Source organism: Nycticebus coucang, chromosome 1 (assembly GCF_027406575.1).
Source record: "Nycticebus coucang isolate mNycCou1 chromosome 1, mNycCou1.pri, whole genome shotgun sequence".
Classification (NCBI taxonomy): domain Eukaryota; kingdom Metazoa; phylum Chordata; class Mammalia; order Primates; family Lorisidae; genus Nycticebus; species Nycticebus coucang.
In genome coordinates, this window is record NC_069780.1 from 12,243,643 (window position 1) to 12,371,154 (window position 127,512).

The 127,512-nt window shown below is 43.8% G+C and overlaps 1 protein-coding gene across 6 annotated transcripts; it reads right to left on the reverse strand.

Moving 5' to 3' along the window:
- Positions 1–4,056: 4,056 nt before the first annotated feature.
- TMEM150C (transmembrane protein 150C) lies at positions 4,057–74,665 on the reverse strand. Of its 6 annotated transcripts, none has more exons than XM_053594591.1 (9): positions 74,527–74,665; positions 50,490–50,565; positions 21,907–21,996; positions 21,055–21,108; positions 20,906–20,938; positions 20,736–20,803; positions 13,403–13,548; positions 9,983–10,160; positions 4,057–6,227 (listed from the first exon to the last, which is right to left on the reverse strand). In XM_053594591.1, exons 3-9 carry the CDS (start codon positions 21,984–21,986, stop codon positions 6,019–6,021), a joined length of 768 nt encoding a protein of 255 aa, XP_053450566.1. In that variant the 5' UTR covers positions 21,987–21,996; positions 50,490–50,565; positions 74,527–74,665; the 3' UTR covers positions 4,057–6,018. The 6 variants fall into 6 exon arrangements, with proteins under 6 accessions (XP_053450566.1, XP_053450415.1, XP_053450496.1 ...); XM_053594440.1 differs by lacking the exon at positions 74,527–74,665 and adding an exon at positions 74,277–74,335; XM_053594521.1 differs by lacking the exon at positions 74,527–74,665 and adding an exon at positions 63,240–63,329.
- Positions 74,666–127,512: the final 52,847 nt, after the last annotated feature.

The following is a 127,512-nucleotide window of genomic DNA, read 5'->3' on the forward strand; positions in this document are numbered from 1 at the left end:
CTAGAAGTACTTGTCGTTATTCTCACACTGCCTGGTAAATCTCTTAGTTCTGCTTTTGTATAGTTACATTCATTGAATACCTCACGTCTTTTTCTTTATCCTGACCCAGACAGCATTTGAGGGGAGAGTCTTTGATGACTTAAATTAAAAAATTTGAGAACAACCTATAATGTCAGCTGAGTTTCTTGTCTTAGAAACACCATCTTCCTTTTTCATCAGGGAAGGACTGAGTTATAACAATTATTTGTTATAACAAATTATTTGTTATAATTTAGAACTTCTTCCTTAAGACACAGAAAGCTGCTTGCCGTGACAAGCAGGAGGAAAATTGTATCCTCTGGAACCTGGCCACATTAGCATTGTTTCGTAGACGCCTTGAACCCTGAGCAGTTCTTATCTGACAGACTAAATCTTCATTACAAATACGTATGTGTGGGGGTAACTACTAGTCACGCGTTTATTTTAGAATTTTTTTTTTTCTTTTTGAGACGAGTCACACTTTGTTGCCCTAGGTAGAGTGCTGTGGTATCATAGGTCACAGCAACCTCAAACTCTTGGGCTTGAGCAATCCTCTTGTTCAGCCTCCCGAGTAGCTGGAACTACAGATGTGCACTACAATGCTTGGCTAATTTTTCTATTTTTAGGGAGATAGGGTCTTCCTCTTGCTCAGGCTGGTTTCAAACTCCTAAGCTCAAGCAATCCACCCACCTCAGCCTTCCAGAGTGCTAGGATTACAGGTGTGAGCCACTGTGCCTGGTCTATTTTAGAAATATTTATTAGTACTTAATGATGTGCCAGGTGCTGTTCTAGGAGCCTAGTATATGGCAGGCACAAGTATCTGCCCTCATGGAGTTTGCATGTTAGGGGTAGAGTTGGATGATAACAAAGTAAAGTGTCAGTGTTATACATGTTAGAATTTTAACTGATCACAGGACCATGTTTTTAAAATGTTATAGAGCAAAATAAAGCTGGAAGGAGGGATAGATAGGAGGGGGGGTGGGCTTGCAAGAGTTGAATTTCAAAGAGGTCAGGGGTCTCAGACTAACATTCCAGTAGGTGAAGAAGGTGAGATTTAAACATTGGGGAGGAAGCCTGTCCGGGAAAGTGGTCACAGCAAGTGCAAAGGCCAGAGCATGCCTGGCTGTTGGAAGAAGAAAAGGAGGCAGAGAGACTGGAACAGAGAGAAAGAAAGTTGTAAAGGCAGATCTTGTTGGGCCTACAGAGCATTTTAGTGTTGGGGTTTTTAGCCTGAGTCTGAGGGAAGCCATTGGGGGGTTTAAAGCAGAGGAGAGATGCTCTAAATTGGCTCTTAACAAAATAATTTTGACTGCTGTGTTGGGGACATGTTGAAGGGGGCAAATGATGAAAAAAGAGGGATTAATCGTAGATTATTATCTATAAAAATTCCAAGGGAGAGGGTAGTGGCTTGGACCAGATGGTGGCAGTAGACAAACCCTAGTCTTCTTTAAAGGTAGGGCCGACGGGATTTGCTGACTGATGAGGGGTGGCAGAGACAGAGAAGAGATGAGGATTACTTGAAAGTTTCAGTCTGAGGCCAGGCACAGTATTTCACACCTGTAATCCCAGCAATTTGGGAGGCCAAGGGACAAGGATTGCTTGAGGCCAGCCTGGGCAACATAGCAAGACTCCACGTCTACCAAAAATAAAAATTAGCTGGGCACAGCATGTGCTGATAGCCCCAGCTACATGGGAGACTGAGGCAGGAGGATCACTTGAGCCAGGAGTTGGAGGCTGCTGTGTGAGCTTTGATTACACCACTGCACTCCAGCCTTGGTGACGTAATGAGACGCAGTCTCTAAAAAAGGGGGAGAAAGTTTCATTCTGCGTAGAAGATGAGGAATGAGTTTAAAGGGACGAGATTAGTGATAAAACTTGGGATACCTTTCAAGTGGAGACATCATAAGCGTAGTTGAATTCACAGGCCTGGCATTGACGACAGAGTTCTGGGCTGGAGAACTTAGGAAAAGGCAGCACACGGCCTTATTTAAAACTAGAATACTAGGTGAGGGCACCAGGAGAGTGAGTGTAGGTAAGAAGAGTCCCAAGGACTCTGAAGCTGTGGGGTGTCAGGGGGAACGTGGCCTAGGCAGGAAACCGAGGAAGGGACAGTGAAGCACCAGGGCAAAGTACAGGGGCGCCAGGTTCTGGAAGTCAAGTGAAGAAAACGTTTTAAATGGAGAGGTGGGGTGATCAAATTGTGAAGTTTAGCTATGGGTGTAAATAGGCAAGAATAGTATTAAGAATTGAATGTCCCCTATAGAGAGTCCTCGGCCTCTGTGTCCCTATCTGTCAGGTTCTGCAGGTGACTTTGCAGCTCCCAATCGAAAGGAAGGGCAGTGGCCAAAGTTGTGACCTCTGGTAGTCACTAGGCTGTTCACAAATGTTTCTCCCATTCTGGGCACATTGTCGGGGTGCCACTCATAGGTATGGCCACATGGTTTGCCCTAGCCAGTGGATGGTGAGGTAAGTCACGTCTGTCCCTTCCTGGCAGGGGCTGCAAGAGCCTCACGGAGCACATTTTCTTGGCTGTGAGCCATTGTGGAAGCAGGTGGTGGGACGAAGCCCCTGTCAGGCAGGCTCTGAGTCCCCGCGGTGAGCAGATCCCCAGCTGACCCCGGGGAGGCATCTGGTACGAGAAATAAACTTTAATTCTTTTTGGTTTTATCTTGGGATAACGAAACCCAAACTATCCTGACACAACACCTACAGACAAGAATACAATAAACAGTGGTGTGGCTGTCTCCATTTGTAACCAGATGACAAACTTCAGGAAGTGAAAGTTTTACTTTTCCCTATCAGGAGTAGAGAAAACCCAATAAATGACACAGGTAAGAATCTACCTCACTGTTGTTTTGAAATGAAAGGAAACAAAAACTATTAATTTTTTAAAATAGTAACGTTGCTTTGAGAATATTTCTTTCCTAACCAACAGGGGGACTTTCCTTCCTCAACAGAGTTAGTTGGACTATTGGAAACTTACTTCAGTGTATCTAGACTTTGTTCTCTGGGCCCCTTTCATTCCATCTTCCAGACATGCTCCCTTCACATGCAGATTGCCTGGTTTGGCCTCCTGCATGTTTTGGAGGTTACATGATCTTTATTTATAGTACAGAAATAGTCATGTGTAGAAGTGCATTGGTAGGCGATTTTTTTTTTGTCATTGGGCAAACATTACAAAGCACGCATACACAGACCTAGATGGCATAGCCTACGGCGCACCTGGGATATACGGTAAAGCCTATTGCTCCTATGATGCAAACCGGTATGGCCCGTTAGTGCTGATTACTGTAAGCAGTTGTAAGCAGTTGTAACACAGTGGCCTTTGTATATCCAAACACAGAAAAAGTACAGTAAAAATACAGTCCTGTGGGTACTGCAGTCTTATAGGGCTGCCTATATTATGTGGTCCTTCGTTGGCCAAAAAGTTATCTGCATGGTTCTATTTGGTCTTTGGCCCCAGTTCGTAGCATGGAAGTCCTAAAACCCTGTAAATACACTGACAGACTGTCTTTTGTTTTACATAATGAGCCTCTTTAGATTTGGGGGTGGTGAAGATAGCCTCAGGATGGGGCTGTCACCAGAAAGACCAAGTGGTTAGACCTCCAGATCCACTGACTGTGGGGAAGGGGAGGCTGGGGTCGCACTCTATAAAAGAAACTCCTGACCAGTGAGATCGGGAGCCATTCCAGGTGGCTGAGCAACTCCAGATGCTGGGAGACCAATGCTGTGCTGGGACAGCAGGGCAGCCTCAGGCACCTCCTGCTTCCTTGCCTGGTGCAGCTACCCTGTGCTGAGCTGCATCCTTTGTAGGCCAAGCTGCACAAAAAGTGTAACCTGCAGACCCTTTACCGAGGCCTCACACCTGTGGACTCCAGCACTAACTCTGGGTAGTTAGTGCTAGAACTTCAGGCAACCAGTTGGTGTCCAGAGAACCAGAGAAACATCCTACCCTGAAGTTAATTTTCAGCATGATGTCTGAGTTTACACATTCTTCGATATTAGGAAATGTTAGTGCAAGAAACAAGGAAATCACGATTTTGCATAAAAGAATTTATTTAGTGGCCAGATCTCAATGAATAATGTCATTGTTTGATTCTGCTAAAATGTGCCATTAGATATACTTTTAAGAAAGTGTACAACTGCATCACCAAAAGCTATTCAGTTTGGATTGTGTAGAGTCAAAGGAAACTTCATAAATCTTTGTTCTTTCATAAAAGTTTTAAAATATAAAAATGAAAAAAAAAAAGAAACCCAAACACAGTATTCAAAACTAATAAATGACACTTTGGACTATTTACAGTAGGATGCCTTTCTAATAGAATATGCTCAGCGTGATCCTTTTCTTCACATTTGACTTCCTCCTACGGAGTCTCACTGCCCCATCTGACCCAGTCCATGATTCTTCCCAGGCCTGTCTCACACACAACCGCCATCTTCTTTCCGTCTCAGTCATCTTTGAGTCACTCTCTGACACTCCTTTTTCCTTCTCTTAAATTATCCATGATTCTATTATACACCACCTGAGCACTGTGCTAGGAGGTGGGGATACAGACAGAGACAGACAGACACTGACTCCTTCCTCAACAAGCTCAGACTTTGGGTTGTATTAAATAATGGTTTTCACATTATAGTCCACAAAATCCCAGGCCTCGATGAAGTAAATTTGGGGATTTCTTGAAGCAAAGTGCACTCATGGAGGGGGTCTATCAATGTGGCTGACTCCCACATTTTGAATTTGAAATTCTGCCTTTCATGATGCAGCGCGGCCTCAAAATGCCACACCTGAGACTGATTTCTGAACTCGTAGCAGATGGGACCAGCTGGATCAATGTGGTTTTGGGGAAGGGTATTTTCTTAATTGCTTTCTACAAATTACAAAATTGAAAAGCTCTTAATAACAACAACAAAAAACCTAAATTTAAGCAATAGATACATGTTTTAAAAGCCTCCCTTGATTTGACCTTGCAACAAGGTGCTGTAAGACTTTTCTCATAAATGTGTAGGAGGAGCTCTTTTAATTAACTCCACACATTCATACTTCTTTATGCTTTTCCGTGAATATTTCCTTAGCTTCACACATAAAAGCTGCAGAGTAAGCCTGCAGGTGACCTTTTCTTCCCCTTTTTGTTCGTGGTTGAACCCAAAGGAATCTCAGCTCTTATATTTGGTCTATGTCTTTATCCATGAGACCTAGAGAGAGACCCCCCTGGTAGTCACTTAAAGAAAAACATAAAGGGTAAACTATTAAATATAAAACAAAAACGGCACATGGGATACTATGGAAGCAAAACCTAAACTATACCTTGCTGTCCCCATCTTGTTCCATAGCTGGCAGATAATGCCCCTGCAAATATTCACATTTGGGAACTTTCTAAGTCACAGTTGAGTCCCAATCACGTAGTGGGCTTCGCTCTCACAGTTTGCAGCAGGTCCCTGTCCAGAGATCCACACAGCTGGTCACTGGGGAAATGAAGGGCGCTTCCACCAGCAGGTGCCTTTCCACAGGCTACACAGGGTTGTGTCTCCAAACGGTTCCCATCTGACTGGACGATAAGCTACTGTCCATTCAAGAATATTGGTGCCAGATTCAGAACGTCCTCACAGGCTGGTCCCAAGCCCTTTGGACCTGATGGCAATTTCGGGAGTTGGCATTGTTCCCACGTAACATTTGGCCTTCCCCACTCTACGGCAGGGCGATCACCATGTTGGAGACACATGATGAGAATGAGACAGCAGGGAGTCCTGGGAGAGGGAGGGACAGGGGCTTCTTGCTCAGTCGTGCATATATTTTCCGTGTAACAGCATGTATTTCATACATGGGGGCTTGTGCTTTTTCATTAAAGAAACAACTCGCCCTGTAAAGCTCGTTTGGCAAATGTAGCCGTGAACGTGTGTGTAAAATGTGTCATGAGGTCACATGTCAGGCCCTGTGAGTGTGTGCTCCTGCCCCTCCCCCACCCTCACACCCACCTCACCAGCAAGGAAAATCTTGCCAGGTTACACCTGGTCGGTTTGATATTCAGAAGCTTCTGACAGGCTCTCTGAGAAGCTTAGGAAATTCTCTTGGTACTCAGAACAAACAATCTCGTAGCGGTAATGCCGGAACTCCACGGCAAAGGTGCCAAAGTAAGACAGGAAGCACATGACCAGGCCCCACTGGACTCTGGCCGCGTACATGTGGATGTTCTGGGCCATGAGGATAAAGTCTGGGAAGAAGCCGTCAAGGAAAGCACCCTCACCGGGCACGTTAAAACTAGACTTTTTTCTGGGCAGAGACGGTACAGAAGCCTGGCTGCCCCCTCCCTGGCTTGTTAGAGCTTGCTGAGCGTGAGAATCCACATGAACAGCAATAGCATGGCCGAGCTCTTTGTGCTAGACATGTTACAGGTGTTTTCACAGATACCACTTCATCTCACAACAATCCTGTTATCAGTTCTTCCAAAAATGGAGAAACTGAGGCCAAATGAGTGTGAGGTCACCCAGATATGAACTGGTGGAGGTGGGATTCAACTAGGCACTCTGATCCCAGGCCCTGTGTTCAACCACTATACTCTAAGGCTGCCTAAGAACAGAGAGACTAGCAAGGGGATCACAGATACAGGTTAATTAGTTGGCAGAAAAATAAAGCTATCTTCTTAAAAATCACTGTAAATGACTGTGAATTCATAGTTATCATTATATTAACAGAAATTATTTTGAACATATCAAATTGCTCACTGCCTAGGCTGTGTGGCTCTGCAATGCTACTATTTAATAATAATGGCTGAGTGGCCCCTCTTCCAATTTTCACTGTTGTCTTTCAGACAATATTGTAAGGACTAGTTTCACTACAGGTATCACATTTAAACCTGGGCTCAAATGAAAATATGCAATTAACAAAACAATAAAGAAAGGGATGAGGCTGGGTGTGGTCGCTCATGCCTATAATCCTAGCACTTTCGGAGGTGGAAGTGGGGGGATCCTTTGAGTCCAAAAATTCAGGAGACCAGCCTGGGCAACACAGCAAGACCTCATCTCTGCAAAACTTTAGTCAAATTATCTGGGTGTGGTGGCATTGGCCTGTCTGTAGTCCTACCTCCTGGACAGGTGGAGCCAGGGAACCACTTGAGCCCAAGATTTGATCTTGCAGTGACATGTGATCACATCATTGCACTTTAGGCAACAGACCAAGACCCTGTCTCAAAAAAAAAAAAGAAAGAAACAGATGAGACTCCTTTGCCTGAATATATATGGAGAGAGAGAGAAGGAGAAGAGAGAGTGTGTATGGTGTGTATACACAACAGTAAATGAAGGTAGGAGCTGGCCAAGAGAAGGGTGAAAACTCCATAGCATCCAAGGGGCTGAGGACTAAACTTATTTATTTAGAAAAATCATATATGCTCCCTTAGAATTAATTCTATCTTCTGAATTTAGACCTAAAATCTTGGGACAATTTCAGAGAGCAATAGAATGTGAAACTATCAGTCGAACTTTGCTCTCCTGCCTGGGCCTTGATCTAGTCACTTGGGAACCAAGAAATGGTTCCAAGTGTCCAGAAATGAGATAGATCAGAATCAGTGGGTGAAAGCTCCCACCTTGGAATAATTTATAGTCTGTGCTTCTGACTGAGGATTCGAAAATATTGCCAAAGCAATATTAATCTATTACTTAAGTGACTGTGGAAAGCATAAATCCTCAAATCTCATACTGGCAGTTTTGATCTTTCCGAACATAAACTATTTTATCAGGATGCTAGCAAGAAGGAAGGTTTTGGCTTGGATTTTTAGTTTTTAAATATTCTCTATCTAAAGCGACTACAGAGCTTCAGAAAACCATTAAAATGATTGTGTGGCAGTTTGTGAGCAAAGAGGAAATAAAAGATTACAAGTGCTCCTCCACTAACTAGAAAACATCTCTGAAGTCTAAATGTTTTCATAATATAAAGCTCGCTCTCTAAGGTGGAAGGCTTCATGGTTGAGAGTGCAAGAGTTGAGCTCGAGTTTAAATCTTGATTCATGACACACTGTGTGCTTTGGGGCAAATTAATCTCTCTACGATTATTCTTATCTGTTAAGGATAAAAAGAGTTGATACATATAAAGAGCTTAGAATAATAGCACACCAAAAAAAGTGCCCAATAATTATTAGTGATTACTACGATTGAAGATGAGGGGCTACGTTAGTGGTGCATTCCACTGTTTGCAACCTTATTCCCTTCTCTGGTTTTCTGAGGAGGAAGAGGACCCACCTGTTGGAGTGAACCTTTCCAATTACTCCACCCCATACAGTTAGACTGATCTGATTGGCTGGGTTAGAATTGGCAGGTTTCTATTGGGCCAGGCTGCAAGTAGGCGGGGTCACTGTGCTCAACCCCTGATTAGACCAGCCGGGTGGGGATTCCCTCTCAGCCTTTCCCTGGTTTCTGTTACTGGGTCTTAAGTTGAATTCCAGGGTATGAAAGATGACCCCTGTGGCGTTTTCCTTTCCAAGTTTACTAGGAATAAATGCTGATTTCTTCATCCCCACATGGCCTCTTGTGTCTGTTCTCAGTTAGTTCAAACTCTGAGGAGGAGGAAGGGAAATAAAGACTACTCCAAACCTTAAATAGTTGTTTAGGAAAACTACAGGTACAGTGGGAATCTAATTCTCGAATTTGTTTTCGTTTTCCAGAAAAGCTTATTTATTTTCCTGAAAAATATAAATGTATTTTTCCCTTGAAATTCATTTTAGAGCTAGTTAATGCAACAACGGGGCCATTAATAAAGTCACAATTTCTTTTTTAAGATGGAGAAAAAATTACAATTCTCTTTTGGTTGTGTATTCTGTGTTCTTCACAAAGGGAAATCTTTACCTCATTAGCCATAGGGAGAAGGCAGGGCACCATTCTTACAGATGGAAACAGACTTGAGAGGGCAGAGCTTGTTTTATTTTTATTTCTCCATCTCCTCTTTGACATGAAAATTGGTCTGAGACTGTTTTTGTACCCATTTATTTCTGTTTTGTCTTAAAAAGCTAAGATGATCTGGCAGAATATCCTAACCCACTGGGAGTGGCAATTATCTTTCACAGAGACAACTTATTATTTTTTTTTTTTGTAGAGACAGAGTCTCACTCTATGGCCCTCAGTAGAGTGCCGTGGCGTCACACAGCTCACAGCAACCTCCAACTCCTGGGCTTAAGCGATTCTCTTGCCTCAGCCTCCCGAGTAGTTGGGACTACAGGCGCCCGCCACAACGCCCGGCTATTTTTTGGTTGCAGTTTGGCCGGGGCCGGGTTTGAACCCGCCACCCTCGGTATAAGGGGCTGGCGCCTTACCCACTGAGCCACAGGCACTGCCCGAGACAACTTATTTTTATAATTTTTTTTTTGAGACAGGGTCTCACTCTGTCACCCCAGGTGGAGTGCAGTGGTGTCATCATGCAACCTCAAACCCCTGGACTCAAGTCATCCTCCTGCCCCAGCCTCCTGAGTAGCTGGGACTACAGGTGTGTGCTGCCACCTTTGGCTAATTTAAACATTTTTTTTTTTTTTTTGTAAAGATGGGGTTGCTCAGGCTGGTCTTGAACTCCTGGCCTCAAGCTATCCTCCCACCTCAGCCTCCCGAAGTGGGAGATACAGGTGTAAGCCGCGTCCCCAGCCAATATATTTATTTATATATATATATATTTTTTTTTTGTAGAGACAGAGTCTCACTTTATGGCCCCTTGGTAGAGTGCCGTGGCATCACACAGCTCACAGCAACCTCCAGCTCCTGGGCTTAAGCGATTCTCTTGCCTCAGCCTCCCGAGTAGCTGGGACTACAGGCACCCGCCACAGCACCCAGTTATTTTTTTTTGTTGTTGCAGTTTGGCCGGGGTTGGGTTTGAACCCGCCACCCTCGGCATATGGGGCCGGCGCCCTACTCACTGAGCCACAGGCGCCGCCCAAGCCAATATATTTATTTAATCTCACTAGCAAAGAACTTTTTCATATTCAAAGGATACAGAGGACCACACAGAGAGTGATAGATGCTGACAGAATAACTCGCGGAATTCCAACTTTCCGTCCTTCATTCTTGATGTTGACTTTGAGTGTCAATGCAGCCTGGATCCAGCAGGTCAACGTGCCAAATCCAAAGGTCAAGGAAGTTCCGACGTTATGGATTTCTTCATCATTTTTGAGCTACGGGATGAACAGACAATGGCATGTGGAGGCTCACAGAGAAAAGATGCAAGCTGATGGAATATGTGAGGGGGAAACCTCGGAAAAGAGATATACCAGCAACCGGTGATGAGTCATTCAACTCGGCTGGCTCTTTGTGTCTATTTTCCAAAGTTCAAGCTCTAAGGGGAAGAAGGGAAATAAATAGTGCCCCCAAATCTTAATACATTTGTTCAGAAAAACCATGCAGGCAGTGGTAATCTATTCCTTGAGGTTTTTTGTTTGTTTTCTTTCCGCCCCCCAGAAAAGCTTTGTGAGGAAGGCAAAAGAAAAAAGCAGAAGAGTTAAACACTGAAAAGGGAATGTTTCTACAAGCACACACCCCAGCTTTGTTTTCCAGGCTAAGAAAATGAGATGAAGATCTGGCTGTGTATTTACTGACTGAGGATGGCCAATTCCAGGCGAGTCAAGATTTAATTGGCATAGACAACTAATACCCTTTGGGCTGTTCTTCACTCCTACAGACCTGGCCTATGTAATATGACCAATTCATTGTTACTGAGAATTTTTTTGGCTTTGTTTTCCTATAGTAATAAGAAAAACTGCCACCTATATGAACTTTTCCCATAGCTAGAGCTGCATGAGGAGGACTGTGTTTGAAGATTCATAGTAAAGGTTTTTATAGGTTTAACAGGCTAAAGGAGACCCAGTTGGGTTATTTCAGTTGGGGATTAGAGATGTAAACTCTCTAAATTACCCATTGATATTTAAAAATATGTTGATCACTTAAAACTCCTTTTGTATTTACACACATTTTTAATTGCACATATAGGAAAATAAAATCTACTATTGAAGAGAGAGATGGCTTTTAAACCATGGTGAAAATATTATTTTTTTCAACTGCTATTATCTTCAGATTTATGATGTCTGACAATGTTGTAAATAATGTTGCTATAGATTGATATTTCTTTTCCTTTACAATTTTTTTTGTGGTTTTTGGCTGTAGGAGTTTTTCTTCTATTTTGGAAGAAGTCATTTGTTCTCTTATGGTTCAAAAGACATATTTTTAAAACTTATTTAAAATAATTATTCCTGAAATCAAATTTTACTTCTAGAAAATTGGTTTTCCATGCTGTATACAATTTATTCACTTATTATTTTTGAAAACTAATTTTAAAAGTAGGTACTATAGTTACATAGTTTTAACTTTTAAAAATTATAAGAGGGGTTGGCACACGTGGCTCAGTGGGTAGGGTGTCGGCCACATACACCGAGGCTGGCGGGTTTGAACCCAGCCCGGGGCCTGCTAAACAACAATGATGACAACTGCAACAAAAAATAGCCGGGCGCTGTGGCAGGCGCCTGTAGTCCCAGCTACTTGGGAGGCTGAGGCAAGAGAATCACTTAGCCCAAAAGTTTGAAGTTGCTATGAGCTGTGATGCCATCGCACTCTACTGAGGGTGACATAGTGAGACTCTGTCTCAAAAAAAAGAAAAAAATTATAAGAGGGGGATAGATTGAAAAGTCTGTCTCCCATCCCACATACTGGCCACTTGGTTTCTCCACAACAAATTTGTTTTTTGTTTCTTATGCGTTCTCTGTAGAAATTCCAGCAAGTGTTTTTCATCTGTAGTGTCATTTATTATTTATGGTTTTGAATATTTGTGGTTCATCAAAACCACCCAGCCCCGGGATTCTTTTTCTTTTTTTTTTTTTTTTTTGTAGAGACAGAGTTTCACTTTATGAAAGCCCCGGGATTCTTCTAGGACTTTAGCAAAGAACAAAAATGCATACTTGGTAACTCACCAAAGCCCTGGTTGAGAGAAACCATAATTACTGAGCACTTTACAACATGTCTCAACTGCAGCACAGGTAGGCAAGTGGGGAAGAGATTCCCAACAAAATCTCACTAAAAAATTCCCAGCGCCCTGACATTTTGGAGCCTAATAGGATATACTCTCAAACTGTTCCTGGTAATGCTCCGCCATAGCAAGTGTGTTCTAAGAATGCAGTTTTTTGGTTGTCTAGCTTGATGTGGTTGGGAGAACAGTTAGAGGGATTAGTGGGATTGCCTGTTTGTTAAACAATTCAACAAGCCAAAAGTACCAATTGAGTTGCTACCATGCATCAGAATTAGCAAGACTGAAGGTCAAGACAAGAGATAGCCTTAGAAGATCCACTGCTCTATTTTCAGAAAGAATGTTACTAAATGTTCATAGAAGGCAAAGGGTCTGAAATGTCTACGCCATTTGGATTTCATCCATCAATCAGGGGGAGCAGGGTCAGGACCAGTGTTTGCCAACAAGGAGGAGATTATCAACAGCAATATTATGTGGCAGAGGATGGAGGGTGGTGGGGAAGGAACAGAAGCAGGAAACCAGTTAACTACTGTAACAGTACAAGAGGCCTCCTTGTCTATTTTATTTTATTATTTATTTATTTATTTATTTTTAGAGACAGAGCCTCAAGCTGTCGCCCTGGGTAGAGTGCATCACAGCTCACAGCAACCTCCAACTCCTGGCCTCAAGTGATTCTCCTGCCTCTGCCTCCCAAGTAGCTGGACTACAGGCCCCTGTCACAACGCCCGGCTATTTTTTGGTTGCAGCCATCATTGTTGTTTGGCAGGCCCGGGCTGGATTCGAACCCACCAGCTCAGGTGTATGTGGCTGGCGCCTTAGCCACTTGAGCCACGGGGCCGAGCCCTCCTTGTCTATTTTACAAAAGAAGTCATTCAGGTCAAGAGTGGGTAATGTCATTGGCAAAGGAAATTATTCTTATAGGCTATCACCTTGGGCTTCTAGTCATAGGTGTTGTAGAGAAATTTGGGACTTTCAAAGTTGACCTCCACACGAAGGCTTGCTAATATGAAATGCAAGCTTTGAACCAATAAGGATTTTGAGTGTTTAATTATAGAAAGACAATGACCCTATTAGTTTTCTAGAAAGGCAATATTACAATGTGTTATGAAAAAGGTGTAAACCACTTTAAAATCCTTTGTGGAAATACACAGCTGTTCCAACAGGCATGCTCTAGTTCATATGTATGGTTCACACCCTCCCACGTGTAACTCACGCTCAGGAGGACCAGGCTGGGAGAACATCAGGGCTGACCGTAGCAGAACCTGTGTTTTAGGGTTGTTCCCAACTGTTAAAGTCTGTGCAGGATATGGGCCATAAAGTGACTACACCTCAGGGGCTTGGATAATTGCACAAGTGAAGTTCTTACCAGTGACACAGGGAGGTGAAAAAGGCCAAATGAAGTACCTGAAAATTACCAAGTAAGGTCATTCCAAAGGAAGCCAGACACAGCGCCACCAGTCCACTAATATTCAGCCACGGATTTAAAACCTTTGGTTTCAGTTGTATGAAGCGCAGAACAGCTACCACAAGGGCTAGGAATAAAGCAGAATCTTAAAATAAAAAAAATGTAAATCATACATCCTATGAGGCACAGCTCTAAAGCCACAATGTGCAAAATTAAACTTTTCACTGCAGCACATTTTAAATCTCTGGAATGACAGACAATTTTTCAAAGAAACTTTCCACGCGATGCTTATGATTATGTAGATGTTTTATTATTTCCAACCTAGGGGAAAGAGAGGAGGCAGAGAGGACTTGAAGCCGGAGGGGTGTGTGTTATTTAGGTGAGGCAGGCAAGGATGATAGGACTGTTAATAGTGTTCTCAGCATTTTCAAAACCAAGGTCAGACAGGACAGACTGGCTTTAGGAGAGCACTGCAGAGGCTTGGCACACTGAAATAAGGGAGAAAGAAAGACCAGGCCAATCATCCTTTAGCTTAGAACAGTGTTAGAACTGACAGGGCAGGAAACCCTGGGGAAGAAGATAAGGTGACCACATCCAGACAAACCTGCCGGTCCCTGTGCCAGGAACGAAGATAAAGGAAAGTGCGCAAGTCCCTTTATTTTTTTATTTTTATTTTTTTATTTTTTGCAAGTCCCTTTATTACTGGTTTTACTCTCATTTCCCTTTAATTCTACCTGTAGGTGTTCATTGTCAAAAGACAAAGATAGTTAATCCAAATTAGAGCAGTTACAGTAATCACATCATTTATGAAATCTGTATTTTAACACAGCAGATTGGGGGGTCAGGTAGGTACTTAAAATCATACCTAGTCTATGGCAAGAAAACTCAATTCTTGCAAATAATATTATTCTTCATTTTAAAACACTATCTTGGGGCCGGGTGCAGTGGCTCATGCCTGTAATCCTAGCACTCTGGGAGGCTGAGGCGGGTGCATTGCTTGAGTTCACGGGTTTGAGACCAGCCTGAGCCAGAGTGAGACCTCATATCTAAAAATAGCTAGGTGTTGTGGCGGGTGCCTATAGTCCCAGGTACTTGGGAGACTGAGGCAAGAGAATCGCTTGAACCCAAGAGTTTGAGGTTGCTGTAAACTGTGACCACGGCACTCTACCAAGGGTGACAGTGAAACTGTCTCAAAAAAATAAAAAAATAAAAAAAATAAAACACTATCTTTTGAAGCAAATTGGTATTTAAAAAATTGAAAAGAGAATGAGGGATATTACTTAGATTTCAAACTTGATTTTATCTTTTTTTTTTTTTTGAGACAGAATCTCAGTCTGTTGTCCTGGGTAGAGTGCTGTGGAGTCATAGCTCATAGCAACTTCAAACTCTTAGGTTCAACTCATCCTCTTGCCTCAGTCTCCAGAGTAGCTGGGACCACAGGCACCCCCTACAACACCTGGCTAGTTTTTCTATTTTTTTCTTTTTCTTTTTTTTTTTTTTGAGACAGAGCCTCAAGCTGTGGCCCTGGGTAGAGTGCCATGGCATCATAGCTCATAGTAACCTTCAACTCCTGGGCTCAAGCAAGTCTCCTGTCTCCGCCTCCCAAGTAGCTGGGACTACAGGTGCCCCCACAACACCTGGCTGTTTTTTGGTTGCAGCCGTCATTGTTGTTTGGCAGGCTCGAGCTGGATTCGAACCTGCCAGCTCAGGTGTATGTGGCTGGCGCCTTAGCCACTTGAGCCACAGGTGCCGAGCCTAGTTTTTCTATTTTTAGTAGCGATGGGGTCTCCTCCCTCTTGCTCAGGCTGATCTCTAACTCCTGAGCTCAAGCAATCCACCCACCTTGGCCTCTCAGAGTCAAACTTGACTTCTAATAGTAACCGTGGGGAAAGTCCATGTTCACGCTACTAATCTTTTATTAATTGCTTAATGCAGAGATATTTTCAAATATATATAAAAATCTGGGAGAGGTAGGTCTACAAATGATGAAAAAGCACTTGGAATTAATATAAAGTAAATCTACATATAAGGAAATGCATGAATCACTAAGACAATTTATTTTGACATTAAAGTTCTGATGTCAAAATAAATTGTCTTAGTGATTCATGCATTTCTTTATATATGATCTAATATAGTTAATTTATATTATATTTCCTTATATGTGACCCAATATAATTAATTTAAAAATAATTAGAAATTCAAGAATTATCCTATTTATATAGAAATTAAGTTAGTAATTATTTGCTAAAGGTTTTACTTTCATTATAGACCATTAGTATCAATTAATAAAGTCCATCCATAAATTTGCATTTCTCAAATTCTCAATTTCCTGAATTTCATAATGAAAGCTATCAAGTTAAGCTCAGTGCCATGATTTTCAGTGCTAAGTACCTCTGATCAAAGAGTGATAAAAAACTTGCTTACTATTTTGATTTTGGAAACAAAGTAGAAATAAACCATGACTTACAAAATCATGGTTTATAATTCAAACCTTACAAATTACAAACCTTACAAATTCACCCCTGATCTAGCTTTTAGAGTATGTTTTAGCTAGTGCTGAAAATTAATAAATTATACTTGAGATGACAGTTGTTTTTCAACCTGTTGGTTCCAGGGACCTAATAAGGGGTTACATCAGAAGTCTTCTAATAATGACAATAACTCTCTTAGAGGATGAAAAATAGACACAATGCCTTATTTGTTTTTAGGGTGGGAACAGTAAAAAGTGGGAAGAGGAGGAATTCAACAGACAGCACTCTGACACAGAGTGGTCACGAGATAAAGAAGCCGTCAGACTGAGACTGGAGACCTCGTCACAGAAGATACTTGCTAATTAACTGTGTATTAGTCAGGGCATAATGACAATACAGCACATTTAATTTCTTTTCAAAATGACTAGTGAAAAGTATTAGTCTGAGAACTCTCTGCTGGTCATTTAGTTTTGTAGGATAGAATCAAGCTGAACTTAGGCATAAGCCCTAACCCTACTCCTTAAAATAACTCTTCATGTCTACCCACCCAGTTTGTACCTTTGTGCACAGGGGAGGAGAGTCACTGGTCACTCTTTGCATTATGCAGAGGACACAGATCATCTCCTGGTCCCATGTTGCTAGCGTTCCTATCCGTAATAGGGAGGGTAAGTCATTGCACCATGAACAGATGAAATCAGGCAGGAGGCAGAGACCTATTTGAAGAAAGGCCTCACCCAACATTCCTCACTTCCAGAACTGCCTTCCAAACACCATTATCTTGCCCTTTTTACCCATTAACTCCACTATGAATCAGTTCAGACAAGACACACTTTCCTTTTAAAATAGATTCCAATTGAATTTTTAGAATAGTGGAACTAATAAAGACTAACAGGTATGAAAGGAGACAGATTTATACTATCTGTTATGAAGCTGACTTTCACATGGTGATTTAATTTTGTCTTCTTGAAAAAGTTTTACAGCAAGGCCAGGCAGTGTCTCATGCCTGTAATCCTAGCACTCTGGGAGGCCAAGGCAGGAGGATCACTTGAGCCCAGGAGTTTGAGATTGCTGTGAGCTATGACACCACAGCACTCCAGCCTGGGCAACAGAGGCTTTTTCTTTAAAAAAAAAAAAAAAGAAAGAAAAGAAAAGAAAAAAAAAGAAAGTCTTTTATGGGCAATTTTAAAGCCATCTTTATGTATGTTGACCAACTTTTGCCACTTTCATGTTTGATCAATAGACATTTTTTTGTTTTATTAACAATTTTAGGCTCAGCACCTGTAACACAGTGGTTATGGCACCAGCCACATACACTGAGGGTAGCAGGTTTGAACCTGGCCTGGGCCAGCTAAACAACAATGACAACTGCAATAAAAAAATAGCCGGGCGTTGTGGTGGGTGCCTATAGTCCCAGCTACTTGGGAGGTTGAGGCAAGAGAATCACTTAAGCTCAAGAGTTTGAGGTACTGTGGCATCATAGTACTCTACCAAGGGCAACACAGTGAGACTGTCTCAAAAAATTTTTTTTGTTTTAGATTTCACTGACAGTTATAGGAAAGGTTTTTAAAGCTCAGCTTTGTGATGTTTTTGGTAGTTAGAACAGTCCTTGGCCATATAGGTGGTCACCTATTTAATTTTCCCATCTATCTTAAAAAGAGCATAAACAGATAACTGCTGATTTATTAAATTTAATTTTTGAGTATGATTGGGTTTCCAAAGTTCAAAACCCAAAATACCATCTCTCTCTTCATTGTAGTACTGAACTGGTAAGTGGCCAGATTCGTTTTTGTTTTGTTTAGTTTTACTGTTTATGCATCAACGATTCCTATTTATGACTGTAGCAGGCCACAGCAGTCGACAGGTTTTGGCCAAAGGAGGCAGAGTGGCTGCTATTTGTTAACTGAAATCATTCAGCTATTAGCTTTATCCTCACAACCTCCCCATGGCAAAAAATAATATACCTTTCAAGAAATTTGTCTTAGGACTCTTTCCCCCCAGGGGAAAGAAAAGTATGGATTTAGGACAAGAAGCATAACTAATTCTGTAAAGAAAATAATTAAGCCTTCAATCTTTGATTAGTCTGTCAAAAAAGATAAAAGATCTTTGCTAACTAATTTTAATAAGTGTGACACAGACTCATTTTTAGACTGTTAATTATATTCTATGCCAAAAAGCAGTGACTTATAGGCAGTGGGGGTTATTTTTTCTAGTTGGTTATCTAGACTAAAGTAATAGTCTGAGGTCTAACAGGAGCAGGGCTGGGGAGATGAAAGCATCCTGGGTTTAGAGCAAAAATCTTTAATAAACTGATTCTTTTTCACTCCCAGAGTTGATAAATAAATAAGGGTTGGTTTGTTCCCACTGAACACTAATCTTAATCAGTTTTGTGTCTACCAGATGGCACTAAAATGATGAAAGATAAGACAGAATAAACACTGGGTGTTGCAATAACCTCAGAGCCAGAGACACTAAAGGCTCAATTGCTTCTTGGTGGAGCAAGGGCTGAAGAATGAGATGATGACAAATGTCATCTGGAAGAAGGGGGGTTGCTCTCATTGCTTTGCTTTGGCAAATGTGTTTATAATTAGTTAACCATAAGCTTTATAACTGGATAAACCTGTGGGCTGTGCAAACTAGCATTTTTGTAGATTATACATTAAAGACTGCTGGGGAATATCAATTGTCTTAAGAATACGAAGGAAACAGTATGTGGCTTCCAACATGTTCACTGTTTCTGCAGAGTGGAGGGATGACAGACAGCCGTAACAGTGTTTTTCTGTCCAGGCCCCTGCGTATTGTGATTAAATGAGGTAGTATTTGCACAGCACTTAGCACTATGGCTGGAATATAAATGATGGCTATTAATTACTATTACTGTGTCCTGTGGGATCGTACGATAGGTGCCAACCCGCAGGCCTGCGTGCAGTGATTATGGAGTTGTGGGGGAAGGCCCCTGACCATTCCAGCTTCACTCTTGGGGCTTTATGCTCCGTTAATGCAAAGATTCCTTAGCAGCTATTTATGTCTCAGGATGAGAATACTTTTATTAGCTCTTTTCAGAACTGTGTCAAGAGCAGAAAAAAGGAGAGTGCAAAGCTCCTGGCCCGTACTGAGGCTGAAGGCAGTGACAGCCGAACTTTACTCTACAACTGGCCCAGGTCCCACACGTGCGGGAGCTGCCCAAGTGCTGTCCTCATACCTGGGAATGACTGGGATGGGAATATCCTGCCTGCTGAGGACATGAAGGGAAAAGTCTGTTTAAAGATTTGGCAACCCCAGCATGAGGGCATATTTTTGGTGGTGTTGCAGCAGTCTTTGGCGAATGGGATGTGCTTTGGGGAAGCCTGGGCAGGGAAAGGCTTTGACTGAAGCTTGGTTAGCAACAGGCAAGAATCTTGCAAACTGCCAAGAAGCCCCCAGTGCTCTTCTCTTTGAATTTCACAGGTTCAAGACAGGCCCTCTTGGGCATGACAGGAAACACACTCCATGGCTCTCACGTTTTGAGTTTTAGGAAGCAACTAAGATTCTGCCTGTGTGGAACCAAAGATCTCCCTTGATTTTCTAGTGAGTTCTATAGTTCTTCCCATTTTTTTCTACAGCAAACATTAAAAAATAACAGGTCAACAGTAGGAATTTGGGGAGTTGGGGTAGGAACAACAGGTCACCTCTTTGGGGCACTGGTACCACAAAGGAAGGCCAAATAATTCCTCAGTAATAACAATCTCTTAACTTTTTTTTTTTTTTTTGAGAAAAGAGACTTGTTTTGTTGCCCTCAATAGAGTGTCATGGCATCACAGCTCACAGCAACCTCAAACTCTTGGGGTCAAGAGACCCTCTTGCCTCAGCCTCTTCAGCCTCCTGAGTAGCTGGGACTACAGGCACTATTTTTAGAGACAGGGTCTCACTCTTGTTCAGCTGGTCTCAAACTCCTGAGCTCGAGCAATCCACCTGCCTCGGCTTCCCTGAGTGCTAGGATTACAGGCGTGAGCCGCTGCCCTGGGACTATTAAGTCCTACTTGGAGTGAAAGTCTCACCATGAAAGGAACCCTTTCCAGAACACCACTGTGGAAAGGCTGAGCTGTCAGTAGTCCGTTCCCAGCAGCAAACCAACAATGACAGCTGGTTGACCCTCCAAAGGGCACTGGGAAAGCCTGGCTCAGCAAGATGGTATATGAGGTGGATGTGGAAAGGACAGAGCAGGTCTCTGGAGGATTAGGCAGGGTCATAGGAGCACTCACAGCTCTGAAGAAAAAGTGGGAAACTGGTGCCAGACATGAGTACCCAATGTTTCCTTCCTTCTTCTTTCTTTACTTTTTTTTAAGCCTGCTTCTCCATTTGCCAGTTTGACACGTGTATAGGCACAGGGGAGACTGTCGCCCTAATGTTAATGTTGACCTGTAGGTTTAAAGATAATATCTATACACAACGATATATATCACAGAATCTAAGGATTTTCCATCTTTGCCGGTGAAGAAATAAGACATTCTTTTCAAAGCAAACATACTGCACAAATATTACATTTTCATGTAGGATTTTATGGTACGTGAAATATATTATTTCACGCAGCAAAAAGTAAAATAAAGTCAAAAGTATGCTGAAATGATACAGGTGGTTAAAGGGAAGAAAAAAATGGAAGGAAAGCAGGTGAATGTAAAAGGATCTATAGGAAAAAAAAAAAAAGAACCTGAAGATAAAAAGCTGGCTTCATTCAGCATGCCAACATGATCTGATACTAAATTATCAAGGAAGCCCACCTTGTTTTGATTTGAGTCTGGGGGAATTTAAAATAACAAAGAAATGGACCCAAGGTACCTAAGGCATCTTCCAAACAACTTAAAAGTGCATAAAGAATGCTTCTTACCTAGGAAGGCTGCCATGTTCATAACTTGACTGAACACACAGCTTGCAGGAGGATCGTCACCTGCAATGCTTGAAAAAGATGAAATGTTTTATAATTACTATGTTAAGATCTATAACCCCCCTCCCACCTTTCCCGAAGATCCAAGAGATCAGAAGAAATTACTGCATTACCTTATATATGGTGCGTGCTTCACGACAGGCTTCCTGGATAACGAAAAATGGAGAAGCTCAGGTTGATATGGTCATTTGTGCAGTTAAACCTTGCAAAGTGTTTACTAAATCTATTGATAAACAATGAATTATTACGAGATAAACTTTACCTTTCACCTGCATTTAATGGTAAAATTTTGTCATCTTCCACAGCTATAAAGTACCTATTAAGAAAGAATGGTTAAGTTTACAAAATAAAGAAACTGGAAAAAACCAATAATTTATTTCCCAGTTTTATTAGACTAACTGCACTGAATCATAGTCATTTTTCCTGAGAAAATGCTCTTTTTCTATAATTCTTTACCCATAGATCATCTAGCTCTTTGTCAGATGTCATTATTAATAATATATCCTTAAGTTTCAAAATACCCTTGAAATCAGTGTTAATGATTACACTTTGGAAACGAGAAAACAACAGCATGGAGCATACAACTTTGATACATTAAAATTAGAGCTCCAAGTTTCTAACTTCCTAGGAATACGTGTCCACCTTAATGAACTTCAAGGAGCTCAAACAATTTTCTTAAAGTGAATATTAATGAAATAAGCAAGGGCGGCAACATTTTGTGGCAAGCCAGGACTTCCAATGTAATAATATTTATTTCATAAACATAACAGACCAGGTCATACATAACTGGACTTCAAATGGAATCAAATTAGAAAATCTTGCAAATAATGAACTCCTATAACCAGTTTACACAGCATTCGTTCGTTACAAGAATAACACAAGGCAAACCCGCATTCTTCACCACCTGCTTTGCATAATTTATTACTCACTCTGGTTATCTACTTTGGGTAATAGAAGATGGGAAAAGAAAGTTGAGCAAGATTGAATCAGTAAATGTATTATTTTAAAATATTTATAAATACATTCATACAGATACACCTTACACTATCAAAACTTTACATTTCATCGACACTGCACCTGCACCCTTAAGTGATTTAAATAAGAGAATACTCACACTATCCACAACCCAGCTGAAGTGAACAAAGTAAACACGAGAGGGAGAAACATCCAGACGCTGCATTTCTTCCCATCCATGCCTGGACCACTGAAATAAAATGAACAGGTGTTAAAAATTAAGGGAAAATTTTACTTCACCATTTTTTTTTTTTTTTTTTTTTGGCTGGGGCTGGGTTTGAACCCGCCACCTCCGGCATATGGGGCTGGCGCCCTACTCCTTTGAGCCACAGGCGCCGCCCTTTTTTTTTTTTTTTTTTTAACATTTTTTGAGACAGTGTCTCACTCTGTCATCCTGAGTAGAGTGTTGTGGCGTCATAGCTCACAGCACCCTCAAACTCTTGGGCTCAAGCGATCCTCTGCCTCAGGCTCCTGGGTAGCTGGGACAACAGGCACCTGCCACAATGTCCCGTTATTTTTTTTAGAGATAGGGACTCACTCTTGCTCAGGTTGGTCTTGAACTCCTAAGCTCAAGCAATCCATCTGCCTCAGCTTCCCAGAGTGCTAGGAAAGTGTATCTTAAGAAACCATGATGCAAATCAATATCACTACTACCTCCTCATGTGGGAAACCCCTCCAGCACATCACATGGATGACTGTTATCTAGCATTATTTTAAATATCCCAGAGTCTTAGTTGAGGACAAATGGAAATTTTTTCATAAAAACATTTATTCTTGTTTAAACATGGATACATTTAAGAAAACACAAAGGGTTTGGGTTAAGATTTTATGGAGAAGAGCTAGGTACCAAAGGCATCCTCCAAACTACTTTTAGTGCTTGTGTTAACATTTGTGGATTTATGGATCTGACATGTACATAGTCTCCAGCCTGGCAGAGGTGAGCTGTGCTCACGGGTGACTTCCAGTTTAGTAGTGAGTACAAAAGAAAAAAATGGTTACTAAATAAATTAGCAGTGCAGGAGGAAATGACCAATGCTTTGCAAATCTGAACTTTTTTCATGATGTGTTATCGAGCCACTATCTCAGAAGGCTCTGTAGATGAATGCTCTGGAAAACAACGCATTGTGAATAACTTTTAGCTGTAATAAACACATTGGGAAAAAAATACAGATGTTAGCCATTTCGGACGTTACATTTTTTTGCACCACATTTTTATGGTTGGATGTTACATTTCTTTCTTTTTTCCTTTTTTTAATTTCAAAGTTTTAAGGGGATACAAAATTCCTTTTTTTGGTTACATAGATCTCTTTTATAATGCTTGCGTCATGATTATAAGTGTGCCCATCACCCAGTAGTGTTTACTACACCCAATAGGTAGGTTTTTGCCCCTTCATTCCGCCTCTTTGACTGTCACTAAGTTTTACATTACTCTGTGTAGCCCTGTGCTCATTGGTGAGTTCCAATTTAGCAGTGAGTACATGTGGCATTTGTTTTTCCATTCTTTAGGTATTTCACTTAGAATAATGGTGTCTGATTCCATCCAAATTGTTGCCAAAGGCATTAATTTGTTCTTTTTTATGGCTGAGAAGTACTCAACGGTATGCATACACCACATGTTGTTAATCCCTTCATGAATTGAAGGGCACTTGGGTTGATTCCAAATCTTCGCAATTGTGAATTGTGCTACAAAAACACTTGAGTGCCGGTATCTTTTTGATAAAATAACTTCTTTTCCTTTGGGTAGATACTCAGTAGTGGGATTGCTGGATCAAAGGGTAGATCTATTTTTAGTTCTTTGTTTTTTGGAGACAGAGTCTGACTCTGTTGCCCCAGGCTAGAGTTCCATGATGCCATAGCTCACAGCAACCTCGAAGTCCTGGGCTCAAATGATCCTCTTGGCTCAGCCTCCCTTGAGTATCTGGGACTGCTGGCATGCACCACAATGTCCAGCTAGTTTTTCTAATTTTAGTAGAGATGGAATCTGGCTTTTACTCAGGCTGGTCTTGAACTCCTAACCTTAAGCAATCCACCCATCTTGGCCTCCCCAGAGTGCTAGGAATACAAGTGTGAGCCACCACACTTGGCCCTACTTTTAGTTCTTTGAGGACTCTCCATACTTTTTTCCACAGAGGTTGTACTCTCTTGCAGGTCTACCAACAGTGTAGAAGTCCTCTTTTCTCTGTGTGCATGCCAACATCTGTTGTTTTCAGACTTTTTAGTAAAAGCCATTCTAATAGGTTTTAATTTTCACTTCTCTGATGATTTGTGATGTTGAGCATTTTTTTATACGTTTATTGGCCATTTGTCTATCTTCTTTTGAAAAGCTTCTGTTCATGTCTTTTGCCTATTTTTTAATGGGGTTGGTTGTTTGTTTTCTTGCTGATTGGCTTGAGTTCTTTGTAGATTCTGGATATTCGCCCTTTATTAGATGTATAGCTTGCAAATATTTTCTCTCATTTAGGTTGTCTATTTGCTCTGATTGTGGATGTTACTTTTTTTTTTTGTAGCTTTATCAGCCTTGGTAGAGTGTCATGGCATCACAGCTCACAGCAACCTCCAACTCTTAGGCTTAGGGGATTCTCTTTCCTTAGCCTCCCGAGCAGCCAGGACTATAGGTGCCCACCACAACGCCCGGCTATTTTTTGTTACAGTTTGGCCAGCGCCGGGTTTGAACCTGCCACCCTTGGTATATGGGGCCAGTGCCCTATCCACTGAGCCACAGGCGCCACTCTGGATGTTACATTTTTAAAGGAGAAATATATGAATAAAAATTCCCCGCCCACCTCAGCTCCGTGCCGGTGGCCCAGTGGTTTAGGTGCCAGCCACATACACCAAGGGTGGCAAGTTTGAACCCAGCCAGGGCCAGCTAAAACAACAATGATAACTGCAACAACAAAAACAATAGCCGGGCGTTGTGGTGGGCACCTGTAGTCCCAGCTACTCCGGAGGCTGAAGCAAGAGAATCACCTAAGCCTAAGAGTTGGAGGTTGCTGTGAGCTGTGATGCCACAGCACTCTACCAAGGGCGACACAGTGAGACTGTCTCAAAAAAAGGGGGGGGGGCGCGGTGCCTGTGGCTCACTGGGTGGGGCGCCGGCCTCATATGCCCAGGGTGGCTGGTTCAAACCCAGCCCCGGCCAAACTGCAACAAAAAAATACAATTAATGACAATTAAGGTTATGGGGGGGGAAGCAGAAAGAGGGATGGAGGGAGGGGGGTGGGACCTTGGTGTGTGTCACATTTTATGGGGGCAAGACATGATTGCAAGAGGGACTTTACCTAACAATTGCAATCAGTGTAACCTGGCTTATTGTACCCTCAATGAATCCCCAACAATAAAAAAAAAAAAAATTAGCCGGGTGTTGTGGTGGGCACCTGTACTCCCAGCTACTTGGGAGGCTGAGGCAAGAGAATTGCCTAAGCCCAGGAGTTGGAGGTTGCTGTGAGCTGTGACGCCATATCACTCTACCAAGGGTGGTAAAGTAAAACTCTGTCTCTACAAAAAAAAAAAAAAAGTCTCCCCTCAAATGAAGTGAAAACTGTAAGTTTCTGATATATCTATGAAAAATTATTGATATTAAACAGAAAGAAGTAGCTAATTATTGCTTTAAGTTTTATCTTTGCTTAAAACCATGAAACAAATCTGTCTGAGACACTGGATAGATTATGCCAACATAATAATTAGGGTAAAAAAGAAAAAACCAACAACCAAAAACTCACTTTGTCTAAGAAAATAAAGTGTCCTAGTGACCTCCACTGGTGACCAAACAATGGAAATAGGATTAAATGACACTTCTAGGGAGTTATCAGTGTTCATTATTTTGAGTTTTATAATTAACTGCAACAAGTACGTTTGGGGGGCTTGAACCAGCACTGTGACCCTTCTGAGTACCTTCATAATATCTGCTTTCATGTGGGGGGACTCTGCACCCTCCAAGGGTTGAGACCAGAGAGAGAAGCTGATGGTCCCTTTGGACAGGTGAGCTGATCCCTTTTGCAAAATTTCAGAAGGTCTTAGCTCCCAGAACTGGCTTAGCTGATGAGGTAGATCTTTCACACCAGAAGACAGACATCTAAACCTAACCACACACCTTAGTCTAAACACTTTCTGGGGAGGAGTGTTAAATGAATTAGAAAATCTAGGAGTTGAAAGACATTAGAGCCATTTTCAATCAATTTAATCCAATCTAAGCCAATCTAATCCAATTCATAATTATCGATACCTACTTGTGCCAGGCAGTAGACCAGGTGATGGAAATTCTGAGATGAGGTTTAATGAATACAATTATTTATATGTAACAATCTAAAAAGCTACTGTGTGAAGGAGTGGTCCATGGCTTTCCAGTGCATATAATACGGAAGAACAGCAAACATTTTAAGAATATATAATACGGCTGGTCGGTCTCCATTTATTTATTTCCAAAATGTTGTGTTTATTTATGTCATAAAAAGCTATCAATTATGCTAAAAAAAAGCAATCGCATCAGTGGCCAAGATGTAGACGGAAGACAGAAAACAGGAGTGGTGCCTGAGTATGAGAACAATTCATGTTCTCCTCTCCTTCAAAGAAAGGCCGTAGGGTGGGAATGGAAGTGGTACAGCAGGCATAGCGCTGAAACTCTGCTCTGCCATTCACCAGCTGCCTGATCTAGTTACCTCATCTCTTAAGCCTTAGTTTGATTATAGCAATAACTTCTGCTTTGCAGGACTGTGCTGAGAATAACAATGCAGCTAAAGACCCTCACACAAAACCATGTCCCATAAGTGGCAGCTCTGCCCCCTATAACCACATATCAACACTTGGGTGAGAACCAGGGGACTCTCCAGGGCAGGACTCAAGACAACACTTTCCTCTTCTCTGGGCTCTCAACTTTCCAGACACTTTTCTAGATGGGTGTAGACCCTCTTCTTGATGCTAATTGTTTTTTCTTTAGATAGCTTTCCCCAAAATATCTTAACCTTATCTTAATACTGAAGGTCTACCTCCCTGAGATTCTAATGTTCTATTATCTTTCCGTATACACTGCTTTTTTGTTTTGTTTTATTTTGGAAGTGTCTTATGGCTACTTCCCAAATTTTATTTTCACTAAGCTTAACTCTCATAGGGAAACCCTATATCCAAATTCTGGGAAAACCATACTTGCCTAATGATAGGTAAAAAATTGCTCTTTCTTAACTCCAAGGGATGTTTTAGAGGTGAAAAGAATAATTTATGAATGATTGTATTATTAGCTTGCAACGGAACTGCTCTGGTGGCTCTGCAGGATTTTTACATTGGTGATACCTTTGGGGGGATGGAGAATAATTGGAAATTCATGTGCAGTTGTAATAAATAATACAGAGACAGCTTATATATCTTTCACTCTATCTCCCCAATAGTAACATCCTATATAACCACAGTATAGTATTTTTTTTTTTTTTTTTTTGTAGAGACAGAGTTTCACTTTATTGCCATCGGTAGAGTGCCGTGGCATCACACAGCTCACAGCAACCTCCAACTCCTGGGCTTAGGCAATTCTCCTGCCTCAGCCTCCCGAGTAGCTGGGACTACAGGCACCCGCCACAATGCCTGGCTGACCACAGTATAGTATTAACAATCAAGAGATAGACATCAATACAATTCTTCAACTTCACTTAGATTTCACCCAGTTTTATATCCACCCTTTTCTATGTGTATATTTAGTTTTATGCAATTTTACCACCTGTGTAAATTCCTGTGACCGTGTTTCTTGGCCATCTGTCTGTCTTCTTTGCAGAAATGCCTATTTAAGTCTTTTGCACATTTTTAAATTGGGTAGTTTGTTTCATTGTTGTTATTGAATTGTAGGTGTTCTTTATATGTTCTGGATATTAATGCCTTAACAAACATACTATTTGCAAAATTTTCTCCCATCGTGTGAGTTGCTTTTTCACTCTCTTAACAGTGTCTTTGGATGCACTAAAGTTTTTAATTTTGATGAAATCTAATTTATCTATTTTTTTCCTTTGCTGCCTATGCTTTGGTGTCCTATCCAAGAAACCACTGCCAAGTCCAATGTCATGAGGATTTTTCCCTATCTTTTTTCTAAGACTGGCACAGTTTTAGCTCTTTGATCCATTTTGAGTTAATTTTTGCATATGGCATAAGGTAACTTCATTCTTTTGCATGTAAATATCCGGAACCATTTATTTAAAAGGACTGCCTTTTCCTCCATCCAATGATCTTGGCACTCAACAGGGTCTTCTCAGAGCAAAAGCTTGTAATTTTAATAAGATCCAACTTATTAAATTTTCCTTTCACGGGTCACATGCTTTTGATGTCAAGCCTAAGAACTCTTTGCCCGGCCCTAAATCCCAGAAGATTTTCTACTATGTTTTTTTCTTAAAGATTTCTAGCTTTACATTTTACATTTAAAACCGTGACCCATTTATGCCTTTTAAATTGTAAGTCTCTACTGTCTTACTGAATTTGGTTAGATCTTAGTTCATAAATCACTTTGAAAAGGATTGGAAAATATGTGATGATTTAAGTCAGACTTCCCAAGTAACAGGGGAAGATTCTTATAATGGAGAACATATACTTTAGCCATAGTACACCTTACCAAGTAAGGGTTTTTTGGCAACTGACAGAATAATGGGTGAGTGTGCCTGTGGGGGTATGTAAACGGGGAGAGCTCCCTACCTCCTCCACTTGCCTACTTACTTTTGTTCTGCAAAAGATCCAGTTAAGCGCTAAGACCATTCTGGAGAGGAGAGCATCAAAGTAAAAGGTCTTAGAGGACCAGTTTCTTGTTTTGTTAACCTACCGAAGCCCCATCTGACTTACCCTGGCATTTTACTTCTTTCTCCCTCCCGGTGGGACTGCGTCAACCATAAAGGGGACTCTGTTACATATACGTCTTTTTTATTGTCCCAAAGAATCTATTTGCCCTTCCTGAGCCCATAGCCAGCTTATCCCGTGATCAAAGACTCTGCAGTAAAGATGAGTCTCCCGAAGGTGCCAGGAGATGAAAACTGATTGGGTTCAGTTTCACAGGACTCTCTCTGAGCTGCTCGGGCTTAACAATTCCAGATATTTGACTGGGAGCCCCTCTGCAAAGAATAAACAAACATATCTATTAAATTAGCTTTGCCTTACTCAGCCTGAGAATTAAAGTTCAAACTGAAAGACAGATTTCTTTCTTACGTGACTTCCAGTATATGGGATAAACTGGTCTGTTGCTTTCCAGTCACATTAGAAGGTGTCACCCACACTTCACTCATATTTCCTAGCAAGGAACAATTCCATGCTTCCCCTGAGCTCACCTGCTAAGGGAAGACGCCACATGTTTCCTTGTCTCTTTAAAGAAAGAGGGACAGAAGAAAAATACAGTCCATATTCCTGACGTAGTTTGATGTTTGCATTCTGAATTATCCTTTTTTTGTTCTGTGCAAAATTTACTCCATTGATATTAATCTTCCAGTAATTTCTCACGGTAAAAAAAAAATTTAAGGATAATTGTTTCCACATTTCCAATGGTTACTTACGTCTAGAAAAAACGTCACCTAATGCGTTATTAACAAAAGGAGGAAAAGAGCCAGGATTGCATAAATCTTGAAAGGGTTCTGGTATTTAGTTTTGGTTTGGAAGGCTCTCCTCCAAATGGTATCATTTATCCAAATGATTTGCACAGCTGTTATCCAGATGGTCACATCTTCCCAGAGAGCCCAGACTGCGAACTCTCTGCACATTTCTATCACATATTCTTTAATTCCAGTAAATGTCATTTCCTAAGTTTGAGTGATCTTTTACTCTCTTTTACCCAGTATGTGATATGAGTGAAAATCACATAGCAGGGACTTTTCAACACTTTGAGTCAGACAGTGAAAAATCCTGACTTTCTCCCTGCTACAGTGGTGACTGAGGACCCTGAAACTCATTTTTCCCTCCGTGAGAAAATGACCTGTAGTGAAAGGTTTGCGGGGTCCCTACTCGTGGCGTTTTTATTCTTCTAGACGTCTTCTAGTTGCAAATGTCCAAGAGAATCCCTGACCATCTGAAAATCTATAATCACGGGAAAGCGAACAAAATGACTGTAAGCCCACATCAGCTTGTTCCCTAGGACTCCAACTACTTCAACTGGTATTTCTAAAGCAAAGGACATGATTATTCTTACTTTCATCATCAAATTCCAACTACTTCTCACAGTATAAGCTCACAAAGCTGCCACACTCAAGAATACAGCATCCTGGCACCAATGGCCATCCACAATGACAAACTTTCTACATGAAACTACAAATGGAAGAGTAAAGCCCATTAGGTCATCTTCACCTATAGCTTTTAAAACTTAATTAGTAAGAAACCACTTATAATAATGACTGTGAATTGTCACAAAAGTTAAGATGGTATTTTCTGGGGCTGGAAAGGATTTGCTTGATATAAATTAGAAGAATTTTATCATAGCTCATGGACAGAAGCCAGACTTCAGGATGAGGAATCCCAGCTCTGCCACTTACCACTTGTGTGACCTCAGTTTAAATCTCCTCCATGCTTCAGTTTCTCCCTCAATAAAGTGGGAATAATAATTGTACCTACCTGATAGGGTTTCTATGAGGATTGAAAATATTTTTAGAGCACTCAGAATAGTGCCCAGCATAGCCAGCCTTTCAATAAATGTTAACTATATTCCCCTGCAAACACTGCTAGGAGTCTTTGGTTATCTTTTTTTCATTTTGTAATTTATCAGGAAATGAGCTCTCTGCCACGGTAATTTTTCATTCTGCTCTCAGAACCAGCTGGAATGAAGCAGAAAAGATGAACGAGTCACCCACTAATGACAAGGACCGTCACAGTATCTATGAACCAAGAGTATTCTTGGGTTTTTTTTTTAACCTTCTTTAATCTGGGAATTGCAAGTTATTTTTCATGTGTGCCACGGGCAAGAGGGAAGGCTTGTAGAATGTTGTCATTCATTTGTTATTATGAGTGGGAATGACAAGAACTTTTTGTCTCTTCCCTAAAATGTTTACAGGGTCTCAGATATGAATCAGCATGGGGAAACATGTGACAAAACCGGCCAATAAGTCACACTCATTCTATTAACGGTTCAAATCTTGTCTTCATGGAAGCCTAAGTTTGGAAAAGCACAATAGTCGGGTGACCTGGTGTCATCCTAAAGATATAGGACTTCCTGGTGGTGCCTGTGGCTCAAGGAGTAGGGCTTCAGTCTGATATACCAGGGGTGGCAAGTTCAAGCCCGCCCCCAACCAAAACTGCAAATAAATAAATAAATAAATAAAAAATATATATGACTTCCCCTAATCAGGAGATAGAAACAATATTATTCAATCTACCAGGTCAATCCCCTTCTCACAAAATTTTTCACGAACACTAATAATAAGAAGAAATAATATACTGGTTAGTAAAGAATGTCTATAAAATATCACCATTTCCCGAAGAGTATGATGATTTCTAAGTAGGGCCAATGGTGGTGCTTCTTCTCCAAACCTGTCTGAATTCTGAAAAGCAGTCACCTCCATCCACCCGACTCTAGCAAGCCTTTCATGTTACAGACCCAAAGCCTTCTTTTTCTCAGAACGACGTGGAACACCCTGTCCTGACACCTTTTCTGGAATAATCCCAGAAGTAGTTCTCTCCTACCAGTACTTTAATTCAATAATAGCATCTAAGAGCTTCTATGCCAAGAGCCTCCTCAGAATCCATTTCTATCTTTAATAATAAGAAAAAATATTGCCCACCTGTGGCAGATATAATTGCCATCCCAACAGTCACTTCCCCTCTTTTTTCTTAGCTGATAAAAGTCTAATTTTTATTTGAGACATTAATGTGCTCAGCCCAAGACTGACCATGACTAGCCAGCCGGTCACAGCTGTCTCATTTTCTTTTGACAAGTGCCTTTCCAGACACCCTCAAATCTGGTCAGTGAGATGCAAGGGGAAATATGCCGAGTAGCAAATGGGAAAGGTTATACCCCTGCTAGTGGGAAACCTCTTTTACACCCATACTCCTTTTATTCTCACTTGGAATACCTGGTGAGATACCTATGGCAGCCATGATGTAACCATGAGACCACAGACATGAGGACCCAGAGCCAACATATCGAGGATGGCAGAGCGTCCTGTTCATCATTAAGACGCTGTATGAAATGCCTGATACAGCCAGACTCCAAACTCCCTGTAATATGAATCAATGCTTCTGTGAAAAGCAGTACGGTGGTTCCTCAAAAAATTAAAAATAAAATTACCATATGATCCAAAATTTCTATTTCTCAGTATAGAGTCATAAAAGTTGAAAGCAAGGACCTGAACAGATATTTGTATACCCTTGTTCACAGCAGCATTATCCCAACAGACAAAAGGAGAAACCAGGGTTCAACAATGGATGAATGAATAAACGTAATATACACACACAAGGGAATGTTACTCGGCCCGAAAGGAAAGGAAGTTCTTTCTTAGAATACATGCTAAATCATGGATTAACCGTAAAGTCATTATGCTGACCTAAGTAAGCCAGACCCCAAAAGACAAATACTGTTATAATTCCATTGATATAAGGTACCAGAGTAGTCAAAATCATGGGAACAGAAGTAACATGGTGGTTGCCAGGATCTTGGCTGAAAGTGGGAATAAGGAGTTATCATTGCCAGATGTGGTAGTTTGAGACTGTACTCCCAGCTACTTAGGAGGCTAAGGTGGGAGTATTATTTGAGGCCAGGAGTTCAAGACCAGTCTGGCCAATGAAGATCCCACTCCATCCCCCAAATAAAGAAAATAAACAAAGAAACCCAGGAGTTATTGTTTAATGGGCACAGAGTTTCAGTTTTGTCACTGACCTACGTGCACACTTAGTAAAAATGGTAAATTTTACATTGTGATATTTTGCTACAATAAGAAAACCCAAATAGTCACAAAGAAAATGTATTACAAAAATCTGGTTTGTGCCAGCAGTGTCTTGACTCTTAAAAAGAAAACAACAGACTGGCCTCTGACATAGTCTGGAAGGCAGACCACTTTCCTGTGGGGCCCACAACTAGACCGAGTTGCAAGGCAAGATGAGAAAGAAGAGGAGGAGTCTGGAAACACGGGGCCTTGCAGGGTTAGAGAAGCCAAAGAGACTTACACCTCAAACAGCAAGAGATGCGCGGTGAGATTCAGGGTCTGCCTTCCCTCCCAAGTCTCCATTTCAGAGGCCTCCAGAGAGCGGCCCTGAAATTCCGAGAGTGAACATGGAGTGTGAGAAAGGAAAGAGAGCAGGCAGGCTGAAGACCCACACCTGGAAAAGAACTTTGGGAGCAATTACGGGCATGTGAATTGGCTGGAAGTTGACAGATCAGAGGCCAGCTGAGTTTCTGAGAGAAGCGTGTTAGCAAAGGGACCACAGCCAAGCCAACAAAACCCATGACTGCTCTACTCAGACCCCGAATCTGCAGCAGCAGGCAGGGGGCTGCAAAGTTGTGCAGCCACCCAGGAGGGCGCATCCCCACCACCCACTTCAGATTTGGGCAAGGAGGAAGCTGAACAGAAACAACCCTCTCGCCCAACTGAAAGGCAAGTGGTTCCTCCTGAAGAGCAGGGCCACATCTGATCAGGGCAGGGCCCTCTCACCGCTGCCCTGGGGTCCCAGCACCGATGGGCAGGGGCTGCCGTGTGTGTGTTTCTTCTCCTTTTTGAACAAGAGTCTTATTTGTGAACTTTCTGCCTTCTGTTCTACCATTGGTTTATTAGGTGTGGGGATGAGTGTAGAAGGAAAGAGAACTTGCCTTGTACAGACTGCCAGATCGTTAGGAACCACATCTGAACCCAGTGGAGGGGACTGCATTCCCCGGGGACCATGGACTTTCAGGGAGTGCATTAACTGGTTGGGGCTTTGGTTTGATTCCCAGTGGGACAGACTGTGGCAGAGCCTGCTAGCTAAAAATCCATTCCCTCCTTCCATAGTGTTAGAGGAGTAGCTGGGAATCTGGCTGCCTGGCTACAGGAATCTCCCAGCCTTTCTGTGCGGTGAAACAGCCCTGTGACTAAATTCTTTTTTTTAAGAATCAAGTATTTTTATTATATGCTTTTAAACATACAGAAAATAGAAAAATAGTACAGGGAACATCCACATTCACACGAGTTAGTCAGACTAAATTCTTGCCAATAGAATGTGAGCAAAAGAATACGTGTCTCTTCCTTGCCTGGCGCACACAGCACTCAAATACCTTTTTCCTATGAGCTGACACAGCAATGACCAAAAGACTGAACTATGTTACATATACTGATTGCACGGGGAAATTTAAAAAAAAAAAAAAAGTATGCTGCAGATAGCCTGGCTGTCATGAACCCCTTCTCCCTGTACTATTACGTAAGGAAAAAGAGCCCCACATTTTAAAACCACATTATTGTCTGATGCCTTGTTATAGCAGCTGAACCTTTTACTCTAGCTCATACTTTCAGATACTCTTGTTAACTGATGCCCAAACATCTCATCTGATAAGTCACACTATTCTGCATAAAAATGACAAAGTCACTCTGTTCATGAGCTACTTGAGAGGCACATCAATGCTTAGAAGATACCCAAGACTTCCAAGTACCCAGGGAGTTTCCCTCTGCATGTGGAAGAATTAAGGCCAAGGAGTGGGTTCCTCACTTAACAATGGCCAATTTTTGCTATATACAATTTTTACAAATACACACTTTTATAAAGACATACACATCTTTTTTCCCTACAAATTTAGCTGTATTTTATAGCTCCTGAATAAAATGAATACTTGCAGCATCCTTTAAGGTATAAAAATGTCTGAATAACACATCACTGATTTTACTTTCTAGATGACAATGCAGTGGTTATTCCCAACATGCCTGATTCAGCACTTCTGAAGAATCTTTTCTAGGCCTTTTGCCATATGCAATGATTCTGTGTGTCTTCCTAATCCTAGGGCAAAAAACAAATAAAAAACCTGTAAGGCACTCAGACCACAAGCTAACTAAATATGAGACCCCTGTGCCTGGAAGCCCCTGGTCCACAGCTTTGAAATAGCGTCACTGCAACCTCTTCTGGCCCACTGTTACAGCTCCAAGTGCCAAAACAAACAGCAAACTCTCACGATGCTGGCTCTCTGCTACACTCTGATATCAACACTGCAGGCCTGGCTCGGTGAAGAGAAACAACCCACAGTGAAGCAAACCAGAGCACAGCAAGAAATGTATTAATACCACCCAAATCAGCACAGGACAGACCGGCCCAGTGAGGTCCAGAGATGGGGATCTGAGACGCAAAGTCAGGTTGCATCTTACGTGGTTAGGGCAAAACGCTAAGCCTGAGAAATGGTAGACACAGGCACATGGCCATGACACTCCAAACCCTGAACTTGGCTCTGTCCTTACCAAAGGTGACAGTCAAAAGGATCATTTTGGGGGGCCTGGTGTGGTGGCTCACTGCTGTAATCCCAGCACTATGGGAGGCCAAGTGGGTGGATTGCTTGAGCTCAGGTGTTTGAGACCAGCCTGAACAAGAGGGAGACCCCATTTCTACTAAAAATAGGAAAACTAGCCAGGCATTGTGGTACATACCTATAGTCCCAGCTACTCAGGAGGCTGAGGCAAGGGGATTGCCTGAGTCCAAGCATTTGAGGTTGCTGTGAGCTATGACGCCACTCTACCCAGGGCGACAGAGTGAGGCTGTCTGAAAACACCCAAACAAACAAAAACCTAAAAATGATCATTCTTCCATGCTGTGGAGTAGTGGGAACTCAGAGCAGAGTGGGAACCATAAGCCCGTGTCCTGGGACCAGATTCTCTGGTTTCAAATCTAGGTTCTGCCACTTAGTTGGGCCACTTGCTGATGCTGTGCTAATTGCTTACCCTCTATGTGTCTCAGTTTTCTCACTTATAAATTGGGGGTCTAGGAGCAAATAGATTTTCAAATAATAAAATTATTAATATTATGTCAAAAATATATAAATTGGGGATCATAATAGTGCCTATTTCCTAGGGCTACCGTGAAGATTAAGGGAGTTAACACGCATAAGACTTTCTGACCAGCACATAGAAAGCACTCAAGAGTTGGACGCTACTATTATTACAAAGGGTTGTCTTAATGTCCCTGATGCCCACGGGCTTGTGGTCCAGAAGAAGGGAGAACTGTAGATTTTCTCCAGTATAAGGGTGACTATTTAGAAACTGAGTTAGGAATCTGAAAGAGAATGAGGAGGGGCATCCTTCACATAGTCGCTTAAAAATTACTTTATGCTGATGACATCTTTGGAAGGACAAGGACCAGGCCAGAGGTTGTTTACTGGATTTCAGACTGATGCTGAAGAAGGTTGAATATCATCCTACATCCTTCCCGTGGGTAGGGAAGAACTAATGAACAACTGAGAACCCAAACTCCCCTGAGCACTCAGAATCTCTCCATCACCAGAATGAAAAACAGATAAACCCATCTTGTAGAGTGTGGCTAACTGCCCGATTCCGGCTCTTCGAAAGCCAGGCAGTGCTCTGCACACCTTGTGAAGGATGTTCTAATGCAGTTTCCCACAGTACCCTAAACCTTGTAAATCTTCCTTATTTTCCTTAAATCCTCCCTCATTACCTACAGATGATGTCACTTCATGTCAATTTTAAGCATTTATTATGTTACAAGGTATGAATAAAAGTGTATCTTCAGAATTAGGAGCAAAATCAGGAAGATCGTTGTAATGGTTTAGGTATAAAATTTGACTGGGCTAACAGACGCCCAGATAGCTGGGCGTCTAAGTGTGTTTGTCAAATTGTTTCTAGAAGAGATTAGCATTTGATTTAGTGGACTGAGTAAAGAAAATCTATCCTCCCCAAGATGAGGGGACATCACCCAATCCATGGAGTGTCCAAACACAATGCAGAAGTGGAGGAAGGGTGAATAGTCAATCTTCTCGAGCTGCAGCATCCATCCTTACCTGCCCTTGGACATCAGAACTGCAGGTTCTTGGGCCTTGGGACTCCAGACTTACATCAGCAGCCCTCCGGGTTCTGGGGTCTTTAACCTTACCCTGAGAACTGCAACATCAGCTTCCCTTGTCCTCAGGCCTTCAGAGGCCTGGATTATACCACTGGCTTTCTGGGGTCTCCAGCTTGCAGATGGCACATCACGGGACTTTGGGCCTCCATAACTGCCTGAGCCAGTTCCCACAGTGCATGTCCTTCTCTGCATCTATTCATATGGAAAACCCTGACTCCACCATCATCAGTACCACAATCATATGGAAAACCCTGACTCCACCATCATCAGCACCACAATCATATGGAAAACCCTGACTCCACCATCATCAGCACCACAATCATATGGAAAACCCTGACTCCACCATCATCAGCACCACAATCATATGGAAAACCCTGACTCCACCATCATCAGCACCACAATCATATGGAAAACCCTGACTCCACCATCATCAGCACCACAATCATATGGAAAACCCTGACTCCACCATCATCAGCTAAGCAACGGGAAGAAGCAGGTAAGGCTCTAACATACCCTAACGACAGCTCAGAAGCACGAGGCTAAGAGGACCAGCATGTTTGCCAACTCTGCTCGAAGGCCTAGGAAGTGTTCTCACAGAAAGTGGTGACAGGCATGACACTTGAACTCTGAGCCCTGGTGACTGTGCCCCTCGATGGCTCTCCAAAGACTCCAGTGTTGTTCACCAGACCAAGGATGTATCCTCTCTACCAGGCAGTCCTCTCCCAGCCGTCCCTTTCACAACTTGTATGCAGCTCCCCACTTTGGCCCATCTCAACTTCCCAGTGAAGGCGAGTGACACAGTGACACTCTCTTCCCCTGCTTGGTGTGAGGGAGGGTAAGGGTGGGCACAGCCATCTCCAGAGACACACATGGGGTCTCTCCCGAGTTCCTCCCTTTATCATAACTAGACCCAGAGGCTCCTGCCCACAGTGGTTGGGATGCCTGGTTTCTAGACCACGGGCACTGTCACACCTGTTAGGACTCGCCACCTGCCTGGGCCACTTCTCCTTTCCAGCTATGCACCTGCCTAGTTCGCCTTTAAAGCAGCTCTGCAGTACTTGGTAGGGTACAAAGAATGGACTAAGGGGATTATTTTTCTTTTAGAAATAGCTCATCGATTATTAAACTGTCCACTTTCTGTTGATAACTGATTTAGAGCATATTATCTGGATTCTCAAATCAGTTATATTCCCCCTAAAATTCTGAATCATTCCTCATCTGGAGTGAATTAAGGCACATTCACTGAGCGACGAAGTTGAACCATTAGCATCCTCAGTTTGCCTGAACAATGCTACAGGGGGTGGGGAGTGAGGGGCAGTTGCTTTAATTTTGAGGATGAGTGTTATTTTTCTAGAAAAAAAAAAAAAAAAAGCCCAGCAGTAAAGAACAGCAATCCACAAAATTAGTTTTGCATGACAGAAATATCTTCACTTCTGTTGTTTAAAATCTGTATTTACCTCGTTGCCTTTTAGTTTACAATACAGTTTTCTGAATGGTGTTACTCATCAGAAAGGGTTTTCCTATTGCTTTGCATGGCCTCTGTGAACACAGCAGTCCTCCTTACCCACAGGCATATATATATTCCAAGACCCTCAGCTGATGCCTGAAACCAGGGATAGTACCCAACCCTATCCACATATGTACACCATGTTTTTCTCTAGTCCAGGGGTGTCCAATCTGTCTTCTTTTCTGCCGCACATTGGAAGAAGAGTCGTCTTGGGCCACACAGTAAATACACAAACACTAACAGAAAGCTGATTAGCAAAGAAAAAAAAAGCCCCAGCATACTTTTTGTGCTATTATGATATCTGACACCACAGATAAGCAAAAAAGTCCTCACAAAATAGTCTAGTCCATATCTGTGTTAAATTTCGTTTATAAATGAGGCACAGTAAGAGATTAATAACAATAATAAAAGCTACATGAATGTGTCCTCCCATTTCGAAATCTCTTAATACTTGTAGACCTTGGCTAACTGCAGGTAACAAGCCAAGAAAGTGAAACTGCAGCTAAGGGGGAACTCTGGTACATTTCTATTCTGGCTCAGGAAACAGTCTTATGAATTTGCTCTTGTGGACTGGTCTGCAGAGTGTGCACACCCTCCAGAGGATGACGAGGCACCTGCCATGCTGAGGATGCAGACCTGGGCCCGGCAGGTAGACGGTGCGATGGCCCTGCCTCTGCTCTCCGCCATCTTCTTACATGCATCAAGGGCAGGGAACTTGCCTGTCACCTGGACTTGTGGTCTGTGGGCACATGGAATTGAAAACTGGAAAGCAAAAATCCCTAGTCATGCCCTGCCCCGAACAAGTAACCCTTAACAGCTCATCAGGCACCGGCCCGGACTTCCCCACACGTGTAAGTGCGCATTTGTTTACCCAACCACACCAGGTGCTCACTCTCTACACCAGCACCAAATGGCATGTTTAGGGGCGCCCTCCACAGGAAAGCACCTGGGAGCCCTAATCTCTACCCCGGCACCCACAGGTGTCCTGCCCAGCTCGGGCCCCAAACCTGCTCAGCCCATAGCTCCATGAACCACAGCACCATCCTTCCTCTTTCTCAGGCCCAAAGGATCTGGATTGTCTTAGTTCAGCTTCTCACATACACCACAGTCAGTGTGCCAGGAAATCCTGAGCCCATGGGGACCCCAAACCTCACCATTTCTCACCACAGCGGGCAGGGAGCTTGTGGAAACCGTGCAGAGCAGGCATCGTTCTTAGCTCAATGCTCTGCTAAGCCCCGACCTCCGAGCACCTGCCTTTCCTCTCTGACCCTGTCCACTGCTCTCTCCTGCCTCTGGCCCCTCCGGCCTTCTTGTCTGCCTTGAACACACCACATATCCCCTGCACGGGTCACACAGGTGCTGGACAGTCCCCTGTAGTGTAAGGCACACGGCTGCTCCCTCACCCCCAAGAATCTTGGCCAAAAGGGTACTTTCCTGGGGAGGGCTTCCCTAAACATGCCATTTGGAATCTTCTCACCCCTCACCCCCAGAACTCCTGCCACGGGCTTCACTGTCTCCAGAGCACCTAGACTTTATTTTATCTATTTTACTCACAAACTTTCTTCTTTCACTAGATGTAAAATCCATGAGGGTAGGGAATTTTATCTTTTATTCCCTGTGTTAGCCCCAGTGTTTAAAACGGGGCCTGGTGCAGTGGAGAGTACTCCGAAACTATCTGGTAAAGAATGAGTGAAAGGCGGCATGCTATGAAATGGGAAATGCAGGATTTAAAAAGCAAAACGACAGCCTTGGCTCAAGGAAACACAATCACCACCCCACGAGGAACACTCTGCTAACTGGCACACATCCACGTCGACAACAGTGAGAGCGCGTTTCTGACCGAGGAGGTCAGGACAGGGGCTGTGGAGAGGTGGCAAGAGGGCTGGGCCTTGAGCGGTAAGTACACTGCCGGAGGCTGGAAGGGAAAGGGCGGCCACCAGCAGGAGTAACAGGTGAAAAGGAATCAAAGCATTTGTGGAGAGGAGTAATTGGCACAGAGGCGCCAGCAGAGGGGCACCGGGCGTTTGGCTGAAAGGGGAGATTGGAGGTGAGGCAGTGTCGGCTGCCAGGCTGCGGGGCTCAGGAAAGGGCTGGAGGGGACCTCATTCTTGGGTAATGCTCACTAGGGAGTCCTTTCCTTATTAGATGAAGACGTTGATTTGGAGGATTCAGCTTGCTGTGTGTTGTAAGGGACCAGGTTGGGAGGTCACAGGAAGGGCTGCCACGCTCATTCCCCAATCACAGCGCTCTGCCTGGGGGCTGCTCTGGTCTGAAATGGGAAGCCAGGCTGGATGCGGCCAGTCCTTGTCCGTAACTGACCAAAGTGAAATAATCTGGAGAGACCAAAACACGCTAGTAGCCATTGTTGAAACTGCTTTTGACAGGATGGGAGTGAGCACAGAGTGCACCTGGGAATCAGTCTGTGTCAGCAGCACCAGAGACTGTATTTCCTGCTGAGTTGAATGACAGACTTGGAAAGGTAAAGAGACGCTTCTAGGTTTCTTAGAGATACAAAAGAAGTGGCATCTGAATGATGAAATTAAAATGTGTACTGCCCTGAGAGGCATCAATAGCAACGAGGATGGTCCTTAAGCTCCACATCAGGAAAACACAATGAAAGGAAAGAGAGGTGTTAAAGAAAAAGTTATTGAATGACACATATTAAAGCATAGTAAGACAGAGTTATTCAGGACCACAGAGACGGGGTAGGGATCACTGCAATGGGGTCTGCAGTGTGGGAGAGAGGCTGGGCTCAACTCCAGATACCTCATAGGCAAGTGGGAATCCTATAGTCCAGGAGCAGGGAGGGGGTCAGTGGATGGAAAATTACTAAGAGGAAATGTCAGGGGTCAGGGGATCTTGGCTAAACCAACCCAAGGAGATTCGAGCTGAAGGCAGCCCAGGGTGATCAGACAGCACTTGTGGGATGGTGGAGGATAAGGAGCCCAATCAGATATGGAGGGTAACCAAATATCAAAGGTTGGGGTTTATCTGCTAAAGCTGGGTTTAACAAGGCAGTGACAGATGGGCCTAATAGAAGGTTCGGAAGCCCTGACTAAAGTTTGGTCAAACAAAGAATCTGTGTCAGAGGGTAGGGTCAAAAGAACCTATTTTATTAAAACACATCAACTCTAATCAAAACACAACCATAATTCAAAATTAGGTTGCAGAATCTAAGGGGACCTCAGAAATTATTTCATTCTTTGACTTCTTTTGCAGCAAAAAAAAAAAAAGTTTTGTTCTTTCTCTTAATCGTACATTTAGGTAGACACTGGATTTCTAAAAGGAGAGGTATGTCTTGGCAACCCCACATTTCATCATCTCTGAATAACTAGCCCATTTCTTTTTCTTTCTTTCTTTTTTTTTTTTTTTTTAGAGACAGAGCTCACTTTGTCACTCTCGGTAGAGTGCTGTGGCATCACAGCTCATAGCAACCTCTAGCTCTTGGGCTTAGGAGATTCTCTTGCCTCAGCCTCCCAAGTACCTGGGACTATAGGCACCCACCACAACACCCGGCTATTTTTTTTGTTGTTGTTGTTGTTGCAGTTTGGCTGGGGCTGGGTTCAAACCCACCACTCCCAGTATATGGGGCCGGCGCCCTACTCACAGAGCCACAGGCGCCACACTGGCCCATTTCTTTTAAATAGCAAATTACTTGCAGTGTTCTCCAGTTTCCTCAGAAAAATACCCAAGTAATTGTCTCTATTATGTCTTTCCTGCTTATTTATATAGCCACCAGAAAGAGATTATATTTTCATTTACTAGACAAGTGTTTATTTACCAAGTGCCTTCCCTGGGTCAGGTGTTGTACTAAATAGTGGGGAAGGCAAGGACTCTAACCTCAAGACACCTGCAGGAGACAGACACAATTAAATAATCACAAATGCAAATGAGATAACTTTCATAATACAAACAAGCTCTACAAAGCCCAAAGTAAAGTAGATATAGCCCCACCTGAGGAAGCTGGGAAAAATGACACCTCCTCTGAGGTGACATTTAAGATGGTCTCAATCTGTGGGTTCTCAATCACACACACAGCAGTTCTCAGTATGTGGGTCACGACCCCTTTTTAACAATGAAAATACGTGTGGCATTAGGAAGTTTGAGAACCACTGGTCTAGAAGGAATTCACCAGGCAGATACACCTAGAAGGGCATTCTGGGTAAAAAACAGCTTGATAAAGCTACAGAAGTGAACCAAATGAGGAGGATTACAGCCCAGTTGAGGTCCCGGAGGAGCAGGAGGCTACAGCAATGTTCCTGGAGAGAGACACAGGTACTGTGAACCAAAGCAACCACAATTGGGAGATGGCAAATGGATGAATTCAAGAAGTAAGCATGCTTGAGGCATTTCATTCTTCAAACGCAGCTGAGACAGGGCCTGTAGCGCACACCTTTCAATGAAGAGAATGGAATTCCTGAGGAATTTAAGGGTTTGGAATAAACTAGTAAACTTCTTTACCAGTTTGGGCTTGGTAAAGGAGAAAAAAATCACTGCATTGATAGGATCTATAATTTTTGTTACAGATTTTGTTATAAAAGAGAGGTATGTAAATAAAGGGCATTCTGGGGATCTAATCAATGCTAAAATTGAGTAATAAAACCAGGAGGGACTGTATTGTTTCTAAAGTCTAGTTCAGTGATTCTTCTCTACTTTAAGAGGCTACAAACCAGAAAACCTAATTAAAGATGGAAGAAGGCAGAGACAAGATTTACAAGAGATAAAGATTTATGAAAACTCAATAATCAGAATAAAGAAAGTGGCTAGAATAGCTCTTTAATTAAAGGATAACATTCCAGTCTTTGTTTTCCATTGTTTAACAAAGATAAAAGAGATATAAATCCTTTCTCTCACTCAAGGAAATGCTTAACAGCTTCTGATTACAGTTATGAATGACACTCTCCAAAGTAGATGGACATTGGTCTGTTCTCCCAAGTGCCCACAAGACAAGCCCCATACTCAGCTCCCGGAGGCCATATGATCATGCACACAGCTGCCCCAGGCCATATGATCACAGGCACACAGCTCCTGGAGGCCATATGATCACATGCGCACAGCTCCTAGAGGCTGTATGATCACATTCACTCAGCTGCTCAGAGGCCCTATGTTCAAATGCACAGAGCTCCTAGAGGCCCTATGTTCAAATGCACACAGCTCCTAGAGACCATATGATCACATGCGACAGTTCCAGGAGGCCATATGATCACATATACACAGCTGCCCACCTCATGAGCAGACAGGAGCCATATGATCACATATACACAGCTGCCCACCTCATGAGCAGACAGGAGCCATATGATCACATATACACAGCTGCCCACCTCATGAGCAGACAGGTGGCTATTGCTCCAGCCATTGCTCCCTAGGTTCTAACATCCTTGCCCATGGCCTGGCAGAGAAGATAGCAGAGACAAATGATCCTCTTCCTTGAATTTGAGGCTGCTGTGAGATATGACCATGGCACTCTACAAGGGGCAACAAAGTGAGACTGTCTCAATAAAAATAAATATATATATATGTTTATTTTTGAAGTAATCTTTACAGCCATTTTGTCTCACCCTCAGAAGTCCAGGCAGGTGTTTCTGCACTCATTCCCTGGAGAGGGGCAGCGCTGCTACCTCTTCCCCAGCTACTCCTTCAGCTTCTTGGACTGCTGAACGGGGAATGTGTTTAGCTCCTTGGCAAAAGGCACCCTCCTTCTGCAGCAGACCCGTGCCATCAAGGTGAGCAGACAGGACTGATGCCGTTCTAGTGTCCCTATGGGTCCCAGTTTATGCTCCTGAGTCCCAGCATGTGCCTATGAGAGCCTGTTGCTTTGTTTTACCCCAGCTCCTCCTTCACATCCGTCTTTCCCTTCTACCTGCCCGCCCAGTGGATTTCAAGCTGCAGCATCAGGCGTGAAGAATGCAGACACGTAGCCAGCTCTCCAGCCACAGACGTTCAAACCATGGTGCTGGGCGTGCTCCTCTCTTTGAATCCCGACTAACATTGATAGGAAAGGCTTGAAAGCTTGAATCCAATGAAAATTTTACCTTTGGATGGCAAGGTCTGATAATTTATTCATAGCCAGAAGCTGGGTTCAAGGAAAGAAGGAAGGAAGATAAAAAAAGAGCAAGGAGGGAATGGAAATGGGGTCATGGGAGCTGAAAAAAAATGAAAGCCATTTGTGCTAATGTAACACATGTCTGCTTTGTGCCAGGCACCAGGCCTGGTGCTAGAAATGCAGAGATCACTGATAACCTTAGACCTTGTAATCTATGCGGGAGGAAGACTCTGAAAGAGCTGACTGTGATAGAGTAAGTGGTACATAATTGGCAGGAATAAAGTACTGAGGGAACGGGGAAGAGGAAGTCATTAATTTCATCTGCGTGCTCAGGGAAGGCTCTGGGCCAGGAAGGACGAGTGAGGAATTCACCAGTGCAGGGCTTCCCAAGCTTTAGCAGACATCAGAATCACCTGCAGGGGCTGTTAAACCAGAGACTGCTGGGCCCTACCCCTAAACTGGCTCAGTAGGTATGGTATGGAGCCGGAGAATTTGCATTTCTAAGTTCCCAGGGAAAGCTGATGCTGCTGGCCTGGGGACCACACTTTGAGAACCATAGCTCTAGAACAGACAGGTGGTGAGAGGGAGGAAGAGGGAGGGGGAGGAGAGGAGAGGGGGAGGAGAGGTGAGGGGGAGGGCAGACATTCTAAAGCAGCTGTGGACCGCTGTGGGTCACGACACGGGAACAGTATTAAAGGGCCGCGGCATTAGGAAGGTTGAGAACCACTGCTCTAAAGTCAGCAGGGACAAGAGGAGAGAGGCACAAAAGTTCATTCACAATTTCCTTCTGCTTCCCCCAGCCCTCCTCTTCCTCCCCTCTCCCTCTTACTATTTCTACTAGCTTTCCTTTGCCCTCTTCACCCACCACCTTGGATAAATTCATTTTTGTGGTGTCTCTTAGGCATGAAAGTGGAGATGTTCAGAAGCTAGAAGACAACCAGCCGGAGTTCAGGCAAGCGGCCAGGCTGGACGATTGACATGGGAATCTAAGCAGAGCGGTGACAGAGCCAGGGGAGACAGCACCTCAGAGTGTGTGCAGAGGAGGGAAAAGGGCAGGCTCAGCTGGGGACAGAGGAAGGTGGGCAGGGTGGTCAGAGGGACAGCCAAAGGAAGCCAAGGCAAGGTTTCTAGAAGGAAGAGGAGGTCAGCTGCCTCAAATGCCGCAGGTCAAGGTGAGGGTTGCAGAGAGGCCAGAAGCCTTTATCAGAGCAGTTTGAGTGGGACTCGGAGACAAGATGTCTTACCACAGGGAGGGGGATGAGAAGGACGGGGCAGGGGGTGAAGTGAGTGTGGGCTGCCATCGAGAGAAACGTGGCTGTGTCAGGGAGGAAAGATGTGCCGCCATGAGGAAAAGGAGACTAGACAAAGGTCAAGAGAGAAGTTCACCTTGCCAAACACAGAGATTCAACACATTTCATGGCCAGTGGGAAAGAAGTGAGAGGCTGAAAATAGGGAGGGAGGGAAGAGTGCACAATGGCTCCAGATCCCGCGGGGGAGAACACAGCATTCTCAGCCACAGAACAGAAGAGCTGGATTGGGACGGCGAAAAGCTCAGTTAGCTCAAGCCTGAAAATGTCCACTTCCTCTGTGAGAGTAAAGGCAAAGACATCTCCTGAGAGAGAAGGCAGTGAGGGAGGAAGGGGCCTGAAGAGAGAGAGGAGGGTGTGGAGCACTCACTGAGGTCTGAGGAGGGTGAGTGGACTTAGAAAAGCCATCCTGTTCCGTACTGAGGGCCCAGATTCCGCTGGAGATCCCCAGTTTGTCTCCACAGAGTTTTCTCCAGCAGTTATCAGCAGCCAAGGGGCCGTGGCTCACAGGGACGATGGCAGCTGGATCCAAGGCAGGGCAGATGCAGCCAACAGGGGGAGCTGAGCGAGAGACGTTCCAGGGAGTCAGGCTCAAGCCACTGAGATAGGACAGCCAGAGGAGAAACATGACGCCCCGAGAAACGAACAAGTCTGGGGGTCTGAAGGAGCTGTGTTTAGAGGCCTTTGCGACATTCGGAGAGGTACAGTCAGGCCCCACTGGCAGCTCAGAAGAGAGGCTGAGGTTAAAGACAGAGGTTCCCCAGCTGCATAGAGGTGCTGGCTCAAGTCAAGGTAGTCGTTTGCAGTAACCCAGGTGGACCGTGTAGGATGAGAAGAAAGGATGGAGCCGAGGAGGACGCCGTATTGGGGGCCATGGAGGAAGGGCGGCCGAAAGGTAGGCAAGGAAATAGATGAAAAGGAGGGAAGAACATTGTCATGAAGGTCAAGGGAGGAAAAGTCGCCAGACAAGAGGTGGTCAACAAGGCAAATGTCCCCCAAGCTCAGCAAGACCACGACTGTGAGCAGTCCCCTGGATTTGGCAATTCAGACAGAGGTCACTGGTGACACTGGCACGAAGGGTTTAGTAGCTCACTGGGTCAAAACCCAGACTACAACTGAGTAGAGAACAAATGGGAGGAGCTTTGGCTGTGAACGAACAGCCTCTCAAAGGAGAGTCAGCGTCGAAGAAGGTCTTTTTTTTGAGGAAGCAAGGGCAACACGGGCACCTTAGTTTGTACAGGCCGATGCTAAGGGGCCGGCGGAGAATCAGTGTGTGAAAAACACAAGGGAGATAACATGCTTGTGTGGGAAAGGAATTCTCGGAACCCTGACAGGAAGGCAGCTGGCTTAGAAGAAAATCAGGTCAGAAACTAGATTCCTGGAGTGCCTCAAGGCCAGAGTTCCTGGAAACACCCGGCTGTAATCCTGACCCTGAAGACAGGCCCCTACTCCCCACCTGCACTGGAGGGGAGCCCCAGGTCGTACTCAGGCTCACTGCCCCCATTCCAGCCTCACTGAGAAGGCTAAGAAAAGCTCTTTGCAACTGTGTAATAGCCAAACTCACATCTGGTCAGTCCCCACTCTCCTTTTCCTCTCCATTGAGGTCCTCCCTCGTCCCTGGACTGGCCTTCTCTCCTTTCTCAAGGCCCCTCACCGGCTTCTATGCAGAACCTCTGCTTGCTTATCACGGCAGCAAACTTTTAATAACAATGACAGTGCTGGTGAGAATGCACACTTTCTGGATTCCTCAAATAGGGGGGAGGCAGCAGCCCAGGCTGTGCTCAGCGATGAACTGGTGGTTTTAGATATTTTCATTATAGTAGAGAAAGAAGGGAAGGAAGGGGAAAAGATGCACCCTCTTCATGAATTTAGGAAAAAAAACCCATAAGGAATCTATGAGGGTCACAAAAGGAAAAGCAACAATCGATGAATTAAAAGAGAGCAAAATTAACATAAAGGAATCCTACAGCTACTTCTTAAACCACTAACTCTACCATAGAAAATTGGCATATCAAGTGTCATAAAAAGAAAAATATAAAAAATTGTGTTAGAAAGTATCTACCATATATATTTGTACTGATTGGTACACACGTGTGTGTACATATGTATACATAATACCTATATACAAGTGATCCTCCTGCTTCAGCCTCCCCAGTAGCTGGGACTTTTCACCTGCACCGCCGCGCCTGGCTAATTTTTGTATTTTTGGTGGAGATGGGGTCCCCTTAGGTTGCCCAGGCTGGTCTCAAACTCCTGGCTTCAAGCAATCCTCCCTCCCATCTTGACATCCCAAAGTGCTAGGATTTCAGATGGGAACCACTAAGGCCTATCCATGACTTTAAGTGATAGCTTAATTGATAGCAATCCAAAACAATTCTTGTCTATAGATATGCAAGTTATGTCTGTCAGGTACAAGTTCGGTTGATTCTTCCTTCTCCCACCCTCCTACAAAATGACTTTTACTCCATTTGCACATTCAGTTTCATACTGTTTACCTGCAGTTCCATATAGTTGATCTATAAATGTGTCTGTTTTTTTTTTTTTTTTTTTTTTTTGTGGTTTTTGGCCGGGGCTGGGTTTGAACCCGCCACCTCCGGCATATGGGACTGGCGCCCTACTCACTGAGCCACAGGCGCCGCCCAAATGTGTCTGTTTTTTAAATTCCCTTTTGAACTGGTTATAACATCTGCCTGGTTCCCTCACTGATTAATAAGTGCAAAAAAGTAACTAATGTGTTGATTTTTGTATCTGTATAAGAGCTATTAATTTATTTTTTTTTCTTAAAATTATCCTTTTTTTTTTGAGACGGCATCTCAAGCTGTCACCCTGGGTAGAGTGCTGTGGTGTCACAGCTCACAGCAACCTCAAACTCTTGGGCTTAAGTGATTCTCTTGCTTCAGCCTCCTATGTAGCTGGTACCACAACACCTGGCTATTTTTTTGTTGTAGTTATTGTTTGGCAGGCCTGGGCGGGGTTCAAACCCGCCAGCTCTGGTGTATGTGGCTGGCACCCTAGACACTGAGCTACAGGCGCTGAGCCTAAAATTATCCTTTATTAGTTGCAAACATTTATGGAAAAGCTAATTTTAATGTTAAATAAATGATTCTAGAATATGGAAAAAATATGGGAAGCTACCCAAACTTTTTTGAAGACAGATTATTCCTGATGCCAAAAACTGATAAGCCTATCTCCCCAAAAAGAAAACTATAAGACTAATTTTATTTCTGAATAAAAATAAAAGATTATCAACTCTCGCAGTTTTGAACAGAGGCAGTTTTATAGTTCTTTACCAGATTTTTTTTACATATCCACAGTGTATGCCTTTAAACAAATAACAACAGAAGATACCAACTATTACTGTCCTTATATGTTGTGGGTAAGTTTATCTGTTGGTACTTCAGAAAGATCTCTTTGGGCTCCATCATCTCAATATAGATTGTTCATCAAGCAGCCTCCCCTCAAACATGCCAGTAAGGACTTTGATAATATTTTTCAATGACCCCAGTTTAAGGAGTATTTAGCCAAATTTGTAAAAACAAGGAAGACTTCAAGGCCAAAGCACATTCACACCCTCAATGAATTATAAAGTCACAGAAATGTCATCTGATCAATTAAAAAATGTAAATCAGGAGAAAAGTTCCCCGTTGACACAGGTTTCAATACCAACGAATCTGATTTGTTCTAGAAAACCATCTGGAACTTTCACATTACTGAATTTAGTTATATATTCAAAACCAAAGTTGGCGCCTTACCCCTAATCCTCTTTGAAACCTTGGTTTTAGCAACTGTAGTTTTGCCAGACAAGCTACTTTTTACAACTAAAACTCTCACAGTTAGTGAGAAATTGCTATTCTGGGGAATAAAATTTAGAACATATAAAAAGAATAAGCCATCATAACTGAGTATGAGTTACTTCGGAAGGGTGAGGATGGGTTAGGAATTTCATTAATGTATGCATTTTTTAAAGAAAGGAAAGTATCAAAAGGCAATGAATAAGGTTCTATACACATTCCATGTTGTTTTAAAAAAGCAGCTTTAAGACGACTGGGAATAGAAGGCTATTTCCTTGACATAATTTTTAAAAAGATCTATCTAAAATAAACAGCCAGAGGCTGGGGTGTGGTGGCTCATACCTGTAAACCCAGCACTTTGTAAGGTCAAGGCAGAAGGATCACTTGAGGTCAGGAGTTTGAAACCAGCCTCAGCAACAAAGCAAGACCCCTGTCTCTGCAAAAATAAAAAAATTAGCCAGCAGTAGTGGTGTGCACCTGTACTCCTCGCTACTTGAAAGGCTGAGGCAGGAGGATGGCTTGCACCCAGGAGCTTGAGGCTACAGTGAGCTATGACTGCACCACTGCACTCCAGCCTGGGCAACAGGGTAAGACCTCGTCTCTCAAAAAATAAATAAATAAAATAAATGAAACCATAACAGAGGCAGTCCCTTTAAAATCAAGAATAAATTATGGGTGGGTTCTGTCAGTGTTTATTCAGCAATGTTCTGGAAGCTTTGGACAATATGGTAACACATAAACCAGAAATAACAGGTTTAGTATTGTGAGAGACAAAGCCAAAATCATTTGTTTCCAGGTGATAGCCTTGTTTACTAACCACTTCCTCATTTCACACCTGCAAAAGGTTTAAATGAAAAACTATTAGAGCTAACAAGAGAGCTGAGCAAAGTGGCTGGATACAAAATAAACATCTAAAAATCAATAGCTCTCCTATGTACTGGCTTTAACAATTTCAAGATATAATAGAAAAGAGAACCTGTTCACACTGAGCAAGACGTAAGACATGGAAGGAAAACCCAAATGAGCAAGGAGACAGTAAGAAGTCCTCAGTTCTATATAAACCACTTCACAGAAACTTACCCCGAAAGAGGGTCCAAGGAGCACTGCCTCAAAAGTTGCTTATTAGCATGCAAATTTCCAGGCTTCAGCCCAGTTACTAGAATCAGAAGGTACGGAGGGTAAGTTTTCAAGAAACTTCTCTTCTTTTTTTTTTTTTAAGATACAATTCAGTGACATTTATTTTATTTTTTAATTTTAACCATAATCTTTAATCACTCTATTCTGAATATTTTATTTTACTTTTTAATTTAAAATCAATATTAGGGTACAAATTTTTAGGTTACATTATTTTCACTTCCAAAGTTCAGTTGAAGTTATAGTAGAGCCCTTCATCAGAGGGTGTGCTACATACTCACATTGTGCACATTAGGTGAGATCCCACCAACTGTCTTCAGAACACTTAGTTTTCTTGTACTATAAAATATGTATATAATCCAAGACATAAACTTAATGCTACCCATAATAAATTATATAGAAAGAATTCCAGATTTCCTTAAAGATAAATTTAAAGATAATGTATTTCAAATGACAAAGAATATATAACAAAGATATTTTTAAATAATCTTTAAATAGTAATTATGTCTGTATCAAATCTCCCCTTCCACTGGCTTCTATATAGAGTGATACAGCTTATTTATCTATTTATTTATTGTTAAATCATAGCTGTGTACATTAGTGCAATCAAGGGGTACAATGTGCTAGTTTCATATACAATCTGAAATATTCTCATCAAACTGTTCAATGTAGCCTTCATGGCATTTTCTTAGTTACTGTATGTAGACATTTGTATTCTGCCTTTAGTAAGTTTCACCTGTACCCATTCTAAGATGCACCATAGGTGTGGCCCCACCCATTACCCTCCCTCCACCCTAACCTCCCCCCCTCTTCCCCTCCCTTGGCCCTTTCCTCATAGTGTTGTGCTATAGTTGGGTTATAGCCTTCATGTGAAAGTTATAATTTAGCTTCATAGTAGGGCTGAGTACATTGGAATACTTTTTCTTCCATTCCTGAGATACTTTGCTAAGAAGAATATGTTCCAGTTCCATCCATGTAAACATGAAAGAGGTAAAGTCTCCATCTTTCTTTAAGGCTGCATAATATTCCATGGTACACATGTACCACAATTTGCTAGTCCATTCGTGGGTCAGTGGGCACTTGGGCTTCTTCCATGACTTAGCAATTATGAATTGGGCTGCAATAAACATTCTGGTACAGATGTCTTTGTTATGTTGTGATCTTTGGTCTTCTGGGTATAAACCTAGTAAAGGAATTATAGGATCGAATGGCAGGTCTGTTTTTAGGTCTCTAAGAATTCTCCAAACATCCTTCCAGAAGGAACGTATTAGTGTGCATTCCCACCAGCAGTGTAGGAGTGTGCCCTTTTCTCCACATCCATGCCAACATCTCTGGTTTTGGGATTTTGTTATATGGGCTACTCTTACTGGGGTTAGGTGATATCTCAAAGTAGTTTTGATTTGCATTTCTCTGATGATTAAGGATGATGAGCTTTTTTTCATGTGTCTGTAGATAGTGTGTCTGTCTTCTTTAGAGAGGTTTCTCTTCAGGTCCCTTGCCCACCCTGAGATGGGATCACTTATTCTTTTCTTGCTAATACGTTTGAGATCTCTGTAGATTCTGGTTATTAGACCTTTATCGGAGGTATAACCTGCAAATATTTTCTCCCATTCTGAGGGCTGTCTGCTTGCTTTACTTACTATGTTCTTGGCTGTGCAGAAGTTTTTAGATTGATCAGGTCCCAGTAATGTATTTTTGAGACTGCTTCAATTGCCTGGGGAGTCCTCCTCATAAAATATTCATCCAGGCTGATTCCTTCAAGAGTTTTCCCTGCACTTTCTTCAAGTATTTTTATACTTTCATGTCTTAAGTTTAAATCTTTAATCCAGTGAGAGTCTATCTTAGTTAATGGTGAAAGGTGTGGGTCCAATTTCAGTCTTTTACAGATCGCCAGCCAGTTCACCCAGCACCATTTGTTAAATAGGGAATCTTTTCCCCACTGAATGTTTTTAATTGGCTTATCAAAGATGAAATAATGGTAAGTAGCTGGATTCATCTCTTGGTTCTCTATTCTGTTCCAGACATCTACTTCTCTGTTTTTGTGCAAGTACCATGCTGTTTTGATCACTATCGATTTATAGTACAGTCTCAGGTCTGGTAGCGTGATTCCTCCTGCTTTGTTTTTATTGCTGAGTAATGTTTTGGCTATTCAAGGTTTTTTCTGGTTCCAAATAAACGAAGTATTATTTTTTCAAGTTCTTTAAAATATGACAATGGAGCTTTAAAAGGAATTGCATTAAAATTGTATATTGCTTTGGGTAGTGTAGACATTTTAACAATGTTGATTCTTCCCAGCCATGAGCATGGTATGTTTTTCCATTTGTTAACATCTTCAGCTATTTCTTTTCTTAAAGTTTCATAGTTCTCTTTATAGAGATCTTTCACGTCCTTTGTTAGATAAACTCTCAAATATTTCATCTTCTTTGGCACTACTGTGAAAGGAATTGAGTCCTTGACTGTTTTTTTGGCTTGGCTATTGTTGGTATATATAAAGGCTACAGATTTATGGGTGTTGATTTTGTAGCCTGAGACATTGCTGTATTCCTTGATTACTTCTAAAAGTTCTGTAGTAGAATCCCTAGTGTTTTCCAGATATACGATCATGTCATCTGCGAAGAGTGAAAATTTGATCTCTTCTGACCCTATCTGGATACCCTTGATCGCCTTTTCTTCCCTAATTTCAATGGCCAAAACTTCCATAACAATGTTAAAGAGCAATGGAGACAATGGGCAACCTTGCCTGGTTCCTTATCTAAGTGGAAATTATTTCATTTTAACTCCATTCAATACAATATTGGCTGTGGGTTTGCTGTAGATGGCCTCTATTAGTTTAAGACATGTCCCTTCTATACTGATTTTCTTAAGTGTTCTGATCAAGAAGGGATGCTGGATGTTATCAAAAGCTTTTTCTGCATCAATTGAGGGAATCATATGGTCTTTATTTTTTAGTTTGTTTAGGTGCTGAATTACATTTATAGATTTACTTATATTGAACCAGCCTGGAGACCATGGGATAAATCCCACTTGGTCATGGTGTATAATTTTTTTGATGTGTTGTTGGATTCTGTTTGTTAGGATCTTATTGAGTATTTTTGCATCAATATTCATTAGTGATATTGGTCTATAATTTCCTTTTTGGGTCTTTCCCTGGTTTGGGGATCAAGGTGATGTTTGCTTCGTAGAATGTGTTGGGTAGTATTCCTTCTTTTTCTATATTTTGGAAGAGGTTTAGTAATATAGGTACTAGTTCTTCTTTAGAGGTTTGATGGAATTCTGACATGAAGCCATCTGGTCCTGGGCTTTTCTTTTTAGGGAGATTTTGTATAGTTGATGCTATTTCAGAACTTGATATAGGCCTGTTCAACATTTCCACTTCATTCTGGCTAAGTCTTGGTAGGTGGCGTACTTCCAAGTATTGGTTGATTTCTTTCAGATTTTCATACTTCTGAGAGTAAAGTTTCTTGTAATATTCATTAAGGATTTTTTGAATTTCTGAGGGGTCTGTTATTTCATCTTTCCAATTTCTGATTGATGAAATTAGAGATTTTACTCTTTTTTTCTTGGTTAGGTTGGCCAAAGTTTTATCTCTTTTATTGATTGTTTCAAAAAACCAACTTTTGGATTTATTGATCTATTGTATAATTCTTTTGTTTTCAATTTCATTTAATTCTGCTCTGATTTTGGTTATTTCTTTTCTTCTGCTGGGTTTGGAGTTGGAATGTTCTTCCTTCTTCAGTTGCTTGAGATGTCCCATTAAGTTATTAACTTCCTCTCTTTCTGTTTTCTTGAGGAAGGCTTGCAGTGCTATAAATTTCCCTCTTAGGACTGCCTTTGTAGTATCCCAGAGGTTCTGATAATTTGTGTCTTCATTGTTGTTTTGTTCCAAAAATTTGGTGATTTCCTTCTTAATCTTGTCTATAACCCATCTATCCTTCAGCATAAGGTTATTTAGCTTCCATGTTTTTGTGTGGGTATGCAGATTCCTGTTCTTACTGAGGTCAACTCTTATTCCATGATGGTCTGAGAGGAATAAGGAATAATTTCTATTTTTTTTTTAATTTGTTGAGGTTAGATTTGCGGCCTAGGATGTGGTCAATTTGGAGTATGTTCCGTGGGCTGACAAGAAGAATGTGTATTCAGTTTTGTTGCGATGAAATGTTCTGTAGATGTCTGTTAAGTCCAGATGTTAAATCATTAAGTTTAAATCTAAAATTTCTTTGCTTACCTTCTTTTTGGAGGATCTATCCAGCACTGCTAAAGGGGTGTTAAAACCTCCAACTACTATGGAACTGGAGGAAATGAAGTTGCTCATGTCTGTTAGAGTTTCTCTTATAAATTGAGGTGCATTCTGGTTGGGTGCATAAATATTAATAATTGGAATCTCATCATATTGAGTATTACCTTTAACAAATATGAAGTGTCCATCCTTATCCTTCCCTATTTTGGTTGGTTTAAAGCCTATTGCATCTGCGAATAGGACTGCAACACCTGCTTTTTTCTGCTTTACATTTGCCTGGAGTATAGATGACCATCCTTCACCTTGAGTCTATATTTGTCTTTTAATGTAAGATGCGATTCCTGTATGCAGCAGATATCTGGCTTGAGTTTTTGTATCCAGTCAGCCAACCTGTGCCTCCTTAGAGGATAATTTAAACCATTCACATTAATTGAGAATATTGATAAGCCTTTCGAGTGTCTGGTGGACATTTTTAATCCTTTCGCGACTGTGGAAGTTAGAATTTGATCAAAATTTTCAGGGTGGGTTTACTTTTGTGGTGGAGGATTATGCTGGTCTTTATGGAGGATAGGTCTGAGAATATCCTGGAGAGCTGGTTTAGTTATGGCAAATTTCTTCAACATGTGAATGTCATTAAAGTATTTAATTTCTCTGTCATAAATGGAAACTCAGTTTAGCTGGGTACAGGATTCTGGGTTGAAAGTTATTTTGTTTTAGGAAATTAAAAGTTGATGACCATCCTCTTCTAGCTTGAAAGGTTTCAGCAGAGAGATCTGCAGTTATTCTAATATTCTTCCCCTTGTAGGTAATGGTTTTCTTTTGTCTGGCTGCTTTCAGAATTTTCTCCTTCATATTAACTTTAGTGAAATTGATTATGATGTGTCTGGGGGATGTCTTATTTGGGTTGAGTCATGCTGGAGTTCTGAAACTGTCTGTTATCTGAATTTCAGAATCTCTTGGCATATCTGGAAAGATCTCTTTCATAATCTCATGGAGAAGAGACTCTGTGCCTTGTGAAGCACTTCGTCGCTTTCGGGGATCCCTATAAGACGAATATTGGTTTTCTTCAAATTATCCCAGAGCTCTCTGAGAGAGTGATGTGTTTATGACCTCCATTTCTCTTCCTTTTTGAGAATTTGGGAGTGTTTGAAAGCTTTGTCTTCGATGTCAGAAATCCTTTCTTCTGCTTGCTCCAATCTGTTACTGAGGGATTCTACTGTGTTTCTCAGATCTTTGAGGGCTGCAACTTCTTGTCTCAATGTGTCAAAATCTTTGGTCATTTGGTCTTTGAATTCATTGATTTCTTGAGACATCTTTTGGGTTACTGCTTGGAATTCTAATTCGATCTTATTTGCTATCCAGATTCTGAATTCGATTTCTGACATCTCAGCTATTTGTGCATGGGATCTTGTGCTGTGTCTACCCCATTGTTCCTTGGGGGAGTGACCCTGTGTAGCTCCTCTGGGGCTGCCCCAACCAGGGAGTTCTGGTTTTGGGAGCAGCTCTGGTTGTGACATACCCGGATCCAGCAACACGGCTGGGTGTGGTGCACACAGTTCTGGGAGTGCCTGGCGCCCAGTGACTTTGGCACAGAGGGCCCAAGGTCCAGCAGTCTCTGGCCAGGAGAAGGGCTCTGTGCAGAGGCAGGGAGGGCTCCAGAGGGCACGTGGCTACCAGAGTCCCTGGCCAGACGAGTGGGCGGTGTGGAGGCAGGGAGGGTACAGGAGGGAGGATGCAGGGTTGTGCAGCTCTAGGAGTTCCTGGTCAGGGTGTGTGGAGGCCTGGTGGGCGCGGGTGGCGGGTTGCGGTGCAGCTCTAACTGGGATCCGGGTGGGTGCTGATCGCGGGTTGTGGGTCGCGGCACAGCTCTTCAGGAGGTCCAGTGGGCTGAGTGTGGCTATTCTTAATGGATGAGGGTAAGGTTTTTGCCTTTGTCATTGTTTTAACCATTGGAGTCTTTCTCTTCGCATCCTCTGTGTCCGACTGCCCTGGAGTCAACTCAGGATGAGAGATTGATCGCTTCTCGGCCTTTTGGCTAAGATCAAGTGTAGGATGAGAGATTGTTTCTGTCTGGTTGTTCAGTCAATGTGTCAATGGCACCCAGTTCTTGAAGAAAGGGACAGCATCCTTGTCCCATTGCAGAAGTTTCCTTCTCTAGAAACTTCTCTTCTTAACATGCTCCCCAAGTAACTCTCACATACATTAAGGTTTAGAAACCACAGCTTTATGTAGGCTTCATAAAATTCCACTAACATTCCCACTTCATCTGGAATGAGAGCAGTGAAGGGAACTGCCCTAACACATATTAAAGTACATCACACTCTAAAGCGTAAAGTATGTCCCTAAAGTACATCAGAAACAGAAACACACCAGTGATAAAAATAATGTGGTATTATACAAAGCAAACGAATCAACAGAACAGGATCAACAGCCCCAAGACAAACTCCTATAGATGTTACAGAAGTAAAATAAATCATTTGTGTCAGTTACTGAACTACCAGAAAATGACTGCATCATTTATCACCCCGTCTGGAGACTTGGTTTAGCATGGTCTGATGCTACATGGTTGTCTTAGTCCGTTTTCTGCTGCTCTAAGAGAATTCCACAAACTGGGTCATTTATAAAGAATAGAAGCTTACAGGCAGGTGTGGTGGCTCATGCCTGTAATACCAGCAATTTGGGAGGCTAAAGTGGAGGATTGCTTGAGGCCAGGAGGAGTCTGAGATCAGCCTGGGAACAAGTGAGAACATGTCTCTAAAAAAATTTTTTTAAAAAGGGCACACTGATAGGTTTGCTCACATTAGGCAAAACTATAAAATTTTGAAGGCAAATGACAAGCTGGGAAAATATTTGCAAGTAATATGTATTTCCACTTACATGTGGCAGTACCTGTGGCTCAAAGGAGTAGGGCGCCAGACCCATATACCGGAGGTGGCAGGTTCAAGCCCAGCCTTGGCCAAAAATTGCAAAAAAAAAGAAAGAAAAAAAGTATTTCCACTTACACAAAATGGGGGTGGGTTGAATGGGGTCCCTCCAAAAGATATGCCCGAGCCCTGATCACTACCACCCGTGACTGTAAGCGTGCTCAGAAATAGTCTTCACAGGCACAGTTAGTTATGACCTTGAGAAGAATCATCACGATTAAAGGTGGACCCTAAATCCCATGATGAGTGTCTTTGCAAGAAGAGAGGAGAGACACACAAAGAAGAAGGCCCAGGGAAAACAGAGGCAGAGGTCAGAGTGATGCTGCCACACCCGGAAAAAGCAAGGAGGACTGTCCCCCTGGAGCAGTGGTTCTCAACCTTCCTAATGCTGCAACCCTTTAATACAGTTCCTCATGTTGTGCTGACCCCCAACCATAAAATTATTTCCATTGCCACCTTGCAACAATGACAACTGCAACAAAAAAAAGTAGCCAGGCGTTGTGGGGGGCGCCTGTAGTTCCAGCTACTCGGGAGGCTGAGGCAAGAGAATCGCTTGAGCCCAGGAGTTGGAGGTTGCTATGAGCTGTGACGCCACGGCACTCTACCCAGGGCGACATAGTGAGACTCTGTCTCAAAAAAAAAAAAGGGAAAGAAAAAAAAAAACATTTGGTGCTCATTCCTTACAAAGTATCTAGGAAAACTAAGGATAGAAGGTTCTATGATGAGTATCTTTCTTTCAAACCATCAGCCAGTATCATTCTTTGGTGTGAAAGGAGAATTTTCCTATTAAACAAAACTAGGAGGAGTAAATAGTATTACCATGATTATTAACACCGTTTTGGCAGTTTTTAACCCATTCAATAAGATAAGAGACAGAAATAAGGGGTCTAGTCCTTAGAAATACAGAGATGGAATTATGATCTGCAACAGTAAGATCAGGGAGCTGATTAAAATATTATTGGAATTACTGAGTGTGCATATAAAGGGTCGGATAAAAGACGAAAATCCAAGCAGGTTTTAATTATATAGAAAAAACATGAAACAGATTTACAGTAGTAGCAACAAAACTCATAAAATATCAAGGACTAACTATAATAAGAAATGTATATAAACAAGTGGTCTAGAACTCTACTAAAAGACAAAAAAAAAAAAAAAAACCTCAAATAAATGTACCTGGACAGTAAATTAGAATGCTGTGAAGAAAAGCCACTCTTGCCAGATGAATTTAGAGAGATCAGACAATTCAATAGAATAACTTAAAGAGATTAATTTGGAATTTCATAGTGTTTTCCAACATTCACCTGGAATAACTGTTGAAACGCATACCTATGTGTCTAAGTCCCTTTTAAAAATCTACTTAATAATCTTGAAGAAAATTATTTTTATTTGGAGATTGACAAAATAAGCCATTCAATGTCTCCACTCGGTTTTTTAAATTAGCATTTCATTATGTGGGAGGCTTCAAGACTGACGTGTGCTTTCTTAAAAAGGTTTTGCTTTTGTCTCCCCTGAGCATTACTATTATTGTTATTTGTACTTTATTCCTTTTTATCCTGGCTAATTTCCTCTAAGGAAACGTGCTCTTTCCAAAGCTTTGTAGTTATTTAAAAGAAGTGCACGTTGAAACCTTTTAATTTATGTAGTGAAGTACATTTGGGGCCTGGCAGTGGTGGCTCACATCTGTAATCCTAGCACTTTGAGAGGCTGAGGCAGTAGGATCTTGAGACCAAGAGCTCAAGACCAGCCTGGGCAATAGGCAGACCTCATCTCTACAGAATATTATTTAAAAATTTTTAAGTACATTTTTACACTGACATAAAGATAGGTTGATTGTTGTCGTGTGCTCTTTTCTTATGGACAGATAAAAACTGTACATATTTATGGTATACAATATGATGTTTTGATATCTGTCTACATTGTGGAATAGCTAAATCAAGCTAATTAATGTATGTGTTACCTCACATACTTACCATTTTTCTGTGATGAGAACACTTCATTCTACTCTTAGCGATTTTCAGTAAACACTATGTTGCTACTGAGTCTTGTCACCATGTGGTACAACAGATCCCCCTGAACTTACTCCAAGACAGGTCGCTCTGAGTCCCAGCTGTGCCTCTTTACTCGCCTCCTGACTCTAGGCAATTTACTTAATCGCAGTGCATTCCAAGTTATTTACTTCTGAAAAGAAGATTAGTATACCTACCTCAAATATCTGTTATGAGGATGCAGTCAGGTAATTATTACCTAGGACGGTCCTTAATGCAACTAGAAGCTTAGTAGGTACGATTTATTGTAAGCTATGTATTTCCAATGCTTCTATTGCTTTCTCGGTATTTTCCAAAACGGTTTGCTTATGTAACTACCACAGCCTTATTGAATTCAATCTCATCACAATGGTCAGGCCATAGTGGTTCACACCTGTGTATTCCGTGCCAGAGCGGGGAGGTGATGTTTCATCACCTGCACATCTGTACAGTCCCTGTCCCAAAGCTCTCCTTTCATATACCCGCTGAAGTCAAAGAAAAGAAGAAAAAGAAGGAACAGAGAGGGAGAAAGGAAAGGAAGAGGATGTTGACTGCAATAACGCATCTGCTATGTTCTATTCTTATTTCATTATGCCTTAAATTGAATCCACTCTTAGCACTTTAGAAGAGGTGCTAAATCAGTATAGAGAGGTGAAGTGACACGTACAAATCAGACGGAATTGGTGAGGAGCCACATACAAGCCACAAACCAATTTCTCCACAATTATTGCCTTCCCACGATGTCCTCAAATGATGGCAGGGTTCTGGCTGTAAATTCAACAGCGATTGTGTATCTCTCCATGGGTCAGTGGTGAAGATATGTTGACGTCTCATGCATTTTATGAGTCCAGAAACACAGACTTGAACGGTTCCCATAATAGTAACAGCAGCCTTGCCTTACTCTACAATATTCTTTTCTTTTATCACATATGGTCTGGACTCCAGAGCTATATTTATGGGCAGTGGGGTGGAATTACAACCGCCAAGAGAAAAACCTTATTTATTTGTTTACTTTACTTATTTTTACATATAAAACAAGTACAATTTTCCTAATTGCCTTACTGAAAAGATTATAATTTTAATATTATCGTTATCAGTCTGAATCTTTAATGAGAAGACTCCAATGAAAAAAAGTATCTAATAAATCCCTCAATTAAATATAATCAAATGCAAAAACACAGGAAGAAGCCAGTGTGTGCTCAGGAAGAGGTAGGGTTTATCCAAAAAAGTGAGCCTTAAAACAATGGCACACAGTGATCTTAGCACTCTGGGAGGCCGAGGTAGGAGGATTGCTTAAGCTTAAGAGCTCAAGACCAGCCTGAGCAAGAGTGAGACCGCCATCTTTACTAAAAATAGAAAAAATAGCCAGGCATGGTAGAGGACTTGTAGTCCCAGCGACTTGGGAGGATGAGGCAAGACAATCACTTTAGCCCAAGAGTTTGAGGTTGCTGTGAGCTATGATGATACCACAGAACTCTACCCAGGGCGAAAGACTGAGATTCTGTCTCAAAAAAAAAAAAAAAAGGCAAATAGAAATAAACAGAATTGGCCAGGTAGGGCATTTCAGTGTAGAAACCATGAAAATTTGCCTGTAGTCCCAGCTACTAGGGAGGCTGAGGCACAGCCCAAGAGTTTGAGTTTGCTGTGAGCTATGACACCACAGCACTCTACTGAGGGTGACAAAGTGAGACTCTGCCTCAATAAAAAAAAAAAAGAAAAGAAAAGAAAAAAGAAACCATGAAAATTAAAGTGAGAAGACAGGACTAGGTCCAGGTAAGTGGGCAGCAAAGGTCTTTACAGAAGAGAGAAACAGGAAGAAAATGTGGGCAGATGAAATGGGTTCAGATCATACACGGCCTTGACCACCGATACTAGCAGCATGGATTTGGGCCCGTAAAGAAGAGGACCGTGGGGGGCAGGGGCTCCCAGACAGTGAGGAGACTTAAGAAAATGAAATGCTGGGAAGAGGAGATTCCAGTGGCCAAGAAGCAAGAGGCAGAGGAACCAGTGTGGGAACAAACATGATTATTTAACATAATCTTATAGAGTCCTTTCTCTTTAATGTGTTCTAGAGAGTTATTTCTAAATAGTGAGTTATTTCTAAATAGTGAATGGCACAGAAAAGAACAGGCAGCAGTTCCAGGCCAGTTCAAGCTCTGGCCTTGGCACTTCATATTTTCCATCAAAGTGACAATCATTAAATGGATCCAGGTAAAAGAGACATATTAGTTGGACTGAAAAAAAAAAAAGTGAAACAGAAAGGAATTACCCCTAGTTAAGAGAGGAAAAGATGTAGTAACCGACAGTATTTCTCCCTGTGTCCAAGGCAAGACCGTGTGGAATAAACACTACCTGTTACATACACAGCACTTTGCAACCCCTTTCACATGGTATATTAACATCCGGGAAGTACACAGCACTCACCACGTGTCAGGCACAACCAGTACTCACAACAACCCTGGAAGGCAGCACCGTCATCCACTCTTACAGATGCACAAAGGTAACAACTTGCCCAATGCCACATACCCCGGAACGCTAGAGCCAGGACTGGGCCCAGGGGTGAAACTTCAGGACCTGAGCTTTTGACACTGCACTCTACACTGGGCCTTATCCTCCCTGCTCTCTGAACAACCTGTGGAGTAGGCAAGACAAATCTTATTTCTTCAGCAAATATTTGTTCTTACCTGCCAGGACTCATCCCATATATTAAGTGTCCAATGATGGATGGGCCACAACCCCTATTTTCAAGAACTTACAGTAGACAGACAAGTATATCCACATTTTACTCATGAAAAATGGAAACTCTAAGCCTAAATAAATAACACATCCAGGCACACAGCCAATAGGGAGGGTAACCAGGTCAGGACTTAAATGCTGATACTACATCTGAGAGTCTAATGCTTATTCCGAGTAATTTAATAAGTAATTTCTTTTTCTGGCCTACTAGACAAGAAAAAAAGAAAAGAACAATATCAAAGCCCAAACTATCTAGTAGAACCAAACTTCTACAAAAAGAAGCTGATCTTCTAAGAAAAGAAGCATCAAATCAATGCAAAGAGTGTAGGCTCCCTTTGCCAATATACCACATATTGGTGCAGCAGTTGCAAAAATGCATCATTTCAATCATAAAATGTCCTTTCCTCAATAACTATTTTTCCTGAAATTGTTTCAGTTGCTTTGGGTAAATCTCTCACATGGGTCCATTTCTCTCAAGGAAAACCCTTGTGGGCTGAGAAGCTGCAGACGGCCCTAATCAATTCAGTTCCACAATAATTAAAATTATTTTTCATTTTTCCTTTGTCCCTTTAATGACCTTAAAGAAGGATCCTCCTCTGATAGGTAAGACAACTGTCCCAAACTACCTAAGTGTACCAGCCTGCGAGATCTGTTTCACCAAATCTGTACGCCACTGGGGCTTATCAGTGTGAACCACCGTCTCTCAGAGCAGCCCAGGTGCAGCTGGTGACAAGTGCAGCAGGGGTTCACGCACTCAGCACCTAGAACCACGTACCTAGCAGATCTTCAGACTTCTCTTCTATTTCCCATAAGGGGGGAGGCACCTGTGGCTCAAAGAGTAGGGCACCGGCCCTACAAACCAGAGGAGGCAGGTTCAAACCCGGCTCCAGCCAAAAACTACAAGAAATAAAATAAAAATAAAAATATTTCCCACAAGAGTCCTGATGGGGATTGATCATGCTCTCACTCACTACTGGATGACTTGAAGGGTGATAACAAAGTGTGGTGTTTCCCCCCAAATAACTTCTGTCCTGACCTGCCAAAGTGGCTGGATTTGAGGAAGAGAGGTTTGATCAAAGGGAGTTACCAGAATTAAGCACATTAACGGGTATTTGCCTAACATGCACAATGACCCCAATAGGACAGGAGGCCAGGGATGTCCAGCTGGACAAGCCTAAGGGCCATGGTCTATCAGTACCATTAAGATCAAAAGGTAGCATTTTTCAGTCATTCAAGTAACTAATAAGTTTTCAATCACATCTAATCTATTTTTTAACAAAAGGTAAAATATTTCTAAATCTTTACATTGATCATCCACGGCACAGCAGGGTGAGGTAGGATGAAAGGCCCAGGGCGAGTTTCCCACCTACCTTCCCTTTTCTGAGCATCCTGCCTTCCAGCCCCGCTGAGCGAACCACAAGTGGCTCCCCACACTTCCAGCTTGTGTGCCAGGCTGTGTGCTAGCTTGGTGGCAGGAACACGATGACACACGCCCACCTCCAAGGAGCTCACAGACAATTAAGAAACAAAGAGCAGTGGAGACTGATGCAGGGAACGGGGTGCGCCAAGGAGAAGAAACTGCCCTGCTGCTGAGGGCAGGGGAGGGCAGGCGAGGAGGCAGCGGCCTGGGCGAGTCTCCAGGGATGCCTTGAGGGGGACCCTGAACACGCGTGGGTGCAGGCAGAGCCTGAGGCACCCAGCCCCCGCTGTGTGCAGGAACCCAAGGTTCCTGAGGCTCAGAGCATGGTGGGCGAGGCTGGGAGTAGCCATGAAGTGTACAGGTGCCTGTCATGGGGTAAGGACGCTGCAATCAAGGGAGAGCCAGAGAACGATAGTCACGTTTGGCTTTTATACAGGGAAATGTGTTCATCGGAAATACTTCAGAAGGTCCAGATCATAAAAAGGAAGATGAAAAATATTCAAAAAAGCCACAATTCAGAGATAACCATGGTTACATTTTAATGTGTAATCTTTTTTATGTACATGTGTCTGTTTGTAGATAGTATATCCATATGTGTATATACATATTGCTTTAAATACTAACCATATATTTTTCTTCAAAAATGAAATCATTTAAGGGCAGTGCCTGTGGCTCAGTGAGTAGGGCACAGGCCCCAAATACCGAGGGTGGCAGGTTCAAACCCGGCCCTGGCCAAACTGCACAAAAAATAGCCAGGCGTTGTTGTGGGCGCCTGTGGTCCCAGCTACTCGGGAGGCTGAGGCAGGAGAATCGCCTAAGCCCAAGAGCTGGAGGTTGCTGTGAGCTGTGATGCCACTGCCCTCTATCACGGGTGACAAAATGAAACTGTCTCTAAAAAAAAAAAGAAATCATTTAAAATGTAAGATGTACATATAATGAAACACTATTCAGCCTTCAAAAGGAAGAAATGCTCCAACATACTGTATGTATAATGCAATGTGAATAAACCTTCAGGATATTATGCTAAGTGACATAAGCCAGCTTCAAGACAACAAATACCATGTTGGTATTTGGATCCCACTTACATGAGGTCCTAGAGTAGTTATATTCATAGAGAGAAAAGTAGATTCATCGAGAAAAAGTAGGTTGAAAATTAGACTGGGAGGATGAGGAAAGGGGGAGATGTCATTAAATGGGTGAGAGTTTCAAGTCTGTAAGATGAAGACAGTTCAGAGACTGGATGTGCGACAATGTGAATGTACTTTACACTGCTAAACACTACATTTACAAGTAGTTAAGGTAGGCCGGGGGCGGTGGCTCACACCTCTATCCTAGCACTCTGGGAGGCCAAGGCCATGGGAATGCTTGAGTTCAGGAGTTTGAGACCAGCCTGAGCAAGAGCGAGACCGTATCACTACCAAAAATAGAAAAACTAGGGGGCATCGTGGCTGGCACTTGCATCCCAACTACAGGGGAGACTGAGGCAGGAGGATGTCTTGAGTCCAAGAGTTTGAGGTTGCTGTGAGCTATGACACCATGGCACTCTACCCAGATTGACAGAGAGAGAGTCTGTCTCAAAAAAAAAGAAAGAAAGAAAGAAAAAAGAAAAAGTTAAGGTAGCAAATTTTATTATGTGGGTTGTACCACAATTAGGAATTAACTGAGTAAACAAATAAAAAATGTAAAAAGAAGGTGGTTTACCACAGTTAGCCTCACTCAGCAATGAGACTTCTGGTTCTCAGAGTACATTTTCCAGCACTCTGAAGCTCTTTCCCTGATTTTTTTCTGCTTGGCACATACTCCAGATACTGCACTATTTCCTTATTTCCCTATTTCTTGTGTGTCTTCCTCACTATGATGTAAAGTCCTGAGGGCACAAACATAGGCTATTTTGTTCCCTGCTCTATCACCAGCACCTACCCCATGTCTGCTCATAATAATGCCTCGATCCATCACACCTGGATGAATGAATGAATGGAGTGAATACATGATAAGGGCCAGTTAGGAAAAGCGTATCCCATGATGTCTGTGGCAGAGCAGGGAGACTCCTCCTTAGGAGAGAGCTGTCTTATGGGGTTCACGGAGAGAAAAGTGGGGGCGGGCGGGCCTCATCCCAGTCTGTGCCAGCTCCTTTTTTTTTACCCCTTCTTCACATGACGATTCCCACTGATCCCATAAGCCTCAGCTTGGGTGTCACTGCCTCTGGAAAGCCCACCCGTGGCTGCGCTCATGGTACCCTGGGGTTCTGTGTGTTACACTCACTCCAGTGTATGGTAACTGTTCACATGCCGGTCTCCCTGCTGGACTGAACAAGCGCAGCCCACCTCAGATACACAGGAGCTCTCTGCTGCAGTTTGCATGTCTGAGCCCTCCGAACCCCATGCTGAAACTTGATTCCCAGTGGGGGTATTTGGGTCATGGTGGCAGATCCCTCATGAATGGTGTGGTGCCATCCTCATGTTAATGAATGAGTCTGAGACAGCTGGTTGTTAAAGAGCCGGAAACCTCCCTCCCATCTCTCTTCTGCCTCCTCTCTCACTGCATGACCTCTGCACGCCAGCTCCCCTTTGCCTTCTGCCAAGAGAGGAAACAGCCCGAGGCCCTCACCAGAAGCAGAAGCTGGCACAGTGCTTCTTTGTATGGCCTGCAGAGCCGTGAGCTAAATGCGTAGTAAACCTCTTTTCTTCATAAATTAGCCAGCCTCAGGTGTTCCTTTATAGCAACACAAAACGGGCTAAGACAGAACTCCACGAATGTGTTTTAGATATATAAATGGAAAGCACTAGACCACATGTGCATTAGAAGAGCTTGTATTTCTCCTTCTCTGAAGCTCACCCGTCATACACAGATCCTCACTTTGGGCTCCGCTGAGCAAGTGGGCTGTGTTTCTAAAGGCAACCAAGTGGGAGAACAACTGAGCCCCCAACACCAAAGATAAGCCAGAGTTTTCCTCTTTAAGATAAGCTAGGGGTCCACTGACCTTCACGTGTCCACTTCCCTGCCCATCTGCCCACAAGCGTTCCCGTGATGCTGTGACAGAACAGGCAAATACATGGGCTGCCTCTCCCACCCGTGATGTTACCCAGTCAGCAGAGCAAGATGGAATCACCTGGGGAGCTTTACAAAACATGTCTGGTGTCCCGGCCCCACACCCAGACGTTCTGGTTTAATAGATCTGGAGGGCAACTAGATTTTGACAGCTCTTCAGATGATTTTATTGTGTAGCCAGGGTTGACAATCTCTGCCCCCTTGCTCGCCTGCCATTTCCTCTTGGCTTGGGGTACTGTCCAAGGTAGCAACTCATCAAGAACTTTGTCACGGGCGGCCCCTGTGGCTCAAGGAGTAGGGCGCCGGTCCCATATGCCGGAGGTGGTGGGTTCAAACCCAGCCCCGGCCAAATTAAAAAAAAAAAAAAAAAAAAAGAACTTTGTCACTCCAGTGTCAGCCCAAGCTAGCCACGGGCAAAGGTCAGTGGGTCTAAATGACCCAGTGGAAGGGTACAGCACCTTAGGACAGTATAAGAATCCAAATCACACAGTTAACTGGAATGGAGGAAACCATGCCTTCATATTCAACCTAAAACCATGCTGGCCAACAGCCACACAAGGCTATTAAAATTTGATTTAATCAAAATTAAAAATTTGGTCCATGACAGGGTAGATAGTAGATGTTTTAGGGTTTTATGGGCCAGAGGATCTCTGTTTTGTTCGTTCAACTCCTCCGTGGTAGCACAGGACTGTCACAGAGGTAATACGGAAGAAAACAGTGGGTGTGGCTGTGTTCCAACAAAACGTCACCCACAAAAGTTTGCTAACTCCTGCCTTAAGCCAAAAAATATTTACCTAATACACTTTCTGCACACAACGAAACAATGACTTAATTGGAAAGACAAGGTAAATATGCACAAGTGAGCAAACCAGGAGCTAGATGACACTGAAGCGAGACTTCAGGTGTAACCCCAGACAAACCACATGGTGAGAACTAATGGAAAATATCCACGGATGAAAACTGGAATGGAGTCTCAGCCTTCGCTGCTGGCTGTGGTCCTGCCAAGACTCTAAGAAATAAATCATGTGACTTCCAAAGGGTTTTTCTAGCCTTAGACACTCAACGGGGGAATAGTTATAATCCGGAATAATCAATCCAGAACAAACAGAGTTACAAACTGTGTTATGAATAAGAAGGAAAGAATGTTACCTCGAGCCAGGGACCACATTGAAGACTTCACAAATACTGTCAGATAGCTAAGAAAAGGTAACATTTCCGATCTGCTATCTTTATGGCTAAGTGGACATTCACTTATCCAGTGGGTGGACTGTAAAAGGCCATGCTGTGCCACTATCTGATCATAACTGTACCCTTCTATAAATCAGTTACTGGAAAATGTTTGTCTTCATTTCATGTGTATACATGTACAATTAAAATTTTGGTACAAAATGACAACCTACTCCTTCTCCTATAAATCAATTTTTATACCACATATAAACTGAAATTAAGAAAAACACCAATCAAAATGTCATAGAAAACATAATCAGCTTTCTCTAGAACAATTCTATTAGCTACTAAAGTTACAAGAAGATAGTTCTTGTGAACATTGTGCTATCATTGACAAGACAGGAAAATTTTTCAAAATGCCATACTTTTGAAGTCTAGGGTATGTGGGAACATTATACCACAAAGGAAGAAAAATTGTTACCCTTGGCTTGGCTCCCATAGCATGGTGGTTATGGCACTGGCCACATGCACTGAGGCTGGCGGGTTCGAACCCGGCCCTGGCCAGCTAAACAACAATGACAACTGCAACAAAAAAACAGCCAGGCATTGTGGCAGGCACCTGTAGTCCCAGCTACTTGGGAGGCTGAGGCAAGAGAATCGCTTAAGCCCATGAGTTGGAGGTTGCTGTGAGCTGAGACGCCACAGCACTCTACCAAGGGTGACACAATGAGACTCTGTCTCAAAAAAAAAAAAAAGAAAGAAAAGAAAAATTGTTACCCAAAAGTTAATATTGCTACTACTGCATGTGGGTATATTCTAGTTGTTAGTGTTTATAAACACACTTTAAGTTTCAGAGAAAACTAGAATTTAGGAATTCCAGAAGATACATTTCCATTAGAAACTCCAGGATGATTACATTATAGAGTTCTTCTAATTTTAATCTACAAATACTATAAGTTCAATGAAAATATATTTCTATTGGGATTACTTTACAATGGAATCAACATTTCTTAACTAACATCCTATTTATTCATGAACAGAATGAAAATAATTAAAAAGACTATTAACCAGCACAATCAAAAAAATATAATGCCCATTTTAGCTACATAAAGTCAGTTTTGAGCTTTAGGAATTCCAATTATTACCATTTAAAATATTTCTTTGGCAGCTATGTCATCATAAGTGTAAAAAAAGTAATAAATCTAATTTGTTAATAAATAAAATGCCTAGTTTTGAAGACATTTATGTTTACATTCAATTGATTATCATTGTAATTCATTATAATTATTTCAGAGTTAAATAATACCATTTAAGCTACAGGCTAATTTCCTATACTGCTATAGTTAAACACAATAGCTCCTTAAGCTTTGTCTACACTTGTCTAAATATATTACTCAACTTTCTGTTTTTTTCAAAGAGAGTTCATCTTCTATTCCACAGAGGCTGGGTCTGTCCTCAGAGATGGAAGATTTTGCAGCCTTGAACAATATTTGAATCGCGTAAGGATTTTTAGCATGTTAAACATAGCTTTTGTACTTTTTATTTACTTATTTATTTTTGAAACGGAGTCTCACTCTGTTGCTTGGGCTAGAGTGAGTGTCTTGGCATCAGCCTAGCTCACAGCAACCTCAAACTCCTGGGCTCAAGCAATCCTCCCAGTCCATAGCTGGGACTACAGGTGCTGGCCAGCACATCCAACTGATTTTTCCACTTTTTGTAGAAACAGGTCTCACTCTTGCTCAGGCTGCTCTAGAAATCCTGACCTCAAAAGATTGTCCTACCTTGGCCTCCCAGAGTGCTAGGATTATAGCTGTGAGCCATCGCCTGGCTCTTTTCTACTTTTTAAAGAAGAAAAATAAGCCCTATGGCAAGCTGTTGCCTCTTTTGTTTCACCTGAAAAAGTCTATGGACAAACAACAGCTTATATTTAGTTTGATCTTTAAGGAAAATTGAAATCTATTTCCAAGATGAAATTAGTTTTACTTTCTAGATTGCATTGGCAAAAAAAAAAAAAAAAAAAATCCAGCCTCAACTTTAAGACATCTCTTTTTGTATGAAATTTTTAAACAACATTGTTTTCCATTTATAGTATTAAAAAATCTCAGAGGTTTTACCAGTTACACTGTGAGCTGTAACTCTCCAAAAGCATAAAGGATTAATATGAAGCATTTCCTAAATTTTCGCCACCATACCATCACCTCATGGAATGGACACTAATGTGTCAGCAAATGTCATCTTAGGGTGTTACTACCTTCGGGACAGAGACAATTTGGGGGTTATTTTAATCTATGCTTTAGTGAGTATGCATAAATACATTCTACAAATTTCTAGATAATTGAGGGAGGGTCCCTCCCAGAGGAGGGAAACCGCCAGGACTCTGAGCTCTGGCCTAGAGAGAGGCACCCTTCATACCTAGGTTGGGTGAGGGAGGGTCATTCACCCAAGAAACATGAGAGGCAATGTCTTATAAAATAGTCTCATTAAAAACGTGTCCCTCTTCATGGTCAAAACATCAGTTTTTATTAAATCAAATTACAGTAGACCCTCAGTAAATTGACCACCCAAAAGACTGTAGTAAATTGGTCAGCATATGGAAGTGGTCAACATAAGGAACTAGGCCTACTGTACTTATATGTACGTGTGGTGCATGTCCGGTCTACAAAATTAGGTCAACTTAAGGAGGTGGTCAGTGTAGGGAGGTGGTCAACTATGGAGATTCTACTGTAGCTTTATAATGGAAACAACAGAGTAAATGCTAAATCAAATCCCATTTTGATGGTTTTACCAATAATAGGTTATATTTTAAGTTGATTTGGCAATTCTCATAGGCTGGGCTGATTGAGAGGATCTGGGCTTGAAACCCAAGGGAAAGAAACCAGTCAAGGCCCAAGAGAGGCAGAGCCTTCAGCCCCTCCTGCAGTAGGGGTATCCATTTATCAGACTTTTTCACAGGGTCTCTGTGACTGTAATCAAGGGAGAAGGGGGAACAGCTGTATATCACTACGTACTTCCTACCTTTCTCCAAATCTCTTCTCCTTCTTAAAAAGTGGAAAAGTGCAGAAACTGACTCTAAGAACAAATGACCTATAATGTGCAAAAGAGCAAATCATGCTCAAGTTTGTGACCACAGACATATGGGGCCAAGCAAACAGACAACTCTGGGTGATTCTTCTTTGGGGGGCAAGCAGACATGTGGAAATTAAAAAGGGAAACTATTTTTGGAGTAGAGTTGGACTTCACATAAAGCACCTTCTTCAGAGTAAGCACAGTGTTTTTTTATAACAACAGGCTTACAGAGTCAAATCTTAACTCTAGTGTTAATCAATGCCAATTCCCACTTCCTTCTAATTAAGGGACAATTGCCATCAAGTGCTGTATTTCAGGAAATGGGTGGGGAGAATTTAGAGCTGAACTGTCCAATATGGTACCCACTAGCCCTGTGTGGGTATTTAAATTAATTAAAGCTAAATAAAATTTAAAATTCAGTTCTTCAACTGCACTAGCCACATTTTAAATGCTCAATAGCCTCATATGGCTCATGGCTATCATATTGGACAGATTACAGAAAATGTCCATTACTGCAGAAAGTTCTATTGGACTGCACTGATCTAGAAAAGGCTATTTATAGATGCTATAAAAGAAACTTAATTTCTCACTTGGTAAAAAAAAAAAACTATAATACCTACCTACCAGAGCTGGCTTGACTCCGAATAGCGTGGGACTGAATTTGAAGGCTATTGACAAAGAGTCTACTATTATTTCAAAACACCATTCCAACTGATCTATCCAAAATCTCTTTGCATTAAGACTTTCATTGCCATAAGTTATCTTTCAAAATCCAAACCTACCAGCAAATGATGTTTGGTGATAACAGTAACTTCTTAGAGTTCCAATAATTTATGAGCCAGTTAGAAAGTGCTTAGAGCAACTTATTAAAAAATATGAAGATACACATCACCATTAGGTCTAAGAATTAAAGTTTGTATTAAAGTAGGGACACACTTCCGTTGTTACCCTTAGGACAAGGAAGGTATTTATTACGTACCTAGGTCTACTCCCACCCTTCTCATGTACTTAGGCCCACATTCAATAACACTGGGACTTTGTATTATGTTTTGGAATTTCATTTGACCCTCATAAGAACCTAATTGCACGGAGTGCTGTAGATTCTTCTCCAGGAAGGGGAAGACTGACAGCTAATACATTATCTTGTCAGTATTTGTCTTGCTTAATTGGTTACTGAACTGATCCCAAATGGCCACATTACAGTGAAACCAAATGGCTAACACTGCAGGAGCCAGCTAGCTTTGCTTTTCTTCTGGCTCCAGGCTGCCCTGCTAATCTGGCCACTGTTCTGCAGAGGTATGGGTCATGGGGAAAACAAAACAGGAGGACAGACAAGAGTGTGAAGCCAAGTGCCTTCCCTTATGACAATCACAAAACAGGCAAAGTGAGTACAGAAAAACCTGCAAGGTCACTGTGAACGTGACTGTGGTAGCTCTATAACAAAGGCTAGATATAAAGCATTATGTTCATGAAAAAGAAAAATGCTCCACAGAGCAAAATCCCCACTGAAGCACAATGCAAAATCCATTTGGTGAGAAACGCACGTATTAAGCAATTGCTATGAAGACATTTTAATGCTGATTTAAATACTCCAAACAGATTGCACTCAGCAAATGGCAGATTATAATAAACACACATTTTTCAAATGCTTTAATACCCTTGCCCACTGTCATAACATTGATTGACTAGTCATTGTTGTTAGCAAAACTTCTTTATCCTTTTATTTACCATGTTTGTAAATTTCCGACTTGGGGGGGCTTGCAAAACATTTATTCAGTAATGCGTAAATAAAGGACACACCATTAAAATTTTTATGTTTATGCCTTGAAGATGAAACTCACATTTCTAGTTGATCAAGAGATGACAACTAATCTTGGAAACAAGATGTCTCTAGGACACATAAGAAAAAGTTTGAGATTTAATGCATAAGAGCTGAGACTATAAAATTCTTTGATCTGCAACTATCATGAGCCTAATAATTTTTCCTTGAAGTAGAAAACTTTAAGTAAGTCATTTATTAACTTATTAAACTACCATACTATCCTTTTGACGAACTGCAGTCCAGAAAGGAGTTACAGCCCAGCACTATTAAAATCTGTCCTTAATTCAAGCAGGCTTTGTTATTGTAACAGATCCAAGAACTGTTTTGTTTTGTTTTTCAACATGTCATTAGTATATTTGGTTCCCAAACAGGACCGTGCACGTAGGAAGGCAGAATGGGTCCACTCGGGAGGCAGGCTTCCCTTCTGCCGGGGCCGTGTTCTCACAGTCACAATCCGGGCTCAGCCCTGAGAGCAGTCTGGCCGGAATCAATGTCTGGGATATAATAAAGTGCTGTGCAGACACGGGTTAACAGAGAAGGGGCTGCGGAGAAGGAACAGGAATGTGAATTTAAAATGGGAAAACCCTCTTGTTCTCCGTTCGATTCATTAAAGAAGGGGAAAACCGCTCAACAAGGGCTCTCTCCACAACCCAGCGCTAATCACTTTTCTATTGCGATGCATGTCCAAAGCGCCTTGGTAACTCGTCCTCGGTGCCTCCCCCCAAATCCGACAATCTCATTTCTTCCCAAGAGTGCACCGGCAAGGAAGGCGAGACTGTGCCTCTAGAGTGGAGGGCGGTGCACGGGGCACAGCCACTTGGCGCCTCCTCTCGGGTCCCCCCTTCCCGAGCCGGCCTGACTCGGCTGACGGCAAAGTGAACGGGGAATGCGCGGAGACGCGAGGTCAACCTCGGGGTCACTCCTCACCAGACTCGGCGGGGACCAGGGGGCCGGGGGACCGGGGCTGCGCGGGGCTGGGCGGGCGGCACTGCGGCGGTGAGCGCGGGGAGAGGCGGCGCAGCTCGGGACCCGCTCGGGGACGTGCGCCCGCAGAGGGCCCCGAGCTCCGGGGCGGGAGCGGGAGCCGGGGCCGGGGCCGGGGCCGGGGCTGGGCTGGGGGGCGGAGGGGGCGGGGGCCCCGCGGCCAGGCGGACCCCGCGGCCGGTGCCCTGCCGCAGCACCCGCCGCCCCGGTTCCCGCCCCCGGGCGGGGCGCAGAGCCTGCCGGACGCCCCCTGGCTGCCTGGCGGGCCGGGCTGGAGGAGGGGGCGCCGCGCGCACCGCGCCTACCTGCTCTGCTCGGCGGGGCCGCGGGCGCCTGGCGGGGCTGTGACCTGCGGCGGTGGCGGCGGCGGCGGCGGCGGTCACGGTGGGGAGGGCGCTTCCTTCAGGAAGGGGTGGGATCTGCCGGCCCTCCCGCCCGGCCCCTTCCCGCCGCGCGGGGCACTTATTCTGGGGTCCCCGCCGCGAGGCCTCCCGGGGAGAGCTCAGCCCCCGAGTCTCGGACTTAGAGTGCTACCCCCAGGTCCCCGATAGTCACCGGGCTGGGCCGGGTGTGGACCAGCGAGCCGCCTCCTTCCAAAGCCTCTGTGGACGCGTTTGCCTGGCGCTCCTCACCCAACAAAAGGAAGCACAGAATCTGGGATCCTCCGCCTGGTGGTTATTTATTCCTGACCTGTTGTAACCTTCTGGCTGGCTCCCTCCTCTCCACACACCTAGGGGGTTTGCACAGAGCAGCTAAAATTCATTTTCATGCCCACTGGCTGAATGCAGTTCGCCGCCCTCAGCGCTGTCCCGCGGTTTCCTTTCATTGTATTGAACAAACACAGAGCCAACTTCTGACCCTGGCAATGAACAGCGGGCTCCAAGACCCCCCTCCCAGAGCCTCATCCAGGTCCATCATAAAACTGTATTCATCGGCGTTTTAATCCCTCCCCGACCCCAGACTCCAATCTACCATGAGGCCCCATGGCACTATGTCAGGGACCTCTAGTGCCATCGTGTATCGAAGCCATTTTTATCACATCCATATATATCATTAATTTAGGTTCTGAACGCTGTCTTACTGGTTTCCCAAGGTGGGCACTCATTTATCAACAAGCCTCAGTCAGTCTGGCCCCCATTCTTTTGGGGGGCTTACATCCCACACCTGTCTCCTTTAAACTATTGCCTCTCAAAGCACATGTTTCTAAGAATCTTCTGCAATTTAACCTATTCAAATCCTCCAAGTCAACATTCAGTTCTAGAACTCTCCCTTACCCCATAGTTCTTGGTATTATTGTCTATGTGTGGACTGATTTCTTGTTTCTGTTTTCTCCTGGCTACTAGACGGTAAGCTCCAGGCCAGGGCTCTGGCCTTGTCCTGTTTTTCTTGCTTTAATAAATGGAACTGTTATCAATCCCATTAAAACCTCAAAAACAAAAAGTGAATCTAGCATCTAGTCTAAATTCTCTGAAATTATAGATAAATTTTGTGGGGATTTGCCTGTAGTGGTCTGACTCCTCCAAAGCTGAGAACTACTTGAGGTCCATTCATGAACCCACCTGGGTGGACACCACCCATCCTCTGTCCTCTGTGTCACCACTTCTCTCTGCAGTGACTAAAGAGCCCACTAGCTACACCTTCTAATTCATTCTTTTAAAACGTCTAGATCATGGTTTTTAGCCTTCCTAAAGCCTCGGCCCTTTAATACAGCTCCTGTGGGTTGTGACCCACAGGTTGAGAACCGCTGGTCTAGATCCATCTAAAGCTTTGGTGTTCTCTCTCCACTCTGTGTATCAGAATCACCAGTGGGGACTTCAGAAAGAAATGTCACACCTGTAATCCTAGCACTCTGAGAGGCCAAAGTGGTTGGATCGCTTGAGCTCAGGAGTTTGAGACAAGCTTGAGCAAGATTGAGACCCCTGTCTCAACTAAAAATAGAAAAACTCCCCAAGGGTTGTGGTGGGCTCCTGTAGTCCCAGCCACTTGGAAGGCTGAGGCAGGAGGATTATTGAGCCCAGGAGTTTTAGATTGCTGTGAGCTATGATGATGCCATGGCACTCTACCCAGGGCACAGAGCAAGGCTCAGTCTCCAAAAAACAAACAAACAAACAAAATGGAAATGTCTGTGTCTACCTCAGACCTCCTAAATCAAAGCCTGATTGGAAGTTGAGGGAAGCCAGGACATGGGTTGTTCTGGCAAAGAAATGCGAGTAATTCTGACAATCTCTAGCCATGTCACTACCTTGGGTCTTGGGTGTTCAGCTGTAAAATGTCCTTCCTTTTCCTTTTCTCTGTGGAAGGTTTGAGAACTCATGACCATGTTTAATTTATTTGAACATTTTCATTTTCACTTAGAGCCAGGCCTGCTTTTCCAAAAGAAACCAACTTGAGTTTGTGAGGATAGTAGGCTCAGTGCCAATTGTCAGCGGCACTAAATCACTGCCACCTTCCTCTCCCAAATGTCCATCCAAATAAATCCAGAAAGTGAAATGAATTACATTCCTGGAAGTGATATTAACAGCTGGAATAGTATGTCCAAATGCTGGCCGTGGAGGAGAGTTGGTTGCTATAAGTAGATTCTGTTAATGTCATGAATTCTAGTGAAGCTTCCAGAGAACAGATAAACAAAACATAAGCTTATCTGTGCCTTATCTTTCTTTTATCGGACTTGGTAGTCCATCCATTAAAATTGTTGTCCACCGTGTACTCAATATGACCTCTGATCTTTTTAATCATATATGGCGGTGAGACAGAAATACTATTCTAGAACTGGTTGTCTTTAAAAAATTCATATAAAGATCCATCCCGTACCTTTAAATGATCTGTTGACAGTGTTCCAAAACACTTCAGGCTGTGAGGAAAGGGCCAGCCACAGAGTTAGAGACCTAGTATGGAAGATGAAGGGCTTGCTTCAGAGACAGATGCCAGCCACAGACTTTGTGGGGTGGAATGGAGGTTCATACTCGGGAATGCCCTCATTCTACAGGCCCACAAGGAGGCATCCTAATTTTGACACCATGTTGCTCTACAAGTCCACCCACCTGATTCTAGCGAACAGCACGAGCCTGCCTCCATCAGAGTAGGGGTAGTGGTTTTCTGATATAAGTCAATTTGTTATGTAATTAAAACTACTAGAGAACATTTAGAATTACAAAGAAATTTTATACTCCTGTTCATTTCCTTTCTCTTGGGCAGCCAATTTGTTCTTGTTATGATTCAAATCACTTCCCTTATTCATTTGTAAAAGCAGAATTGAGCAATACAGCTCATAAATAACACTTCCGGAGATTCTGGACATCCCTGCTGCTGGTCAGATCATAGTGAATCCCTTTGTAATAAAAATCTCTGTATAACAAAGTTATTTCCACCCCTTATCTGACAACCAGTAACTCAAGTAGTCTCTGATAAACAACAGCATCATACAAAATCTTTGAAATGGCATTTGATATTTACCAAAATCTACCTATTAAGGAAAACTTTATAGGGGCAGTTGGAAAGGGAATGAGAATACATCTGGTAACAGGATGTGAAATAGCTCTTATTTCATTCCCATTTTGACAGAGGCCCCAGGTAATAATCCTCAATTTCTCTCACATTCCTAACCAAGTGCTGGATTGCCATGTAGGATTTGCAAAGGAGGGTTCCCTTAACTTCTTACTTACCTTAAGGTATAAAAGAGTTGATACTGAGGCTGACAGATTGCTGCGGATTAGAGAAGGGTTTCTGCAGAAGTCAGGTGTTCTAAGAGGCCCTTCCTCTGACACAGGGGAGAACAAAAGGCCTTTTCTCTCACCTTACGTCTGGTGAGAGGGACTTTAGGCAGATCTCCTAGAGAGCTCAGCACATGTCCCCTGCTTGGGAATGGACTTTTGGGGAATACCGGGGACTGGCATCTGTCTCATGCCCGAGAAATCTAAAGAACCAGTGTGTTGGCAAAAGTGGCCAGAACTTTAGGTGGGGACCACGGGGGTGGGGAAGTAATTTACTCCCACAGAAGACATGTCTAGGAGAGTGACACAGTGTGTGGTTGACTTTGATCCCACCCAAGAGGACTGCTTGGCAAGACAAAGAAGCCTTGGCCGGAAGAAGCCAGAAGTTTGCCTACAGATGCGCAGGGCCCAGGAGAAGAATCTAAAGCATCTGATCAGAGGCAACATGAACTTGCCTGTGCTGAGGGGACAATTGGTAGGGGAGAGGCCCCCTGGCAGGGCAATGGAAGCGAGTGTGGTCTGACAAACCTAGAAACATCTGTCATGGCCAGAGGAAGCCACAGTCGCCAGAGACAGCAAAAACCTTTCTGGCTCCTCAGCAATCTCTTCCCCCTAGTGAGGGGAGAAGGGGAAGAGGTGCCAGGCTGGAGGAAACCCACAGGAAGCCTCCCATCACCCTTTCACAGGAACTGTGGAGGGTTTTCTTTATTGTTATTATTTTACTGTACCAGACATGTTAATTACTGAAATAATGCTGTATTTTTGCTAAAAGTAATCAGAGACCTTTTACTATTTGAGAATGATCTAAAAATTCACAGACGTATGCATTCAATTCATCTACGGGGCAGGAGCACTAGTCCCGCAGGGCGTATCTGAACAGGCATGATGGAAGAGAGGAAAGTTGTTTTCTGATTGTACCCAGGAGTTCAGCTGAGGCAGAGTAGCAGCTGTACATTTAAGTATAATGCGTTCCACATGATACCTCAAACCCTCCGAGGATGTCTCATTCTGGCATCTCACCCAAGTTACTAGTAAGTGATGCACCGAGAAATCCCCTTTGTATGTATATAAATTATGATTTAAATTTTCCAGCAAGGAAGTAGAGGTAAGGATACTGAATGAAAAGACCTGGGAATCTAAGTGTTGGCTTAACCTCTTAAATAGCAGTCTGCTGCAGTTTCCTCATCTCTAAAGGTCTCAGATAAGATGTTGCCAAGGTCTCTTTTAGTCAGAAAATTCTCTCTGGAAAGGCACAGCCCACACCAAGGGCCACCCTTTCAGAACCTGCTTCACCAGGAGAGCAGCCTCGGACCAGCATATCTGGCGAGAGGTGTGGAGTGATAAGGAGTAGTTTTCCAAAACGAGGTACTGACAAGTCCAGTGGCACCTTCATTTCAAGGCTAGTATGCAGCTGAGGTTGATACGATTACCCTGGCGACAGTTTCCATCTTATGCACTTAGAAATGTAACCTGGGAGCCCCCCAAGCACTTGCCTGTACTCTCTCCAGGGCTGGACACTCCCACTCACACCTCCTCCTCCAGTGGGAGAGCAGAGTTGCAAAGCTGTTGGTGACTGGTGTTCAGAGGGCTTCAAGTAAAAAGCAGATTTTGTGTTCTGAAAGTCCTTCTTAACTCCATTTTCTCTATTTTAATCAAGAGATTGTTTCCTGCAAGAAAACAAGCCAAACGAGTGTGAACAATTTTTATTTCAATCAGTCCTCTCCTTGAACTGTTTGCCAAAATGCATTAAGATTATAGAAGGCATCCACTATTTATTTGATTTAAAAAATTCTAAATTGGAGAAAGATTAGTCATCTTATAGTATGATATTCTATTTGTCACAAATGGTTGTTTTTGAAGAACTTAGGGAATTCTAATGCAGTCTTTTGGAGCTCTAATTGCTGCAGCTCTGTAGTTTATTATCTCTGCCATCTGCCACCCAACTGCCCCAGTTTCTGTCCCAGGACCTGTGCATGCCCAACAGCTAAAAGAGTTAACACACAACAGAGCAGGAGGCCTCCTGGACCCTGTTTTGGTGCACAGCTGTGTCTGATAGGCTGGTGCCCTTTCTGCACTGGTTGTTAAATATTTTAAATATCACTTCTGGAAGTTGAAAATGTTCTCAGCTTCTCTCCACCAAAGAGCATCTTTTTATCTTCTGTTGTATCCTCTCTCTCCTTCTCTCCCCACCCTGACTCTTTAGCCTATTTCCAAGTTTAACTCTACCACCTGTTATTCTCAATTCTGTCCTCTCCTAATACTCTGTCTTAGGAGTACCTACTCTCTCTTTGTTGAGTGGTTCTTCCCCTTAGCCTACAAAAGTGCACATTCTTTTGTCCTAAAAACACCTTCCATAGCTCTCACTTTCTCAGTCAAGTGGCTAAGTCATCCTTTCCTTTCCATTCAATGAGAAATTTCTTCAAAGTGCAGTTTTTACTTGCTACCTCCTCTTTACAGCCAGTCTTTGTTTTATTCTCAGCTCCCAAACAGTCTGGACTCCACACCTGCTCTGTCAAAAATGCTTCCTGTAGGTCCACCATGAGGACCCTCCGAGCACTGGTCATTTTGCCCCTCGGATATCAGTGTAATCTCCGGGATTTCCTTCTTCCTCTCTGACCACTCTCACACAGTCCTTTGTAAGAAGCTGCATGGTAAGTGGGTGTGGTCTTCCAATACGCAGAAATGGGGAGAGGTGTACCAAACTTTATTTTTCAGAAGGCCATTGATTCTGGAGAACAGTGAGAGTAGCCTCTCCAAGACTGTTCTGTTCTGGCTTAGCGCCCATAACACAGTGGTTTGGCACCAGCCACATATACTGAGGGTGGCAGATTCGAACACAGCCCGGACCAGCTAAACAACTGCAACAACAACAAATAAAATAGCCCAGTGTTGTGGTGGGCACCTGTGTCCCAGCTACTTGGGAGGGGCTGAGGCAAGAGAATCACTTCAGCCCAAGAGCTTGAGGTTGCTGTGAGCTGTGATGCCACAGCACTCTATCAAGGGTGATATAGTGAGATCCTTTCTCAAAAAAAAAAAAAAAGACTGTTCTGTTCTTCCATTTCCAAAATCACAGTTTTATATATAAAAGTTAAAAGCAACGACCTACTAACCTTTATCTTAAACAACAGTAATTAACACTTATCTTAACAGTAATTGCCATAACCCATGACCCAAAACAACATTTTTAGTTCAAATGTTAATCTCCTAAATCAATCACCTTAAACTACTTAAGATATACACTTTCAAGTTAAAGTTGAATTCACAAAACAACAAGAATGGGAGACACGAAGTGACAGTCACTTAGGACTTCACCAACCAGACCAGCTGTGTCAGGTCAGCCCTAGCCTGACTGAATGCATCTTATTATCATCACATGTGCTTTGAGTACCTGCAGTTCAAAACTGAATTCTAGGAACGGCTCCTTACGCAGAGATCAGCCTGAAATCTTGGAGTTAGCAACAACCCTTTTTCTCTTCAATTGATCTCATTCTCATTCAGGAATTAAGTCCTATTTCTTAATCCTACTTTCACAGGGTCCGGGAATTTCTTTTTTTCCCCTTTCTACTGTTTTAGGGTGAGTCCTCTTCACCTCTGGAATGTCTGACTGCCTATCTGCTTCTCTCCCTCCACTCTTTCCCCATATCAATCTCCCTTTTTTTGTATCCCCTACTCTCTTTTTGAATGATTTGATTTTCTCTATTTCTCATTTTTAAAGAGTATATGTACAATTAAAAAGTGAAAAAAATCTAAATATGTAATAGAAAAGTTAACATCTCCTTGACTCCAACTCCTTTCTTCCTACCTCCAACATCAAACATTAGCCTTTGACACTTTTTCATGCGCATGCAAACATATATTCACTTTTTTTTTTTTTTTTTTGTAGAGACAGAGTCTCACTTTATGGCCCTCGGTAGAGTGCCGTGGCCTCACACAGCTCACAGCAACCTCCAACTCCTGGGCTTAAGTGATTCTCTTGCCTCAGCCTCCCGAGTAGTTGGTACTACAGGCGCCCGCCACAACACCCGGCTATTTCTTGGTTGCAGTTTGGCCGGGGCTGGGTTTGAACCTGCCACCCTCGGTATATGGGGCCGGCACCTTACCGACTGAGCCACAGGCACTGCCCTATATTCACATTTTTAAAAATAAAAATAAAAATGGGGTCGTAGTGTATATATGTATCTGTATTACTGTGGAACTCTCTTTTCTGACTTAAAAGTGTATCATGGTTATCCCTCCAGGTCATTAGAGAGCTAACTCATTTTTTAAAGAATCACAGCTTTATTGAGATAATTCACATATTGTATAGTATATTTAATGATACAAGTCAATGATTTCACACAGTTGGCAGCCAGCATCATAATCACTTGAATGAATTGATTATGAATGGATATACCACATTTTGTTTATCCATCCGTTGATAGACATTTGGATTGTTTCCTCCTATTGGCTATTATGAGCAATACTGCTGTAAACATTTGTGCACGTGTTTCTGTGTGGATATATGTTTTCTTTTTTTTTTTTTGTAGAGACAGAGTTTCACTTTATTGCCCTCGGTAGAGTGCCATGGCGTCACACAGCTCACAGCAACCTCCAACTCCTGGGCTTAGGCAATTCTCCTGCCTCAGCCTCCCGAGTAGCTGGGACTACAGGCGCCCGCCACAACACCCGGCTATTTTTTTTGTTGTTATTGCAGTTTGGCCGGGGCTGGGTTTGAACCCGCCACCCTCGGTGTATGAGGCCAGCGCCCTGCTCACTGACCCACAGGTGCCGCCCTGGATATGTTTTCATTTCTTTTGGGTATATGAAGAGGGTGCCAAAAAAAGTATACACCTTTTAAGAGATGTCATCTATGTATTACATTTTGAAGTTGAATTGAAGGTACTGTTACTGGTCAAGCGTTCCTAGATAAAATGCTACTTACATTCATTTTACCTGCAATTTTGGAGAATGATTGATTTTACTTCCAACAAGGTTGCTTAATATGTGTATACATTTTTTTTTGGCACCGCCTGTATTAATATGATACATAGTAATGGAATTGTTGGGAAATAAGAATAACTTTATATTTAAACTTTTAAGGAACTTATGCTGTTTTCCTAAGTAACTTTTATTTTACAGAGCCATCAGCAGTCTAAGAGGATTCCAATTTCTCCACATTGTCACCAACACTCATGCATTAAAAAAAATTTTGGGGAGGGGGGAGGATGGGCGGAGGGAAGGTGATTGGTGGGATTACACCTACGGTGCATCTTACAAGGGTACATGTGAAACTTAGTAAATGTAGAATATAAATGTCTTAACACAATAATTAAGAAAATGCCAGGAAGGCTATGTTAACCAGTGTGATGAAAATATGTCAAATGGTCTATAAAACCAGTGTATGGTGCCCCATGATCGCATTAATTTACACAGCTATGATTTAATAATAATAATAAGCTGATTAGCAGGAAAATTAAAAAAATTAAAAAAATTTTTTTTGGAAAATGATCATTTTTTTTTTTAGAGACCGAGTCTTACTTTGTCACCCTTGGTAGAGTGCCTTGGTATCACAGCTCACAACATCCTCCAGCTCTTTGGGCTTAGGCGATTCTCTTGCCTCAGCCTCCTGAGTAGCTGGGACTACAGGTGCCCACCACAACACCTGGCTATTTTTTTGTTGTTGCAGTTTGGCTGGGGCTGAGTTTGAACCCGGCACCCACCTGTGGCTCACTGAATATATAGGGCTGCCACCCTAGTCACTGAGCCACAGGCACCACCCAGGAAAATGATAATTTTTTTAAATTTAAGGTTAATGTGAGTACAAACAACTAGGTTACAATGTTTGCATTTGTTAGGTAGAGTCTGTCTTGTAGTTGTGTCCCACACCCAGGAGATGCCATATACCCTTACATTGTCAGCCATTAAAGTTTTTTAAAAAAACACAGCCACCCTAGTGAGTGAAGTGGTATCTCACTGTGGTTTTCACCTGCATTTCCCTGACAGCTATGATGTCAATCACCTTCTCATGGGCTTATTGGCCATCTGCATGTGTTCTTCGAAGAAATGTCTATTCAGTCCTTTGTCCATTTTCAAATTGAATTATCTTTTGACTATTGAGTTTTGAGGGTTCTTTATACAAGTGCTTATCAGGCATACAATTTGAAAATATTTTCTTTTCTTTTGTTGGTATCATTTTCACTTTTATCATGGTAGCTTTTGAAACCCAGAAGGTTTTTAATTTGATGAAGTCCAAGTTATCTATCCCCCCCTTTTGTTGCTCATTTTGGTGTCATATCTGAGAAGACTTTGCCTAACCAAGGTCCCCAGATTTACTCCTATACTTTCTTCCGAGAGTATTATAGTTTTAGCTCCTACATATAGGTCTTTGGTCATTTTGAGTTACTTTTTGTGTATGATTTGAGGAAGTGGTCCAACTTGATTCTTCTGTATGTGGTAATCCAGTTGGCCCAGCCTCATTTGTTGAAAAGAACATTCTATCCTTCATTGAATTGGCCTGGTTCTCAGGGGTCTGTTCTTCAAAAATGAACAGGCCACGGTTGGTGAATGTTTTTATCATGAAGCAGTGTTGTGTTTTGTCAAATCTTTCTTCTGTGTCTATTGAGATGGCCATATTTTTGTCCTTAATTCTAGTACTACATTAATTGATTTTAAGATGTTAAATCAATTTTGCTTCCCTAAAACAAATCTCACTTGGTTGTGGGGTGTGATACTTTAATATGTTGCTTAATTTAGTTTGTTATTACATTGTTGATTTTTCTTTTTCTTTTTCTTTTTTTTTTTAGACAGAGTCTGTCACCCAGCCTACAGTGCAGTGGGATCATCATAGCTCAGGGCAACTTCAAACTCCTAGGCTCAAGTGATCCTCCTGAGTAGCTAGGACTATAAGCATGAGTTACCACATCTGGTTAATTTTCTATTTTTTTTGTAGAGATGCAGTCTCACTCTTGCTCAGGCTGGTCTTGAACTTCTAGCTTCAAGTGATCCTCCTGCCTGAGTCTCCCACAGTGCTAGGATTACAGGCATAAGCCTCCACATCCAGCCAACCTAGGCCATTTTTAACAGCTTAGTAATCTTCCATAATTTTCCAGTGTAACTCCTCCCTCTCCCAAGAAAACACACTCTCATCCGTACCCGCTTCAGGACTGCAGCAGGCCCCAGGCTGCTGAAGATTGAAGTGGAATGAGCAGAACCAATTGGCGCTTAGAAGAAAGGGAGCCTCAGACACAGTTAAGAGTGAGGGCCCGTGCACTTCCTGACAGGTAAGGCAGGCACTCAGTTATTGTTTACTGAGTTGAGGAGCACTCTCATCTCCTTTCACAAAGCTAGGGCTGCCTCCCGGCTAAGGAAGCCCTAGTTTATCTCCATAACCTCTCAGATTGTTTTCTCTCTCTAACCTTCTGTCCTTGCAGGCTGCTTCCACCCACTTTTGTTTGAAGGTGGAAGAAGTTGGGCAGCGCCACTCAGCACAGGGGCATGCACCCTGGATTCTAGACTCACCTGGGGCCTGCATCCTGGGACAGAGTTAACAATAAACTTTAGGCTATTCATTTCCGAAGAACTGATCCCTCAGAACCAGGCCCTTCAGTCGCAGACCACAGTTGCCACTGTCAGATCCTTATACACTATTCCACAGGCACATACACACTCAGTAACTCCCTCACCCATTGCCCCTTCGAATGCACTACATGAAAGGTAGGCGTCCAGCGCCACCCTCTGCAGGCCCACCCCTGGCCTCCACAGAACCTATCTCCACAGTGCCATCCTCCAATCTCCCCTCAAGCAGCCCTTTCAAACACACAGAGCCTGAGCCCTAAAAACACAGGCTGACTCCATCTTTTCCCTGAGGGATTCTGGCTGGACCTCTCCTTGGCTGTCCTTTGTTAACAGTTCATTTTCACTGTAGGTACAGTATTGGAAAGTAACAGAGATGCCCTTGTTTTAAAGTCTTCTGCTCTTCTGTTAAGTGTGCATTACTGAAACTAAGTGTAACTCTACAAGCACAGCTTTGTGGGCAGCCATTTTGCATTACAGATAGGTGCGGCAGGCCCTCACGTTCCAGGGGGGAAGGAGGGCCCTGCAGGAAGTCAGGTCCATCTGATTCAGTTTAACTCCACACAAACTCCACACAAACCTCCTGTCTGGGAACTGAATTAGTCCTAAAGAGTTCTTGTGCTATTAAACTGGAATGTCACCTTGGGCCAGCCAAATTCTCAGCTGTAAAATTAAAGCTGTGGACCTTGGACAATCTTCCAGCTCTCACAGACTAGGATTTTAGATATAGGGTCACCCATGCAGTATGGGATGAGGCAACTCACTGGGAGATCCTCTTTCCTTCCTCATTAATAGGTTTACAGAGATGAAACTGGTTTAGAAATAGCATCAAGAGCAGCCTTGGTTGATGAATTACAGTTTCCACCAGCAAACAGGGAGGGAGCACCATGGTTGCCCGGCAACCAGCCTCCATCCTTGCTGGCGGAGGAGCGGAGTTGGCTCAGGTCTCTTTTAGCTGCAGTTAACAGGACCACTATGTGGCCTTCTTCGTGACCATTGCCATTCTGTGGAGCTCTAATTAACCCTCAGAGGAGTGTAGGGACTCTGCTCCCCCCCCCCGCATGCTCAAAGTTTGCTGACTGAAACAATGGAACCAATTTTTTGTTCCACAAAACCAGCTCTACCCCTATTCCTGTTGTCATCATTGAAGTCAATCAACAGGCCTGTCCATCGTCCAGTCAGTGAACTACTCCCTGTACTGAAGCCCTGGGCCTTGTTGACTGGCTGGAAGTGCTGCCTAGAGCTGCAGGAGTTATCCAGACATCTCTAGGAGTGGTGCTTGAATGAAGAGCAGCCCAAGCCTCATGTGAAAAGACATGGAACAGTTCGAAGCCCCCCTTTAAAAGTCCTTATTTACAGAAATAGTCACATTCTGAGGCACTGGGTATTAGGGCTTCAACATATGAATTTTGGGAAGTCACAATTTAGTCCATAAATTGGTCTGGGACTGAGCCTTTGGCAGCCTCTCTTCAGAGTTTGTGCTTTTAACCATTATGCTATAAAAACGTTTGAGCAAATTATAACATATTTAGCACATTTAGAGTTTCCTGGTGTAGCAGACGCTCTTAGCTGCCTACTCAATATATATCTCAGCACGCCCCCTCCCCCTTTTTTTCTTGTCAACAAAATGTTGCTGTGGTTCAGAGAGGCAGTGTGGCCAGCTGCCATGCTAAAACGTTTTTGATAACTCTACTCCCATTTGCTATTTACTCGATTTCCCAATCTTTCTTGCATGTAGGGGTGGGTGCCATGTGACCTAGGTCTGCCCAATGAGAGGCCAGAAGCAATTAGCTGGGGGACTTCTGCTTCCAAACATGAACTGGAGCTAAGAACTCGCTGGCACCATCTTTCCTGTTGGTGGGTTTGTGGACCCGATTCAGGAGTTATCACGCCATCTGGAGACCATGAAAGGAGGAGGCTAACAGGCTCAGGATAGTATACCACAAACACAGGAGGACATATGGCTGAGGACATTGTGGAGCTGCTGAACCAAGTGGAGAAGCTCTTCTTTCAGACATCTTGTTATAAGAGGTCATTAAATACTTCTATGCAACTGGTTCTTTAAAAACAGCTTTATTGAGGTATAATGTAACTTAAGCACCATAAAATCCACCTGTGTTAACTGTACAATTTTTCGTTTATTTAATTTTTGAAGATTTAAAGACAGAGTCTTGCTATGTTGCCTAGGCTAGACTTCTGGGCACCAAGGATCCTCCCACCTCAGCCTCCGAAGTAGCTGGGACTATAAGCTTTTAGACCCATGCTTGGCTAAGTGTATATTTTTAGTAAATTCACAGTTGTGCAACCATCACAACAATCCAGTTTTAGAATATTCCATTACCCTGAAAAGATTCTTCATGCTAGTTTGCACTGAATTCCTCTTCTTATAGCCTCAGGCACCACTGATCTGCTTTCTGGCTCTATAGATTTGCCTTTTCTGGACATTTCATAAGGTAGGGTTTTTTTTACCCCAGTGGCATGAAGTATTCTTAGCCTATTTTTTTTTTTTTTTTTTTTGGCCGGGGCAGGGTTTGAACCCGCCACCTCTGGCATATGGGACCAGCGCCCTACTGCTTGAGCCACAGGCGCCGCCCCGCATGAAGTATTCTTAACTGCTAGTTGTGGCATAGGGTGTGCAACTGATAATGTATGCCACACTCAGGAGACATCAAAACTAAAGGAAAATGGGAGCCACCCATGGAATAGTGGAAAGAGCCCAGTCTGGTCTGGGATATTCTCCTAACAAGCTATTTGCCTTTTGTAAATGTTTAACCTTCTCTGAGTTGATCTTTTCACCCATGAAATAAGGGGATTTTAATGAGTGATTTTTCTTTTTTTCTTTTCTTTGTTTTTTTTTAGAGACAGAGTCTCATTTTGTCACCCTCGGTAGAGTGCTGTGGCATCACAGCTCACAGCAACCTCCAGCTCTTGGGCTTAGGCGATTCTCTTGCCTCAGCCTCCCGAGTAGCTGGGACTACAGGTATCCACCACAATGCCTGGCTATTTTTTGTTGCAGTTTGGCCAGGGCTGGGTTTGAACCCCCCACTCTCGGTATATGGGGCTGGCGCCCTAGTCACTGAGCCACAGGGGCTGCCCTTAATGAATGATTTTTAAGCTCTCTTCTAGCCTTAAGATTCTAAGTTATTTTCTTAAGGAATGAAAGCAATATTTGAGTTATTTCAGATAAAACTCTATCATTCAGCAAAAACTCGACCACTCCACCCTTCTATAAATCTTAACAGTCGTGTTAAGTTTCTACTAATAGGATAATGGAGGATGTTATAAAATGTCTGTCCAAGCAAGCTCTGTATGCGGAAAGAAAGTCACAGTATACAGAAGAAAGTGCATGAATTGTTACAAAAGGGTCATGTTTATTTGGACCTTTTGTCAGAAACAAGAGTGAAGAATGCTTAGAACATGTTTTATTTATATATAAATTCACACATTTGAGCGCCTACACATGAACATTTCCTTTGCAAAAGAAATCTTATGAATTAGAATGTTGGTGACCACTCATGATTGTAGACAAACAGGATCATCTTTATCCTTAAAAGTCTATTGGATACTGCCCGTATTTAAATGGTGCAATAATGGCATTGTGGATATGGCTCAAAACGAGTCTTGGGACTGTCCTGTATCCTAATTGTAAAGATAGTACATGAGTAGTACACGTGTTAAAATTTATGAAACTATACAACTGCAAAAAGGTGTGGTCTTAACTGTAGGTTAACTTAAAAACTAAAATAAAAAGATCTTATCTTTCACATATGCATACTGAAATATTCATGGATGAAATGATTCAATATCTAGTATTTGCTTCAAAATAATAAAGTGTGGGAGCATAGATGAAACCAGACTGGCTGCGAGTTTGTAATTGTTGAACCTGGATTCCTTACACTCTCCAGAGGCACATTATGTTCTCTTCCCTCTTTTTTGTGTGTATTCAAACATTTTCATTTTAGAAAGCTGAAAATAAAAAGTGTTATTGAGAAAGAATAAAGTTTCTTCCTTCTTCCAGGCTTAAAAGAACCTTATTTCTGATTTTCAGACCAATGGCTCTCTCTAACATAAGGAGTGATAGAATAGGCAAAGGGATAGAATATATTCATCTCTCTATATAACTTATGCTCATTTTATGTTAAAAGAAAGGATTCTTTTTTATGCATATGAGCCAGCTGGGTTGACTACAGTTTAAAAATTGTATCAAATCAGAACTAATTTGTTGAACACTTGCTTATGATAATCATCAAATTAATAATCCTTCCAGCAAAAGATCTCAAATGTTTACACCTGCTCCAGAAGATGCTGTCCTAATTTTACAAAGGAATAAACCAAGTCTTAGAAGGTACCAGATCAGTATCTAGTATACAAGATCTGAGAATTAAGTTCACATCAAAATCATTAGTTGACTGTGAGCAGTATAGCAGACCAAGTAAACATAGATAAATAGGAAAATCTTCACTGAAAATCTTGGCATGAGAAAGATGTGTGCAAAAATGATCCCAACAGAGCTTACCGATGAACAAAAGCAAAGGAGAGTCAAAGTTTGAAGAGTCCTTTTGGAGAAGAAAGACAATGTTTTGGGCTATGTTATCACTAGTGATGACACATGGGTGAACCAATAGAACCCTGAAACAAAGCGTCAAAGTGCACGGTGGAACTCAGCTAATTCTCCACAACTAAAAAAGTTCTGTCACTCCAAATCAGGAGTCAAAACAATGTTGACAAACTCTTTTGATATCAGAGGAATTGTTCATTTTGAATTTGTATCAACTGGACAGTTAACCAAGTTTACCATTTGGAAATGCTGAAAAGGCTGCATAAAAAGTTACATTAAAATGACCTGAACTTTTCACCAATGACTCATGCCTCTTGCAGCACAACAATGCACCAGCTCACACGGCACTTCTCTGAGGGAGTTTTTAGCCAGTAAATAAATAACTGTAGGGGAATACCCTCCCTACTTACCTGATATGGCCCCCATAGACTTTTTTCTTTACCTCAAGATAAAGGAAATATTGAAAGGAAGGCATTTTGATGACATTCAAGGTATCAAGGGTAATATGGTGATAGCTCTGATGGCCATTCCAGAAAAAGAGTTCCAAAATTGCTTTGAAGGATGGACTAGGCACTGGCATCAGTGCATAGCTTCCCAAGGGGAGTACTTGGAAGGTTACTGTAGTGATATTCAGCAATGAGGTATGTAGCGCTTTTTCTAGGACAAGTTCACAAACGTAATTGTCAGACCTCACGTGTATCTCACATAGCAAGGTTAGAATGCAAGTCTAGATCTACTTCCAGAGACTGTGCTTTTAAGCACTGGGCAGTGCAGCTTTGGAGTGGACACTGTCCTGAGCAGGATGCCTTTGACATGTTCTGCACCCATCCCCCACTTCTGCCCACTCTTCTTCTGGCAGCTGCAATCTTCAGAGGACTCCCCAAGGACTCCTGAATTTGCTTTGCCCCAGTCTGGACAGCCAAACATACAGGGAGTTTGTGTCCCCAAAAGCTGGTGACCGTCTGGCACAGGAGTGCCAAAGTTCAACTCCTTTGCCTAGACTGAGATAAACTCTGAGGCATAATTAACACTCTAGTGCTCCCTGGGGGATCCAACTGAGGCAGAAGCTTTGCCTCACCATTGCTCAGTTTTTCCCACTTCCCTGTCCTGCTCCCCACGCTCCATTACTGGTTTCTCCAGGGAGCATTTAGCTCAAGGACTATTTCTTGGGAACCCAACCAACCCTCTTTTGCCTATTTAGAAGCAGAATCATTGCTAAAAATTCCTTACCAAGGAAACATTTGTGAGCATGTGTATGCATTTGTATAGACATAAATTCATAGGCCTGATGCAGTGGCTCGTGCCTGTAATCCTAGCACTCTGGGAGGCCGAGGTGGGTGGATTGCCCAAGTAGCCGGGTGTTGTGGCAGGTGCCTATAGTCCCAGCTACTGGGGAGACTGAGGCAAGAGAATCACTTGAGCCCAAGAGCTTGGGGTTGCAGTGAGCTATGACTATGAGTTGCAGGGCACTCTATGGAGGATGACAAAGTGAGACTCTGTCTCAAACAAAAAAGATATAAGTTCATATATACTTATTATACAGGGTAGCCATAAAGTTCATGTGCAATTTTAAATTGCACATGGACTTTATGACCACCCTGTATTTACATATGCAATTACTGTAGTGACTAGAATTAGAAAGGTCAAAAGAAGGACAAATATTACCTTCCATGAGGACCACACTAACCCACAATATGAAGCTAGCAAATGTGCTCCTCTCTGTGTCCACTCAGTTATGCTGGTAGCACGGCCACAATGGCTTCCCAGTGTTATCCAAATACCAGGTGTGGAACAAAACACTGCTTTAACCCATGGAGATCGGGATGAGGAGGTCCGATAGTAATAGGCAGAAGAGGAAAGAGAGAATACATTTGAATAAACTCAAAATTGGTCCTCAGAAGTTAAGAACAAGACAACGCTTTCCAATAAACCCCTTGCTGGAAAGAAGCCACTCTGTTTACAGAGGATAGAGTCCTGCTGTGCCCATCCCCTGTGAGAAGGTGGATTTCAGTTTGTAAAGGATTCTGGTAATCATGGTGTCCTATTAGCCACGGGGAGACTGTGGTTCCATAGCTGAATTGGGTGAAGCCACAACCTGGATCCATGCCTTTTCAGCTCTCTGACTTTCACAATCTATTGTACAATTTTGAGACTCTGTTTCCTACTTTATAAAACAGGACAATAATAATAACTGCCTGATGATGTTATTAAGAAATTATATTAGAGCCACAAGCCCCTACAACAGTGGTTCTCAACCTTCCTAATGCCACGACCTTTTAATACAGTTCCTGTGGGTGGTGACCCACAGGTTGAGAACAGCTGCCCTACAACATGATAAAGAATGAATAAATGGTCATTGGACAATTAGGGGAGCCTCAAATTTCCTTCTCTGGATGTCTTTAGCAATGAGTTTGGGGTAAGAGTGATGACAAAGAAGCTGGTGTACCCATATGTTGCTGGGGGCAGGGAACATATGCATTCTTTAGAAAGAAATATAGCAAATCAAGCCCGGTTCTAGACGAGTTAGTCTGGGCTTCATGGCAATCTGTTCTTACCTGTGTTATATCTAGCACTTGCCATAGTGTATCCTAATCTATTTGTCAATCTCTCTCTCAAGCACTGGGAAGAGCACTTTTTAAGTGCAGAACATTGTTTTCATCATTGTGTCTCCAGCGTTTAGCAGCTGAAATAGTAGGTGCTCTGTAAATACTGTGGAATAAAAGCAGAGCCTTATGCCAACCAGTAACAGGGCATTGGGCAGAATTATTCTAAAAGAATCAAGCTAAAAGAAAAAAGAAGGCTGGGTATGATGAGGCAAACCTATACTCCTAGCACTCGGGAGGCCGAGGTGGGAGGATCACTTGAGGCCAGGAGTTTGAGATCAGCCTGAGCAACATAGCAAGACCCCATCTCTACAAAAAATTAGCTGGGTAACAGCAGACACCTATAGTAACAGCTACATGGGAGGCTGAGGCAGGAGAATCACTTGAGCCCAGAAGCTGCAGTGACTATGATCACACCACTGCACTCTAGCCTGGGTGACAGAGTGAGACCCTGTCTCAAAGAAACAAAACAAAACAAGGCATCCCCCCCACACCGAAAAAAGAGGAATTCATGCAAAGATGTCCAGCGAAACCGTATTTGTAAAAGAAGAATGAGAAAAGGAAACAATGTGAATGTCCACAGTAGGAGACTTTAAATCATTTAATGCACATCTAATCAATAAAAATATTGTAAAGCCATTAAAACTTAGAAAGTCCCAGTAGCAGCATGGGAAAATAATTATAATGAATTGTTAAGTGAACAAGAAAGATATTTATCAGAATGATGACTTCGACCTTGTAAAAATTCTATAAACTTATACAAACAAGGACTAGCAGGGGTTGTGGACATGTGAAAACAGGTTATTTTCTTTTTTTCTTTCTTCTTTTTTTTTTTATTGTTAAGTCATAGCTGTGTACATTAGTGCAATTGCCTGTACCCATTCTAAGGGTTATTTTCTTATAGTGATGATATTGTAGATACTTTTTCTTTAATTTTAGTTTTAAAATATCATCAGTATAATACTTCTGTGTGTGTGAAGTTAAATAACGTTTTTAAATAAAAGAGAGTGGCCAACCTTCAACTGCAGAACTATGTCAAGTTTTTATAGAAAAATGGCCTCTCAAGGTCCCCTCTGGCCCAGGAGTCTGGCATTTATTAGCTCCTAGAAGAGCACTCTGAGACTCCCAGAACAGGTCAGAGCAATCGCCTGTGCTTAGCGTCTGTTGTCAAAACCCAGTGGAAAAATAAAAGTCACACTAAGGCAGAATCAATATGAGTTGTGAAAGGGTTGACCCCTAACTATAAAAGCACTTTCTAAACATTTACTGAATATCTGCTATATGCCAGTCATTCTTCTAAGCAGCCAGGGTACACAAGATGAACAGGACAAAGTTCTTGCCTTCAGGGATGTTCAAAGCCCAACAGGAAAGGGACAGAAAATAAGCAGGTTCAGCAGAATATACTGGCAGGAAGGGCACTGCTGGGCACTGCTGTCAAAGGGGCTTATTATAAGGATGTAGGGAAGTGTCTTGGAATCCAAGGTAGGAAGGGCATCCAGTCCTCAAAAGATCCAGGAATTGGGAACCAAATACCTTAGGAACCAGAATAGAGTCTGTCTGTCTGTCTGTCTGTCTCTCTGCCATTCTTTCTGTAGGAAGGGGGTCTTTCATCTCCACTTCCTTTGACAAATCTATTTCTCTCACCAAATGATTCCCATTGCTCTGTTTTTAACGTGGTTTATTTTTGTTTCACCCAAAAGGTATCAAGCAACAGACTTCATATGATCTAATAGCTAATTAGCGTCACTGGGTCCCCATTCCAAATTCCTGAGAAAGAGAGTCTGATAGGTCGGTGTGAGTCAGGTCCACCCCAGGTGGCTGGGGTGGGAGTCATTTGGTGAGAAGGGGCACCATGAAAGCAAATTGGCCAACGTGTCTCCTTTATGGGGAGCAAGGATCCTCACTGACTAGGGATACTGTGGTCAAGAAGATGGTTTTGAGTTGAGTATTGGGGTGACAGTGAGGGGTTAGACTAGAATAGGGTACAGATTTCAAATATAATTAGGAGATAGAATCAATAGACTTGAGTGGATGATAGAAGAAGGGTTGTAAATCAAATTTCAGTGTATCATGTAATTGCCTTTGCTCAGCCTATCTGCTAAGGAGCCTTTTAAATGTCGCAGTCCTTAGAACTATTGGGGTTTTTCCAGGCAAACCCAGTGTACTCCCACCGACTTTAGCAAGAGGTCCTTTGAATTCATCATTACTTCCAGCTGTAGTAAAAGCCAAGCCACAAGGAACGGTCTGCGATTCCTCAGAGGAATTTGGAAAGTCCATCTATAGATTAAACTTTCAGCTGTACGGTGCATCACACGTTCACACACACGTGCACACACATGACCCAGGCACTTTCATGGGGTGAGGCAGAGCATTTTTTTTGCCTGACTCTAAGTAATCTGTTTTGCATAATATATAGGATAAATTCACCACTGCATCAATACAAGAGAATTACAGCCAGCTTAGGAGGTGTGTTATAGTCTCTACGTATGTAAATACAGCCCACGTATAAACACAGAGATTGTGTACATGTGCATGTTTAAAATCAGTCTTTTTTTTTTTTTGCAGTTTTTGGCTGGGGCTGGGTTTGAACCCACCACCTCTGGCATATGGGGCCAGTGCCCTGCTCCTTTGAGCCACAGGAGCTGCCCCAAATCAGTCTATTTTTTAACAGAGGAGTGTCAATTCACAAATCCTAGTTTGTGTCTTGCAGTTCCCATGTAGTCAGCCGAATTTAGGGCCTTATCAACTCATCCGGCATGACCGTGGCGGCCTCTGTGTTGACTGTCGTCTCCATTCCCATCAGATGGCACACCTCAGAGCACCACTTGCACGATGACTCCCATTGCTCACCAGCCTTCCGGTGTCCCTGTTACCCACCTAATAAAGACAAATTCTATGTCCTAGCCTCCACATCTTTAGAACTTAGTATCCTCTGGACTTCTGAGCTCCTTTGCTACCCCTGCATGCTTCAGCTTAATTGAACTAACTAACTAAAGATTCCTAAGGACACATACTTTTCCTTCCGTCTGAAACAACTACTTCAACTATCAAGCTAATCCCACTTTTTCTACCGCATCTTTGCTAATAAACTCAGCAAAAAGTGATCATGTCTTCCTCTGCACACCCAAAACACTTAGCACATACTTTTTAGTGCCAGTATATATGTGAGCACACCATGTCTCTCCTTCTGGATGGCACTCCATGCCCTCTGCCAGGCGGATCTGTTCTGCATGTGCTGCGGCTCTTCTGCCTGCCCTTCGCCTGGCCTAGCCAACTCCTGTATCAGTCAACTGGTTCAAACAACACAACCCAACCTTGGCTAACCTTAAGAGATTTGTTAGAAGGGTTTGGGGACTCCCAGGCTAATGGGAGACTGAAGAACTGGGATTGGGGTGCAAACAGGAACAAGGAGCTGAGGAGGACCGAGTGCAAGAAGCGACCTGTTTTTTATTTTTATTTATTTTCCCAGATAGTCTCAAGCTGTTGCCCTGGGTAGAGTGTCGTGGTGTCATAGCTCACAGCAACCTCAAACTCTTGGGCTCAAGCTAGTCTCCTGCCTCAGCCTCCCAAGTAGCTGGGACCACAGGCGTCTGCCACAACGCCTGGCTATTTTTGTTGTTGTTGTTGTTGCAGTTGTCATTGTTGTTTTAGCTGGCCCAGGCTGCCATCAAACCCGCCAGCCTCCTTGTATGTGGCCGGTGCCCTACCCACCGAGCTACTGGCACTGCCCCACACCTGTTTTTTAATAGGATTCTGCTGCCGCTGCCGCTGGGCACTGCTGCCATTGGCCCCCATGTCCCCACCACTGCCTGCCCCCTCATACCTGCTGCAGATGGATTCTACCATCCCGTCTTCACTTCCTCACACCAGATTCAGCGTCCTGGGCTGGGGAGAGTCTGGAGGCTGAATTCAGGGCTAGCGTACATGTTCCAGCCTCCAGCCAGGAGGGGAAAGGAGCCTCTTACCTCTCTGACTTCCCTTGAAGGGGTCAAGTCTCTGTAGACCCAAAAGTACCACACTTGATAAAGAATTTTTCCTCAAATTAAGAGAGTCAGCCAATGTTTTACCACCCAGAGACAAATATCAACCACAACTTCTATTCATCTTTCAAGCCATGACTTTGATGTCACTTTCTGTAAGAGGCTGATGGGAACTTCTCTCCCCTCCTCTTAGGAGGATCCAGGGACTCCCTCTGGGCTGCCAGAATACCCTGGCCATTTCTCCATTAAAACATCATGTTGCATTTAATATAATGTTTTTCTATCTTAAAAGTAATGTTCACTTTTGAAAACATTCAAGTGTTAAGTATAAAGAGGAAAACAAAAGCCCAGCCATAATTCCATGACTAACATTTGGGATTGTTTATTTGTATTCTTTCTTCCATTATACACAACTTAAGTGTGGGGCTAGGCACACACTGTTACATGGCATTGTTGTATTTCTCTTCATTTCTTTCTCTTCTCCTGGACTATGGATTCCATGACGGTGGAGGCCGTGGTGTTTTCTAGCTTTGCCTACTCCTGTCAGTAGCCCTTAGCATAATGTTTTAATACTTCCTCCACCCTTCTGCTTATGGTCTGGCCTGGCACTGCTTTGACCCATAGAACGCAGTAGAAATATTATGCCAGTTCTGAGCCTTGCCTGTCAGTAGGACTGGCAGCGTTCTCTTTTGTCTCCCCTGGAATCTGGCCTAGATGCTATGAGGGAGCCCAGGTAGCCACTTGGAAAGGCCCACATGGCAAAAAGTCAAGGTACCTGTCTGCCAGCCCCAGCTGACCTCTCAGTGGACAGCCAGCCCAACTGGCCCTGAGAACCGTCTGGAAACACTGGTCAGTTGTTGAAAGGGAATTCTTTACAGAGACACTTACAAGTCAGAGCACTCAGGAGTTCTCTACCCAACTCAGAAAGGATTAGAAACCGGAAGAGTAAGTTTCTTGCTCTTGCCCCAGAGGCAAGAGAGCTCTCCCCTACCTGTGGGAGAAGAGCAGAGACAATCTGGGGGACTGTTTCAATTACGTGTTGCTGGGTAATCATCTATTCAAAAACTTAGTGGCTTAAAACAACCACCACCATGTGTTTGCTCAGTTTTGATATCAGGTCAAGGTTGAGCTGGGACAATTCAGCTATGCTCCAGGTAGCATCTGCTAGGACAACTTGCCTTTCAAGCTGCCGTGCTCACATGCCTTTGCCCTTCTGCAGAGAACTCTCTCTTAAACAAGGAAGGCACTGCCCAGGAAAGCGAGGGGGAAAAGCCCCCACGCCTCTTCTTGTTGAGGAGTCTTCCTCACCACTTCCGGAGGCCTCCTCTTTATCTTTGGCCCCAGAGATTCATCAGATCTCTGTGAAATTAGGACTCCACTTGCCCTGCCCTGGTAGATAGAGCTGGCCTCTCTGATGGCCACATGTAGCTACTTGCACGATATCCAAAGTGCCTTATTATCCCATGCAAGCTTCCTGAGCCTGCATTAGCTCAGGGTAAAGCCACTCAATCTCCCTCCCTTAGTTTTTGCTTTCCAGGCCTTTCAATTTCTTGGACTTGATGCTCCAGCTATCTGTGCTGAGTTTATCACTGTCCAGCATCTTAAATTGAGAGCTGTCTTCTGCTTTAGCAGCTCCTGCAGTGCAACATCCTCTTCTCTTCCAGTTCTGAAGGGCTGCAGCAGCAAGTGCTTTATCAGAGATCCTAGGGGAAACCGTTTAAAACTTTAGCCGGCCTTCAGGTGGGGCAATAAATAATGTGGGATGTAAGAACAACTCAGGAAATGCTTAACTTTCTACAAGACATCTGAGATTCCCTAATTCCCAGTCCACCCCCCTTCTACCCTAATTCTAAAGTCTCCACAGTTGGTACGGAAGCACTTAGTAAAAACTCTGGGAAGCTGAATGGGTCCTCTACACACCCGCAGCTCCTAACGACACTGGGATAGGCACAGGCCTATCTGAAATAGGGGAGTGGTGGTGGGAAGAGTCTTGATTTAACCGGCACCTCTAAGAGTCCTTTTAGTTAGGGGCACCAATCATCCAAATTGGGACATTTTTGAGAGTGAAGAGGTTTGTTGTTGATAATTGTGTCGTGGCAATAGTTACAAACGGGGGTGGTTCTTGGTAAACTAGAGGTTACCCTATATGTGGGAGGTGGGACAGGGAGGGGTGAAGCAGGACAGTATTAAAAAGGAAGAAGTTGTCCTGAAATGTGTCTTCTGTGTTCCTTGGAGCTTTCAGACCAATGGTACTCGCATCAACATTGCCTGGGGAGCTAATAAAAATATGTCAACAGTGGGGCATGGTGGGGCATGCCCATAGTCCCAGATACTCCGGAGGCTGAGGGGGGGCATCCCTTGAGCCCAGGAGTTCAAGGTTGCAGTGAGCCATGATTGCAGCACTGTTCTTCTGACTGGGCAACAGGATGAGACCCCGTCTCTTAGAAAAGAAAAATAAATCGGGTGGCACCTGTGCTCAAAGGAGTAGGGCGCCAGCCCCATATGCCAGAGGTGGTGGGTTCAAACCTAGCCCTGGCCAAAAAAAAGAAAAGAAAAATAAATCAAGCCCTGGACCCAAGCCTAGGCCAATCACAGGAGAGTGTGTGAGGGAAGGGTCTAGGCATGAATATGTTTTGAATGGTCTCAGGTGATTTTAACATACAGTCAAGGTTAGGAACCATTGCTTGGTACCCTAGGGAGAGTACTTAAACTCACATGGGTATGAGCTGAGTGGTTCCTTTGGAGCCGAAGGTCTCAAACATACCTGGAAGACTTGACACCTTGTTTAGGTTGTCTTCCATTGTATAGGACAGAGAACCCTGGCGATCAAGAAGAAGATTCATTGCTTCCTGTAACATGAAGGCAGAGGGTAGGGTGGAACTAGGCTTGGTTAATTCAGTAGCTTGACATCATCAAGGTTCTAGTTCTTCTGTCTTTTCCCTTTGTCACCCTAATTTGTTGGCTTTTCTCTGGGCTAGTTCCTCACATAGTCACAAGAGGCACAAGGTCTGGAATGACTGTCCCATCCCCGTTTCTTCCTGACATCGGGAAGATTTCCTAGAAGCCTCTCCTCACCTTCTTTCCCTCCATCCCCAGCAGACTTCATCTCCTGTTTCATTAGCTGGAACTGGTCTTTGGCCTGACCCTAAAACAATTACTGATCAAGACAGTAAAATTGCTACAATTGGCCTGGACTGTTCAGGGCTTACCACTGAGCTGGGAGAGAGTCCTCTTCCCTGAGGGAGGAGTACCTGGAAAATGAGCATTCTGTTGGCAAGGAAGGTACCGTTGGGTGGCGCCTGTGGCTCAAGGAGTAGGGCGCCGGTCCCATATGTCGGAGGTGGAAAAAAAAAGGAAGGTACCGTGTCTGCAGCCCCTAATGGTGCCCAAAGTCAGACTGGTTTGTGGATAGAAATACCCGCCCTGATGGGGTTGTTTCAAGGATCAACTGAGGCGGTGTGTGCAAAAGTGCTATATGCTAAGTACTATTTTTAAATGATTTTTTAAATTACATTTTTTCAAGTTTACCCAAGCGTTCCTCATCAAAAGTGGTCTGACATGTTGGCCTGTGTCCTCCACAGGTGACTAGTGCTGCTCAATGCACGTCCTACAGTCTGGTTGTACCCATCCTTCAGGCACATCCTACATCTGGCTGTACCCATCCTTCAGGCACGTCCTACGATCTGGCTGTACCCATCCTTCAGGCACGTCCTACAGGCACGTCCTACGATCTGGCTGTACCCATCCTTCAGGCACGTCCTACAGGCGCGTCCTACGATCTGGCTGCACCCATCCTTCAGGCACGTCCTACGATCTGGCTGTACCCATCCTTCAGGCACGTCCTACGGTCTGGCTGCACCCATCCTTCAGGCACGTCCTACCATCTGGCTGTACCCATCCTTCAGGCACGTCCTATGATCTGGCTGTACCCATCCTACAGGCACGTCCTACAATCTGGCTGTACCCATCCTTCGGGCACGTCCTACGATCTGGCTGTACCCATCCTTCAGGCACGTCCTACAGTCTGGTTGTACCCATCCTTCAGGCACGTGCTATGATCTGGCTGTACCCATCCTTCAGGCACATCCTACGATCTGGCTGTACCCATCCTTCAGGCACGTCCTACTATCTGGCTGCACCCATCCTTCAGGCACGTCCTATGATCTGGCTGTACCCATCCTTCAGGCACGTCCTACGATCTGGCTGTACCCATCCTTCAGGCACGTCCTACAGTCTGGTGGTACCCGTCCTTCAGGCACGTGCTATGATCTGGCTGTACCCATCCTTCAGGCACATCCTACAGTCTGGTGGTACCCATCCTTCAGGCACGTCCTATGATCTCGCTGTACCCATCCTTCAGGCACGTCCTACGATCTGGCTGTACCCATCCTTCAGGCACGTCCTACGATCTGGCTGTACCCATCCTTCAGGCACGTCCTACAGTCTGGTTGTACCCATCCTTCAGGCACGTGCTATGATCTGGCTGTACCCATCCTTCAGGCACGTGCTATGATCTGGCTGTACCCATCCTTCAGGCACATCCTACGATCTGCTTGTACCCATCCTTCAGGCACGTCCTACGATCTGGCTGTACCCATCCTTTAGGCACGTCCTACGATCTGGCTGTACCCATCCTTCAGGCACGTCCTACGATCTGGCTGTACCCATCCTTTAGGCACGTCCTACGATCTGGCTGTACCCATCCTTCAGGCACATCCTACGATCTGCTTGTACCCATCCTTCAGGCACGTCCTACGATCTGGTTGTACCTATCCTTCAGGCACGTCCTACAATCTGCTTGTACCTATCATTCAGTCACGTCCTACGATCTGCTGGTACCCATCCTTCAGGCACGTCCTACGATCTGGCTGTACCCATCCTTCAGGCACGTCCTACGATCTGGCTGTACCCATCCTTCAGGCACGTCCTGCGATCTGGCTGTACCCATCCTTCAGGCACGTCCTGCGATCTGGCTGTACCCATCCTTCAGGCACGTCCTATGGTCTGGTTGTACCCATCCTTCAGGCACGTCCTACGATCTGGCTGTACCCATCCTTCAGGCACATCCTACGATCTGCTTGTACCCATCCTTCAGGCACGTCCTGCGATCTGGCTGTACCCATCCTTCAGGCACATCCTACGATCTGCTTGTACCCATCCTTCAGGCACGTCCTACGATCTGGCTGTACCCATCCTTTAGGCACGTCCTACGATCTGGCTGTACCCATCCTTCAGGCACATCCTACGATCTGCTTGTACCCATCCTTTAGGCACGTCTTATGATCTGGCTGTACCCATCCTTTAGGCATGTCCTACGATCTGGCTGTACCCATCCTTCAGGCACGTCCTACGATCTGGCTGTACCCATCCTTCAGGCACGTCCTACGATCTGGCTGTACCCATCCTTCAGGCACATCCTACGATCTGGCTGTACCCATCCTTCAGGCACATCCTACAGTCTGGTGGTACCCATCCTTCAGGCACGTCCTACGATCTGGCTGTACCCATCCTTCAGGCACGTCCTACGATCTGGCTGTACCCATCCTTCAGGCACGTCCTACGATCTGGCTGTACCCATCCTTCAGGCATGTCCTACAGTCTGGTTGTACCCATCCTTCAGGCACGTGCTATGATCTGGCTGTACCCATCCTTCAGGCACGTGCTATGATCTGGCTGTACCCATCCTTCAGGCACATCCTACTATCTGCTTGTACCCATCCTTCAGGCACGTCCTACGATCTGGCTGTACCCATCCTTCAGGCACATCCTACGATCTGCTTGTACCCATCCTTCAGGCACGTCCTACGATCTGGTTGTACCCATCCTTCAGGCACGTCCTACAATCTGCTTGTACCTATCCTTCAGTCACGTCCTACGATCTGCTGGTACCCATCCTTCAGGCACGTCCTACGATCTGGCTGTACCCATCCTTCAGGCACGTCCTACGATCTGGCTGTACCCATCCTTCAGGCACGTCCTACGATCTGGCTGTACCCATCCTTTAGGCACGTCCTACGGTCTGGTTGTACCTATCCTTCAAACATGTCCTACAATCGGGTTCCCTGAGGCTCAGCTGCAGGGTCTTCCAGAAGGAGCATAAGAATGAAGTACAGTGTCAATATAAAACAGAAAGTGGGAGAAAATCTATTGTAAAAGACAAAGTTCATTTTAAGAAATTGGCACTTTTTAAATAAAACGTGTTGTTTCATTAGTCTTACTGTTGTTGTTTTTTGTTTGTTTGTTTTTGTTTTTTGTACAGACAGAGTCTCACTTTATGACCCTTGGTAGAGTGCCGTGGCCTCACACAGCTCACAGCAACCTCCAACTCCTGGGTTTAAGCGATTCTCTTGCCTCAGCCTCCCGAGTAGCTGGGACTACAGGCGCCTGCCACAACGCCCGGCTATTTTTTGGTTGCAGTTTGGCCGGGGCCGGGTTTGAACCCGCCACCCTCAGTATATGGGGCCGGCGCCTTACCCACTGAGCCACAGGCGCTGCCCTAGTCTTACTGTTAATTATTACTAACTGCCAACGGTAACTACTCTCACTGGTGCATTGCTTAAATAATTGCATTTATGTCACAGAACATAAATAATACATGTATAGAATAGTATTGCAATAGAACCTCTGTAAGTTGACCACCCAGGGGACAGTAACAAATTGGCCAACATACAGAGGTGGTCACCATAAGGAACTAGGCCTACAGTACTGACCCGTACATGGGGTGCATGTCTGGTCTATGAAAATTAGTTAAACAGGGAGGTGGTCAAGGTAGGGAAGTGGGTCAGCTATGGAAGGTATACAGTACACATACTTTCAAACAAATGCTTGTTTTACATATTTTTGTTAAAACAATAAACCATGTATAAATAGTGTATATTACATTATTGTGGGGTTTTTTGGTCTGATATGGCTATGTCTGGAATTGGCTCATCAATAAAAAGTGGGTCATAAAGCGTTCCAGTCTAGAAGAGATTAAGAAGACACGACAGTCAAATACAATGGGGTGTGCTGGGTGGAATTCCAGGACAGAAGAAGGATGTTAGGGAAAGACTAAGGGAATCTGAAAATCTGAATAACTTTAGTTAATAACAATGCATCAGTATTGGTTCATTCCTATGACAACAAACCATACTAACCGTGAGATATTACCAATGAGGAAACTGGGGGTGGTGTCTCTGCACTGTTTTTGCTACTTTTCCATAAATCTAACTATTTTAAAATGAAAAGTTTTTAGTAATTAATAAAAAATAAAAGATGAATGGGATATCGTTGGAGAAATACCACTTACAGTGTGTAGAGAGAGCAGGGAGGAAGGGATCATGAAGTGTAGCGTTTGCTACGGCCAGGAGAGGAAGAAACACTCAGATGGGGACAAATGTCTGAAGGAGAGCCTGAAACGATCTGCAGATATAAAGTTCCCCCGGCAGAAACCTGAGAAAGGGACGCTCTTGCTTAATAACCTGTCAGGCTTGGAAAGGGTTCAGTGCCCATGGTACCACGCGAGGAGTTTTTGATTCCTAGAAGTCGACCTGTCAAAACGCAGATGCTGCATTAGGCTGCTTTCCCATTTTTAGAGCAGCTTGGCTTCTTATGTTAGAGACTTCAACAGCTTGGGGGAGTCTTAGCAGAGAGGATGGAGGGCTGAGATGTCAAGGAAGCTGAGATTCCTTTCTGTTGAATCGCCTTAGAAATGACTTAGTTCTGTGAAAATGTGTGTGTTGCTCCCTGTCCCCTCGCTGCTCCCTGCATTAAAAATCTTTGCTCTCGTCTCTGTGGTTTCTTTGTGGTTTGGGTGGGGGCATAATGATATATGTGAGATTTCTGAAATCCAGACCATGCAACAAAATACTATGTTGGCAAACCACAGTGCTGATGATACTGTAGAGACCAAACAACTCCATGTACCAATGTTTACTTTCTGGTTGGCCCTTATTCTGCGTGTCTACATTCCAGTTTACAATTAGAACAGTAAGCCTGGACAAACAACAAAGCAACTGAGACATGCTTGGTAAATGTGTCCAAATAAGCAGAGCTACTCTGGAGCAAAATTACCAAGAGGGTGTGCGCCCTTCGGGGCCCCCCCACTTGTCCTCTGCTTGTCTCTGTTCTCTGCTTCTCTTCCCTTCTATCTAAGCCGAGCGTCTCGCATCCGAGGCCTCCTTCCGTGGCGCCCTCCCCACTCACCTCTCCCCTGACTCTGAAACAACACCCTCCCAGCCCTCTCTACACTCCATTTTGGCAGGGCCAATCCACACTGGGGGTTAGGACAGGGTAAGGGGGACGGCAACGTACTGTAAGGCATGAATGACTGAAAATATGCAGTTTGTAAGTGACATACTTACAACCCCAATAAAAGTGTACTTGGTGGAATTTCAGGCAGTGACAAAGACAAAAGGAAGTGAGAAAAATCTGGGGCTCCTTTTCATGTCACCACACAGGCCACAGCAAACTCAGCCTCTTTAAAGTGAGTTCTAGAATCACTCCTCACCTGCAAGAGGAGAAGGCCAAGCAAGAGGAAACTCTGCCCACGTCGGGCACCCTCAGCACTCTGCCTGGGTTTCCCTCACATGCCCCTCTTTGCGTGTCCACCGTCAGATGTATCTCTGGGCTATGTTCACGGTGAATCTGCAAAGGGTCTTTAATTGCACAAACTGTAACAAAGGAAACACATAGACTTTTCTAGAAGCACTTTTTCTAAGATATCAGACTTTAGACCAGTACGTCCACATGGATCTAGGCGTATGGGGCAAAGTTTTAAGATAAGCAAACCCAAACAAGATTGGTAAAAAGCGTCAATGGTAACAACACCTGGGCTCTAATTCTCAGGGTCCCTCATCAGGACACTCCAAAGGAGATACAGGCTCTTAAGTCAAACCTGACGGATTTCTTGTGTTAAACATCAAAAGTGGGTAAATGGTGAAAGCAGTGAACACGGGGAGAGGGAAGAGCTTTTCCCACTCATTGTTCTCCCACAATGTACCCATTTGGGCATTCTGTGTCTGTTTTCCCACAGAAATAAAATGTTGTGCTTCTTTGTCTGTAAATAGCAAAACATGGGGCAAAACCAAAATGCCCATCAATAGGGAATTTGTTACCTAAGTGGTGGAACACTCGTGTGATGCGATACGCGGGACCGCTGTCAGTCAACATGAGGAGGCCGGCCTTTCGCTGGGCCAGTGTATCTTCCACACAGATTGAACACGTAAGGGGCTACCTTTTGTGTAAGAGAGGGTGGGGAGGAGAATGCAATCAGTGGAAAAGAGCGAGGACCAGACTCTTCACCAATTGATATTGTTTGGATTTTTGAGCCATGAAAAAGCATCACCTGCTCCTAAGTTTTTGTGATGTGATATTGATATATTCTTAGAGTGGGTTGTCAAGCATTTAATATATTATCCTCCAGTGCAGTTAGGTCAAGCGTGTACCAGGTAGGAAAGGGGTGTTAGAGAGTAAGATCTTTACATCCTACTGGGGCTAAAACAATGACTAGTGCAGACAAGATGCTCAATAAATATTTGTTGAATGAGGATTTTTATCCCAGTTAGTTTATGATGAGAAATCACTGTAATATATCAAAATATGGGAAAAGTTAAATAGAGTGTAGAGCTCTATATCCATGGGATAGGATGGGGTGGGGCTTATGATAATGATGTTACATTTCAAAAGCAGAACACAGGGAGAAGGCGATGTCGGGCACTCCCAGGTCTGTGAGAGGAGACGGGCAGCCTCCTCCACCCATGTTCCTTCTCAGAGGGAGGAGGACTTCTGAAATGCCGGAAGGCCGGTGAGCACCACTGCCTCGGGGAAGGACAGTTAGTCTTTTGGGGCTGAGCCCGGCTATTTCTCCCCGTGCTTCTCGGTGCAAATTGTACTGGGAGGACGTGGTCTGGGTGTGGGGGGGCCTTCTGAGGCACCAAGACTGAGGTGCCAACAGCTTATCACTGAAATCCAAAGTTAGACAACTCAGGGTGGAGTGAGAGGGCTTTAACTATCGAGATCAGGCAAAGGGTTGTTTAAAATAAAAGTACCTTGAGGGTGGAAAGAGAGGAGACTGGAGGTCTGCCATATCCTGAGCCAGCAAAGGTGAAAAGGAAAAAATGGTGTCAGTGAACATTCTGGTCCAGGAACGAGGAGACATGGGTCCCCTCCAGGGCAGCACCTTGGTAGGCGGATGTGTCCTGGGCAGTGGCTGTGTGAGTGCTGATGTCACCATGACCCTGGGCACTGTGGTGGCTTCCATTTGGTGACCTCTCGGGTGGATAAATCGAGGCTATAGTTTTCTGTGATTCTAGGGAGACTGGACTTGCCCCCCAAAGTGCTGGATGATGTAAGAAAAACCCTCCTCCACCCCAGTGAGTAAGCAGGCACTCATGATGAAGCAAGATTGAACTCCTGCTAATCTTAGCAGGAGGAGCTTCAGATATTGTATTCTGGGACACATATCCCGGGTTGGAGGGACAGTATAGTGTCTCACACCGTGAAGTCAGATATCTTCTTTATGTTCTGTACTGAGTTGGATGGTGTCCTCCAAATATTCAGAGAACCACCTAAATCCTCAGATTGTGACTTTATTTGGAAATAGAGTTCTTGCAGGTGTAATTAATCAAGAGGAGATAATGCTAGGGTGAGCCCTAAAATCCAGTGGTTGATGTCCTTGTAAGAAGGCCCCGTGAACATCCGGAGAGGCAGACACCCAGGAGAAAAGGCAGAGACTAGAGTTATGCATCACAAACCAAGCACCACCCAGGACTGCCAGCAACTGCCGGCGACTAGAAGAGGCAAGGAAGGTCCCTCTCCTAGAACCTTTGAGGGGAGCGAGGCCCTGCTAATATCTTGATTTTAAGCTTTCAGCCTCCAGAAAATAAATTTGCTTTAAGTGATGCAGTGTGTAAGAGTTTGTTATGGCAGTTCTAGAAAAGTAATGCACAGGCATTTATAGAAGATCTTAATTAAAAAAATATATAGCCACACACATATATACATATTTGTGTATGCACAGGGGCAAGCACGCATATTAAATATTAAAGTAGCATATTGCATACAATGTATGTAGCAAAATGTAACGGTAGTTATTTTTAATAACAGGGGAACAATGATTCATTTTCTTCAATTTTTTTGTAATTAGCAGTTATTACTTTCATAATCAGAAGTATATTAAGTACTCATCTAATTGATGCTTCTGGAGAGTAACACCCAAATCTGTTAATAAGATTGCTTTGAATCAGTGGTTCTCAACCTTCCTAATGCCGTGACCATTTAATATAGTTTCTCATGGTGTAGTGACCCCCAACCATAAAATTATTTTCATTGCTACTTCATAACTGTAATTTTGCTACTGTTATGAATCGTAATGTGAATATCTGATATGCAGGATGTATTTATGCGACCCCTTTGAAAGGGCCGTTTGACCCCCAAAGGGGTTGCGACCCACAGGTTGAGAACTGCTGCTTTAAATCTTATTTGAAATGTACTTATATTGGTGTTCAACCACTATTGCTGCCCATACAGTGTTTGTCTTTGCAAGCATGCCTATGATTCTCTTTTATTTAGTTTTTTATTTCTTTGTTTAGTTTTCTATCATAAGACAATCTTCACCAAGCTAAAATACTTTCAGTTTTGCTACAGTACCATGGAGTTCTAGATATCTCTCCCTTCCAACCATGTTGACATTAAAAACTAGTTGGTGGCTCTGGTCTTCTTAGGGATAAAGGAAAGCACCCCAGTGATTATAGCAAATAGCACTCACTGTGGGCCAGGCACTATTTAAGGCTCTCTGGATACATCTGCTCGTGCTAGGACCCCCTTCCATCTCCACAGTTGCCACTTTGGATGATACATAAAGTGGTCACTTTGCCTATGAGGGCTTATTATTATCCTCATTATTTCAAATGAGAAAACTAAGGAAATGAGAAATTCAGTAACCTGCCCGAGTTCACAGGAGGAAGTAAATTGCCGAGTCGGGATTTGAACCCAGAGTCTGGCAGGAGAACATGGAAGAGTATAAATACTACAAGTGAAACATAACTTTTTAAAAAAGTAATTACTGATGAGGTGTTTTTTAGGTATTAAAGTCTATTTTATATCCCACAAACAAGCAGGATAAAAAGTAAAACAGATTTAATAGGCTCCCTCCCATGCCTGGAAATGGAATGTGGAGTTACTCTGGGGTCAGGACTTAGTCAGAAAACGAAAGGGCCGCAGAGACGCAGACAACCCCGTGCACAGACGCAGCTGGTCCTTGACGTGAAACCCTTCCACCTCCCTTTGCCCTGAGGATAAAGTCTGACTGTCCTCACAAGGACTCCAAACCATACTCAGCTTCCCGGGCTCACGGCCTTTCTTTCTGCTTCTGGAACACTCCATCCTTTCTGCTTCTTTGAGGCCTTTCCTGCACATGCTGTTCCTTCTGCCTGAAGGGCTCTCCCTCTCCCACCTCCTCTGCCCAGGAGACAGAGAGCGAAATCCGCTTCCTCGGTGAGGTGTTTCTTGGCCCTTGTCCACACCCCAGGGACCCTCAGGAGGGTAGGTCCCGGTCTGCCTGCCTCTCCTTCAGAACAGCTGTCATCCTGGTGTAATAACGTGCCTGGCACCCAGGGAGCCACCTGGGAGCCCGACAGACAGCACTCCCCTTCTCCACACACACATACACTTCTGGCTTAAGAAGTTCGCAATTAATAAAAGAGAAAAGAATACACAAAACGTAACACTGCAAAATTAGCAGACTGGTATTCAGGCCGTGGCTGAAGCTGGACTACTTATGTAGTAAAAAACAAGAGTTTATTCTAATTATAGTAGCACCTCTGAAAGTCAACCACCCAAGGGACTGTAATTATTTGGTCAACATACAGTGGTGGTCACCACGAGGAACTAGGCCTACTCTACTGATATGTACGTGTGGTGTGTATCCAGTCCACGAAAATTAGGTCAACTTAAGGAGGTGGTCAACTATGGGGGTTCTACTGTATTTCTCTTTGAGGGAATCAACAATTTCCTGAGGTGACTGAACTATAAGACAGGCCTTGGATTTGAGAATCGCTCCCTCAGAAGGCGAGGGTTTGTGAGCTATAATCTGTACACAAATCCTGCTATTTAGATGAGGAGATGGGGCTTCTGGCTGGGATGGGGACAACATGACAGCTCAACAGTCAGGCTGACCTTGATTATTGTAAATAGACACAACCAGTAATAACACCAAACCGCGCTAGGAACAAGGTCACGGCACAAAACCGAAGTGACTCACCGCTCTGCGTACTGACTTCTCCTTCCTGTAAGGAAAGATAACTTCTAATGGATTGGCTGCTGCCGTCTTGTTGAGATTGAGGAGTAGTCTGTTTTACTTAAGATGGAATAATTCATGGGTGTTTATCCTAGCCCCATGGTGTCAGAGACCTGTTGACTTTTCTGTGCTATAAGCCACATAGGTGTCTGAGAGGTCACACAGGAGACTGACAAAGCCGGCACCTGGCAACTGCCCCTGCCCTTGATGTTGTGTCCCCCTCCACCACTGTGGTGCAGTTTCATTCCTTACTTCATTCTGCTGTGATAATTGCACACTTGGGGGAAAGCGTCCAAATATCCCGAGGAAAACAAGAGAAGAGAAAAGCGATTTCTTAGGGTACTTCTGTTCCCTTAAGTCTTTATTCTGGTGTGCTTCTTATTTTAGAGCTTTACTCCGCGGGGCTGGAGTAATTGCATTTCTGCCCTCTTAGTGGAGTGACCAGAAAGGGCTTAGTAAAACTATTTTAACACTTCAAAGCTTTCTTTATTCCAGCATATCGGGTTTCTTTGTGTCGTTTATGCTATTGTACGCTCATGTCTCCCGTCCCCAGCCCTTTTCAAGTTTTCTGCTGTTTGCACACAGGTTTTGTTCCGTACCTGGCATTCCTTGCTGAGATGTCTCTGTTCTGCAAGAAAAAAAGGGAAAGAGGCTGACACAGGAGAACGGCTGTCTCCTTTTTCTTACGGTGCCCCACATTTTCATGGCAGTTTGGGTTATGAATTAGTTTTCTGTGTTTGGCAGTACACCACCACGGTTGAGGCACACCTCACACCCACACCCACAAGGAGAGAGTTAAAAGAGCTGTGATTAATCTCTAAGACTTACCTCCCATTGGGGCTCATCGCAGTGTGTGTGGCCCTCCTGCTGCTCTTTTGGTGGGATTGTTGGTTTTAAATGAGAAGGAATTATTTTATAGGCTAGATTTTCCAAGGTAGTGATTCAATGGTTGTTATCCTTTCTTGAAAAGGGATTTCTTGTTTTGCAATGAGACAAAAGGGGAATTCCACTAAAAAAAAAAAAATAATGAAAGGAGAAAAGTGAGGCTTAAAATACGTCAAAATTTAGAAATAGTTCACACGGTATCCTCAGATCTCGATGCCTCTTTAGATATTGGAGTGTGATCACCAATTAATCTTCCTAGTTGCTTTGTTTGAACCTATCTTTGAACACCGGCTCTATGGGAACAGTTGTCAAGGAAACCTGTACAGCCTTGCTCTTCTATGAGTTCATACAGCTGGTCCCTGACTCTGCAGCATGGGTGTGTGGTGCGCTTTTTGGGGAGCTTATTATAGTTTTATCTTCATTAATATGAATAATCACCAGAGTCACTTGGTGACTTGGGGAAATTTTTTTATAGCTTATGATGAAGCATTGAAAAACAGGCTGTTGTATTGTTTGCCAGCTGGGTTTTAATTGACATGCCTCCTAACAAAATTCACCAACGTATGCAATTTGCCACCCCCAAAGGTTTTATATGTGGTTTTAAAATAATATCCCAATAAAAGTGTGAGTCATGAAAACTGCTTAGATTGTCAGTTCTGCAAAGATGAGAATTGTGATCTCAGTCCTCTCCATAGTCCCTATTTCCCCACAGATATCAATGTAAGACTTGTGGATTAAGAGATTCCGCACCCTCGCAGTGTGAATCTTGGAATGTTTCTGCACAACTTTCAGATTTTTGTTTGCTTAAGCCACTGTCTTCTGGTATAAAGGTTTTTTTAAACAGATAATTTCTCATTTGTTTTGTTTAGGGGAAATCCATGGTAGTCTATTATTTGGCTCTACTCTAAATTTAACTATTCTCTAACATCATCTTTTAAATGAAATGAGGTACGTGGAAAAATAATTTTGTTTTCAACATAGTAAGTAGTTTGATCCTCTTTCCTAGCTCAGCAACTTTGTACTAATACCTATGAGCTGTTAAGTTCAAAGTCAAAATGAAATAGCTTAATTTTAGTTCTACCCATCCATCCATCACCATCAATCTATCTATCCTCCATCCATCCCACTCGTTCACCCAACATTTACCTTGAGGAAGCCTCCAGTGGTAATAAGAGGTGTAATTTTAATTAAAGGCCATGTGATAGATCACATTGGAGTGACTGCTTTAGTTGAGCTTCCTGCTGTTGTTAACAAGCTACATTTCTCTGGACAGGCATGAGTGTACACACCCACAGTTTCCTTCTTATCTTTTGTTACTGGCTATTCACTCAGCTAATCTACACAGCTCATCTCATGGAGACATCCAAAAAGGGCTGCTATTGAGACAGCAGCATGGCACATGGGAAGGGCTGGCTCAGCGCCTCTCCACCAACAGGCCTGCACACCTTGCAGACTATTGCAACTTTACACACAGATACAGCCTGGTTTCACAGGAGGCTGTATACGCTGATATTCTGATTCTAAGAATCTTGGTTTCACCATTGCAGGATGCATTTCTATAGTTTTACTCTTAAAAGTGTTCTTATTCTAAGTTTAGGGGAGAGAAGGTATATGACTGTGGCTCCGTTTACTCCCAAAGTTTTAGTTACTTTCTAGATGATACTTTTTCAGAAGAAGCCTCAGTCTTCGTAACCACTCTGGATCTGTTTCAATTCCTACAGTCTTTTGGTTGGCGACCAAAGTCCTGAAAGTCACTAGCCAAAGACAGAAACGCTGTGATCTGACAGCACGCACCTCTGTAACATCCTGTTACAATTAGTCCTGAGAGCAGCACAACGTGTTCATGAGACAGACACGATCAGTTCGAGTTCACGAGGTAGCCAGGGGGGATATACCAGAGGCAGAGAAGCGGTTTAGGGAGATAAATCACAACACCCCCCCACCTTGTTCATTTCCCTTTGTTCAATATGCCATTAATATGCCCGTGATTCCCAGAAAACGAAAGGTTCATTTCCAATTCAGCTTAACTAAACATTTATTTATTAAACACCTTGTATATGATGGTTTCTGTGTAAGACAGTAAATGAAATGAAGAACTTGGAAAAATAATTTTGTTTCTAATACAAAATTACAGTAAGGAATAGTAGATGGAGTTTCCTAGCTTGGCGACTTTACACTAATAACCACGAGTTATCCGGCAGAATCCAGAGATGAATGTGACATATTAGCTGCCCTCTAAGAGCTTACAGGCTACTGGAAGAGACAAAATGTGTGTTTTTTCATGCCATGCAGATTTATTGAGCATTTATTGTGTACCTCATGCATTTTGCTCCAGCCATACCAAACCACCTGTTGTTCCCCAGCCCCATGTGCCCATTGTCACCTTGTACTGGTAGGGCTGAAGAAGGAAGAGAAAAGGGACTAATCAATGGAGCAAAGGCCTGGTGGGCAAAGGCACAAGCAATGAAGAACACAGGCAGGAGGGCAGGTGAGCCTCTGCTGTGACCTTAGGAGAGGTGCGTGGATTATCCAGGGTCAATAAACATGCTGTTGGTAGAAAAGGCGGGATGTTGAATACAGGGGAACACTGGATCTGGGCCATTTCTGCCCCCACAGAATTCCTCCAGTGGGCAATTTGGGGTCAGGAACTCTCCAATGAGCTGACGGAGATTTTCTCAAGTCTCTGCTGCAGCCTGAGGCCCTTTCTACCCGATCCCTCCTTCCCTCTCTCCTGGCACAGGGGCCAGAACCTCTCCCTGACCACTCTTGCTCCCTTGCTCTCTAACCTCACAGGCATTTCCCTCAATAAACCTTTGTATGGTGAATTCCATGTTGGTGTCTGCCTCTTAGAGGACCCAAACCGATATAACATCTTATAAGTGGGTGGAAAATGGAAGGCTGAAGGGACTTGATGGTGGAAGAACAGGCTTGGGGTAGGAGGGTCCAGAGAACGGCCAGTGGAGCAGGCTGCTGAAGTGGAGCAGAGATGAGGGTCAATGGTCTTGAACAGGTGCTACGAGGCAAGAATGTACATTGCCTGCTCATTACTGATAGAAACCTGATTTTATTCAGAACAGCAGTGTAACCAGCTAAAAGACTCTGATTCTCAGCTTTCTTTGCAGTTAGAGTTGGCCAAATATACATAAATAGAAATCAATGAGTGGGGAAAGGGAGCTGGAAGAGAAATCTTTTTTTTTTTCTTTGGGACAGAGTCTTACTTTGTTGCCCTCCATAGAGTGCTGTGGCATCACAGTTCACAGCAACCTCTAATTCTTGGGTTTAGGCGATTCTCTTGCCTCAGCTTCCTGAGTAGCTGGGACTACAGGCGCCCACCACAATGCCCAGCTATTTTTTGTTGCAGTTGTCACTGCTGTGTTAGCTGGCTGGGGCTGGGTTCGAACCTGCTACCCTCGGTATATGGGGCCAGCATCCTACCCACTGAGCCACAGGCACCGCCCTTGAAGAGAAGTCCTTAAGCAAGCAATCACCTAGGAGGCATCTTGTGTCTGCGCCATTTTTTCTCCTTCTTTCAGCCAGTTTGACTCATGAACCACTTCATGGGTGGAAACAGAGCTGAGGGTGGTAGAGCAGGAAGACAGAGGGGTTCTTCATATCACAGACGATGCTAGCCCTGATCTACCTACATGAGAAAGCTCTGTATTATTTAAGTCAATTTCCTGGACATTTCATGTACAACCAATTATAACTGGTACAGATAGGTTATTCATACAGACATAACAATCTCCTGGGAGAGAGTACAAGACGATAACGTGCTTAGCGTACAAGGGGAGGTGTTTGAGGGCTGTGGACGAAAGGAACAAGGAGAGAGAAATGGCAGTGATGTTGCTGTGTACATGTCAGGGGAGGAAGGCCGAAAGGTTTCATGTGTTACATGAAAGAGTCAAGAACTGAAGTGATAGGAATCAATCTTAGTGTTTTTGAAGTTTCAGAACTTCCAAGTTCAGCCACAGTTTCCCTTCCTCACCTCTTTACTTCTAAAACGCTACCTGATAACAGGACCAAACGTTCTGAAACCCAGTGAAACTATAGGATTTGATAATAAGTGTGTTTCTGTTAACGAGTCAGAATCCTTGAAATTAGAACAGCCCTCAAAAATGCAGGCTGTGTTTCCAGGTTCCCTATGCCGTTATCCACTTCTTATAACTAAGTTAATTTTGTTCTTAGGATCTGATGGTCCTTATGCCACCTTGAGGGAATTAGAAAATATGTGGAATGAGCACTACAAAAATAGGACTAAAAATTACTACCTTAGACATTTCCCAAAGCGCACAGGGCACCCGTGTGCTAGCCTGAGGGACTCAGGCCGCCCTGCCTGCAGACCCAGTCTCCTCTTCAGAGCCCAGACAGGCCCGAAAGGCTGACTAGCCCAGCGCCCAGCTAGTAATGCGTTTGAATTCCAAGGTTAATGAATAGACTTTGAACTTTCTGGTGCTATTTTTGCCTCACTGCTTCAATGACTTCGGATGTTTTCTTCCAGCTGATTGGGATTAAATGTGCTTTTCCAAGTTCCTGTTGAGCAAAGCCGGAGACCTGCACTTCTCATTACCGTCACTGCTTGTTCCCCACAGTCCAGCAGCTTCTCCTCCTCTTCCAGCATGGCCTGCTGGCCCAGGAGCCCATCACAGGCCTGGATGAGCCTGTAGGGGTATGGACGTGGGTGATGGGGAGTGCTGGGGGAAGCTGGGTGGCCACAGGAGCCGTTGTTCCTTAATTCTACTTCTTTTGGTCACAACCATGGACAGGGGAGCCAGGGAGGGTTTTCAGGGGATTCTCCTCCCCAAGTTAGTAGGTTAACCCATGTGAAATTTATGAAATGAGTATCAAGGTGCATTGGTCAGGAGCCTTATAGGGAAGGCAGAATACAATCGAATTGGGTAATTTAGGGAGAGTTTAATAAAGCCATATGCTGGTTGGATTCTCCAGGAAACAGATGCTGGGATGGAGTTAGGAGTGTGGAGTTGGGAGTTAGGATTTATTGGGGTTGTGTCTGTGGAGATAAAAGGGGGAGGAAGCAGGCATAAGGAGGGAGAGCCCTGAGCTGCAGCTGCAGATCTGATACCTGTGAGGGGAACAAAAGAGGTGGGAACCGGATGGGGCAAGGGAGCTTCAGTGCACCCGTCAGATGCCACCAAGTCTTAGCCAACCACCAGGAAGCTGGAGGCAAAGACTGCCAGTTAAGGAGTCCCTGCTGCCCCCCAGAAATGGTCAGGCCCCCAGCCCTTATCCCCTACGACAATCAGGCATCAGCTGGGGCTGTTCAGGAAGAGTGTGGCCAAACTACAATGGCAACTACCACAAGACAGGTGAAGGAGGTTGAGCCTTGAAGAACTGCTGCCTTGCTGCTGAATGATGAGGTATTTCCCCAAAGAAGACAGAAGAGGGACCCCTCTCTGGCGCCACATGGGCTCCTCACAAACATGTGTGTAGGATAGAGGGTAACAGCAGAGACAGGGCTGAGCTGGGAAGAGAGGGCCCATTCCCCTCATAAACAGACTGTGGGTGCGGCCACCCTGCAGGGAGGGGAGGGGACACACACCTGTGGTGCTCCCTATTCTTGGTATAATGCTCCCCCATTGGCCTCCCAGGGCATGTACGTAGCAGGCTGGTGCGGCAAGGACAGCCTCAGAGTGGAGCAAAGTCTCTAAGGCAGCCGGAGAACCCCAGAGGAAGGCCTGAGTCAGGGAGAGAGATTTCTTCTCTTGCCGAGCTTCTCCCAGCTGTCTGCAGCCCAGAGTCACTTCCTGGCTTCCATATGATTGCTCTCCATGCCCTCAGTCACTGCACTTGCCAGAGACAGAGCCTTAGGAACAAGTGACACAGAGAGAAAGAGAGAGAGAGAAGAGAGGGCAGAGGGGGGGAAAGAGAGAGAGGCAGAGGGACGGAGTGGTGGGTGCACTTCAGAAGCAGGGCACTCCTTTACTCGCACCACACGTGCACATCCGCCCTGTCCTACTCTGGTAGGTCTTACACGTCAGGGTGAGAGATGGGTGATAAAGGGCTCAGAATTTGAAATCAGTGACATTCCTGAGACTCCTTATACACCTATCTTTGTGGGCCAGATCTCCTGATGCTTGGCAGAGGCCCGGGACCATCTGTGCACAGGGCCCCTGAGGTCTTGTCTCCTCCTGCAGAGGGCTCTTCTGTTATCAGCTCACTTTCCCCAGCTGCCTGCAGGCACTTATCTTGTGCTGCTATTTCACAGACATTCAGAGCCACAGGAAACATTACTTCTGCTTCCAGGAATGGACAATGCTAGGCAAATGACTTTTGGCAGTGAGCAGTTAAGATAATTTTTTAATGATACAAACAGGACTCAGCCAAGGTATTCAAAACAGGTCCGCTGGAGCTGAATCAAGAGCTGACAGAGGCTTTGTCTCTTAACTTAGTTTGACTGAGTGAGACATTTGATTTGAGCTTCTATTAAAGGGAAATAATGTATTAAATTGTTTTGATGATGCTTGGCCTAGTTCAGTGAGAGAATGTAACTTTGTCTGTGACACTGACCATTTCCCTCTTCTGCCCCCCCCCCATTCCTGTTTCTTAAGTGCAGGCTCAGGACTTTTCTATAATGTCTGCAAAAGTTAAGTGGTGAAAAATGTTTAAATGATGTGAGTGTATTCAGAAAACGAAATGGGAAGTTGGGGAAGGTTTAATTTCCTTCCAGGTATATTTGTTTCCTTCTGAAGGGTCAGAAACAATATCCATCTGCCGTGCTTAATCCTACACATTTGCCAGAGAGGAGCTAAGTAAATTCTCGTTCATTGTTACTACTAAAAAAGAAAGGTGAGACGTTCTCTAGTGCTGTTTGCCGTTGGGAAGTTGGTGTGTCGCTGATTCTGTAAGGCAGCCCTCTCTGTGGAATCACCACTCATACTGTGAAAAGGAATGAGGTGCAAGATGGGGAGACCCAGTTGAGAGGCCCCTTAATAACAGAGTGGGGGACTAGGAAAGAGCAGAGGGCATCGCTTGGCCTTGGCCTCTGATAGTTTTGTTTGGGATTTAGAAACTCTACATTATAGTTTTAGTCTTTAAAATAATAAAAGTCTGTTTAAAAGAGGACTTTTCATTTATACATCTGTATTTTTTTTTTAATTGTTGGGGATTCATTGAGGGTACAAGAATATATTAGTTTGTGTTTTTTTTAGAGACAGAATTTCACCTTCTTACCCTCGGTAGCGTGCCATGGCGTCATAGCTCACAGCAACCTCCAGCTCTTGAGCTTAGAGGATTCTCTTGCTTCAGCCTCCTGAGTAGCTGGGACTACAGGTGCTCTCCACAATGCCTGGCTATTTTTTTGTTGCAATTTGGCCGGGGCCGGGTTTGAACCCACCACCCTCGGTATACGGGGCTGGTACCCTACTCACTGAGCCACAGGAGCTGCCCTATATTAGTTTTTTTTTTTTTTTAATTTCAGATTAATGTAAGAGTACAAACAACTAGGTTATAATGTTTGCATTTGTAAGGTCGAGTTCCTCTTGTAGTTGTGTCCCACACCCAAGAGGTGTGCTATATACCCTTACATTGTGCCCATTAAGTGGGAGCACACCAATCCTCCTCCCTCTCCCTCTCCCCACTCCCTCATTCCTCCTCCCCCAACTCGAATTAATTGAGTATTTCTCCTATGTGGGTGTGAATTAGATCATCTACTGGCTTCCTATTAGTACTGACTACATTGGATACTTGCTTTCCCCTTCTTGTGATATTTTACTAAGAAGAATGTGCTTCAACTCCAACCAGGTTAATACAACAGATGTAATCTCCATCTTTTTATGGCTGAATAGTATTCTGTGGTATACATATACTACAGTTTGTTAATCTATTCTTGGGTTGATGGGCATTTAGGTTATTTCCACATTTGGCAATTGTAAATTGAGCTGCAATCTCTACTAGTTTGTTAAGGGCTGCTGTAATAGATACCAAGAATTGGGTGGCTGACACAACAGAAATTTTTCTTTCAATCCTGAGGGCTGGAAATCAAGGCATCAGTAAGATTGGTTTCTTCTGAGGCCTTTCTCCTTGGCTTGGAGACAGCTGCCTTCTCCCAGTGACACCACACACTTTCTTGTCCTTGTCCTAATCTCTGCTCCTGAGGACGCCTGTCAGATCAGATTATGGCCTATCCCAATGACCTCATTTAACTGAATTACCTCTTTAAAGACCTTATCTCCAAATACAGCTGCACTCTGACATAGGATTTTAGCATAAGAATTTGGAGACACAAAATTATCCTTGCCTATTTCACTTCTTGGTCTAGTCTTATTCTTACAGGTTAGTGGTGACCCTGGGGCTGGGGGCAGGGGCAGCCTTATAACCCCACCCACTCCAGGTGGCTGTGTGACTTCACAGTCCTGACAAGAGTTAAGCACGTCTTGCATCTTCCCTCAGAGGTGCTTCTTAAAAATTTTGTGAAAACTTCCGTAAGTTTTCTGGGAGGCTGAGGCAGGTGGATTGCCTGAGCCAGAGTGAGACCTCCTCTGTAAAAATAGCTGAGTGTTGTGCAGGCCCCCGTAGTCCCAGCTGCTTAGGAGGCTGAGGCAAGAGAATCACTTAAGCCCAAGAGTTAGAGGTTGCTGTGAGCTGTGACGGCACATCACTCTACTGAGGGTGACGTAGTGAGACTCTGTCTCAAAAAAAAAAACAAAATCTTTCATAAGTTGAGGCATGTTTTCAAGGCCTATTGTTTGTAACCTCATTAGATCAATCCAGTTTTTATGTAACAAACTTGTGAGTTGTTTTTCAGTTGCCACAGACCCCCTGGTGGAAGGCCATATAACCTGAGCATGCCCGAGTGAACCGAGCAAACAGCCATGAGCGGAACTGAAGTGCTTAGACTGAGGGGACAGAATTAAGAAGCGGACACCACACGGCAGGATGCAGGAACTAATCAGATCCAGCTCTGGCATCACCCGAGGGCCAGATCAAGTCAGATGATGCCGCCTGGAATCACATCACCGAAAGACACAATCAGATCATGCCTCATTACCCCATGTCTATAAAGCCAGCCCAACCATCTTGTTCCGGATGCACTGCTTTGGGAACTATCTCCAGTGTGCTCCTTACTTGTGCCAACCCTTCGCTGTAACCAACTGGGGTGTGTCTGTTGACTTGGTATCTGCCAAGTGAACAGATCTCTCCCTTGGGGAGGTAACATTATAAAAGAAAACCTGCAGTAAACACTTCTGTAAAATTAATAATCTTCTAACTTATTTACTTTTGTTAAGTTTGTATTTCTGGATCAATGGTTTTCTTTTCTTTTTTTTTGATACAGAGTCTCAAGCTATTGCCCAGGGTAGAGTGCCGTGGCGTCACAGATCACAGCAACGTCAAACTCTTGGGCCTAAGCGATTCTCTTGCCTCAGCCTCCCAAGTAGCTGGGACTACAGGTGCCTGCCACAATGCCCAGCTATTTTTTAGTTGTAATTGTCATTGTTGTTTGGCAGGCCTGGGCTGGATTCAAACCTGCCACCTCCAGTCTATGTGGCTGGCATCCTAGCCACTTGAGCTACAGGCACTGAGCCTGGGTCAATGGTTTTTTAAAAGAACAATCTACCAATTGTTCTGACGCCCCTGACATGGATACACAGCACTAATTGAGGAGGACACCTCTTACTAATGTTTCTTTGCCACTGACTGTAGTGCATTTTAAACATTTCTTTTGCATCAAAAGGGAAATCAAATGAAAGCATATCAGATACAAGTGTACACATGACAAATGTGGGCCCTGCCTGCCTGGGATTTCACATTGAGCAGGGCAAAGACACAGCAATGCCAAGCCGAGTTTCTCTCTGCATTGCAGTACACTTCATCCGTCCATCCACCCATCCACCCACCCATTCAGTCATCGATTCATTCAGTAAATGTTTAATGAGGACTTGCTGCCTTTCAGGCCTGTGTAGACTGGGAAAACACTGGTGAATAAGACAGCCAGGTCTGCATGACTCTTAAATGTGAGCTGTCAATTCTTAGCATATTGGGTTTTTCTGTTGTTTTGTTTTCTCTTTTTGAGACAGAGTCTCATTCAGTTGCCTTAGGTCAAGTGCCATGGCTGGCATGTCATAGCTCACAGCAACCTCAAACTCTGGGGCTCAAGCTATTCTCTTGTCTCAGCCTCCTGGGGAGATGGGACTACAGACGCCTGGTGGGTGAGTTGCCTGAGCTCAGGAGTTGGAGACCAATCCAAGCAAGAATAAGACCCTGTCTCTCTAAAAGAAAAAAAATTAGCATATTGTTTTATAGATATAGCTCAACAGATTGATAAAACTGAGCCAAAGATCATCAGAAGTAGGTGTCATTTGGGAAAACACCATTCTGATGAAGTTTTTAACATTTCTTCTATTTTTATTTTTTTTCTGGTTATTCTTTCTGAAAGTAGTAGACTGAGCAAAGTTTCAGAGATTGGAGGTGTTATAACATTTGCAGGCTGGTTGGCGGAGGCTCTACGGTATGTCAGTGGTCTCTCACATCTGATATGCTTTCATTTGATTTCCCTTTTGATGCAAAAGGCATGTTTAAAATGCACTACAATCAGTGGCAAAGAAGCATTAGTAAGAGGTGTCCTCCTCAATTACTGCTGTGCATCCATGTCAGGGGCGTTCGTCTCACTTAGAGCTGGAAGGACAAGTGAGATGGAGGCTAGCAAAAAATAGATAAATGTGCATACTTTCAAAAGAGTAATTATATTTTTGCACCTCTTCAAGCTGTCCTATTTTCCCATTCTCCCTTTTTTATGTGGCAGTGCTAAATTTAAAGCAAATGCAAAAACAACAGACTGCATGTTACAACAAATGACACTGTATCAAGCAGATTAACCAAGACAAGTTTGTTGGGGAGGTTTTAATTATCTGAGCTTTGTGTGTATTCAGCCAGACTCCAGCGTGGAGCATGGAGCTTTGGCAGCCAAATCATTATGGCGTGTGATGGTGACCGACCTTATTTCGAAGCAAGTTATTATTTCCAAGTATTATAATGCTACAGCTTCCTGGAGACAGCAATGCTCATTTTAAGGACATCTTGTAGATGGAAATTTTTAAAACAAAACAATACAAGCAAAAGAAAAACAGAAAAGCTAAACTGTTTAGAAATATTTAGTTTTTAAAATGGCATGGTATATGGGTGGTGCCTGTGGCTCAATGGGTAGGGTGCCAGCCCCATATACCAAGGGTGGCGGGTTCAAACCCAGCCCCAGCGAACCTGCAACAAAAAATAGCCAGTCATTGTGAAGGGTGCCTGTGGTTCCAGCTACTTGGGAGGCTGAGGCAAGAGAATTGCTTAAGCCCAAGACTGAAGGTTGCTGTGAGCTGTGATGCCCCAACACTCTACCAAGGACAACAAAATGAGACTCTGTCTCTAAAAAAAAAAAATGGCATGGTATGAATATCTGTCAGCTTCACGGCTGTATCTCCACCTATAACTGTTTACCAAGACTTCAACACAGTTTGAAATTTGCTGAACAACACTCTGGTCTTCAGCCTGTTCACCTATGCATCCACCCTTATTGTTTTATTGGGATATAAAGCTAGGGTAGCTTTTGGTCATATTATTTGCTTGAATAAAGCAGAATCTAGCATTTTCTAAGCTTGTTTGCTATAATTACTGTAATTTCTTTTTTTTTTTTTTTCTTTTTGTAGTGGTAGGGTCTTGCTATGTTGCTTAGGCTGGCCTCAAACTCCCGGCCTCAAGAAACCTTCCTACCCTGGCTTCCCACAGTGCTGGTGTTAGTGGCCTCCAAGTTCTTGGTGATCATCAGGAAAAGAATTTCAGGACAAGCCTGACAGCTTGTTGTTGTTGTTGTTGTTGTTGTTGAAGGCGAAAGTACGCTCTAAGAGGGGAAATCGGGCAGACTTGAAAAGGAGTGGGAGGAAGTGGTTATTGGTCCTTTGACGTTTTACTAATTGAGGGGACGAATACTCAAGGCTAAGGAATTGGCTTTTAGTAAGAATTTGGGTAGTAATTCCTAGAATTGGGTTCCCTCCCATTTTTGTGCTTTCTATGTTTATCTTGGGACTGTCATGGTTATGTCAAAGGCAGAGACATTTTAAGCTTCAATGTAAGTGATATTTTAATTAGTCAAAGTTCATGGAAGATGGCAAAGAGCTGACAAGCCAGTGAAATCAGTTCTTGCTGTAGTTATTGGTTCTTCCAGATAGCTTCTGCCTGAGGGTTGTTTAACATTTAGGGTCCTCTGAGCCCTGTGTCCCAGACCCATACTGGGATTACAGGTGGGAGCCACAGTGGGGGCCCATTCCTGTAGTTTTTGATCAGGAGATCTAAGCAATCATCAGCTCTTGCTCTTACATATTATGGATAAATGAGCAGAGGATTTGTATATTTTTCCTGAGGTTGTTCATCTCCCAACAAACAAAACAAAGTAACAATCTAAATATTTCTGGGTTGTGAAGATAGGTGCCGAGGAGTCATGTAATATGTAAACAAAACCACTTCACATGGTCCACTGCAGTGTCTGAAGACTGGCCCAAATTCCTGGCCTTAAAGGGATGGGAAGGTGGTGGAAGGGGTCTCATAACGCATCACTTCAAGATTCTCCACATAGAGACAAAATTGAGGGCTTCACTTTTAACACAGTGATTTGAAATCATCCTGGCGATCCTTTTTCCTCAGGGTTGGCCGTGGTGGGAGCGGGTACATATTCTTAAGAGCTGATTCTGAGAGTTTGAGTCTGCACATGACAAACAGCTGGGTCTGGCAGGAGCTGTGGAGAACAGTGTGAGAGACGTGCTTCTGGGCTGACTGGCACATCTGAAGTAAGTACTTGACGAGGCTACAATTCTCTTTTTTTTTTTTAATTTTTTTTTTTTAGTTTTTGGCCAGGGCTGGGTTTGAACCTGCCACCTCCGGCATATGAGGCTGGTGCCCTACCCCGTTGAGCCACAGGCACCGCCCGACGAGGCTACAATTCTAAATGCCCTCTACTCAGCTCTAACAAGACGTTCTCAACTTGTGGGCAGCGACCGTGGGGCCAGGAAGGGAACATTTGGTATCTCCTCACATCAGGCATGGGAGCCTATTTGCTGGGACCGGAGACTCCTTGTCTACACACCCTTCCAAGCTTGCTTGGGGACATTGGGTATCCCAGGTAGCCCAGTTCATCCTCCAGCAATGATCACATGTCCCTGGTGAGGAGCCCCCTCACCCCACCCCATGTCACATGCAGTGTGGCCGCACAGCCCAGGATAAGGAAGCACTCTCCACACACAGCCTGTGTCCTGTGAGTCACTTGCTGTGAGCATAGACTTAGTGAAATCGGGTAATAAAACTACAACCACGTCCAGCCCCAGGGGCCCCCGTCATTTTGCCCAGCAGCAGCAAAGGGGGCACTGACTCTGCCAGTGTGTCTAGCAGAAAAGCTCCATCTGAGCTGTCTCTTAAAGGTTGTTTCATAGAGGACTAGAAGCTCTGGGTGGAGGGGACGTCTGTTTAGCAGATAGGAGCTGTGGGGAGCTCTGGTGGTGGAAGGCAATGTCGTCTTTTTCCTGTGGTAAATGCAGGGCAGGACCTGTAAGGGAGGGAACTCAGGACAGAGCCTTCACAGCCTTCGCTGGTCCAGGCTGCTGTTAGCTGCGTTTTTCCTTTTGAGTCCTGGAGGTAGTCACAGGCAGGATGTGGCGGACTGCTTTTCCAGATGGGGAGTCCAGGCTCGGTGAGAAGGGAGGGGAGGAAAGGGGGGCTGTGTCAGAGCCCACATTAGCTGTCTCCATGGTCAGGCAGGCTGCACTGCCACAGCCAGAGACCCTCACTGAGACCCCCCATACCATGTCTGTGACTCCCACAGTCCAGCACTGAGGCACCTAGAGACCCCCACTGTGACGCCCAGAGACCAGCACTGTGACACCCAGAGACCCCCACTGAGACCCTCCCAGACCAGGTCTGTGACTCCCACAGTCCAGCACTGAGGCACCCAGAGACCCCCACTGTGACACCCAGAGACCAGCACTGTGACACCCAGAGACCAGCACTGTGACACCCAGAGACCCCCACTGAGACCCTCCCAGACTAGGTCTGTGACTCCCACAGTCCAGCACTGAGGCACCCAGAGACCAGCACTGTGACACCCAGAGACCAGCACTGTGACACCCAGAGACCCCCACTGAGACCCTCACAGACCAGGTCTGTGACTCCCACAGTCCAGCACTGAGGCACCCAGAGACCCCCACTGTGACACCCAGAGACCAGCACTGTGACACCCAGAGACCCCCACTGAGACCCTCACAGACCAGGTCTGTGACTCCCACAGTCCAGCACTGAGGCACCCAGAGCCCCCACTGTGACACCCAGAGACCAGCAGCACTGTGACACCCAGAGACCCCCCACTGAGACCCTCACAGACCAGGTCTGTGACTCCCACAGTCCAGCACTGAGACACCCAGAGACCCCCACTGTGACGCCCAGAGATCAGCACTGTGACACCTAGAGACCCCCACTGTGACGCCCACTGAGACCCCCACAGCCCCCAGAGACCCTCACTGTGACACCCACAGCGACACCCAGAGACCAGGGCTTTCCTCTTGTCACTTCTGATGCTGTGGACGTAGAGATCAGGGACTCCCAGGGCGGGCGTGGGGGTGGGACAAGGAGAGGAATTCCCAGTTCATTTGTAGCACATCCTTGACGTAGAGGAAGGGGAAGGGAAGGATTTTGACTTACACCATGAACTAAAACCGGGGAAATAAAAAAAACAAATTATAGAAGTTAGGATCTTTCTTTCCTCCCTTGCTTTTCACATGAGCAGCCGCTGAGAGGGCACAAGGGGCTTTTAGTCTCCGCTGTAACTGGGGACAGGCGGAAAATGAATAAACGAACCTCATGGATAATCTCCAAAGGTCGTTCTTATCCACCGGCATCAACCTCTTCCCTCCTTTCTCCCAGTCTTCTATCCCAGATCCTGACGAGGGGAAAAGTGAGTTGATGGAAGCAGAAATGATGTCAGACTCATCCCTTGACAGAGCGGTGAGGTGCAGAAAGGAGCCCAGTGGTTCCAAGGGACATGCAGAAGATTGGACCCTGTGAGGCCTGTTGCTACAAGGGAGTTTCTCAGAGAGGGGGAAGTCTCCCCAAATGGCAGAGCTGGGCAGGATAATCCAACCCAAATCCAACCCAGTCAGGTTCCTTTGCAGACAGGGAAACTGAAGCTCCAGAGGTTAGGGCCATCCTGCTAGGCTGTAGCAAAGCCAGGCCTAGAAGCCAGGCCACCTCGTCTCCAGGCTGCATTTCCCTGCACTACATCCGGCTTCCGGCTATGTCTGGGCCTGCTGCTCATCCTCAGCCCGTGTCTCCTGGGGCTCTGCGAAGCCCCAGGCCCTGTGATGAGACCTCCAGATTCGTGCGATGTGCACAAGTGCTGGTGGGTTCCCATCTTGTAGATGAGGCTTGGAGAGGCTTACTGGGTTAGTAAATGACACTTTCCTATGGTTTGGCCTAAAAACAGGTCCCAGGGAACACAGCAAGTCAGATCAAGAGTTAGAATTCAAACTCACATTCTAGGGCTCTGATTTCAGTTCCACTTCCACTACCCCATAAAGCCGTAGAGCTTTCTACAGTCCTTCCCTTCATTAGGTTGTTTTTCATTGTGGATTATACTAAGAACATTCTATCCGTTCAGCCTCAGTCTGGATTCTTGCACAGAGAGTCAATTATTTTCCTCTCCTTTTTGACCTTCCAGGTCCAAGAAAGGACGAGTGCTAACTTGAGAGGTGTTTTGAATCAGAAGTCAGGCGTGTCTTCATCTCTGTTGCTGTCCTTGAATGTTAGGGCTGAATGGGAACATAGTGATTTTTGTTTTGTTTTGTTTTGAGACAGGGTCTCACTATGTCGCCCTTGGTAGAGTGCTGTGGCATCACAGCTCCTGTGGCATCACAGCTCACAGCAACCTCAAACTCTTGGGCTTAAGCGATTCTCTTGCCTCAGCCTCCCAAGTAGCTGGGACTACAGGCACCCACCACACTGTCCTGCTACTTTTTTGTTGCAGTTGTTGTTCTTTAGCTGACCTGGGCTGGGTTCCAACCCACCAGCCTCCATGCATGTGGCCGGTGCCATAACTACTGTGCTACGAGCGCCAAGCTGGGAACATAGCCTTAACTTACTTTCTTTTCAAATATGAAAACTGACTCCAGAAAGACTTTCCACCCATCTGGGCAGGAGCAGAGTTGGGGACGTGAGCTGCATTTGTGGTGGCTCTGCCGTCCCAGGCTGACTGCCGTGATACCTGTGGGGTGTGCACTATTGGAACCGCTTCCCCAGGCTCCCCTCACCTGGATGCAGGGGGGTGCTTCTGAAGTAAGATTTGCAGGGCTGAGATTAAAGACCATTCCCTTACCTTAAATGGAACCTTTCAAAAAATGTACCAGTCTCTCGGGGACCACCTTGGACAGGCTTGGGAAATGTCTCCTAAGGCTGCTTTCTTCCTTCAGATGCTGCCAATACCTGCAGGGAACATTCACCAGGAAGATACTACGGTGATCTTGTCCACGTTTTGCTCTGAATCATCTCAATCCCAGGTCATTCACGGACCCTGTTGTAGATAAAGAGATGCCATTTGGGTTTGAAGGGGTGAGGTTCAGGATTTACTTGGCTGGACTAGCTGGGAAATAGTCTCCAAATAACTGTTTTAAATGTAATCTTTTATACTAATGGACAATTAAGTTTAGTACTTTCCCAATCACGGCCATTTTATGTCATACTGATATGAACTCATTTTGGACTATAACTACACTCCACCAACGCTCAATGCAGGGTCTTAGCAATATGTGATTGGAATATGAAGCAGCTGGAAAATGCCACCATTGTGTCCAGAGGTCTTTACAGGACGAGATCTGGTCTGCTACCCCCCAGTAGCTGGAACCCCACTCGAATGCAGGTGGGATGAGGAGTCTCTGGAGGACAGGGGCACAGCTGCTTTAGGGCAAAACATGAGCAGGGGTGTGAAGGGTGCAGAGCAAGGCCA

Excerpts from the sequence above, each read along its gene's own strand:
- TMEM150C (XM_053594591.1), bottom strand. The coding sequence starts at position 21,986 with ATGGATGGGAAGAAATGCAGCGTCTGGATGTTTCTCCCTCTCGTGTTT. Across the intron at positions 20,939-21,054 it reads CCATTAAATGCAGGTGAAAG|GAAGCCTGTCGTGAAGCACG; the intron begins GTAAAGTTTATC and ends TTCGTTATCCAG. Across the intron at positions 10,161-13,402 it reads CCTTACTTGGTAATTTTCAG|CTCAAAAATGATGAAGAAAT; the intron begins GTACTTCATTTG and ends TTCATCCCGTAG.